This window comes from Gobius niger, assembly GCF_951799975.1.
Source record: "Gobius niger genome assembly, chromosome: 13".
Classification (NCBI taxonomy): domain Eukaryota; kingdom Metazoa; phylum Chordata; class Actinopteri; order Gobiiformes; family Gobiidae; genus Gobius; species Gobius niger.
This window is the reverse complement of record NC_136864.1, coordinates 4,335,647-4,479,825: the sequence shown is the minus strand read 5'-3', so window position 1 is coordinate 4,479,825 and position 144,179 is coordinate 4,335,647. Positions and strand designations below refer to the sequence as shown.

At 40.3% G+C, this 144,179-nt stretch overlaps 7 protein-coding genes and 1 long non-coding RNA gene across 12 annotated transcripts in view; 6 read left to right on the top strand and 2 right to left on the bottom strand.

Annotated features, from left to right (window-relative positions):
• The first annotated feature begins 14,510 nt into the window (after positions 1–14,510).
• sri (sorcin) lies at positions 14,511–22,411 on the top strand. Its single transcript, XM_079569280.1, has 8 exons — positions 14,511–14,792; positions 16,806–16,850; positions 16,950–17,019; positions 18,618–18,661; positions 19,028–19,175; positions 21,720–21,833; positions 21,961–22,019; positions 22,096–22,411. The coding sequence occupies exons 1-8, from the start codon at positions 14,745–14,747 to the stop codon at positions 22,120–22,122; spliced, it is 555 nt and encodes a 184-aa protein (XP_079425406.1). The 5' UTR covers positions 14,511–14,744; the 3' UTR covers positions 22,123–22,411.
• A 2,313-nt stretch (positions 22,412–24,724) lies between these two features.
• Positions 24,725–32,210, top strand: snrnp48 (small nuclear ribonucleoprotein 48 (U11/U12)). Of its 2 annotated transcripts, XM_079569254.1 has the most exons (9): positions 24,725–24,961; positions 26,489–26,602; positions 26,676–26,736; positions 26,868–26,948; positions 28,377–28,562; positions 31,398–31,519; positions 31,722–31,810; positions 31,886–31,945; positions 32,011–32,210. In XM_079569254.1, the coding sequence occupies exons 1-9, from the start codon at positions 24,806–24,808 to the stop codon at positions 32,093–32,095; spliced, it is 954 nt and encodes a 317-aa protein (XP_079425380.1). In that variant the 5' UTR covers positions 24,725–24,805; the 3' UTR covers positions 32,096–32,210. The 2 variants fall into 2 exon arrangements, with proteins under 2 accessions (XP_079425380.1, XP_079425379.1); XM_079569253.1 differs by having other exon boundaries at positions 31,722–31,945.
• Positions 32,211–33,651: 1,441 nt separating this feature from the next.
• LOC306972851 (uncharacterized protein) lies at positions 33,652–78,913 on the top strand (the record flags this gene model as incomplete). Its single annotated transcript, XM_079569558.1, has 24 exons — positions 33,652–33,679; positions 39,000–39,109; positions 39,263–39,370; positions 41,749–41,802; positions 41,872–41,925; positions 43,180–43,233; positions 43,311–43,364; positions 45,543–45,596; positions 48,437–48,490; positions 50,607–50,660; positions 50,745–50,798; positions 50,877–50,921; positions 63,886–63,939; positions 64,613–64,666; positions 68,713–68,766; positions 70,755–70,826; positions 72,642–72,677; positions 74,156–74,200; positions 74,277–74,309; positions 74,591–74,737; positions 76,426–76,602; positions 77,127–77,217; positions 77,745–77,822; positions 78,496–78,913. The coding sequence occupies 24 exons, from the start codon at positions 33,652–33,654 to the stop codon at positions 78,699–78,701; spliced, it is 1,770 nt and encodes a 589-aa protein (XP_079425684.1). The 3' UTR covers positions 78,702–78,913.
• A 5,391-nt stretch (positions 78,914–84,304) lies between these two features.
• LOC306972584 (uncharacterized protein) lies at positions 84,305–89,490 on the bottom strand. Of its 2 annotated transcripts, XM_079569247.1 has the most exons (5): positions 89,274–89,490; positions 88,073–88,203; positions 87,104–87,193; positions 84,982–85,077; positions 84,305–84,336 (listed from the first exon to the last, which is right to left on the bottom strand). In XM_079569247.1, the coding sequence occupies exons 1-4, from the start codon at positions 89,308–89,310 to the stop codon at positions 85,015–85,017; spliced, it is 321 nt and encodes a 106-aa protein (XP_079425373.1). In that variant the 5' UTR covers positions 89,311–89,490; the 3' UTR covers positions 84,305–84,336; positions 84,982–85,014. The 2 variants fall into 2 exon arrangements, with proteins under 2 accessions (XP_079425373.1, XP_079425372.1); XM_079569246.1 differs by lacking the exon at positions 84,305–84,336 and having other exon boundaries at positions 84,801–85,077.
• Positions 89,491–90,340: 850 nt separating this feature from the next.
• On the top strand, positions 90,341–96,121 carry LOC306973084 (uncharacterized protein). The gene is made up of 6 exons (XM_079569899.1): positions 90,341–90,429; positions 91,639–91,775; positions 92,163–92,376; positions 94,525–94,709; positions 95,852–95,896; positions 95,983–96,121. The coding sequence occupies exons 1-6, from the start codon at positions 90,405–90,407 to the stop codon at positions 96,094–96,096; spliced, it is 720 nt and encodes a 239-aa protein (XP_079426025.1). The 5' UTR covers positions 90,341–90,404; the 3' UTR covers positions 96,097–96,121.
• Positions 96,122–108,277: 12,156 nt separating this feature from the next.
• LOC306973085 (uncharacterized protein) lies at positions 108,278–119,733 on the top strand. The gene is made up of 5 exons (XM_079569900.1): positions 108,278–108,334; positions 108,521–108,660; positions 114,533–114,755; positions 118,315–118,475; positions 119,260–119,733. The coding sequence occupies exons 1-5, from the start codon at positions 108,310–108,312 to the stop codon at positions 119,413–119,415; spliced, it is 705 nt and encodes a 234-aa protein (XP_079426026.1). The 5' UTR covers positions 108,278–108,309; the 3' UTR covers positions 119,416–119,733.
• A 10,853-nt stretch (positions 119,734–130,586) lies between these two features.
• Positions 130,587–139,312, bottom strand: LOC306973126. 3 transcript variants are annotated; one of them, XR_013793544.1, is made up of 5 exons: positions 139,240–139,312; positions 137,461–137,573; positions 137,342–137,360; positions 132,385–132,486; positions 130,587–130,703 (listed from the first exon to the last, which is right to left on the bottom strand). It is a non-coding gene; the product is annotated as an uncharacterized lncRNA (long non-coding RNA). The 3 variants fall into 3 exon arrangements; XR_013793545.1 differs by lacking the exon at positions 137,342–137,360; XR_013793546.1 differs by lacking the exons at positions 132,385–132,486; positions 137,342–137,360.
• Positions 139,313–140,954: 1,642 nt separating this feature from the next.
• LOC306972590 (uncharacterized protein) overlaps positions 140,955–144,179 on the top strand; it is an 8,855-nt gene continuing 5,630 nt past the window's right edge. Inside the window, exons 1-3 of the mRNA XM_079569252.1 lie at positions 140,955–141,032; positions 141,255–141,385; positions 143,939–144,161. Of these exons, the coding sequence (XP_079425378.1) occupies positions 141,005–141,032; positions 141,255–141,385; positions 143,939–144,161 (382 nt within the window). The 5' untranslated portion in view covers positions 140,955–141,004. The remainder of the gene's footprint in view (positions 141,033–141,254; positions 141,386–143,938; positions 144,162–144,179) is intronic.

Genomic DNA, 144,179 nt, shown 5'->3' with positions numbered 1-144,179 from the left:
GCTGTTTTTTCAAACAACATTGGGCTGGATCATCCTGATCCAAACACACAGGTTCAAGATTGGTTTTAATCAATTACAGGATGTTTTTTATGATCTAAAATTAGTTTTAAATTCAAACAAGACAAAATATATGTTGTTCTCAAACAGAACATCACTTTCCCAGGACTTGCCTTTCATCATTTCAAATGAGGAGCATCAAATCCAACTAACTGAAGATAAATATCCTGGATCTTTAAGTGATGGTTGCCTTTCTTTTAATCCCCGTATTAAAAAACTGATTCATAGATTAAAACTAAAGCTGGTTTTATTTTCAATTTAAGTCGTGTTTATCACTTGAAGCCTGAAAGAAAAGTGTAACTGCTACTTTTATGCCTGATTTGGACAATTGTGACGTTAAATACGTATATATGTTATATATGTTATATATGATATATATGTTATATACGTATATATGTTATATATGTTATATATGTTATATATGTTATATACGTATATATGATATATACGTATATATGTTATATATGTTATATATGTTATATACGTATATATGATATATACGTATATATGTTATATATGTTATATACGTATATATGTTATATATGTTATATACGTATATATGATATATACGTATATATGTTATATATGTTATATATGTTATATACGTATATATGTTATATATGTTATATACGTATATATGATATATACGTATATATGTTATATATGTTATATACGTATATGTGTTATATACGTATATATGTTATATATGTTATATACGTATATATGTTATATATGTTATATACGTATATATGTTATATATGTTATATACGTATATATGATATATACGTATATATGTTATATATGTTATATAATATATATGTTATATATGTTATATACGTATATGAATGCTTTGGACACTGTGTGTCAGGAGCATCACGTTTTACATGAGGTCGTCACTGCGTCCTGTAGCCCGTGTGGGCTGCTCCTCTTTGTCCTTTTGAAACATTGATATCTTTTCTCGGGACCTTCTCCTGCTCTCAGGACCTTCTCCTGCTCTCAGGACCTTCTCCTGCTCTCAGGACCTTCTCCTGCTCTCAGGACCGTCTCCTGCTCTCAGGACCTTCTCCTGCTCTCAGGACCGTCTCCTGCTCTCAGGACCTTCTCCTGCTCTCAGGACCCTCTCCTGCTCTCAGGACCGTCTCCTGCTCTCAGGACCTTCTCCCGCTCTCAGGACCCTCTCCTGCTCTCAAGACCCTCTCCTGCTCTCAGGACCCTCTCCTGCTCTCAAGACCCTCTCCTGCTCTCAGGACCGTCTCCTGCTCTCAGGACCGTCTCCTGCTCTCAGGACCTTCTCCTGCTCTCAGGACCTTCTCCTGCTCTCAGGACCTTCTCCTGCTCTCAGGACCGTCTCCTGCTCTCAGGACCTTCTCCTGCTCTTAGGACCCTCTCCCGCTCTCAGGACCCTCTCCTGCTCTCAGGACCTTCTCCTGCTCTCTGGACCCTCTCCTGCTCTCAGGACCTTCTCCTGCTCTCAGGACCGTCTCCTGCTCTCAGGACCTTCTCCTGCTCTCAGGACCTTCTCCTGTTCTCAGGACCTTCTCCTGCTCTCAGGACCGTCTCCTGCTCTCAGGACCGTCTCCTGCTCTCAGGACCCTCTCCTGCTCTCAGGACCTTCTCCTGCTCTCAGGACCTTCTCCTGCTCTCAGGACCTTCTCCTGTTCTCAGGACCTTCTCCTGCTCTCAGGACCGTCTCCTGCTCTCAGGACCGTCTCCTGCTCTCAGGACCGTCTCCTGCTCTCAGGACCGTCTCCCGCTCTCAGGACCGTCTCCCGCTCTCAGGACCGTCTCCTGCTCTCAGGACCTTCTCCTGCTCTCTGTGCCTGGAGTATGAACAGACCTGGGTAAAAAGGACTTTAGATTTGCTGCTCCGCACTCTTGGAATGAGCCAAAGAAGGAGTTTCACTTAAAAGAACTTGTGTCACTTCATACTGTGAAATCACTGTTGACACATCTGGAAACAAAGTCACATGTAGCTGTTTTATCTGAGTGTTTTATCTTCATTTAATTATGCAATGTTTATTTTTGTACAAATGTAACTTGTGTGTGAAGTTGTTCATCTGCATCTTGAAATATTGAATCATTTCTGTTTGTTATTCAAATCTGTTCGGGGTTTATTTCATGGGGACAAGATTAATTTATTTAATAATAATCATAATAATAATCATAATAATAATAATAATCATAATAATAATAATAATAATAATAATAATAATAAACTAGAAATGCAATGACTGCACCATTGCGATTGACTGCGGAAATGCGGGAAGCGAATGCAGAAATTGCATAAACTCTTCAAATTGCATAATCAAATTTGAATAAACTGGTAAAATGCATAAAATGTCATGTTGCATAAACTGTATAAACGGCATAAAGTGGTAAAATGCATGAATGGGATAATTCGCATAAATAATGTAAATTGCATAAACGCTTTAAAATTCATAAACTGGTTAAATTCCATTAAGTGGTTAATTTGCATAAATTATTAATATTGCATACACTTTTATATTCCATGAACTGGTCAAACTGTTGAAAGTGCTTGATTGGCAGAAGCTGCACAAATGGCTGAAAGTCCTGGAGTCTCCCCATTGGCTGGATTCCCCCATACACACTAATGCAAAAATTGATTGAGTTTATTGATTGAGTGCGGAAGAATTCCGCACTCAATCAATAAATAAAGTGTCTGTGTGAGTCAGACTCTCACACATTTACACATGGTGCTCACAGCTCAGGTGGATTTTGGAATCTGCTTCTGTGAACTTACTGTGAAACCACATGTTCTCTGGCGGCAGCATGGAGCACCCTCAGACGCAAAGGACGTTTCCTTTTCCTGAACAAAGAAATACATTGTACAAGTTGTGTCAGATGGTAAAGTGCTGTTTCCAAAATTTAAATACTATGAAAGTTCTGGACCCGCTTTCAATATATCACAAGAAGCCGTGACCCAAATAAAAAAAAACATTTTAAACCTATACTAAAAATAAACTGTCTAACCAAAAAAAAGTTCCCTTACAGGGCTTTGTTTACAACAGCATTTGCTCTGGTTTTGTTTCAAGAAGCTTCTGCAATGTTGTGTCAATTTTCACTAAGATCTTGTAATGATGATGGGGGAGTGTGACCACCGTGCAAAGCCTTCTCCAGCACATCCTAAAATCCCACAGATTCTCAATGGGGTTCAGATCTGGACTCTGTGGAGGAAAATCCATCTAATGCTCCCTGATCCACTCTTTCACCATGTGAGCCAATGAATCCTGGCATCTTCATCTTGGAATATGCCCGTGTCATCAGGGAGAAGAAATCCATCCACAGTTAAGTCCAGGTGGACACATTTTTTTATGGTTCGGCAGCGTATTAAGCAGTGGGTCCTGTTTTAGGATATTTGGATTGAACATAGGGAAAATTATCAAAACAATAGATGGTCAGTTTAGGTGGAAGAGAAAATGGTGAAGAAAATGGTTTCACGAACCACCACTCTCTTTCACTGTCCTCGTTCAATCCAAAATCCGCAAGGTATTCCTTGGACCGTTGCCTCTGTGATGGTGTAAGTGGACGATCGCTGGAGAATCAGACAAAGCTCCAATTACAAATGATGAAATAACAAGAATGGTTGAACAAAGTAAGACATCTGTTCTGTGTGTATTCTTCAAATCTTTAAAACCACATCATGTTCTTTTCTTTTCTGAACCACACTCTCTTTATCAGACAATCCAAGCCAAAATCCAGCCACTTTTGTGAATGACATGAGGAATGTTTTTTTGTTTAAGTTTTGTTAAATTGTGAAAACATCAAAAGAACATGATGGGTCTGTGGGGAGTCGGCTCATCTTCAGGACAAAGTTTTCCTCTGCCAGTAGGTGGCAGTGCTGAGGGCTATTATTAAATCTTAGATGTTGTGTTTAAACCAGTGGTTTTTAATTGGTGGATCCAGAACTGTTTTCAGAGGCTCACAGGCCTGCAGGAAACGTTTAACTCAATTTAGACTAGAAACTCAATATTCAGTCAAAATGGCTGTTATTGGGTTGATTGTTTAGATAATGTCAGCTTTAGCGGCTCAGTTAATGCAATAATTTATGGGACAATTGAGTATTTTGCATTATAACAAATTCTTATCTGTGAAACGACTTATCTTTGGTTGGTCTTGACACCAAATTGGTTGAGAAACACTGGTTACACAATTAAAATACTTTTACTTTTACTCCAATTCAAAAATGGAAACAAGTGAAAAGCACAGATACCTGCTCTAAAAGTACTTATTATTTGCACTTGTACTTTTTTCTTCAAATAGAATGAAACTTACACAGATAGTAAAGATCTGGAGCCGTAACCCAAACCTGTTTTTGACCTGGAGGCCTCGTCTCTGTCCGGATCAGACATTTGAACCTGTGAAAACACATTGAGTTCAGATGTTCTTCAAATATCATGTTTAGATCGCAGAACGTGTCCCTCTTCTCTTCTGCATGGTATTTTCATAAAGAATATCCAAAAGGACAATCCACAAATCACTTTTTCCTGATTGTTTCAAACCAGAAATGAGCCCCAATGTCTGTATAAAATAGAAACAGCAGACTTTACCTGCACATTTTAAGCAAAAATCCAGATTATTCTTTTTTTTTAATCCTACTTCAAGCACTAAGACAGAGATAATGTTCAGAAAAAGGTCAAATACTCACAGAATCGAGCTGTTTCCTGTTCAATCAAAGTCTTTGGCGTAAAAAGGAAACTAAAAAGTGAACCAACCGGTACTGGGAGCGTGGGAGGAGTATCTGACTCAGGGAGCAAATTAACATCAAATACTGTATCATAAACTATACAGATAAACTTGAATAGCTCAGGCTACTTCATAAGTTATTGGTTAATTCACTCAACCAAGATCAGACTCACATTTTCTTTTGATTGTGTATTTTTTTAATTTAAATTAACACTGTGGAACATCCCATTACATATTACTGCTTCTGAACAAACCTTATCGCCGCGCAGAGGATGAGGCTGGATCCTCAATTTTGTGAAGCGTAAGTTACTTTTTGGTGCATTTATTGCGAACAAAAAGAAGCCAGAAGAATAAACGGACAAAAAATGATGGATGGAATGGGTGAGGTTAACAAAAAATCTCTCCTCCAAGTGTGAGTGTGCGTCACACTCACACTTTCCAGTCCCCGCCTCAGCTGCACACACACACACACACACACACACACACACACACACACACACACACACACACACACACACACACACACACACACACACACACACACACACACACACACACACACACACACACACACAAACACACACAAAAAACACCTAAGTGAAAGCAAACATGTTCCCAAAGCTCATAGACAACACATGTTCTGGATCAACATTTGGAAAAGGACTTCATGTATTATAAAGTACATAAAGTTACTTCCTGTACTTAAAGTGATTCAATAACATCTCCATGGCGACGAGCTGGGGACGTCCCGCTCCAGCCTGTTCCTGAGTCTCTTCTTTATTCATTCTTTTCTTGTGTAACAGGGTACGACTCATGCCAAAATCATGTCCAAATCACCGAGGGCCGAATGGGATGTCCTGCCACGATTTCTTTTTTGAAAATTCTTGCCCCCAGAATGCATTTTCCAGTTCGGCTTTACCCAAATCTAAAAACTTCTTGACTGCAAAGCAATGGTGCAACGCCTCATTTGAAAGCTAAGGCCTTTTCTCATCACTTTATTCTCGCTCTTTAGTCTGTTTTGTGTTGTATTATTGTTGCTTTTCTGGCATGTTTTTTGTCGCTCTTTTGTTGCGTTTTTGTCGTTTTTTCGTCACGGTGTTGTTGTGTTTTCATCCACATTTTCGACGCCATTTTGACGCTTTTTTTCAAGAAGCCAAACTGGAGAAAATGTGCTCGGTTCAGGCTAAAAAACAGACTCCAGGCGATTTTTGAATCCAAAATGTATATGAATAGTAACATTTTGTATTTATATTATACTGTTTTTACACACAAAAGCAACTTGAGCCCCCGACTTCAGCAAGTATTTGATCTCTTATAATATGTATCAAATTCATCTTCGCTGGAGGGCCGGATTTGGCCCCCGGGCCTGACGTTGCCTACCCCTGTTGTATCACAAACAAGGAAACACATTTGTAGCTTCCCAAGTTCTTCACAGGAACAGGTTTAGCTGTTTATAAAGGAATATTTTACAACCTGCAATACAAACTCACCTGTAAGTTCAAGAAATTGATATAAATGTATTATATTTATATGCTCAGGGTTCTTCCCACAAATGTCTGATTTTACAATATAGCCTACTGGGATAGTAGAGTCAGGTATGGGAAGAGGCGAGTCCTCAGCAAAGATACATGTAAAAAAAAAAAAACCTGTTTTTAGACTTGAATTTAAATTTCTTCTCAAATCTTGTAAGCTACAGCCAAAAGGAAATATTAATTTTAATGCTTTTTTAGTTAAAGGCCCTTTAACTTAACCTCTGACCACCCGCCTAAACCAAATGCATTCTGTCCTCTTTGGCTATTATATAGGCCTGTGTAACACCTCATTTGAAAGCTAAGACCCACAAAACAGATCTTTTTCCTTGCGTTGTTGCTGTGTTGTGTAACCTTTTTTATGTTTTTTTCTTCTTTAAAAAAAAAAAAAAAATTCTCACATTTTTGTTGAATTTTTGTCACATTTTTGTTGAATTTTTGTCACGTTTTTGTTAATTTTTGTCACATTTTTGTTGAATTTTTGTCACATTTTTGTTGAATTTTTGTCACATTTTTTTCTTGAGTTTTTGTTGAATTTTTGTCAAATTTTTGTTGATTTTTTGTCACATTTTTGTTGATTTTTTGTCACATTTTTGATGAATTTTTGTCACATTTTTGTCATATTTTTGTTGAGTTTTTGTCACATTTTTGTCACATCTTTGTTGAATTTTGTTACTTTTTGGTTGCGTTTACATCCTTGTTTTCTTCTCATTTTTTGTGGCTATTTTGGTGCTTTTTTCCCAAGCAGCTTTTTGACTAGGGTAAAGCCAAACTGGAGAAAATGGGATCCCTTCACGTGGGAGTTAAGAGGTTTAAGGCCCTAAAATATATATGTTTATTAAAAAATTAAAATGTTTCTTGTAGTCCAAACTCATTACCAACATATTTGCAGTGTCCTAATTCTTCACAGGGAAAACTTTATAGGCACATTTCAGACCTTGCCACTTTTCAGGGTCGCTTTCACAAAAAGGCCAAAAAAACTAACCTGCAAGTTCATGAAAGTTATACAATTTCCTCATTATTAGATGCAAATGTCTACGATGTACTAAAAACGGACAAAACATTTATTTCATTCCACTCCTAAATAATCAGGTATAGTGCTTGTAAATAAACTGAATTATATGAAAGAGAACATGTTCATAACAGAGATACGATCCAAAATAAGGTTATGCTGCCATCTGGTGGTTCAATGAGAGATGGCGATGAGAAAATCATTTTATTTGCAAAAATAACTCGGGGTTTGTTCAGCAGTGGCTCGTGTTCTTTGGTCCTCCTCCAATCTGGTCATTGATGAAAAGTACATTTTATTTATTCATTCATTTATTTGATGGAGACATGAGTGAACAATAAACATCGAGAAGGGCTTTATGACAATGAATTACCCTCATGAGTGATTTGTTACTGTGGTTTGCATTGAGTAAATTGAGCTTAGAAAAAATAAATAACCACAGTTTGTGTATTAGGGCTATTATAAATAGCTCTACTGGAAACCTCCTGTAGTGTAAAAGTGAGACAGTTTTATGTCAAATGTTTCATCTGCAGATTTTGTGGTGTTGCAGGATAATGGACGAGGACATTAATATACATGAGAAAACATGTCCTCGATCTGAGAGAGAGACACCACCACGCTCTGTCTGTAACATGAAATATCACTTTATCTATAAAATACTTTGGAGTTCATGTCGCTCTAGTCACAGAATCATTTGCACATCTAAAGAAAATAGTCCAACGTCTTTTCAGCAGCTCATAAATACATGTTTATTAATATAACAAACACAAATGTACATATAATAATAATAATAATATGTGAGAGAAGTGGACAACAAAGCAAAACCAGAAGCTTTACCTTCACCAATAATATTACTATTCCAATACATATTTGACCTATTCTTCAAAAGTGCGTTATACATTCAGTATCAATCTGTGTCTTATAGGATTCTTCAGATCTGCCAAAGTCCAGATGTAACTTTAAAATGTCACAATTAATGATTTTAAAATCTGCTTTGCTTTGGGAGCTCCTGCAGACCCTCCACAGGACCCCGGGGCCCACTTAGGGGACCACTGCTCCAGGTGGTCCTCGACGGGGCCATTTCGACTATGCATTTTCATTACAGGTAATATCAATGCTTTAGTAATGCTTTCAAGTTTGGTGTTTTTATGATCTATACCCAGTTTGTATAGATCAGTTAAGTCTATTGTAGTTTAATTTCGATCCTGAATCGATTATGATCTAGTTGTGTGTATGTGTTGATATGTGGAAAATCGCATATTTTATGAACTACACTTAAATCTGTTTGTGGACGTCATGTTATTGTGAAAGCTCAGAACCTCCAGGATTCAGCCTCTGGGCTTTCGGCTGCTCTGTCATTTGGACTTTATTGGGATGTTTTTTTTTTTGTTAGATAATCAGCCCAGCAACAAATGTAAACATGACGATTTTAATGTGAAAAATATTTTTGATCTTGTGAATAATTCACATTAACCCTTTGCTTAACCGTTCAGTAGTTTATTTACTTGTGTTGTTTCTAATTCTGCCTATCGCTACCATTCGGTTCAAGTTTGTAATACTCAAAATATCCAGTTTGGACTAGTACAGGTTGGGGTTGGAAAAGGTTGGACTGGTTTATGCTGGTTTAGAGCAGGTTTGGGCCAGTTCCGAACTAGTTTGTACCGGTTTAGAGCAATTTTGGACTGGTTTGGACCGGTTTAGAGCAATTTTAGACTGGTTTAGCCCTGGTTTGGACCGGTTTAGACCAGGTTTGGACTGGTTTAACCCTGGTTTGGACCAGTTTAGACCAGGTTTGGACTGGTTTAACCCTGGTTTGGACCAGTTTAGACCAGGTTTGGACTGGTTAAGACCAGGTTTGGACTGGTTTAGACCTGGTTTGGACCAGTTTAGACCAGGTTTGGACTGGTTTAGACCTCGTTTGGACTGGTTTATGCTGGTCTAGACCAGGTTTGGGCCGGTTCTGACCTAGTTTGTACCGGTTTAGAGCAGTTTTGGACTGGTTTGTACCGGTTTAGAGCAATTTTAGACTGGTTTAGCCCTGGTTTGGACCAGTTTAGACCAGGTTTGGACTGGTTTAGACCAGGTTTGGACTGGTTTATGCTCGTTTAGAGCAGATTTGGGCCGGTTCCGACCTAGTTTGTACCGGTTCAGAGCAGTTTTGGACCAGTTTAAAGCAGTTTAAGAGTGGTTTAGACATGGTGTGGACCAGTTTAGACCAGGTTTGGACTGGTTTATTCTGGCTTTTTTTTCTGATTTAGAGCAGGTTTCGATTGGTTTTGACCAGGATCAGGTCTGGCTGGACTGGTTTGTGCTGGTTTAGATCAGGTTTGGACTGCTTTAAGGCAGGTATCGCAGAGGTCTATAAAAAAATGCTTAGAAAATACAAAAAAGGGTGTAGGGAGTAACATTAAAGGGTTAAAGCGTTTATACGTTTAAAGCGATTATGAGTTTGATTAGAACATTTTTACTTCACGCCTGGGGATCAGAGGCCATGTTTTACACCTGACCTTTAAACAGCACTTCATGGAACAAACTGTGCTTAGACCAATTGTAACAATGGTTCCTCCTCTTCTAATGTTCCACTGGTAGGAGAGTCTGTCTTTGTTACTATCAAACACTTGTGAACGACTGAGCCTTTACACAAACTACAACATAACACAATTAGATCGGAGAGAAGAGCTCTGTGCCTCTGTCCTAAAAAAAAAGAAAACCAGTTCATGTCTGTGTGGGTTTGCTTAATGAAACATTCAAAACATGAAACTAAATTTGTACAGTAATGACTTGAAAGTTTGGTGTGTAGTTTCTAATACAAAACTGCGTTGTTTCCAGGCCGACTCACTGTGGGTTGGTATCACTATTAAACATCATAGGAACATCTTTGGAGTGTTGCCGCTGTGGCACAGGCTTGCTGAAAACAGAATAAATTGTGAACAGAACTGGGAGAAAACAGGGGGAGCAGAGAGAGTGAAGAAAAACTTACTCTGGAACCTTCTCTTGCCTCTTCGGTGGCGGCAGTGAAGTTACATGGCGTTCTTCAGATTTCTTTACTGTGACCCTGGAAGACATTATGCAGCGAATGAAGGCTTTGCAACTGTAACTTGTATGATTGTTATTTGTGTATTTGAAGACTTTGAACCCCATCTTGTGTTTCTAAACGCTGACTGTAGACTAGACTTTTGTGCAGACAGATCAAAGCTGTCGGTTGTCAGTGAAAAAAAAAGAGGGACATCTGAATTACGCTCTTATTCACTTTATTCTGGAAGTTCACGTGGGTGTCGCCATGAATTGTGCCCGCCCCTTTTCTCCAATCACTTTACATGGGACTGGAAAACAACGTTACACGAGAACAAAGACCATTTTGAATTGAGAAACGATGCAGTGTTGACTTGTCGGTGCAAATTAACATTTTACAGCATTTGCAGGATTTTGGAGGCAGTTGTGGTGAATAAGTCTAGGCTCATTCTACTTATTAGGACATTGCTGGAACACGTAGGGAGAGGAAAATACCTAATTTTAACATTTTTAAACTCTGTATAGTAGGGTGTCCCAGGCTATACAGTGAAATTTTAAAAATTGTAATATTGCAATGCATAATGCAGTCCCCCCATAATGTTTCACTATGACTCCATGAAACTACACACCAAATTTTAGCTAATTTGGGCAACATTTAGAGGTCCCCCAAGGTCATTGAAGTTTCACCATTATGACATATAGGTGAAACTGCGGCAGGTCACAATTGTCGGCCAAAATGGCCAAAATTGCAGATTTTTGGGCAACAAAATCTAAATAATGGATTGAGCCAGATTAAAATGTATGGTTTTATTTTATTGACATATTAGAAACTAAACTTTTTTCAGAGGATATTTTGGATATACTGTTGCTGTTATACTGTTGCAATGAACTAATCACAAGTGAAAAGATCTATAAAAACTGAAATTCTGCCTGTTTTTTGGGGGGTTCAAAGCTGAATAAATCAGGCTTGGAATTAGATATTTAAAATCCCTCTGGAAAATCCTTCAAAATATTGTTAAGTCCAAGACTGGAAAGTTTGAAGTCTGTTGTGCTCACCCCTGACCGAGTGGGGCCTTTCTTCATAGCTTTTTAATTTTTTTATTTCTTTGTGCTTTTTTATTGTGTTCTAGTTGCTTTTCCTTCATGTTTTTGTCGCTCTTTTGTTGCTTTGCTTCGCTGTTTTGACGATTGTCTTTCAAGAAGCTTTAAGATGTGGGTAAAGCCAAACTAGAGTAAATGTGCTTGGTTCAGGTGGGGGTTAAGAAGTTAGTTATTTAACGCTTTAAAGCTTTTTGCTAGGGTTTACTGTTTAGGCCTTCAACTAGCTTGAAAACCAGACAAATTGATCCTAAACAGTAAACAAGTTTGCTCACTGTGCACAGTATAATGTGTCTAACATTAATGTTTGTTTGCAGCAACATGGCCAAAACAATTAAGCATCACCTGGAACTCGAAGTACAGATAAGGTCTGGTTGATCGGTCATCCATGGGAAACAATAAACGGAGCTCCCCTTCCATACGGTCCAGATGTTATGAAAGACTTTATAAAGTGTAACCGTCACGATCTTGCGGACATGTAGTTCTGCTGAAGTGAATTATTGGGTTTATTGTGAGGCTTGTGAGCAGAGTAAAAGTACTGACAGCTTTGCAAAACATTGCTGTGAACATAAACATGTTGTTACATTAGAAATAACAATAATACAAGACTGTTTTGAAAACCGCTTGCAGTGTCACCTATATGTCATAATGGTAAAATTTCAATGACTTTGGGGGACCTCTAAATGTTGCCCAAATTAGCTAAAATTTGGTGTGTAGTTTCATGGTGTCATAGTGAAACCTTTTAGGGGGACTGCACTGGCATTTTCCCCCCCAAAAAATTTGGGACACCCTACTGTATAGTCCCTTTAAGCGAGTATTTTATTCACCACAGCCCCTTGTTTCAAACGACCCCCTTTTCTCAAGGGTGCTCTTCCTGCACTGGCAGATGATCGAGCTCTTTACGTTCAAAATCAGGAAATTTGACCAACCCCTCAATAGCGCCACTGGGGCAGTTCGTAAGGAGCACTGGGCGGCGGCACTGCAGGGCCTGATCTTGGGCTACAGGCTCATCACGGTCAAGTTGGAGGATTAATGACTCTATTGTGCATGTTTTAGGTTAACAGAGGAAGCTAATACAGCCCAGACACAGTGAAAACAATCAAACTTGAACATGGGACCTTCACTCCTATACAAACAAAAATCCATACGATTCTTGCGTTATTTGAGCTTCTTTTTTTTTCCCCTCATAAAATGCGCAACACTTTCACCACAAAACCACAGTCACAGCAACGCATTCAGGCAGGATGAGTGAGTGTGTTGCTCAAGGACACAACAGCATATCCCAATATGACTCACTGAGGCTCGAACGCAAGGGTTCTCGGACTCAGATTTGACGCTTTCTTGTCGTCAGGATGAGACATTTTCCCCCTGCAACACATTCAAAGCTGGGTTAAGTCTCGAGTTGAAATAAGTGATTCTCAAACGTTCACCTCGTGATTTTTTTTTTTTTTTCCTTTCAAGAATCACGCCTGGCTTTGATCAAGATCAAATCAAGACACATCAGAGTACAGAAGTAAAGTTGGACTAAATTAACTTTAACGTCTAAACCTCCACCTGAACCAAGAACATTTTCTTTACCCTGATCTGAAAGCTTCCTAAAAAAAAAAGTGTGGAAATAACAACAATGAGACGACAACGTGGATGAAAAATGCAACAAAAAAGAAATGAGAACGTAAAAAAAATGTGACTAAAAACGATGAAATAGTGACTAAATAGTAACTAAAAAAGTCACTAAAGAGTAATAGAAAATCAACAAAAATGTGTGTCGTAAATTGCTTTCCAAAAAAGGAAAAAGATTTGTTTAGATGAGTTTTGTCGGTCTTAGCTTTCAAATGAGGCGTGCGTTACTCTGGTCTATAGGCGGAAACCTTTTAGATTTGGGTAAAGCTGAACTGGAGAAAATGTGTGAAAATTTGGCCTCTCCCAATGTATTCCTATAGCTCCAAATGGGGGTGAAGTTAGAAGCGACCAAGCTCTTCCACGGGCACAAAGACCAGACAGGTACGTATCAACTCGTCTAAGCTCAGGAAAGAACATATGGAAAAATGGTGGCCTGTTCCTTTAAGGCGGGGGTGAAGAGGTTAACTGGGTATAAACCATGTCTAAACGGGAATAACACCATGCACCACTAAAGTCTAAAAGTTTAAAATACAGATGATCCGGAGTACACTGGAAAAAGCTGAAGTAGCCGCTCCCACCTGTGATAGCCTATCTCTTTTCTGAATTTATCTAAATTATGTAAAACAATCACATATAAAGGTATCTGCAACATAACATGCAGGAAGCTCTGGTAAAACGTAGAGATGAAGTGATTAGCCCTGATTCATGTTCATCCGTCACTAGTGCGGCTCCTCACTTGGTTTTGTGTTTACATAGTAACTATCTGGACTTACATACGTATCAGTTTAGCCTGGAGGCCACTGAAGTTTTGAATCTGGTTAGTTTGTCATTCTTAGTTTGGAGATGGTTCACAGATAAAAGGCATGTGTCAATATTTATTCACTTTCACACGAGAGACATTAAACGACTACCATGCAAAAGAAGGAGAAACGTGACAGTCAAGTAACCCGTATATCAACAAACGGTCGCATTTACATCGATTGTCATTACCTTTTTTTTTTACGAACTTTCTTGATCGTGGTAAAGTGAAACTAAAAAGTGAACGAACCGGATACGGGCGCGTGCGCCAGAGGTGACGGATTAAACGAGAAGGTTGTTTTTTTTTTTTAGCATTTAGATTATTTAAATATTAAACCATACAAAAATAACGTCTGGGTCAATATGAAAAATAGTTGTCAACCTCGGTTAGTTTGAATGATTATTGGTGTTTACTGGTAGAATCACTTTTTTATATGCTTCTTTTTGTTTTGTTTTTGCGGAATTTCTTATGTAATAATCAATTCTCGCTTTTCCGCAAATTATTTTGTCGATTTGCTGTTCAGTTTTACAGTTTCAGCATGTTCTTGATGCTGAAAATGTATCGCTTTTGGCCTAAATAAAAAAGTTTGTTGATCATTTCCGGTAAACAAATTCCTCACCCTTGTGATTGGTTGCCTGAAGTCACGTGCCTCAGTGTCAGCCAGTCAGATTGCGGAGGGCGTGGCGCGGCTGTAAACAGGCTTTTTATCCAACTGCACCACGGCTTTAGCTTGACTTTTCTCCTCACCTTTCCTGCAGCTTTTCACCTGTCCCTGCTGAAACAATACACTCAGACTCCTTCTTTTTCATCTCGACGCATTACTGCATTTACAAACAGCTTAAGTCTTGAGTTTTATCCACTAAATTCATCTCGTCCCGCAGTAGAAAGGGCGTCTTTTTTTTATTGACCAGTGAAAATGGCTTATCCAGGATACGGAGCTCCTGCAATGGGACATCCAGGCGCGGTAAGAAGAAGAAATCCGTAAACTCTAAAATACATACAAATTCTAATCAAATACACTGACAAAGCGCATGTTTTTGTTTTCATTGGTGAAAAAATATCCCGGAAGTTGACAGGATTTAAAAGGTTCACGCCCAAAATGAGCCTGTCCCGGGACTGTCAGTGTATACAAAAGTTACTATTGTGAAATTATGCTCACTATTCATTCAAATATACCATTGCTTACTGTATATGATCCTGTAGCTTGAGGTGTAGTAACCTGCTATTAACACTTTTTTATTTATTTTCATTTTTTTCTTTGCTAATTAAAGCCAGACTGCGGCTCATCCCGGTTACTTGTTGGTTTGTCACAAAAGCAGAGTCTAAATATAAACAGAAATTGTAGCACAACCTGTAGACTAGACTTGTACCTGTAGACCTGGTCTATTCAAGTGGCGGCCCGTGGGCCAGATTCGGCCCGCCAAAGAGTCTGACCCAAAGCCAATTTCCCGAAGCAAGTAAATAATATTAGGCTTCTTCCGACACTCCCATAAATGCTACGGCACCTATAATTATTATAGAGAAAGCCAGTTACCTTTGCAGAGCTTTAGTTTAGCCTTTAGAGGAGAGTCAGAACTGGTGGAATCAGTCCAACAAAGTCCTTATGTTTATGGATATGTCGCCATGTGTTCCAAAATAATACAATGGAACTGGAGATCGGCCGATAGGGTGTTTTCTAAGCCGATATGCACGGCCGATATTTCATAATGTCTCGTCTGTAATCCTGTGTATGAAGCTTCTACACTGCAAAATGTGTCAGTGTTGCAGAAGGTGCTTTATTAGAGGCATAGGGCTGATTTATTCAGGACATTCATATTCACCCCTCCTGGAACCGCCACCTCAATGTGGTGGAGGGGTTTGAGCACCCGAATTATCCTGGAGCTCTGTTGTCGGGGGTTTTGTGCCCCTGGTAGGGTCTCCCAGGGCAAACAGGTCCTAGGTGTCGGGTCAGACAAAGAGCGGTTCAGAAGCCCCTTATGAGAGACCAACAGGCCCGGTTAGAACCGAGTCCTCCCGTGGACTCACCACCAGCAGGAGGAGCCATGATGGTGCCATGTGATTTGGGCAGCTCCAGCAGCTGCTCCCACGATCCGGCAACAGAAAAGTGGAAGAAAATGGATGGATGGACATTCATGTTTAGTCTGTACTTCAAAGGGGGCTCATTTGAATAACAAAATTCAGAAGATTCCTAAACAAATGACTGGCCCAGGGCCTAAGACCTATTAAAGAGTTAAATCTAATAGCCCTGCTATAGGCAAAGCAAAGGACAACATCTCCATGGAATCAAGTGGATGATGTCCTGCTCCCAACATAGTCATGAGCCAAGTCTGAGGCGCTGACAGCAAAGACACATGTTGTTGTTTTTTTAAATGTATTTTTCACCAATCCGTATTGGCACAAGTTTCTACTAAATGTACTGCAGTGTCGCTTTTTTGTGTCACTATGTTTTAAATGGGCTGTACAATTGGTCACATTTCAATTGGATCCATTTAATTTATTTGACAGAACAGTATATGGCCAGACCGCCTTTGCTCTGCCTGATCCCGTCAGACCTCAGAAGCTAAGCAGGGACGGCCCTGGTCGGTGCTCTGATGGGAGACCGTTTGAAACGGCAGGAAGTCTGTGGTGAAAGTAGTGAGTGGTTGGTGGTCGGAGGGACTGATGGCACAGACCGGCCTCGCTTCCATCAGTCGACTCAAAGCTCTGGCAGCAAAATGGAAACTGTTGTGTTATTGTTCAGGGTTAGAAGGCATTTATTCACTGTGTACGCTGAGGTTTAGTATAAGTAGTATCTAATGATTGATCTTTTTCGCCATATCACCAAAGTTTACAATTGAAGTTTGTGGTTTAAAGTCTGTTCCATTGTTACTTGTCCTCAGTAAAGTTTATAACACTCATAAGGGATTTCATGGTTTGAATTGTACAGTCTCAAATAATGTGTATTACAAAATGAAGATTGTATTTTTATTTCTTTCAGCACCAGGACCCAATGTACGGATACTTTGCGGCTGTGGCCGGGCAGGTAAAACATGAATATTACATCGAGAGTCGACGAAAAGCATAATCCTTGCATTATCTGATGGTTATTTTAATGCCTTTTTGTGTTTTCCGTGAACTGTAGGACGGACAGATTTCAGCAGATGAGCTCCAGCGCTGCCTCACCAGTTCGGGCATGTCCGGATCCTACAGCCGTAAGACATTTCCTCACATTATATACCAAGTAGCAACTAAAATTAACATATAGTTGCGGAACCAGGTGAAAAATGGAACTAAAACAGAAAACTTCAGATCGTTCTATTCTAGATCTAAATCAGGCTAAAGCAAGAGAGATGTGGGGAGAAAAAACAGGACAAAACCAAGTCTGTCAGAATTTAACTAGGTCTAAATCAGGACTAAGTCAGAACTAAACTGGGACTAAACCAGATTCTTAGAAGATGAAAAAGAAGAAGACCCAGTCAGGACTCGGTTTAGCAGGATTAAACACAGACTGAATCACAACTGAACTAGATCTAAATGTCTTAAGTGAACAAGGACAGGACTAAATAAAGTAGGTCGAGAGTAAACCTTAAAGGGACTATACACTACTTTTACTTTACTTTACTAAGCCTTTATTGAGAGAGAAATTTACTTTGTGGGGACAGTGTTAGCAGTGCAGGTTTACATCATAGTGCAAGTGGTTGAAAAAATTAAGTGTGCCAGTCCCATTAGACCCTATTAGATCTGGTTTAGATCTGAACTAGTTTAATTCAGGTTTAGACCTAGTTTACTTCCTGTTTTGACCTGGCTTAGTGGTTTACTCATTTAGACCTGGTTTGATTCAAATGATTTTGAAAAATCCTGCTCATTAAACTTTTACATATGAAGTACATTTTACAATGCATACTTTTTTATCAGACACTTTTACTTAAAGGAACAGGCCACCATTTTTCCATACTGAGATATGTTCTTACCTGAGCTTAGACGAGTTCATACGTACCTGTCTGTTCTTTGTGCCCGTGGAAGAGCGTGGTCGCTTCTAACTTCACCCCGTTTGGGGCTATAGGAATACATTGGGAGAGGCCAAATGTTAACAACATCTTTGGTCTTTTTGCGTGACTGAGGGCACACACAAAGACCAGACAGGTACACATCAACTCGTCTAAGCTCAGGTAAGAACATATCTCAGTATGGAAAAACAGTGGCCTGTTCCTTTAAACTTGACTTAAACCAAACTCATTTGAAACCAGGCTTAACCTCTTACCCCCCGCTTTGACTGAGGGCATTTTCCAGTTCGGCATTACCCAAATCTAAAAGCTTCTGGACTGTAGTGCATTAGTGTAATGCCTCATTTTAAAGCTCATTCAGCTAAAACCCAAATCCCAGGTCTAAGGCAGGACTCTTGACTAAACCACATATCAAACCCAGTGTCGTCCACACTTTTGAAACACCCAGACAACACAAAGGTTCTTTTCACTTGTGACAGAGATTAGACCTAAGGTGGAGCTGCTGAAAGTCTCACCTTTGGACGGCAGATTTCGAAATGATTGTAAAAGTTCTTTTATTATGATATCACACAGATAAACTCCCCGCACGGCTGTGAAATCTTTTATAACAGTGTGAGTGTTGTGCTTCTACTAACAGCTCGTTGCATATCAGCAGCAGTACTAGTAACTGTAGTAGTAACAGTAGTAGTAACAGTAATATGCAGTAAAAGGTTTCCTGTCTGAACTATTTCAATTTACTTTACTGACCCAAAATAACTTTACACAAAAGCTTGTATCCCAGGAATAATTTGTTTTTCTTTCTGCAGCTTTCAACCTGGAGACCTGCAGACTCATGATCAACATGTTGGACGTATCCTTTACCTTTGCTTTTTAGTTGAATGTATAAACACCTTGTTGCTTTGTCTTCACCTAAATCTTTATAGAGCGACGGAAAATAAAAGTAGAATCTAAATGCCATTTATTTTGGGCATGGTCCCCGCTGCTTATGTTTATGCTTAGATGCATAATGCATGCTCACAGTGCACTCAGGGCGGGGCCGGGCAGAGGTAGACCCGCTCACAGAGCGCTCAGGGCGGGACAGGCAGCCTCTGCTCTGAGCCCCGGGCCTCAGCCTAAATTCTAAAAACAAACCTTTATCTTCATTTGCACAGTTTTGAGAAACACTCTTCCAGCCATAGCAGTGCATTGTCTTCCTTCCTTGACCGGTGTTTGTCAGAGGGACATGTCCGGCTCGATGGGGTTCAATGAGTTTAAGGAGCTGTCCGGCGTCCTGAACGGGTGGAAGAGCACGTTCATGGGCTACGACCGGGACCGGAGCGGGACCATGGAGCCCCAAGAACTGCAGCAGGCCCTGGTCGCCATGGGTACGACACTCACTAACACACATTCAACCTGAATAAATCATTTTTATGGTTGTATTGGAAAACTCTCACCTTTCCCTCATGGGTTTGGTGCATTTGTGGTAAAGTTGCTTCAGTGAGTTCTGTTTGATGAAATGCAGTATTTCACAGTTCAAACCAGGACATTTTGCAAGTACCTTCAATGTATTGCTTCAGACCAACTCCATTTGTTGTAGAAAGTGCTTCATTTTGTGTCAAATGCCCTCAGCCCATAATGACGTAAAGCTAAACTTTTCTTGGATCTATTCTTATTGTTATGATTATGAACTGAATGTTAATGATTGTACTTCAGTGCATTCCTTTGCTTTTAGGAAAGTAACTGTACTCTAAATTCCCTAAAATGAAACTTAATCCAAGTACCGTTCCTCAAAATGAGTTTGTAAAGAGTAAGCATTCAGTTTCTACTATGGAAGTTAAACTGATGCCAGACACACGGGGATGAGCATCGACAGTTCACAAATTCAGAGAGGAGACACTCTGCTTTCACAACTCTTCCCCATATCTCGGTCCAGCTCAAATCGAGCGTTATAAAGTTGGCACAGCCCTTGCTATGAGGACACAATGCAGTGGGAGGAAAATGTGTGTGAACGCTTTGGAATTTCTCACATTTCTGCCTAAATTGGTCACTAAATGTGGTCTGAGCCTCAGCTGTTTTCTCAGCATGAGGAGTTGTTTGTTTACATGTGTGGTCGAGGCGCAGCAGGTTCAATGCAGAGGGGAAGAAACACATGAACTCAGCAGCACAACCATGAGCCCCGTTGTCAAATCTGTTTCCTCCACTTCTCTTTGCATTTTACTGCAGTTTAAACAAAAGGGGATATGAGTAACACAATAGAGCAGTGCGTCCCCCTGTCCTCCGCTCAGCTGTGGGCGGAGCAGATTGGCACCGGTCTCTGAGCCTTTCCTCCATGGATTCATTGATAAAACACAGCTTTAACGAGAACAGAACAAGTGATGCTCAGTTCATGTCATCCATTGCTAGTTCAGCCACCGGTTCAACAGTATTTTAACTCCTGCAAATCTACGTTGTAAGAAACACGAACACACAGGAACATTTATATGTCAGTGCGGCGGCCGCCGCTGCTCTCCTCGTTCATCAGGAGGTCAGAGCAGCGGCTCTGACACACGTTGTAAATACGGCCTTTTCTCACTGTGACAAATGCAGCCGTTCTGCTGCTTGTATCTGTGCGTGTGCACATACACGAGTAACCGCACCGAGCTGTGGCCCATCTCCTCCAAGCACCAAAGTCCAGAACCGAGCTGGACCTCGGTTCTGGACTTTTTGGTTGCGCTCACACTACACAAGCGAATCGCGCCGAGCTTTCAGCACATGGGCACGGTGGTGAACAAGTATGAGTGCATTCTGAAACACAACAAGGTTAAAAACAAATATCTCCACAATAATTCCACACTGCCCAACACTGGCACTAACGCACACCCATATCACATGTCACCCATTGTTTCGATATTACTGCTGTACTGTATCAGCATCAAAACTACTTCCACAAAGCAGTAGTGCGTAAGAATTACAGTTACAAAAATCGCTGGGATCACGTGTATGCCCTCTATTGGAGACAGTACTGAACAATGGGATTTTTCTCCTCATTATCTTTGGTAAATGGTCTCAGTTTTGTATTGCACTTTTCCACGCCAGACTAAAATCACAAATGATATTTAATCTGGGGACCACCATTCCGTTTTCTCGTAGGAAAGGGGGGGTTTGTCCATAGCCGTTTATTAGGCAATAGGAATGTCTATGAATGTCCATGGTCCCCAGGCGGCTGTGCAGTTCGAAATGATTCGAGCACACACAGCAGTCTGGCGTTAGCCAGAAAAACCTGCAACAGGCACTCAATGCAATTAACATAAAGGAACCAGTCACCCATTAACATTGTCCTTCATTCATTCAGAGCACACACGGGTTTGTGCAGATAACGGCACAGTGAGGACACCAGTGCACACGGCCACTGGAGGCAGCACAACGGGGTTTGAACCACCTTGTTGTGGTTGGAAAATGCCTGTGAACTGCAGCTGTCACAGGACCTGAACTTCTGTCAGTATCTGTTCTCCTCGGCATTAACCACTATAGCGTTAACCACTATAGCGTTAACCACTGTAGCGCTTTGCTGCTCGACAGTTCCCTGAGGTTTGGTCACATTTCCACTTCGACACACCGTCTGTGGGCTGAAGGCAGGTTCTCTCTCCGTCCTTGACAAAAATTGAAGAGTCTCCACTGCTCACAGACACAGAGTGAAGTGAGTACTTTCCACCACAGAGACTTCTGTATATGACCCGCTGACATCCTCCCACTGGGGTCTGGTTCTGTCTCTGTGAGTGCAGACTTGTGTCCCCCCCCTCTCAACCACACAAACTCGTGAGAAAGTATCTTGGAAACAATATTGTTGAAAAACCTCAGCATTTAAACGAGGTGTAAAATCTGCCCCTGGATGTGTCTGAATGTATCACAATCACAGTCTTCTATAATCATGAACCTTGTGTCTGGCACAGGCTACAATCTGAGCCCGCAGGCGTTTCACTGCATCATGAGGCGCTACAGCACCAACGGACGCATCGGGTTTGACGACTTCATCGGCTGCTGCGTCAAACTCAGAGCCATGACCGGTGAGAAGAGACTCTGCATCAAACAGAGCAGAGCCAGGAGAGCACAGGGCCACAAACACTGAAATACAGAACGTTTACTAACAAATGGAGGCACTTACTAAGTTATAAATCTTTATTTCTGTTGCAGATAATTTCAGGAGGAGAGACACCACCCAAAACGGGCAGGCAAATTTTGGCTATGACGACGTAAGTTTTCTTTACTATTGAAAATAATGAAAAACTTCTGTATATTCTGCTAATCTTTCCTTTTGTGTCTTTGCAGTTCATCCAAGTCACCATGAATTTCTAAAGAAGGAGAAAAAAACATCACTTTATAAACAATAGACTTTGTATGTCCTGCCTTCATAACGACTCCACAGCCTTTTACTCGTCATTATCTTTTATTTAGCCCAAACTTCATGTCACATTCCATTTAAGGGCATTTACTGTATCATACTGTTGTTTTCTGTAAATGTGAACTAACCAGAAAAGACCACTCCAGTGCCGGACTAAACTGCAGCTTTAACATTTGTCAAACTCAGAATATGAACTTGTGATAATATTATTAAGCACATGAATAAATACTCAAACAAACGTCTGCCTGGTTGTTTTAGTGGGATCACAAAAGAGACAATGAGAAGACAATTGCCACAGGAATATTTTAAGATTTGACTTTTTTAAACTCGTCCTCAACTCGTCAACATAGTCCAGTCGTCGATTTTTACATCCCTGGATTTTGCTAAAACTTCTCTGCTTTATCTGTTTTGTTTAGTGCATTTACTTTCAAAGCAGGGTTTGTTAAAAAAAAAGGAGTAATACCTGGTGTCCTTTACTTGTATTTCTATACTTTAATTGTATTAAACTTACCACTAAAGATAATGCTTGCATTTTCTTTTGAGCCACAAGAGGGCGCAGCAAAGCTTTTTAGTTTAGTTTAGTTTATTTGAGCAATTTCAAGTTCCAAGTTTTTACAAAAGAAAAGAAACACAATAATGCCCAAAAGGGAGTAGGCTGAAGCAAACAATGCTTATTTATGCCTACCCCTTTAAACGTATTTACAAACTTTACAACTGCCGTTCTTTTACATTCCGGTTTGTTCTCTGAGACCAGCTCATTATGGTACAATTAAGGTACAAACATAGGAAATAAGTTTATATTGTCTTTGGTACAGTAACAGGTTTGGAATACTGTCTTATAGTACATTCTTAAGTATGGAATGGAATGGTGACAGGTTGTTGCTGCCGTCTGATGCTGCCCCATATAGAACCATCATTGCTATATTTATATACACCTGTACATGGACAGTACGTGCATATATAAACATATGGTTTCCTTCTTGTGTGTTTTAAATATTTGTCATCTGTGAGTACATTTCAGTGTGTCCTGGTCTATGCGTTAAAAAAAGCAAGATTTGGGAAGCTGTTGCCAAAAGGGGGCGCCTTCGGGCACAGCCCACCTCCTGCTCAACCTGTTCTTCATTGTACATTTGGAGGAGCCTTTGGGTGTCCTGGTCTGTGCATTAAAAAAGCAAGATTTTGGCGACCCGGTACCAGGGTGGTCCCACTCGAGTACCGGTTACCTCTTGCTTGCCCTAATATTTTGCTGTATGTATTTGATATATTTAAGCGAGATATGTAAAGCCTTTATTTGTTATAATTTTGATTATTATGACTCACAGTTTGTAAAAACCCTAAATTAAAAATCTCATCAAACTAGAATGTTTTGAAAATGGACTGTAAGACAAACAAAGGCTTTACATATGTCACTTTGTGTGCAATGAGTCTATATCATATATTAGTTTCACATTTTAAGTTCAATAACAGAAGTAAATGCACTTTTTCATGATATTCTAATTGTGTGACGAGCATCTGTATTTTGGATTTCGTTCATTAAAGGAGCATTAATTAAGATTTTAAGTAAAACTTTTTCTTGCATATTTTATTGATCAATATAATATAAAGTCTGCGACATTAACCTTTTACCCCCCGCCTTAACAGTGTGCATATTCTCCCGTTCGGCTTCACCTGGAGAGCAACAGTGTAACACCTCATTTGAAAGCTAAGGCCTAAATAAAAGTCATGTGTCATGTGTTCATATTATCATTATTTTGTCAAGTTTATAGTTTTTTTGTTGTGTTTTCTTAATTTTCCGACACTTTTTCGTGGAGCTTTTAGATTTGGGTAAAGCCAAACTGGAGAAAATGTGCTCAGTTCAGGTGCGGGTTAAGAGCATAGACACATAAGAGATTTAAGCTCTTTTTGATAGCCGACCCAGTACATACTGGTTTTCTTTATCTTTGAGGGGGACAAAAAACGCAAAGGTCTCAATGTATTTTTTATCTAGCGGGTAAAAAAAAGGGCAATATTGCAGATTAAACCAAAAAATACAAAAAAATAAATAAAGAAAAAACATTGCAAGCAGTTTTTTAAGGCCTTGTAGTTGCCAGAGGAGGCAATTGATGGAATGTATAGTTCATATTCATTGTAACAGACTTAAAACTTTTGTTGTTGTTGTTGTTGGCGCACACACAAAAACAAGCCAGTCCAGATGTTAGTTAGTTAAATGCTTTTTATTCATTATATTATATTTTAAGTTTGAAGAAATCACCTAAAAGATTTTCATATTTGCACAACGTTTTTCTGGTGAAATATTTTATGTTAAAATTGACAGCACGACATTGTTAGAAATATCAAAAATAAATATCATTTATTTTGGCATCGGAACCATATAGTGCGTCATACTTTAGTGCCTCTTTCACATCTAAAACGCTTGGATATGTATAAAGAAAATTGTACTTATTGTTTTAATTGATAACTGTAAAATCTTCTTCTACAAAGCCTATAGTATTCTCTGCTATTCCAGAAGAAGAAGAAGATGCTCTCTTAGTCCCGCCCCTTCCGCTTCCGGACAAAGCATCAACATGGCCGCCGTCTGATGAGCAGAAACACAACAGCGCGGGTTTATTCTCCTAAATAAAGTCTGTTTGCGGGGGAATGTTTGCAGACGTGGACTCGGACACGGTGGAGGCGCGGCTGGAGCGGCTGCAGGAGCTGGAGGAGTTCACAGAGTCGTGTAAAAAACAGCTCGATGACATTTTCTCTGCGCTGGGATGGAGCCGCTACGAGCCCGCGTTTGGATTCGAGAAAGAGGTGAGGTTTATATGAGTGAACGAGGGTCAGAAAGTAGATCAATAATTGTGCATTTTCTCGCCATGAATGTCCACATTACAGCTGACACAATTATTTTTCACGATATTGTCAAAGGAGAGGAAGAAACCTTTTATTTGCTGGTTTTATTTTATTTTTTATATATATATCTCAGTGTTTTCATTGTATACAACAACAACACACATTTAATTATTTTGGTGATTTTTGTTTAGGGCACAGGAAATGACGTAGTTAGAGGAGGATTTTCCATAAAGGTGCATCATGCAACTTTTTATGCCAAAAAGAGTAGATATTGGACCTTGTAGTGACCCAGCGGCTGTATGAGTGGTCAGCATGGCGCCTTTACTTTGGATCACAGTTGTCTCTAAGACGCTCCAGGATCAATTGTTTGGAAGGTTTTCACTGCTGACGGAGCCTCTCCCAGAAAACCTACAGAACGATTGATCCTGGAGCGTTGTAGAGACCACTGTGACGGAAAGTAAAGGCTCCATGCTGACCACTAAAACAGCCGCTGGGTCACTACAATGTCAAATACGCGCATATATCTACTTAATTCCGCTTTAAAAGTTGCATAAAGCACCTTTAAATTGATCATCTGTAAGTGTAAATATTTCACAGATTTGGTAAATTGTGTATAAATGCAATTTAATGGAACTTATGTAGAAATTAGGGCCGGGACAAAATATTGTATCGTATCGCAATACTTTTTGTTGAAAATAATACCAAGTATCGATACTTAATCAGGCATCGCAATACTTTCAATGCATTTGTTTGGAGGGATTTTTATCATGCACTTAGAAACAATTACAAAGCACGTATAACATTTTGTGTTGTTCTTTACTTTACAATTTTAACACTTTAAAGTTAGCTAGTTGGTCATTTTATACTCACTACTGCCACCTCAGGTCTTACGCGTAACTGCAGCTTCTATATTAAGCTTGTGCATGACGGCACTTCAGACCCGAAGCAACTCCATTTTAAGTGACAGTGCAGGATTTTAGAGGCAGCTGTGGTGAACAGGTCGGACATTCTACACATTATGACATGGCTGGGACATGTAAGGGGAGGAAAATACTTTGTTTCAACATTTTTAAACTCCGCATAGTCCCTTTAATAAATGTCAAATGGCATTTGTTTTTAAAATGACTTGCTGTATCGCAGCACGTATGGCATTGGCCCTGTGAGTATCGTGATACGTATCGGATCGTGATAAAGTATATCGTCCAAGACCTGGTAGAATTATTAAAGGTTTTTTGGTAAAGTTCCTGCCAGTTGCTGATTTCATCAACAAATCAGAATTCCGGTGCAATAACTTCGACCAATGAGACAAGGTTTAATAATGTCTCTCTCCTCATTTTGCCATTAAGGAGTGTCTGCTTTCTGCTCCAGTCAAATTTGAAATTTCTCACTTTATCTGTTGACATCAGAGTTAGCAGGTGTTCGACTGTTTTAAACTGCATTTTCAGTTCGATTGTGACTTTAACATGCAGATTCTCCTTTCATTTTAAGGAGGAAACGGTGACGTGTCCGTTCGATCCTGATCACAGACTCCCAAAGACGAGTCTGAAGAAGCACAAAGCGTCCTGCCGCCTTAAGAAGATGGGATACTCCACCGACGAACTGGTAAAAGTCACCCCTGTCTGTGATGATGACGTGTGGGGCCACGATAATAGGATTAAAATGCATTTATTCACAGGAGGCGATGCCCGACCCTTCTTTCTGCTACGAGGACACAAACATCAGCACCTTCATTATGGGTGAGTGCATGAATTAATGTGTGCGATATCAGCCAATGTGCTCATAATGTGCCTGCCTATATTACAATAATTAAACATATTGACAGTTACATCTCATTGTGCAGCCCTAATACAAACCTTTATTTGCGCAGACAAGTCGACGCAGCACGAGGTGATTCTTGAGGCGCGATCGGCTGCTCCCCTCATGAAGATGGAGGGGGTGTTTTGGCAAGGTCTGTTCGTCTCACTGTGGAAAGTCCTGCTCTTCTCCACCAGGTGTCGCTGTAGAGTTTAACCCTGTGTTGTGTTCCCTTTTGCAGAGTCAGTGGTGAGTGTTAGAGGCTCTGGTTCAGACAGTATCCTTTGACAAATATCCTTTGTAACTTTTGTGGAGTCGCTTTTCATTCAAGGCTAGAGACCTTTAGAATAGACATAACAAGAACAGATCTATTGTTCAGTGAAGGAGTCGTCAAGTCCGGCCCTTGAGCTTATATTTATATATTTACTTACTTTACTATCGTCAGGGCTGCAGTGTTTTGTGGCAGAAACAGATCCTGAATTGGAGTTTGTGGTTTTAATAGAGTTGCTGAATACTGTATATCACACACACAGTGATATATTAATAGTTGTTTTGGTGCTTTGCAAATGTAGGATATCACATCATCACCACAAAACTCGAAAACAAAATACGGCAAAATGAACTAATTCGAGCTCAAACTCGGGATTAAAAGAGGCCTTTATGTCTTTGCATGTGATGTTATGTGACATGCGGGAAGAGTTAGTGAAATAGGAGGAGCGTCCAGTGCCAGTTTTTGACATTCAGGGGCAAAAGCAGAAAATGTTTACTGTGAAAGTCATAGTTCAGCACCTTTTACATCGGATCCAAAGCGCAAAATATTACAAAGTCTAAAAGTATCCTGAAATCCGACCCGTGAGCAAAGCTCCTCTGGTCTCACAAAGGATTTTGAAAAATATGATAAAAACCAGTGTTAATTGACTCTGTGCATAACAAATCACAACAACGCCGCCCAGGAAGTGACTTCCTGTTTTGATCCAGCACGACAAAATAAAAGCACACAGCTCGTCTCATTGATTAGTTCAGCAGGTACAGGCTACATTACAAGAATATAAGTAAATCCACACATTTCTGTATTTTGTCTGTTAATAGTTGGGCAGAAAGAAAGTTGAACTAATGAATAAGATGGTGCTTTAATTTTGGCGTGCTGGATTATAGTTTTAGTCAAAGTGATATTTTTGCAGACTAAAACTAGATTTTAAAGTTTGTTATGACCTTTTTTGGTCTATTTTGAGGAACTCTTTGGTGCATTAAAACATAATTGAATTGATTGTGCCAAAATTAAGGCCTCAAAAGTAATACCAGTGTGTTTATAAAACACACTGTTATTACTTTATTTTTTTGCTCAAAAGTTGCTTGTTTTTCATCCAACTTGAAAATCTTAAGAAAAAAAAAAAAACGTGTAACGGCTCATATTTCAGTTTTTTCTCAAAGGTTAAAGCACCTGGTTGATGATGCTGTTTAAAATTGAATTTAATCTTAATTTCACACCCTAGTTTAGTCACTTTTGCCACCTGTGATTCGATCTCAGTCGTGTTTATCCGTTTCCTGCTGTGCGATGGCGCTAACGTCCCTCCTCTCTCAGGGCAGTACAGCGGAGAACCTGTGGACGTGCCGCAGAACCACCAGAGGGCGCTGTGTGACCTCACCGTCGCCGACCGCTTGGCTCTGTACAATCACGTCAGCGGCTTTTTGTCCAATCAGAAGGAAGAGGCTCCAACCGCCGGCAACGAGGATCTGTACGTGGACCTGGTCAAGAAAATGCAAAAAGGTAAAACTGTCACAATCATGAGCTTTCATTTAAAGGGGGGGTATTATGCAAAATCGACTTTTTCAAGCTTTACATCATGTTATTAAGTCATTCCCTCATTAAAAACATGCCTGAAGTGTTGCCTTGGCACATTCACGTATTTTCGAGTAGTCTGTAGAAACTCTGATGGCGGCCATTTTAGGGATAAAACGCCTGATTCCTTCAGGAAACGCCCTCGACCTCCAGGATACGCCTCCGACCTTTCGTCACCAGCCGAGTAACCAACCACTGCTCCTCAGCAGAACCCCCTCCCCGCAGTGTCTAGCCCTAAGATGTAAACAGAGTCATCATGGAGGATTAGCTTCATGTGTTGTGAACCGGAGCCACAGCAGACTTTTACAAAGACACACATCAGTGTTTCTGTTACCTAAACACCCAGGATTAAAACCGGTGACAAGAACACTTATTTCAGTGTCTGGTTCTGCGCTGGGCCTTGATGATGCACAGAGCCTCCGGAGAAAGCTAATGCTAAGCTAAACCTCGAGTCATCGTGAAAACGAGAAATATGCACTCATAAAGTCAATAAAACCACCACACACATAAAGAACCGTTTAACAATGATCACACACGGAGCCAGGCTTGTTGATTTTGAAATTTATTGCTCACATTTCATCTACAATGGGTCATAGCCGAGTGGTTTTCTCCCGGAGCTAACAAGCTAGCCGCGATAAGCTAACGGGAAAATTCACTGAATACAAGCAGCATATTATGCATTGAAAACGTCACTAAAACAGGCAACTGCTTGAAGCAGCCTTTATGATGATGACACACGGAGCCTGGCTTGTTGATTTCGTAGTTTATTGCTCACATTTCATCTACAGTGAGTCGTAGCCGAGTGGTTTCTCCCGGAGCTAAGGCACTATTAGCCACGGCAAGCTAACAACCTTCACCTTCACAACATTCATTGAAAACAGGCAGCATATTATGCACAAATAACGTCAATAAAGCAGCAACTACTCGAAGCAGCCTTTACGATGATCACCCAATGAGCCTGGCTTTACACATTTGTGGTTTATTACAGACTTTTCATCAACAATGAGCTGTAGTCGATTATAACAAGCTAACGGGTAACCTCAAAAAACCACTGTCCACCTGCACAGATAATGTCCGTCTTTGAATCGTATGGGCTCCTGCAGATCCTGGTGTCGTCCATGGGGGTATAGTTAGAGATCCATAGGGCATGGCAGCTACAAAGAGATAGCCTCCAAACAGCAGTTATTTTCCAGGCAAGAGCCCCTTCCAAGCGTCCGGTGTGGAAGGTTCGTCTCCAAATAATATCCTGTGTGGCCATTGTTCACAAAGTGATAAACAGTAGCTCCTTTCCAACAATAAAAATTAAAATGCACCGATCGTAGTTTCAATACTGTTGAGACAACGAGCGCAGTGTTGTTGTGATGCCACAGACAGCGTGTGGAGGGGGCGTGTCGGAAAGGGTCAGAGGTTCTTAAAGAGACAGAGGCCTATTTCAAGTCATTTGCTACCGCCATTTTGAAAGAGCAATTTTATACAAGGCAGTTATTCTAATTTACTGCATTGACAGACCAACAGAAGGTTTCGTCATCATTGTAGTGTGCTATAGACTGGTGCTATGTGGCTGAAAAAAGCATAATACCCCCTCTTTAAGGTAACGGCTGGCTGACTAATCAGTGGCTTTGTGGATATGAAGCAGAATGCAGGTAATACTAGTCAGAGTGGGAGAATTTCCAAACAGGGAAGAGTGGTAGACTTTTTTCTTTTAATGATCTAAATGCTGATGATGGACCTGGTTAAGGTCATTGTCACTATTTATACTGAGGTTTCTTGGCTGAACAACATAAACTCTGACATAGGTTGAGAGGGAGGTGTTGAACTCTAACTGAATCAAGATCAAAGGTTCGTGAAGGCGTCCTGGAATTATCGATCCAGTTTTTACAAATCTCAGTTGGCAGAATTGAGGGCGTTTTGTTTACCTTTTCAGAAGCTTCTTTTTGCTCTCGTGGTCAAAAAGCGAGATGCTAAACACACAAACCAGAGGCCTATTTAAAGTGGTAAACTGCTTCTGCATACATAGACTTAAAAACGTAATTTTGTAATGTCTCTGTGTTGATATTTTCCGTTTTATATTTTAAGATAATGTCCCTGTAAGAATTAACAGTAACAATAAAATACTGGGGCTCGTCCTGCTGGCAGCTGTTGGAATAACTTGTTTAAAAAGTAACTTTTCCGCCGAACGGATCCAAACCGATATAATGTTAGATGAAGGGCTTTTAAAATGTTTTTTTTTGGATTTTAATTATGGCGTGATGGTATTCTGGAAGTTCAGAACAAAGCACTGACACTGCAGACATTTTTCGTCTGCCACTCCCTTGATCTGAGTATCTCATTATATTCCAATATATGAGAAACTATGTCAGAGGCCCCTCCCACAATTCAGGATTAGTCTCTGCTTTTAGACAGATCCAAAGATTGCCTTGGTAAAGTAAACTACTTACAATGATGTGAAAAAGGGACACAGTTTGGGCAGAGAGGCCGACCGATATCAACCGGCCTATATATTGTGACGATATTTGGGTATTTTACAATATCGGTAAAAATAAGGCCAATATCTCCGGAACTGAAGGTGATCGAGACTTCCTTTTTTTGCATTGGAAAAATACAAATGATTAATAAAATGATTTTTTTTCTGTTTTTGGGCTTATATTCAAACATTATACAAAGACCCCTCTATTACTTCAACCCCCTTATGTTACTCAGTCGTCAAAAAAGAGGTTTTCCTGATGTCGATAATGATTGATCTCTTTCTTTTCTTTGTTGTAGACGAGCAGCAGAAAGAGCCCAAGACTCACCTGGAGCTGATGGCAGAGATGAGAGACTACAAGAGGCGGAGGCAGTCGTACAGAGCCAAGAACGTCCACATCACCAAGAAGTCCTACACAGAGGTACAAACCTACTCACAAGTTACCAGTGTAACTACGGCTCTATGAATCCTGGATCACTGGCACAGGGAAGTGAATAGGCACAGACTCAGAGCCAAGATAAAAGCTGCAAATACAGGGCTGCGATTGGCCAGTCCTATAGTCGATGGATTTTCTGTGAGGAGGAGGATGTTCTTTTGTCATTGTTCTCTTTGTTTAATCACAGGTGATCCGTGAAGTGATAAACGTCCACTCAGAGGAACTGTCCCGGCAGTGGAAAGAGGAAGAAAAGGAGGTGCTCGCTTCAGTGCACAGGTATGACCACGGAGCAGAAACTGGGGCTGGGTCTTTGCTGTACAGTTTAAATAAAGTTTTTTTTTTGCGCTTTAGGCCTCGCAAAGAACGGAGCCACGAGCGAGAACCCAAGAAGAAGAAAAAGAAGCGCGAGCGGTGAGCAGAGAAACGCTAAACCCACACACTTTTACTGATAAATAACTCTGGTTTGATTCCCACAGAGACTCGCGTTCTCCAGACGAGCATCGGGAACGGAAGAAGAAGAAAAAGAAGAGGAAGAGAGAGGAGAGAGAGAAGGACGAGTGAGGTCACACTGTGGGCGGAGTCTACGGGGGCGCTCACCATTCAAATCAGAAACTATCACTTTAATTATACTCTCAAATATCTACAAGACATATTTCTTAATCATTGATTTAATTTAATCCATCCAACAGGCCCATCATGATAATGAGCTGAATCTGTCTGTACATTTAATTGAATTTTTGTTTTTTTTGTAACGCTCAAGCTTTATATTAAAGTCAATTTAAATAATCTCTGCCTCATGTTTATAAACTTCATATTAAATATCAGACATGTTCAGTCATTTCATAAAGGACTTAAAGGGTGTTTGTTAATATTGTTTGTGTAACAGTGTAAATAATTAAATCTTTTAAATGAAACAGCTGGACTTACTTTTGAGCAAAAAGCAGATGTTTCACCCTGTAGTCACAAACCAGCCATGAGCCAAAATACAGTGGGGGAAAAAAGTATTTGGTCAGTTTCCCATAGACTTTCTATTGGATTTTGACCGCTTTTTCAAATGCTTTGTATTTATTAAAGAGTAAGGTTGCTTTAAAATTATTTTACTGGAGTAGAAGTAAAAAGTGGTGGCCTGAACATTTACTCAAGTAAAAGAGTATTTGGAGAAAATGAGCCTTTAGTTCTGTGAGCAGAGCGAACAGAACTAAAGAGCGAAAAACTAAAGAGTGAAAAAGTCAGATACATTTTTCAGTGGCCACATAAAATGTATCAAACGAAACATAAAATAATGTGCAAATTTCAATATTTACAAAGAACAAAGAAAGACAACGGCATAAAAATATATTAACTCATTTACTGCCAATGACGTCTATAGATGTCAATTAGGTTTTTCAATGGGAACAGCTGCAGCAAAGCCTGGAGCATGTCTGGTGTTTAAAGTATTGGTTGTGCTGCCTAATGCTGCCACCTAGTCACTCAATAAAAGAATTAGAAGTTCTTCTGTTAAGTCACTAGGTGGCAGCATTGCTCTTTCGTTTTCTCAGCTTTTTGGTCAGAGAACACCATTTGGGGTGATTTCACCTATTTTCTATGGACAATTACTAAAGAATGGAAAGAGGTACAAACAACCTTTTTTTTTTCAGATGAAAGAAGAGAGTCTAATCTCTCTTTTGGTGGATTTCGTTTTGAAATAGACCTAGACCTACATTATCTGTGGATCTTGAAAAAACAGTCAAAATCCTGAAAAACCTCTGGCAGTGGGGAGCTCTGATTTGAAAATGGCTGGCAGTCAATTAGTTAAAAGCTAAATCATTCTGAAGCACAAGGTGAACGAGACAAACTCTATTCCATTTTAAACTTTTCTGGACACTCAAACACTTTACATTTTTCATTCACTTCACACTTGGTGGCGGCCGGCGAGCCGACAAAAATGCCGATATCTCCGGAGCCGAAAGTGATAAAAACCTCCCATTTGCATTGCACAGAGCTCAGCCAGAGCTTTAATATGAGCCTCCCACAACGTCTGATCTATTTAGTGACTTTCACACCCAACTTAAAAGACCAGGGTTGGACTGACCTTGTTTGTTCATCAGGAGCCAACAACAGGGAAATGTGTTACAGCCATGGCGGAGTTTGGTCAAAAGGTCAAAGGTCACTGGCTGAGATGAGACATTATTCTTTCTATTCTATGAAGCATTGGCCTAATATGATCTACTTTGATCATCTTTTTAGTGATAAGATAAAAAAAAGTAATGTTTTTTGTGGATTGATGCAGATGAGAAGTTTGTCTTTGGGAGTTTTAAGTTTCTGTTTCTTGAAAAGCGCTTCATTAGACAATCTGATGAGTGGACAACAGGTCCGTGCGCTCATCTGCTCCTCCACTCTTCGCTTTCTGTAATTGATAAAAATAAAGAGGATTTTTGTGTAGATTATAATAAAGCCCTATTGTTTTCGAGCTCTGACCCTGGATACTCGCTCAGAAAATGGCTGAAGCTGGTATTTGTCACAGAGATGAGAAAATGTGGTGAAAAATGTACAGAAGAAGCTGCTCCTGGTCCTTCACAGCCTGAGAACCTCTGGGATCCGCTCACAGCTGAGGCTTTAACCCTGTGTTTCGTCCTCGCTTCATGGTTTAGTCCTGGTTTATAATCATGCAACATCTGGATTAAACCTCGAGGAGGATCTATAACTACAGGAAACTCACTCCTGCTTCACTCTTTTGCTGATCTGTGCTTTCATCGTGAGCAAAAAGGTAGGACTCAATAATACTAGTTGTGCTACAGTTTGCAGTGAAAAGTGGGGGCATGTAAATATATATATTTTTTTAAAGTCTCCACAAAATAAAGCCTCACATGTCTAATATGATTACATTTAAACATTCTCTGTGCCATTGTTTCAGTAAGTTTCTGCAATGCCAAAAGATCCAGTGTTGTGTTGATATTTTTCAACAACATCTTGTGTTGATGATGGGAGAGTGCGACCACTTAAGCCTTCTTAGTGCGGCACAGCTAGAAGGTCCGGGTTTGATTTCCACCAGAGACCTTTCTGTGTGGCTTCCCGGGTACTCTGGTATCCCCTACCACTAAAAACATGTACAATAGGCCAGGATGAATGAGAGTGTGTATACAAATAGTCAAACCTTTGCAGGAATAGTAGAATCACACATACAGTTGTAAGGAGCAAAAAGGATGTTCTCAAAACGCTAGTAAGTAAGCAAGCTTTGTTTGTTTAGTGCTTTTCACAGATACAAATCACGATCTTCTGTTTTAGTCCGGGAGCCAGACCCCCTCCTCAGGCACATGTTTGCTTCCTTTTCCAAACTAGTGTCTTTCAATAGAGTATATCTTGGGTCATTCCCAGTGGGGACCCCCCATTGCAACTCGGCCCCGTTCGGCTGTGGGACCCCAAAAACCACTTTAACGGGACAGGCTTCAGACGGAACTTTGTGATTCTATCCAAAGTAGTGCTGTGGTCTCATACAGAGTCACAGATTAATGAAATTTAGAACAAAGAAAGCTGACATGATGAGGAACAAAGGAATATGACAGTTTTGGGCTTTAGCTTTTTCTTTTTCCATATATTCAACTACATATCTGCAAAAATGCTACATACATGTAATATAGATAAGAAAATCGCTTCACAATTGAGTGCATTATTGTCTTTTTTGTTTAGTTTTACCTTTTCAAATGTAAATAGAAAACTGCCCCAACTCATTAGCTTCACATTAAGCCCAAGATGAGCACAGGACGGATCAAACGGATCACCAGCTATAACAGAAATGTGTTCCATGTTCCCTCTCAGAGCTGTGGAATTCTCATGCAAATGTCCATATAGGCCTGTGAGAACATTCCATGGTGAAGTTACAGCTTTTAGGACAGCAGTTTTTGGTTTATATGAATATCTAATACAAACCAGCCCGACCCTTATGCTTCTTATACCATTATTCATTTAGTTTTCACTTTAGAAGGTAAATGTCTTCTCTAAATTATTAATTACAGTTTCTGCTTTGTTGCTTTCAAACCATTTAATGAAATCCAGTCGTTACTATGGATCATGTAAACTTGAATGTGTGTTAATGTGACAGTGATCTTTACCACAGAGTCCTTTGGCTCCCGTCGGTCAGAGCAGTTTCTTTCCCGCAGACCTGAGTTCACACTCAGACTCCACTGAGGCTGTGTTTAAACAGCGGATCAGACACACTCGCTCGACAAACCTGCTCTGTTCTGCTGGGCTCAAAGTGACGAGGAAACTTCTGAGTCGGACTGAAAACTCTGAATCAGTTTTTAAAGCTTGTGTTTGAAAACCAGCCCAGACCTGGACAACACCAAACTCCTCACAGAAAGACAAGAGTGACCGATATCCAGATGTTTGTCTTGATGACCTTTGACCCTGAGATGCTAAATGATGTTTGACGGGAGGAAAGAAAATACATTTAAAGCTTTAGATGCTTCGTCAGCAGCTAATGCTCTTTTAGCCCGATGTACCCATAATGCAGTGGTTCAAGGAGAGTCTGTAGGTTGATGACGTCATAATCTCAGATGGATTAATACAACTCTATAGGCGAGAAACACAAGAGTTTTGATAGAAATCTCCAAAAGGAAAATGGAAAAATGCTGAAATTGATCTTTATTTGTGAGTGATTGGTTTCACTGTATGAGAAAATAATTTGAGCTTAAATGTGTGGACAGAGAAGACACTGAACATTGTGACCGTTTTTTATTTCAGGTGGATTGTCCCAATAAGGACTGAGATATTAACCAAAAACCAAGGCAAAAAACAAATGTGTTTTGACCGTTTCTATAGTTACCATCTTACCGACCCACCGCCTCAATTGTAAACTATCGGCTCTTTACCATGTTGTGATGTCACTATTAAACATGTTTTAATAGATTTGCCTGTAGTAGTTCTCCCACAAAGCCTTCAGAATCAAGGTGCACTGCCTTCAGGGAGGAGACTGCAGAGTCCACGGGCCAGGTCCAGCTGGCTGAAGACACTGAACTTTTACATCACAAAGCAAATTTGTGATGTAAAAGTGACAAAAACAGTAACACACAGTGACTAGCTACTGTAATTTCAATCTGATTACTGGTCTGGACGCACGCGTTAGAATACTCATTAAAAAAAAAAGGTAATTTCAGAGAAATGCATTACTTTGACTGGAAATTAACTAAGTGTTCTTGGGTCTTCAAATGTTTTTGTTGTCATGAATAAATCAGCATTACTTTAGTCAACAGTAAAACATGTTTTACTTTAAACAGGTTCACCTCAGATCTGAAGATGATTTACAAATATCCTGTATACCTGACTTTTTCATTAAATACAAAGAATTTACAAAATGCAGCGACGAGGCTTCATCCTTAGCTCGATAAAATTAACGATTAAAACTGATTATGATGGATTAATGTTATGCAAAAGTTATTCATGTTAAACATTTGTCAAAGCACAGCAGGATTAAATTAAATCAGTACAAAATATAGATATACAGTATGTTTTTAGATGACCACGTGATCTTAGATGATCTTAGATTATGCTCATCTCTCTCTCTCTCTGTGCTTCAGATGAGTCTCCACTGTGGGCTGGTCCTGCTCCTCTGCGTCTCCTCCTCCCTCTGTCAACACTTCTCCGGACACTCAGGTCTTTACTTTGTTGATATTTTGTTCATGTTAACTTGACTTTTCAGTTAAACTAGATTATTATTTTTGTGGTCTTGTCCAGGAGAAGACCACAGTTATGAAGGCTCAGCAGTGGACGGTTTGGTCGCTCCTCATCCAAGTAAGAGAAACAAGTGGTGCTTAGGCCTCGGCAGGTAAAGGTGTCGTGATGTGGTGCTCGGCACGGTGGCACAGTGGTTAGTGCTCGTGCTTCACAGCTAGATGGTCCCGAGTTCGATCCCCTTTCTGTGTGGAGTTTACATGTTCTCCCTGTGTCTGTGCAGGTTTCCTCCGGGTGCTCTGGTTCCCCTACAACTAAAACATGTACAATAGGCCAGGATGAATGTAGTGAGTGAGTGGTTGGTGGTCAGAGGGTCCGATAGCACAGACTGGTAGCTTTGCTTTTTTTTTTTTCATAACCATAACAATACAGAAAAGGACAGACACATATAGATAGTTTTGTTTCTGTCAGTCTACGGCCCGCGGGCTTGATCCGGCCCGCAAGATGATTTAATCCAGCCCCTGCCCTGTAGAACATAAATTCCAGTGTATGTAACAAAAAAAGTACGTCTCCAGCCCATCCCTGTGCGGAGTTATGATTTTTAACGAATAACCATTTAACGAATGCTCATTCTAGCCTCTAGGGGGCATTACATTTGAAAAAAAAAGGAAAAAGGAAAAACTTCCACACGTGTCCAGCAGAGGGCACTGACATAATAAGAGCTCAGGATATGAACAACACATTATATAGCCACGTGGTAAATGTACAGTCTGCCCCAGGGCGGCTCTGGCCTCAATAACAGCTTACCACCACCGAGTGTGGAGTAAATAAATAATGACTATGTAGCACTTTGAGGAACTTGTGACACAGGCTTGTAAAGTGCAATACAAGTAGAGCTGAACGATATTTCCAAAATTACATATCTCGATATTCATGCCAGATCTCTCGATATCGATACGATATAACTATGGGTTTGGTGAAAACCAAGCATTTTTCAGAAAAATAAAACCATAATACAATAGAGTGCAGTTTTATTGAAGAAAATCTATATTGCTTTTTCGATGTTAATATCTTGAATGTTCATATATTATAAATACAAGTGTAAGTCGTTGTTATTAATGAAGCTTCAGTCAAGTTTGGGCTTTGACCAAATCACAGCTTATTATTATTCATTTATTATAAAAATGTTCTCTAAGGCCTGCGACCCAAAATGAGTTTGACACTCCTGGTCTAAGCCAGGGGTCAGTCTTTAGCATTAGCCTCAAACTTTGTAAATTATGAACCATCCAGATGTTCCCAGCTGTTTTCAACCCCTCGACCACATTTAGGTCAAAGCCTCGCTAGAAATCATTAATGAATGTACAGACCTTTTGAGATTTTAGATAAGAATTAGCATCTAAAGTGTCCTCTGAGCTAAATGCTAACTCAAATTCAGTCAAGTTTGTGCTTTTTGCTGCGTCAGATACACATCGAATGTCCACTAAACGTCATCTTATAAAATGTTAATGATACAGAAACCACAGAAATAATATAAATGCCATGAAACAAACGTACCTCGTCGTACTTTAGTATTAGGCCTGGCTCCATCATTTGAGTGTTCAATTTCTCCGTGCACAAATTTTAGGGACAATTTCAGATATTGTAGCTTTAAGACATTTCTGTGATTTCTATGGTCTGGACCTTGTTTTAAGATCACATAAGTGAATTGTAAACCAGGGGGCGCTCTCACCTAATCACACCGATCTCCAGAGGCCTGGGACCAGACAGAAAAACTCACGTTGTGACTATGAATAAAACATTCTTTAATTTGAATTTGCAGTGTACCCCCCCGAGCCCGCCCCACCTGTGACCATGATCACGGAGGAGTCCTTCCCCGTCGCCACGACAACAGAGCCGCACTACGCCAAGGAGGACCAGGAGACTATGCAGGTGCTCAGTAATGAAACACTCACCTTCACTGCACACATGGGAGATGTTACAATGGTCTCCCTCTCAGTCGTCGAGATTCCATTTTGTTGTAAACTGTTTTTTGTTGTGTTTTTTTTGTAACACACATTTGTAATTCCTGTGTCTGTCCTGCAGGTGGAGCTGAACTCGTCGGAGGAACAGTCTGGAGACGTGGAGGAGGCCCCCACTGAATGTAACTGTGAAGCAGGAGAGCCAGGGTTCGCTGGGTTCAGTGGACCAAAGGTGAGATCTAGACCTAAGAGCAGAAACTGAACTGTCCCAGGAGCGAAAACTGAAATATGAACTCTTCAACTACAACAAGAATCTCATGCTTCTTTAAACATGTTTGTAGAGGTCTAGGCTACAGGGTTAGCTGAAGGGAGAGGCGCACCAATACCAGAATATTGACATTTTCATACAGGAGCTAGTACCTATTTGCTACATTAAAGCCACACCGCCTAGTATTTCACCCAATATAATAATTATATACACACATTTTATTACAGATATTTGAAAGAAATTACCAAACAAACCTGCTGGGACGTCTCCGGCTCGTCTCCATGGAGATGTCGACTAAAAGCCACCACATAAGAGATTTAAACAGGTTAGGTCAGAGATACTTGGAATTAATTCAGATTTTTTATTAAAAGAGAGTGAAGCTGTGTAGAATTTCAATATTCATTTCAAAGGAGAGTTCGTTTCGATTATGTTTTCTCAGTAAAAGGTTTGATTTTGAGAGTATTTTAGCTCCATTTTGAACACAGTACCTTAGTTTAGTCGGTCACTTTGTTGTAGTATTGGCCTGTAGTATAAGATCCTCGAGGTGGGGGTACTTGGGAGTATAAATGAGGTTAGGTCCTCATGGCAATGGTAAAATGGTAACTGGAGGAGGAGGAACATGTTGGTCGTTGTCAACTGTACAATCCACAAAGTTCCAAAGTGTGCCTTTAATTTCCTGAATGTGATTTTGCTTCGAAACAAATGTATGTATTGATTGATTGTTGTCGTTTTCTGCTCATTTTTAAATGTTAGATCAGAGTTTTATACAATAAGGTGGGCAGCATAAAAGATTAAAGGGACTAGATGCAAGTTGGTCATTTTATACTCACTACTGCCACCTCAGGTCTTATGCGTAACTGCAGGTTCTATGACAGCGCTTCAGAACCGAATTAACACCTTTTTGAGTGTAAGTGCAGTATTTTAGAGGCAGTTATGGTGAACAGGTCTGAGCTCATTCTACACATTGGGACTGGCTGGAACATGTAGGGGGAGGAAAATACATTATTTTAACTGAAAAATATCTTTAGCTGTGAATCCTCTTAAACTCTGATTCCAGGTGAAGCACCAACGCAACAGAGCAGCCAGCAGAAAGGTTTAAAGTGGTTTATTGCCAAAGATATGATAGAGTTATGGATAGATGGGGGTTATGGGTTGATTAGGGTGGAGGAATGGTCGCCATGAGAGGAAGAAATGCAGTGGAGACTGAGCATCGTAGTGTGGGGAAGCAGGGCAGTGGTGTTTACTATGGGAAAACAAAGGAGAACACATTGCCAAAGTAAATAACAGTAAAATATATCTAATACAAGGAGGGTTAACCAAAAGATAAATAAGGACCAATAATAAGGACAAGGGGTGATAAATGGGAAAATACATACTTTCAATGCACGCACTGCTCTACTTGGGAAGGATTAGGAGGCTCCACCAGGCATGCCAGCTCCAGGAGAACAATGGGTGTGTTGCTCCCCTAATTATAGACTTGGGGTGGGGCAAGGAGGAGACCAAAGGAGGGGCCAAAACAGGGAAATGGGAGGAGTCAAAGGAGGATGAGTAGAGGAGGGGGGATTTTTCACATGAACCTTTTACAATCTTCGTATAGTCCCTTTAAAGCTTTGGTCATTTCATCAACACATCTTAATGCGTCGGTATCAGCATTGAATCGATCAATCCAGTAGAATTTCTTAAAGTTGATATTTGTGCGTGTTTGACCTTGTAGTGACCCAGAGGCTGCATGAGTGGTCACAGATGCCTCTAAAATGCTCCAGGATCAATTGTTTTGTAGGTTTTGCGGTGATCGTGAAAACCTTCCAAACAATTGATCCTGAAGCATCACAGTGGTGTCTGTGCAAAAGAGCAATGCTGACCACTCACAGGCCACTGGGTCACTACAAGGTCAAACGCACAAATATATTCACTTTTTTTTTCCCGTACTGCATGAAAAATTGCATATTGCACCTTTAAGATTGAATCCAAAATCACTGATATCGCCCCTTCCCCAGTCATCAGCCCCCCTGCAGACGACAATACATTACCAGGATAATTTTTATTATGACCTTTTGATTTGTGACTTTGCCCCAGATGCCTTTCCTGTCAGGACCAGCCATCTTGCTGTGTGTGAACGGAGCACGGACATGTGTTGCTCAGAGGCACAACTTAGATTTAAAACTGACCTGTAGAGGGAGCTCCAACACTGATACAATAATGATCTTGCCTTAAAATGTCCCGTTATTATCACCGTGCTGTTATAGCTTTCATTGATTCTGTTTTATTCTGTTTCATTCATGTATTTATTTATTCATTTTTAATATAAAGTCATATTTTTTCCTCTTTTTCCTCCTCTTTAGGGATTCAGGGGTTTCCAGGGGAAAAGCGGAGACCCAGGTCTGCAGGGGCGTGAGGTGAGACGCTTGATTCTTATACTTTTTTTATTTAATTTTTTTACAACAGACAACATTTTTGTTTCGAAGGGATATAAGGGAACCAAAGGAGTGCAGGGGCGCCGAGGAGACCCAGGTCCAGTGGTGAGTCTTGCACGTAATCAAACTTGCACCATCATCAAACTAAAACGTCATGAAAAACAGTTCACGCTTTGACCCGACTTCACTGAAAGGGCCCATCGTCAAACTAACAGACTTTTTGATATGGTATAACTGTATATAGCTACATTTGTCAAAGCAGGGGTATTTTTTATTCACATAATTTGAAGGTATGGTACAAATAAAGCAAGGTTTAGGATCAAAAGTAGTTGTAAAATCCCAAAGCATTATCTACTGTAGGTCAGGAGTGTCTTCAGAACTCAAATAGGCAACAATGGCAAAACACTTCTACAGTAATCGCTTAAAGGAACAGGCCACCGTTCTTACATACTGAGATATGTTCTTACCTGAGCTTACACGAGTTCATTTGTACCTGTCTGGTCTTCACGAGTGTCCTCAGTCACGTAAACACAGCGCAGACGGGGTTAGCATTTTGCCTCTCCCCCTCTCCACTATAGCTCCAAACCAGGTGAAGATAGAAGATACCAAGCTCTTCCACGTTTTCCCTATTTAAATATAGTTACATGAAGTGTTACACTACAAAGTATAATTACACAAAATTAAACAATGTGGATTTTCTAAGTGGATAAAAGGGGGAACTATATTGTGAGGCGTAATAATACCAGGAGTAGTTCGACATCCGCTCAGTAAAGTGAAGATATTGCTGCTCGTCGAAGCTAAGGAATATATCTCAGTATGTAAAAACGGTGGCCTATTCCTTTAAATATTAACAACATTGACATTGATAGTAGTGCTGAGTGAAATTTGAAAATAAAATATAGTCACTTTTTGCCTCATTAAAGTGATGGTCTGGAAGTTTAAACGTTTTACAAATCTTCTTTGTCTTTCATTTTTATGTAAAGTAAGAACTATTATATATATCTTGTTTTTTGTGAAGCCCCTCCTTCCTGGAACTAATCAGAGTCTAGTATCCTCCCACTTTGACCAATGAGACGAGCCTTTCCTGTGAACCGGCCTGTGAACCGTCAGGGCCAATCAGGAGCGAGGGGGAGGAGCTTGAGCATTTACTTTTGAAAATTCTGTTCCTGCCCTCTTCATTTTTGCACACTGTCCCACACTGCGCCAGTAATGGCGCCCCCCAGTGGAGGAGCAGCTAATGTTAAAACTTTCAACTCACTTTGCAAACTTACAGACTATCACTTTAAAGGCCCTATATCTAATTTTAGCAACATATTAATGGAATTTATTGATACAAAGTCCTCTCTGTTCTGATTTTAGGGTGACCCAGGTTTGGGGGGAGACGACGGTGGTTCTGGCTTCGATGGAGGAATGGTGAGTTTCTCATACTAAACTATATTATACTATAAGACTTGTTTACAAAGCAATATTTATTTATTACTTTTTTTCAGGGTGAACCAGGACTCCAGGGAGATCCGGGAGAACTGGGAGAGCCGGGAGTGAAGGTGACTGAATATTGAAACTTTAACTTTGAACTACAAAGCTAAAGTTGTCCTCTTGTGTTGACGCCTTCATGAATAGAATTGAAAACCTTTTTTATTTTGCCTTTGACTTGCTCAAACACATACCTTTCAAGATTTAGATTTAGGATAAGGAAATGTCCCGGCGCCTGCTACAACCTGTCCCACTCGCCCACCACGAGGCTAGACTTCAGCTCGGAGACAGAGTTCATTTTGGAGAGGAAGAGGAAGGCTTTTTTTTATTATTATAAAATGAATATAGTACATGAGATTTACGGGAAAACACGGTAGTGACTTCACAGCTATGCACACATTCATTTGTCCTTAAAATGTAATAAAACACATAGTAATACATTCATTTTAAAATCAGTTCATTGCACATATGACAGGAGCAGATTCACGTGATCAAAAAAAACAAAGGAATTCCTGTACACATTTTTCTTATCACAAAGTCTGTATCTCTGCCCTGATGGAGGCTCATCATGGTGGCACAGTGGATTGTCATCTATGTTTGTAGTTGTCCAGTGATTTTACTGCCCTGTTTAACATCTCTGCCACGCCTTGTTTTTGACAGTTAAATGGTCAAACCAAGTTACTATTTTAAACATCAGTCCACTCTCATTTACAGACTGATAAACCCTTGTTAACACATTGAGGCCGCGCTGTTTAAGGGATTTACAAGTGCCTACAATCCAGACCATTTTATTTGATATTTGTAGCACCGAAGCGTATTCTATATTATAGCTATCGGCACATGCTATGGTTCGTATGAAAGGTGAGACTCTAAGCTCTCCGTAGGTGAAAACAGTTTAATTCTACGTGCCTCAGTTCCTGAGAAATCTAAGCTAAACAGAGGCTAGTTTTGATCATCTTCTAGAAACTGAGATATCGTGTGTTTTATGAAACACAACAGTCTCCCTCATTTCTCTCTCTTCACTGGGCTGTGAATGAAAACAAGGGCTTAAGAAAAGAACATCCACTGTTGAGAATGTCTGGGCGTGAGTTTCACATTGTTTCACACATTGTTTCAAGAGAACAAAGAGCTGAAATGTTGTGACAAAAATAGGATGCGATGGTGAACAGCGCTCGCGTCAGACACAAGGTTTTATTTTTAGATCAGACAAAGCTGTCAGCGTGTTGACCTCATTGGTCGTCTGATAAAAAATAAAGATCTGAAGCACAAGGTGTGGAGATCACTGTTCTGTGCAGGAGATGCCTCTGCTCTCACTTCCTCCTCTCTCTCTGAGCACCGTGCTGCTGCAGGACCGATGGGCGGGGCATTGAAAACACACGATGAACTACCGAGGGGCGTGGTCATTTCTGCAGCGCTGTGATTAAATGTCCAGATCGTGACTTTTCACATGTTTTTCATCGTCATTTATTTCACTTCTGTTCATCACAGAGCTCCTAAAACCACACATAAGGTGTATTAGTGTCTAGTTCCATCCATCCATCTTCTTCCTCTTCCGCCGGGTCATGGGGGCAGCTGTTGGAGCTGCCAAAATCACATTGCACCAGCCCCTTATGGCGCCCCCTGCAGGTGGTGGGTCCACAGAAGGACTCGGTTCTAACCGGGCCTGTTGGTCTCTCATAAGGAGCTTCTGAACCGCTCTTTGTCTGACCCGTCACCTTGGACCTGCCATGAGAGACCCTACCAGGGGCACGAAGCCTCCGACAACAGAGCTCCAGGATCATTTGGGTGTTCAAACCCCTCCACCACGTTAAGGTGGCGGTGCCAGGAGGGGAGAGTGTCTAGTTTCATAATACATTTTTTTTTTTTAAAAGCCTTTGCTGTGCTTTCTTGTAAACACAGTCAACATCAGTAAATCTTCTATTGTAAAACCCTTTGTCCAAATGACGGCGCTTCACAACCTCCCTCTATTTCCCAGGCTAAATCCATGTTAAATTATTTTCAGTTCTGTGCACTCACTGACCACTATTTTCTCCAGTTAAAGAGCACGCAGACAGATGGTTTCACAGTCTATTGTTTCCCAAACAATGCCTGTGTCTTTCATCATTGTCTGGTTGCTCAGACAGCGCTGAGGATTGTTTAAAGCAGCTCCTGCGTCACAGAACACCTGATTGTCATGAGTCAAGGGACTGCACAGAGAAAGAAAAAAACTATTGTTGAAAATGCATAATTTCTTGTTTTTGTGCTTCCAGGGAGACGCTGGAATTGAAGGGCCTCGAGGAGGAGTGGGGCCTCCAGGAGAAACAGTAGGTTCACTCAACTAAACATGTGGAGCTGTACGATATGACACATTTGTATAGTTACTCTTGAATATTGCAATAATGATGCGATAATTTACTAAACGCAGCACCTTTTTTTGTTGAGTCAAAACTCGAGATGCTTCCAGGGCCGGCCTAAGCCAATTTGGTGCCCCTCCCAAAAATACAATGATAAAGAAATGATTAATAATATTAATAAAGAAACAGAAAAACTCAATAAATTAAAATCATTCAGTCGTATTATTTATTTCAATTGAGATGTTTTGGTGTTTTTCTAGCACACATGCAAAACCTTTATCGCTAACCGCACACAACAGTTATGTTGGAGGAGGAACCTCTACTTCTGAAGTAAACTTACTAATTTTTACTGGGGAGAGTCGTTTGAAAGCCTGAAATCTCTAGTTAAAAAGTTATGTCCGAATGTCAGTGAAGTTGTAGATGGCGGGAGTTTGGACCTTATTGGATTAAAAAAATTAAAGCGCAATTCGGTTCCCCCTGCAGCAGATGGCACATTTTGTCTTAGGCTGACACCAGTACAGGGTCAAATGCAACTCTTCTTCCATTTATTCTCCTGAAGTGCCTTTCCTGACTCAGAAGTGAAACAAAGACAGTTTTCAAACAGCCGGACAAAGACTCACAATGTGGTTGGAAACCCCCCCCACACTCCCCCCCAGCAACATCCCTCACCTGCCTCTGACTCCGCTCTGAAGTGGAAGATTATATGTCTGAGGTCGCTGGAGTCATCCTGCCTGCATCTGAACCATGGCAATCAGGCATCTGGTCTGTGGTTAGATGAATCATGGTCTGCAGCTGCCAGAGAAAAATGCCACATGATGATAGAAGAACCTTAGAGCCAGTGTTTGTGGCACGCACAGATCTATAAGAAGACTCTAGATTCTGTTGCACATTCCAACTGTTGCTGTGGCAAATGTGGCGGCCATCTTGTTCGGGCTGGACGATATGGCAACAACAAAAAAAAGTTATATTAATCGATCTCTATTACAATTCGCTTTTATTATTTCAGTCTAAAAGGAAAACATGTAGCTGATTCAAACCTCAGTTCAAACAAAAACAAATAGATACAGACGGCATCGCGTCATAGAAGGGGGCGTGGCTTTGCCGAGGGGGAAAATAGAATCTTTTGGGAAACACAATGTTTCACTCTGGTGGAATATGAACTTATTTATCACATACAAATAAAGTCAAGTGTAAATCGGGTCCATATGGATATTTTCTCACAGCAGATTGTTCTGTACAAGTGAAAAAACGGCAGTTCTAGCTAGCGTTAGCAAACCGTTAGCATTAGCCTGATGCTAACATGTAGCATTATGTTAGCATTCTACGTCATTTATGTATTTATGGGCTGTTGAACCACTTTGCTCCTCTCCATGTCTTTATTTAGTAGAAAACTATATTCATAATTCAGCGTTTGTTAAAGTAGTTTTTGAGTAACTAGAGAAAGTTTAGATTTTTTCAAAATTGTTTTCCCCCTTCACCGTTTTCAAACATGACCATATATGGGCGATTCCAGAGATGAATGGAGAAGAATCTTCCATTGTCTCGTCCAAACTCCAAGACTAGCTGCTAATTCTGCCTTCGACATGGCTGTAAACCTGACGATTATAAAATGATGATTATTAAAGCAGAGATTGGAATTTCGATTAAATTTCAATTAATTGCCCTGCCCTGCATCTATTGCCTGTTAACTAAATTCAACTGTATTTAACACCCATCAGCATTAAAGTGATGAAAGAGGATTTTTCTATTTTTAATTCATGGCTCTGTTAAATATTAAAGACAACTAGAAATGCTGCGCCATTGCGATTGACTGCGGAAATGCGGGAAGCGAATGCAGAAATTGCATAAACTCTTCAAATTGCATAATCAAATTTGCATAAACTGGTAAAATGCATAAAATGTCATGTTGTATAAACTGCATAAAGTGGTAAAATGCATGAATGGGTTAATTTGCATAAATTATGTAAATGGCATAAACGCTTTAAAATGCATAAACTGGTTAAATCCCATAAAGTGGTTACTTTGCATAAATTGTTAATATTGCATAAACTTTTATATTCCATAAACTGGTCAAACTGTTGAAATGGCCTCAGTGCTTCAATGGCAGAAGCTGCACAAATGGCTGAAAGGCCTGGAGTCTCCTGATTGGCTGGATTCGCACATACTAATGCAAAAATTTCAAACTCTCGTATAAAAAAACTGGAAAACTGCAGAAGGCCAATTTTTTCTCAAAACCCACAAGTTGCATAAGCTGAACATGCACAAAGTGCAGAAATTGCAGAAAATGCAGAAAAAAGTGCAGAAAAGCATGGATTTGCGGCAGCCCCATTATAAGTCAATGGGAAAAATCTCCGACATTTTGGTCGATTGCGGAAAAAACGTAAGTTGCAGAAGTCCCAAAAGTAATAGCACCCTTCTCCTAAACATGCGGAATGTTTTGATGCATAACTTGCATAAATTGCACAAAGCATGAAGGTGCTGAAAGCTGGAGAAAATCGGGAAAAAGATGGAAGAGGAATAATAATAAAGAACATGAAAACCAATAATTGACTGCGGAAGAATTCCGCAGTCAATCAATAAAGTGCAAAGAATCAGCTCAGCACATGGGCAGTTATGGATTTTGCTGATGATCAAGCCACCGCCTCGGATCAAGCAGCGACAAGAGCTGCTGTAACATAAACCATGCTTCAATAACAGCATTTTGAGCATTACCATAGTTACCACCATAGAATTCTTAGCTGCCTGCATTTTAATTATGGGCTCTTTAGTCTTTATAATGTTGTGATGTTTTGCTTGATGTTTTGTTCCAGGGCCCTGCAGGAGACGCTGGAGACCGGGGACCAAAGGGAACAAAAGGCATCAAGGTACTCAATCACCTCTTTAAAACTCCAAACATACAGACCATTAACACTTTTTATTTGTTGGTGGTTGGTTTTGTTTATTTGTGATATTTATGTTCCTTTAGGGGACAACGATGTAATGATGAGAATTTCCAGTAGTTTTCAACCTGCATTCATTTGTTAAGAGTTCACTGAAACTGAGTGGTTTGAGTTTTCGTCGATCAAAACTATCATATCTAGAAATGATTAAAATGCGACTAAGACTAAACGTATTTCCCTCTAAAAGACTAAGACCACAACTATGGCAGCTGAAAACCTCACTGATCCATGGTAATGTTGGCAGTATCCACATTTAACAAATCAGCCTTTGGTTTTCTTCTCTAAAGACTTGAACTCATTTCAGTGACAGTTTTTCCCGATTAAACCATTTTTTCTATCTGTTTGTTATAAGCACAATTAACTGATTTTGAGTGATTTTGTCGACTAAGTTCAATATTGATTAAAGGTGCACTATGCAACTTTTTATGCCAAAAGAATAAGTTGATATTTGTGTGTATTTGACCTTGTAGTGACCCAGGGGCTGTATGGGTGGTCAGCATGGCGCCTTTACTTTCAGTCACAGTGGTCTCTACAAAGGTCTCTGGCTCCGGGATCAGTCGTTTTGTAGGTTTTCTGGTGAGAGGCTCCGTCCGCAGTGAAAACCTTCCATACATGTGATCCTGGAGCGTCTTAGAGACCACTGTGATCGAAAGTAAAGGTGCCATGCTGACCACTCATACAGCCGCTGGGTCACTACAAGATCAAATACACACAAATATCAACTTTTTCAACATAAAACATTGCATATTGAACCTTTAACTTTACATTTATATGTAATATAATAATAATAATAATCATCGTCATCATCATCATCATCATTCTCCGCTTGCTCCTTTGTCAGTGAATTTAACCTCTTTAGTCCCCGTCTGAACCGAGCACGTTTTCCTCAGTTTTCGCTTCACCCAAACCTAAAAGCTTCTTGAAAAAGGAGTCAAAATAGCAACAAAATAAGACGATAACGAGGATGAAAATGAAGTTTTAGTCTGCAAAAATATTACTATGACTAAAATTGGTCTGAGAATTAAAGTTATTAAAGTGTCATTTCATTTTAGTTTCATTTTGACTTTTGTGAGAAGAATCTTTTTTTACCAGTGGGGGGCAGTGTTTTGCTGTGGTCGAATCAGGATGAAAGTGAAAGTGTCTTCATGATCGTACACTTTTAGAAGAGTCATAATAATGGTTCACATAATCAATCAATCAATCAATCAATCAAAGTTTATTTGTATATCACCTTACAACAACACAAGGAAGACCAAAGTGCTTCACAGACAGATAAAACAATATTAAAAAATCAATCAATCAAACAAATGCGATCTAAGTCTTAAAAGCTAGTTTGAAAAGATGTGTCTTCAATCTAGACTTAAAGAGGGACGGCTCAGTGAGAACACGCAGACTGAGGGGCAGCTGTTCCACAGTTTTGGAGCTACAACCCTGAAAGAACGATCGCCCCACTGTTTGTACCGGGACCTGGGCACGTCCAGAACCATTTGATCGGCAGACCGGAGAGCTCTGCTGGGGCGATGTACGGTCACCAACTCAGTTAGATATAACGGAGCGAGACCATGAAGGGCTTTAAAAACAAACATTAAAATTTTGAAATCAATCCGAAAACGGACCGGGAGCCAGTGCAGGGAGGAGAGGACGGGAGTGATGTGGCTGTGTCTGGATGAACCGGTGAGAAGACGGGCTGCTGCATTCTGCACTAACTGTAACCGGTGGAGTGACGAGTGTGGGAGGCCAGAGTAGAGAGTGTTGCAATAGTCCAACCGAGAACTGATAAACGCGTGCATTGCCTTCTCCAGGTCTTGGCGCGAGAGAAAGGGTTTAACTTTGCTCAAAAGGCGCAGCTGGAAAAAACTGGCTTTGACAACAGCATTTATTTGTTGTTTAAAATTCAGCTCGCGGTCAAAGATGACTCCCAGGTTCCGAACTGCATCGCGAACTGGACCCATGACCCTGGAATGAAATTGAAGGACATCCCCGGAACCAAAAAGAACAAATTCAGATTTTGCTTCACCATGTCTGACTGTGTTTTGTTCAGGGTTCGGACGGAGACGAGGGGGAAGCGGGTCCGCAAGGAAAAGACGGCCCAAAGGTGAGATTTACGGACAAAATGTTCATAAATCGCAATTAATTAAACGAAAGTAACGTGTTCATGTTTACGATTGATCCGGTTTAGGGTAAAGCCGGAGCTCCGGGATTCAAGGGAGACTTCGGGGACAGAGGCTACAACGTGAGAAAGAATCTAATGAATAAACAAATTACATCATGCACCACTACTAATAACAATAATGGTGCTCTTCTGGTTTAGGGCTACATAGGTGAACCCGGAGGTCGTGGGGCCAGTGGAGAAAAGGTATGTGCAAATATAAAGGTTCAGGATGTGTCAGATGCCTTTCTATGCTCCTGTACTCCTGTCCTGTTTAACTGAGATAATCATTTTGTTAATCTGCGGATCTTGGTGTGGCTGCATCCAGGAAACGCTGCTCCGGTCAAGCTTCAGTACCTCAGTTTTGATTTGACACAAATTCCTCAACATTAAGCGGCTTTGTCTTATTTCGTCAGTGTCTAGACAATAAATCCCATGAATGAGTCCACCAGACTCAATAAACCGACTCACACAGCTTTAAAATACTCTAGATTGTTTCCTTTGAGAGTTTGAGGAGACATCCTGGAATATAGTGCCAAAAATACCCACCACTTCTTGCTTCTACTTCAGAGCAATGCAGACGCCTAAATATAATGAAAGACCCTCCAATCATCCCATTAACACTTGTATCACCCCCAGAGGGACTATGAAGAGTATTCGTTAAGGCAGGGGTGCCCGAAGTGGGGACCACCGGAACAATTATGTTGGCCCGCCAGAGAGTGACTTACTTTTGCTCAATACCAACTCTCTTCCCATTCATTCTCAATGGTAAATATGGATGCAGTACACTCTTTGGCCACTAGCGTCAAATTGGGGGCGCTGTTTCACTCCTTTTGCAAAGTTAAAGGAATAGGCCACCGTTTTTACATACTAAGATATGTTCTTACCTCACTTTAGACGTCTTAATATATCCCTGTCTGGTCTTTGTCCGTGCGCTCTGTCACGCAAACGGAGCACATACGCAGCCTCTCCCACATGTCACATAGCTCCAAAAAAGCTCACGATAGAAGCTACCAAGCTCTTCCACGTGTTCCCTATTTAAATAAAGTTACGTGAAGTGTTTTCATGCGAAGTATATTTACCCAGAAATGTAGCATGTCGATTTTATAAGCAAATAAAAAGGGGGACTATATTGTGAGGCGTAATGATACGAGGAGTAAAACGTCCGCGCAGTAACTCCTAAAGGTTATTGACGGAAGTGAGCGAGGGAAGTCTTTAGGAGTTACTACGCGGACGCTGTGCTCCTCGTATCATTACGCCTCACAATATAGTCCCCCTTTTTATTTGCTTATAAAATCGACATGCTACATTTCTGGGTAAATATACTTCGCATGAAAACACTTCACGTAACTTTATTTAAATAGGGAACACGTGGAAGAGCTTGGTAGCTTCTATCGTGAGCTTTTTTGGAGCTATGTGACATGTGGGAGAGGCTCCGTATGTGCTCCGTTTGCGTGACAGAGCGCGCGGACAAAGACCAGACGGGGATATATTAACTCGACTAAAGTGAGCTAAGCACATATCTTAGTATGTAAAAACGGTGGCCTATTCCTTTAAGGAAACACTTGTGGTGTCTTGGTGTTTATCTCAGAGCGTTTTAGCATCAACTTTCCCAGTTTTTCAACCTTTATTGCAAAGGTTGTTGACATGTACATGTTAAAAATGTACCAAAATAAAATAATTTATGCTGAACTGACATTTTCAAAATGATCTAATATCACATTCTCTTTGAGTTAACAAACAAATGATTTAAAGTCACAGTAGGTGCTGTAGATACAGGTGTTGTTGTTAACATTTTGCACTATATTGCTATACTGCAATAGTTGATTTTGTTCAACTAAAACTAGGCTTTTGCCATAGTTAACATTTATATTACTGGAGCATGGTATTTGCATAGATATAATCAAATGCAAATGTATAGGCTACCGAAAAAGAAAATAAAGTAACTTATTATTTGCAGTTATAAGTGTTTCACACTTGACATCGCCGTGTTTGGCCCATGACGTACTTTTTCATTTTGGCCTCAGAGACAAAAGGTTTGGGCACCCCTGCTTTAGAATAAAATGTTCCTTCTGTAACATACAATGACAGTAAAGGAAATGACTTTCTTAGTTGTGATGGTAATTGTAGTAATAGATAGATATGTTTTTTATGATTTATTTACTGTATTTTTCTACATATAGCCATGTAAGTCTCAAAATGAGTAAAAGTTGCTGAGTCATAGAACTGATGAAATCTAGAGCAAGTGGGAGAACAGGGTGTCACTCTTTGGATGAGGCACGAGTTCAGAATGCTCTAATTGATGTTATGTCAAAGCCATACCAATAAATAAGACTCACATCCAAACAATGCCAAACACTGTCGGGTGAGTGTTTGTGTTTGTTGATGTCTTGGAAGTTTTACGACTTTGTTTTGTAGCTGGAAACAATCTCAAATATTAAAAAAAAAAAAGAAAATCATTGTTTGTCGGCGTTTGGGTCTATAAATGCATAATAAAGTGTGTGTGAGAATAACTTTTATTGATTATACAGAGAGGACTGTGAACCTTATGTGTTAAGGTAAACAAGTTTCTTAGTATTGATTTAATATGAATTGTCCCATTCAAATAGATTAGTGAACAAAATTAAATAAAAAAATGTAAAATGTTGAGAAATTGTGACATCTTTGCAAGCTTCCCTTCCCCCAGTCTAGGCAGTTTTTAAGTGTGATGGAGCACTAAAGAAATATGTGCAACACCTCAGTGACTCATTTAACTAGTTTCAACCTGACCACATCAAAGAAATTCTTTTACTTTTACTTTTACTTTCACTGTTGACTCACTTCCACTGTGACTGTTAACTCGATGCACTTTCACTGAGCTGAGAGAGTTGATTGTTGAAGTTCTAGTCGCAGTTGGAGAAACATGTTGTTGATCGAGTGATTCTCAAACTATGGTCTACAGGTCTATTCTCTGTCGACTTAGATTCAGTTTTGGTCTTGTTTTTGTCATTTACAGCTACTTTTTTTATTTGCCTTCACTTTATGCTTGAATAAAATCAGATATGCAGCTCGCACATAAAGTTGCACCAACCCAGCTCTTCCGATACCAATACTTTGTTTTGAGTATCTACCAATACTACGATATTTATATATTTAGTTCACGCTCACGTTGTGAAAGAGTGGATCAGGTAGCACGAGATGGATCAGCCGCCACAGAGTCCAGATCTGAACCCCATTGAGGATCTTTAGGATGTGCTGGAGAAGGCTTTGCACCGTGGTCACGCTCTCACATCATCAATGAATCAAATAATAATAATAATAATAATAATAAATTTTATTTATATTGCACTTTACATTTCAGCGAAACCTCAAAGTGCTAATCACACCCACCCACCACTCCCACATGAGCAAACACATTGTAATGCAGATACTCACTCCACAGAAAACACCCACACCCACACACATTATCCACCCACACACACACGCACACAAATACTGTAATAGACTTAAGGCTGATACCAGTAAACCAGAAAATGAAACACCATTTTCCAATAACTTACAACATGTTGGTGAAAAATGAAAGCAACACAGAATCTTATGGAAACAACACCACAGAGAATGTGCTGTGATCAAAGCTAAAGGCGCTACCACCAAATATATACAGACAATGTATATACTAGATCAGGCCCGGGCAAATTACGGCCAAGATGATTGAATCTGGCCCACGACTTGGAGGGCATAAATTCCTGATGATGTCCAAAAAAAAGGAAGCCTCTAGCCCAGTGCTTAATTTGTAAATTAGACCCTTTTGTCTGATGTGATGGATTCGGGGAACAGGCCAAAACATTTGCCGGAACACTTTCCTTCAACCCCATTATATGAGATACATTTTTTGCCAGATCCTCTTCCTCCTCCCTGAAAAACTGAAAATTTACTACAGAGGCTACAGTCCCGTCGGGCTCATTATTTTTCATTTATTTAAAAAGGTTTCCTCAATAGTATTTTCACAACATATTTTTTATTTAGGAGCTTTTGTTCATGGACCCCGGCGATACACTACCCATGTATGTTCAGGCCCCCACGAAAATTTACTCGGAGACACCACATCCTTGGCTTGATATGGCTAAATATTTTCAGAAAATAATAGTCCTGCTAAATACCAGTATCAGATATTCAAAATACACAATGTAGTGTAATGTACAAGAGGATAAAGTTGCAGAATAAGTTATCGTTGGTGCGGCTCCGACTCAGTTCAGGCTTCTTATGAAAAGTACTTGCCCAGCCCTGGTCTAGATCAAATACATGACTATAAATTTAACTTCGCTGTGACTCATTTGACCAAACAATTACTCAAGTTAAACAGTACTTGTGAAATATTACTTGAGTACTGTGAGTAACTGAGAAAGTCTGAATTATTGTCAATAATGCCATAAATTGTGTGAAACGAAACAAAATCATGTGGAATTTGAAAAGAGAGACAACAAGGTGCATCTCTTTATTTTTTTTCATTTCATTTTATTTATTCTTTTTTCAAGGTAATGCAACCTAAAATAAAGCAACAATCCAACAAAAAACAAACAAACAATACATTCCATGAAAAGAAGAACAGGAGTTGGATGAAGAAAAAAAAATCTTATAAACTCCAACCCCATTCTTGAAGAAAAACTTACAAACTAGATGGCCTAACCGATGTAAAAAACAACAACAACAAAAAACAACAATTACATACACACATACATACACATATACACACATATACACACAATACACACATATACATACATTTACACACGTATACACACATATACACACGCAAAAACCAGATGTAATCAACTTTCGATTTTAACTTTTTATTTTTTTTATATTTTTATTATTATTATTACTATTATTATTAATGATTGTTTGCTAGTAAGAGTACAGATACATAATAATTATATACAAGTAGAAGTTTAAAAAAATACCGTATGATAAAACTACTCTAAGAAACTACTCTTAGAAGTACAATTTCTTCAAAAACTACCCGCCTCTGGAAATGACAGTTTGTCATTTTCATAGATAATAATTTGCATTAAAGTTTGATCTATGCAAATACAAAATTAAATGTGATCTTTGAAATGAGGTCAGAGCCCCAGAGGGTTTGGCTCATGCTCAGAATGTTCCAGCAAAATAAATAACGCTGTCATGAATAATATGATCTGTCCAAACAGAGCTGAGTCTGATGAAACCTGCTGCAAGAGCTCAAAGGTAGCTTCTACAACGCTCCAGGATCAATTGTTTTGTAGTTTTTTCTGGTGAGAGGGTCTGTCAGCCGTGAAAACCTACCAGAAACTCTACAAACAGTTGATCCTGGAGCGTCACAGAGGCCGCTGTGATGTAAAGGCGTCATGCTGATCACTGGGCCAAAAATAGACGAATGCAACGTTTTATTTTTCACATAAAAAGTTCCATAATGCACCTTTAACTTTGGGATTCGGCACTCTGGCACAGAGGTTAGCGCTCGTGCTTCACAGCTAGAAGGTCCCAGGTTCGATTCCCACCTGGACGGGGCCTTTCTGTGTAGAGTTTGCATGTTCTCCACGTGTCTGCGTAGGTTTCCTCTGGGTGCTCTGGTTTCCCCGACCACTAAAACATGTACAATAGGACAGGATGACTGATGTGCGTGTGAATGAATGCTGGTGTTAAGTCCACCAGGGGAAACTGAACACCACAGAGTATGGAATGAATGTACAATGTCTCATGTAAAGCGCTTTATGACTGTGTCTGTGAAAGGCGCTATATAAATAAAGTTCTTCTTCTAAAAAAATGAATTAAAGACCTTAGATAAAATGTGGATAAAAGCTCTAGAATACAATGTTCCTTCTGTTTTTATTATTTAGTTATTATATTTTTCTACATATAGCCACATCTGAGGAATATACTATTTTTTGGGTGTTTTTCTTTATTGTAGAGTCAGAAAGTGTTAGTTTCAAAATGAGTTAAAGTGGCTGAGTCATAGAACTGATGAAATCAAGAGCAAGGGGGAGAGTAGGGGATGTTTGATGATCTTATACAGGGTGTGAGAGGTCACTCTTTGGGAGGAGGGACTAAAGTCCAGAATGCTGTAATTGATTGACTTTTATTGATTATCCAGAGAGGACGTGAACCTTATGCCAGATTTGGTTTTATTTCCATAGATCCCCAGTAATGGCAGCAATTTAAACGCAGGGAGTTCAGTTTATACAGAGCTAAAGGCTGTAAAAGCCAGAAAAATAAAGGGCGGGACTACAAAACAGACCTGGAGCTGTGTTTTGAGCCACTTGCGCATCTTTAAGTAATCTTTGGTTCTTCACCGGGGGCTGTTTGTTGCATCGAAGTGCGCTCCCTGCAGGTGCTTCGGTTAACTGCGTTTCAAAACCTCTTAAAGGATCTGTATCCTGCTATTTCAGCCATCCCAAAGTAAAGTATAGGCATTTATATGATATATTGTGCCTCTACCGCCATGGAGTACTTTTTGTGAGAAATATAAGTATTTTCTGGGGGGATTTTGCAAACCCAGAAGACACGACACTTCGATTCAGTTAACTCCGCCCCCTCTCTCCGAGCTAATCCACACATGCATTATTAGTAGTAAAAGAATTATTATATTTAATGTGTTTCTCCGTGACATTGTCGTTAGGTGAGAAAAAAGAACAGGCGTGTCCAAAGTAGGTTAGAAAGAGCTCCTTCTTCACCACTTTCAGTGTAAACATGACATCTGTTCAGACAGATGTCTTTTCTTTCTTTCTTTCTTTCTTACATCTTCTTTATAAATTAAAATCAGGCAGCAACATCACAGACGCCGGGCTCTTCCTGTTTGACACTATGACGTAAAAAACGAGTGTCACAATTAAGTGTTTCAGCAGGAGAGGGCGGAGAACTGCGTGAATGAAGCCAAAAAAGGTGTTTTTGATTAGGAAATAGTATTACAACATAGTTAAAAGCTCCAAAAAGTCGATTCTGCATGATATGGGACCCTAGGGCTATTTTGTAGACACAACATTATTTTTTAGATATATTACAAAAAATACCCAGGCTAACGTGTCTAAAGCAGGTATAAAGCCTGAATGAAACTTTAAAAAGTCCAGGTCTGTTTTTTCAGGATGAACATTTGAACAGGGTTAAAGTAATATAAGGGCAGTTCAGAGACCTTTGTGCTGCTGACTGGACTGTAAGGTTCTGCAGTGTCAGTTTCTGCACTGAAGCAAAAAAAAGTGCTGGATAAGTTTCAGCCTAATGTCCAAGTCAGCTCCATTCTCAGAACAAGCTGTACAAAACGGTGCAACAAATAGAGTGACATTACTCAGAAAGGCATTTCTCACATGAAGTCAAACCTGTGCCCTTGTTTAAAGACACTAAGAGCACATCATACATATAGACATTACATCACCTCATTTATTGTAACACAATCATCTCATGTGACGTGTGGACACAGATTAAATCATCATAATCATATCACAAATCAGATGACACTGTGTTTACTCCACATATCAGCATTACTGTCTCTCACGCACTGTGTAATGTAGCTCACGACACCATACAATTATATTTGCCGTTCCTGCAAGAAAAGGCATTCAGTTTAATAGGTTGCGTTCACGATATTCTGGATTATCATGTCATTATTTCAGTGGCATCAGTTTCCCGTACAACTAAATGGTAGAGACACAGTTTTGGAAAGAAATCTCCAAACAGAAATCTTGAAATGTTTTCCCTGATCATTATTTGGATGTGATTCACAAATCTGCCACTGTCTGAAAGTCCTTTCATCTGACCAACATTGAGCTCATCATTCTGATTATTGTCTCCACTTTTGGACGCCTATGAGACAGACATTTCACCTTAGATCACATGTGCAGAGGGAGAAGATGCTGAACTTTGTCATAGTTTTTGTTTCCAGCCATTAGAGAGATGTTAACCATAAAGTCTAGAATTGTACATGACTATTATTCAACTCCTAACCATCAGATGTCACCAATAACCGGTTCTTCAGCATTAACTCCATATTTCCTTGGCTGCCTCATACATTTTGCGGGAATTTGTTTTTTTTTAAGCTTTAGTTGGAACATTCTCACGAGTGTGCATGACTGTCTTGTGATGTGGTTATTTCTGTTTCCTTCAAGGAACCTTCAGGGAGTTTAGCTGCAGCTTTGGTCACATGAGTTTTATTTTTCCAGACTGTATTTCCACCCTGCATCAGAGCTGGTTTTTCCTATACGCAAACTATGCAAGGTGCGTAGGGCCCCACAGCCGCAAGGGCCCCACGTCTCAGTCAGACTACGGTGTTGTTTCGGTGTTGATTCAGTGTGCTGTTACGGGAACAGGCTCTGACAGCGCTCGCTCACTCTCCGCCTATAACACCACAACGGCACAGTCTGCTGAAGTGAATGTTCAGGAGAGACCGACCGCCTTCCCCGCTCGGCCGACTGTCTCCCGGTGCTTCGCCTCCTGTGCACCTGCATGTCCCCCGTGTCCCGAGCGCTGCTCTCATGTTTTCTCTTCTTATTGTCTCTAAAAGAGTAGTTTGGCGAATAGACGAGAGTAAAGCCGTTGTCTGTGGCCTTTTTGTCTCAAAGAGGAGTTAAATCCACACTTTTCTCATGAGCACAGTTACTTACAGTAACCCTGGTTCTCTGAATGTGCACAGTGTAATTGTGCTACTCACAGGTTAATTCTCAGTGGTCAGACAGAAATAACCGTCAGGTGCAGGTTTCAGTTAGTTTTAAATCAGCGGTTTCCAAACTGTGGGCCAAATATGGACGAATGCAACGTTTTATTTTTCACATAAAAAGTTCCATAATGCACCTTTAACTTTGGGCTTCGGCACACTGGCACAGAGGTTAGCGCTCGTGCTTCACAGCTAGAAGGTCCCAGGTTCGATTCCCACCTGGACGGGGCCTTTCTGTGTAGAGTTTGCAGGTTCTCCACGTGTCTGCGTAGGTTTCCTCTGGGTGCTCTGGTTTCCCCGACCACCAAAACATGTACAATAGGACAGGATGACTGATGTGCGTGTGAATGAATGCTGGTGTTAAGTCCACCAGGGGAAACTGAACACCACAGAGTATGACTGTGTCTGTGAAAGGCGCTATATAAATAAAGTTCTTCTTCTAAAAAAATGAATTAAAGACCTTAGATAAAATGTGGATAAAAGCTCTAGAATATAATGTTCCTTCTGTTTTTATTATTTAGTTATTATATGTTTCTACATATAGCCACATCTGAGGAATATACTCTTTTTTGGGTGTTTTTCTTTATTGTAGAGTCAGAAAGTGTTAGTTTCAAAATGAGTTAAAGTGGCTGAGTCATAGAACTGATGAAATCAAGAGCAAGGGGGAGAGTAGGGGATGTTTGATGATCTTATACAGGGTGTGAGAGGTCACTCTTTGGGAGGAGGCGCTAAAGTCCAGAATGCTGTAATTGATTGACTTTTATTGATTATACAGAGAGGACGTGAACCTTATGCCAGATTTGGTTTTATTTCCATATGTCCCCAGTAATGACAGCAATTTAAACGCAGGGAGTTCAGTTTATACAGAGCTAAAGGCTGTAAAAGCCAGAAAAATAAAGGGAGGAACTACAATGTTGTTCTCTCATCAAAAACAGACCTGGAGCTGTGTTTTGAGCCACTTGCGCATCTTTAAGTAATCTTTGGTTCTTCACCGGTGGCTGTTTGTTGCATCGAAGTGCGCTGCCTGCAGGTGCTTCGATTAACTGCGTTTCAAAACCTCTTAAAGGATCTGTATAATGCTATTTCAGCCATCCCAAAGTAAAGTATAGGCATTTATATGATATATTGTGCCTCTACCGCCATTGAGTACTTTTTGTGAGAAATATAAGTATTTTCTGGGGGGATTTTGCAAACCCAGAAGACACGACGCTTCGATTCAGTTAACTCCGCCCCCTCTCTCCGAGCTAATCCGCACATGCATTATTAGTAGTAAAAGAAATATTATATTTAATGTGTTTCTCCGTGACATTGTCGTTAGGTGAGAAAAAAGAACCGGCGTGTCCAAAGTAGGTTAGAAAGAGCTCCTTCACCACTTTCAGTGTAAACGTGACATCTGTTCCGACAGATGTTTTTTCTTTCTTTCTTACATCTTCTTTATAAATTAAAATCAGGCCGTAAGGCTCTTCCTGTTTGACACTATGACGTAAAAAAACGAGTGTCACAACTAAGTGTTTCACCAGGAGAGGGCGGAGAACTGCGTGAATGAAGCCAAAAAACACTCTGGAGGTGTTTTTGATTAGGAAATATCATTACAACATAGTTAAAAGCTCCAAAAAGTCGATTCTGCATGATATGGGACCCTAGGGCTATTTTGTAGACACATCATTATTTTTTAGATATAATACAAAAAATACCCAGGCTAACGTGTCTAAAGCAGGTATAAAGCCTGAATAAAACTTGGAGCTTTAAAAAGTCCAGGTCTGTTTTTTCAGGATGAACATTTGAACAGGGTTAAAGTAATATAAGGGCAGTTCAGAGACCTTTGTGCTGCTGACTGGACTGTAAGGTTCTGCAGCGTCAGTTTCTGCACTGAAGCAAAAAAAAGTGCTGGATAAGTTTCAACCTAATGTCCAAGTCAGCTCCATTCTCAGAACAAGCTGTACAAAACGGTGCAACAAATAGAGTGACATTACTGAGAAAGGCATTTCTCACATGAAGTCAAACCTGTGCCCTTTTTTAAAGACACTAAGAACACATCATACATATAGACATTACATCACCTCATTTATTGTAACATAATCATAATCTGATGTGACGTTTCGGCAACACAATCATCTCATGTGATGTGTGGACACAGATCAAATCATCTTAATCATATCACAAATCAGATGACACTGTGTTTACTCTACATATCAGCATTACTGTCTCTCACGCACTGTGTAATGTAGCTCACGACACCATACAATTATATTTGCCGTTCCTGCAAGAAAAGGCATTCAGTTTAATAGGTTGCGTTCACGATATTCTGGATTATCATGTCGTTATTTCAGTGGCAGCAGTTTCCCGTACAACTAAATGGTAGAGACACAGTTTTGGAAAGAAATCTCCAAACAGAAATCTTGAAATGTTTTCCCTGATCATTATTTGGATGTGATTCACAAATCTGCCACTGTCTGAAAGTCCTTTCATCTGACCAACATTGAGCTCATCATTCTGATTATTTTCTCCACTTTTGGACGCCTATGAGACAGACATTTCACCTTAGATCACATGTGCAGAGGGATAATATTAGTTTTTGTTTCATGTGGATAGGCCCAGCCATTAAAGAGATGTTAACCATAAACCAAATCTAAAATTGTACATGACTATTATTCAACTCCTAACCATCAGATGTCACCAATAACCGGTTCTTCAGCATTAACTCCATATTTCCTTGGCTGCCTCATACATTTTGCGGGAATTTGTTTTTTTTTAAGCTTTAGTTGGAACATTCTCACGGGTGTGCATGACTGTCTTGTGATGTGGTTATTTCTGTTTCCTTCAGGGAACCTTAAGGGAGTTTAGCTGCAGCTTTGGTCACATGAGTTTTATTTTTCCATACTGTATTTCCACCCTGCATCAGAGCTGGTTTTTCCTATACGCAAACTATGCAAGGTGCGTAGGGCCCCGCAGCCGCAAGGGCCCCGCGTCTCACTCAGACTACGGTGTTGTTTCGGTGTTGATTCAGTGTGTTGTTACGGGAACAGGCTCTGACAGCGCTCGCTCACTCTCCGCCTATAACACCACATATAACACCACAACGGCACAGTCTGCTGTAGTGAATGAGCAGGAGAGACCGACCGCCTTCCCCGTTCGGCCGACTGTCTCCCGGTGCTTCGCCTCCTGTGCACCTGCATGTCCCCCGTGTCCCGGCGCTGCTCCCATGTTTTCTCTTCTTATTGTCTCTAAAAGAGCATCAGGACTGTGGTTTGGCGAACAGACGAGTGTAAAGCCGTTGTCTGTGGCCTTTTTGTCTCAAAGAGGAGTTAAATCCACACTTTTCTCATGAGCACAGTTACTTACAGTAACTCTGGTTCTCTGAATGTGCACAGTCTAGAATGAATTGGGCGACTCACAGGCAAATTCTCAGTGGTCAGACAGAAATATCCGTCAGGAGCAGGTTTCAGTTAGTTTTAAATCAGTGGTTCCCAAACTGTGAATCAGGGACCAGAGGTGAGAGAATGGGACCATTTGCCATTTTAAAAAGTTGGGAAATAGACTAGTGTCGTCCTAAATCCCAGTCTGACAGTGGCTTAGTGGTTAGTGGTTCTTACACTGAGGGGCAGGGCCTGAATTAAGGTCATTATGTTCCCCTTCTGCCCTGCCCTGCTGCACAGTGGAACCGTTTTTGACCGTAAATGGATTTGCTCTTCGTCGAATAACCATGGGATGCGACTGTAGGGCCCCGTGTGGATTTTTGCTCAGGGCCCCAGAAGGGCCAGCACCGGCCCTGCCTTGCATACAGTATTAATACATAGATGTGCAGAGGCGCATTTCAACAATCGCTCCAGTGTCTAATGGTACTTTGATGATCATGTTAAAGTGTAAGTGATGATTAGAAAACCCTCGTGCTGCTGAAAACTGTTAGAGAAGCTGTAGAACTGGCCTGGGCGACCCCAAACTTGAAGTAATATGCTATATTTTTTAACTCAGAAGCTCCCACTGCCAGAGGTTTTTCAGGATTTTGACTGTTTTTTCATGACCCACAGAACATTTTGGTCTAGGTCAATATCAACACGAAACCCGCTAAAAGAAAGATTAGACTCTCCTTTTTTCATCTAAAAAAAGCTTGTTTGTATCTCTTTCCATTCTTTAGTAATCATCCTTAGAAAAAGTTATTTTATTGAGTCACTAGGTGGCAGCATTAGGCAACACAACTAAGATTTTAACACCAGACATGCTCAAGGCTTTGCTGCAGCTGTTCCCATTGAAAAAACAAATTGACATCTATAGACGTCATTGGCAGTCAATGAGTTAAGAAGAGCAGTTACTTGTGCAGCCAAAAGGTCTCGATCAGGGTCCACCTTCGGGCTCTTCTCAGTCCGTCCTGCCTGAAGCTAAAGAGCCAAAACATCTTGTGGGCTTCATTAAGACAGAGCCGGGGGTCTTGGTCTTTGTAGTTCTCTCTCCCTTTAATCGTTTCCTGCTTTTTATTCTGCTTTATAATCTCATGTTGTTTTATTCTCTCTCCAGGGAGCTCCGGGGAACGACGGTTTACCCGGCAGCGACGGAGACCCGGGAGAGGATGTAATCATTTCATTTTATTGTTTATATTTTTTTTTTTACTTTTCGTTCTATCTATGTTGCAATCATTCAAATGTTGTAATCATCTGATGGTTTATTAACATTTTGATTCTAGTTTTTATTTTTGACATTTACTTATTACTTGTTTATAATTTAATGACATTTTCTTTATATATTGTTTATTATCTTATATTTCTAACACTTTACATTTTATTTAGCCATAATAAATGATAAATTAACACTTCATCGTGAACAAGTTTAACTAACACTTAATAACTACTGAATTATTAAGGCTAAATAAGTTGTAGTTATTGTAAAGTGTTACTTTTCTTATTATGATTTTGTTATTTATTTTACACATTTTATTCTATTTCTCTTTTTTTTACATTTATTCATTTAAATGTTTATTTTCATTATATTAGAAAGATCTGCAGACAAAACAGGTGCAAGAAAATGTCCATGACTTTTTTTTTTTTTTACTTTACTTCAGATAAAATTGTTTCAAAATATAAAAATGGATAAATATGTGACTGTTCCAAAGTGTCTAAAAACTGTAAAACAAATGTGAGCAAGTTCATGTCAGTATAATGTATAATGTGGTTGCATCAGCTGTTTTGTGTTTGTTTTTCTGAATGTCTTTTTATATCATGATGTATTTATTTATATCTGATGTCAGGGCCCCAACGGAGTCACGGGGCTCATGGGAGATCCAGGAACCTTCGGCCCAAAGGTAATCACTCTCCGTCTCTCCTCTCCCCTTCTTTTACTATTCCTTTCTTTAATGTATGATTTATTTAAACATTTTTGAATATACTGAGCAGAAAAGCAAAGTAGTAAGAAATATAAATGAATCAACATAAGATAACAAAAATAAATGAGACAAAACAAACTTAACCAAACAAATGTGCTACTATAACAATTACATATGTGGGTACATCATCAGGAAAATAGAAAAGGTAACCAGACTCTAGAGCTCGCACACAATGACATTTTCCCACGAGTGATAATCTCACACATGAAGCCACAGACAAGCTGACGAATATCATCCACCACAGGAGGGCGGCAGGTGCTGCAGTGTGAGCCCGGGGTGTGAGTGGAGGCGGAGGCTTCCCTGACTCAAATCGCAAGTGAAAGTCGTAATATCAAACATACTGCACTTACGATTTGAGCTTTCCGGGTTTCCACCCTCACAATGAGTCTTAAAGGGATGTTTCAGGATTTTTGACATAGAGCCTCATTTCCTAGTTATCCAGAGTGTTGCTGATTTCTGGAGGTTTTTTTGTAATTCATGCAGTTCTTATGTTTGAAGAGTTTCGTGGCACTAGGCTAATGCAAGGCTAGTGCATTTCTATGGTATCAGCTAGCCTGCATTAAAACCAGTCTGACCCGCTCCACAGAGCACCTGAGGCAAATCACTTATAACACCAGACTAACCATATAAATGTCTGTGTCCATATAACAGGGGCGAACTGGGAGTGACAAACAGCCCTGGACTCTGACCAGCCTGGCCCAAATTAGCGTAATTGTGCACTTCCACAAATACATATTTTAACCTTTTACCACCCGCCTTAACATTAACTAGTGCATTTTCCCCAGTTCGACTTTTTATTATTATTTTTGTTTGATTGGTATCATCAGCAAAAAGAACGGGAAAGGTGGTCGTAGAAACAGAAGCAAAATCATTAATATAAATAATAGACAATAATGGTCCCAAAATTGAACCTTGTGGTACACCATACTCCACGGAATATTTCAGATTCATGTTTTTTTATACTGGGCTTTACCCAAATCTAAAAGCTTCTCGACTGGAGAGCAACAATGTAACGCCTCATTTGAAAGCTACGATCTACAAAAGTGATGGAAACTTTTCGTCACGTCGCCACATTTTTGTCATATTTTTGTCAGACTGTTTTTGATGCAGGCTAGCTGATACCATAGAAATGCACTAGCCTAGCACTAGCCTAGCGCCACATAAGAATACATATATACATAGTAACATTTTGTATTTATATGGTACAGTTTTTGCACAATAGTCACCAAAGCAAACCCCGACTTTAGCAGGTATTTGATCTCTTATTTGTGTAATATTCTTTTATCATATCATATATTACTTTCACAGATTAGGTTGAATAACAGAAGTAAATGCCCTTTTTCATGATATTCTAATCTAAAAGTTCTAAAAGTCTCAGAGGAGGACGACTTATTCAGAACATCATCTGCTCATCAACGTCAAGGCTCATATTAAACTAATACTAATGTAAATCGGAGCTTAGTATTTGTATTTTCTCAGTTTTAACGTAATGCTGACAAAACGGTGAGTAAATGGGACAATATTTCGCAGTTGGCTCCAGCAGCACCACACACCACGCCTCTTTTCTCTCTCCTCTCTCGGTCCTAAACTTCTCACCAGCGTCCTGTTCCTATAATGTTTCACTTGCTGAAGCTGAAGTTACCTTAGACTGGTTCACAGCCTCTCCCATGTCAACTCAAGCATGGAGTAATGTTTTCCAGAAATCACTCATCTATTCACCCACACACACGGCTTCTGTTTCGCTTTCAATCAGACAAATGGGGGAGTGTCTTGCCCAAGGACACAATGGCAGACTATCCTTGTTATGTCCTGTTTGTGTGACCTGTCTTTAGTCAGCTTCATTCATCTTGAACCAGGGGATTTACCAGACTTGTGTGCCAGACATCCTTCCTGCAATAGCATTACTGTGACATAGTGAAAATAGGGGGACCTGTCCTGCCCAGGGACAATCGATTTCCGGTCACAGCAAAGTTATTTCAGCATCTTTCCCCTGTGATGTCAGAGTGAAGCTGCTCGGAAACAGGATGTGGAACAGTTCTCATCTACTGTAAATCTATACGAGGCTTTAAACATTAACTCTGCTGAACTTCCTGCAAGGACATCACAGTTCTCTACTGCCAAAACATTAGGGGAAAATAATCCGTCAAAGCAAATACTCCTGTCATTTAGAAAGTACAGTATCGATTACAAAGGACACAGCGTCCAGTCTCTATGGCGCCTCATCATGCTGTGCGCTAATGCTGCTAACCTTGTAGTTTATAGCTCTACAAACACGTGCTGGAATGTGCACGTCATTCAAATGTTGATGACGTGTTTAAATTGTGAACAGTGAACTGAATCTGGATTTCAATTATAAACAGCTAATCTAATCAATGCAGTTTTATTCTAAAATTCCGCAGCCCTAGAACACATAAAGCATGAACATGGAAATAAATGATTAGGTATAACCTGTCTCTCTCCCTCTCTCTCTTTCTCCTCTCTCTCCTCCTTCTCCCTCCCCCTCTCTCCTCCATCTCTCTCCTCCTTCTCCCGCTCTCTCTCTCTATCTTCCTCTCTCTCTCCCTCTCTCTCTTTCTCCTCTCTCTCCTCTTTCTCCCTCTCCCTCTCTCTCCATCTCTCTCCTCCTTCTCCCTGTCTCTCTCTATCTTCCTCTCTCTCCCCCTCTCTCCCTCTCTCCTCTATATTCATCTCTCTCCCCCTCCTCTCTCTCTCCCCCTTTCTCTTTTTCCTCTCTCTCCTCCTTCTCCCGCTCTCTCTTCTCTCTCCCCTCCTCTCGCTCTCTCTCCCTCGCTCTCCCCCTCTCTCCCCCCTCTCTCCCCCCCTCTCTCTCTCTCTCCCTCTCCCCCTCTCTCCCCCCTCTCTCCCCCCCTCTCTCCTCTCTCTCCCTCTCCCCCACTCTCCTCCCTCTCTCTCTCGCTCCCTCTCTCTCCCCTCTCTCTCCCCCCTCCTCCCCCTCTCTCTCCCCTCTCTCTCCCCCCTCCTCCCCCTCTCTCTCCCCTCTCTCTCCCCCCTCCTCCCCCTCTCTCTCCCCTCTCTCCCTCTCTCTCTCCCTCTCTCCCCCTCTCTCTCCCCTCTCTTCTCTCGCTCTCCTTCTCTCTCAACCCTCTCTCTCTCCTCCCTCCCCTCTCTCTCCCCTCTCTCTCTCTCTCCCTCTCTCTCTCTCCTCTCTCTCTCTCCTCTCTCTCTCTCTCTCCCCCTCCTCTCCCTATCTCTCTCTCTCCTCTCTCTCCCTCTCTCCCCCTCCTCTCTCTCCCTCTCTCTCCTCTCTCTCTCTCTCTCCCCCTCCTCTCCCTCTCTCTCTCTCTCCTCTCTCTCCCTCTCTCCCCCTCCTCTCTCTCCCTCTCTCTCCTCTCTCTCCTCTCTCTCCCTCTCTCCCCCTCCTCTCTCTCCCTCTCTCTCCTCTCTCTCTCTCTCTCCCCCTCCTCTCCCTCTCTCTCTCTCTCCTCTCTCTCCCTCTCTCCCCCTCCTCTCTCTCCCTCTCTCTCCTCTCTCTCTCCTTCTCCCATGTTCAATGCTGTCAAAAACATGAAACCTGTTGCATTTAAGAGCCGTTTAAACCGCACCTTTATTAAAGCTCGGAGCCAACATGCCCGCTCTGTCTCACTATAAAAGCTTTTCATCACACTAAATTATTACAGCAATAAGTTCCCTCTTGGTGATGATGCATTTGGCCCCTGGGCCCCACTTTGGGAACCACTGTTTTACAGGTATCGATCCCATTACATTAAAGCGTCTCTGGTTCCCATCACCAGAGGAGGTGACGTCAGTCTTATCGCTGCAGCTGGACGTTAGATCTGGTTTAGTCAGGGGCGTCTGGAGCTGAGTGAGGGCCATGTGCAAAACTGAACCTCACGTAGACCTGCATCAAGACCTGCATTAGTCCAGGAGGAGAAATAAAACAAATTGTATTGTGGATTGTGTTTATTAGATTTCAATGACTGACCTGTAAATGCTGTGTTTTCCAGGGAGCAAAAGGCGACCGCGGAGTGAGGGGACGCAGAGGGCGAGTGGGGATGGAGGTGAGTTCATATGAAATGGGTTATTGTTTCCTTTTGCAATTGTGAATAAATTAACAGAACATTTTGGTTTTGATTTTGATCTTCTTTACTTCTGAGTTACAGATACGTAATGTTTATGGGGGGAAAAACTTGAAGTATCTATTTGTCAGCATATTATTGGTAAAAATGAAGTGAAACCAACGTGGTGAGACCAGAATGATTCCCCTTTATATTATTTATACAGAGGGGGGTCACCTGGTACACTGGTGAGTCTGGTTCCCAGGCTAAGTGAAACCATCCTGCTTTCTGGTTCTCTTATTGTGAAATTCCCTGCTGATGTTCTGAAAGGACAGGGGCACTTTCTGTGGAGGGCACCGTGACTTCACTAAAATCACAGCAAATGTCAGGTTCACCTCCAACAGAGAAGATAAAAGCTGATGTAATCAATCTGTTTTTTTGATGTAGGGAAAATTCCATTTGCAAATGCAGCATTTGTGAAGAAAAAACAGACCACATGTGCTTTTAGTATCTAAATAAAGTGCATTTGTAGCATCGCTAACACTTGCTAGAGTTGCTGAGGGGCGGAAAAGGCCACAATTTTTTCACATTTTCAAAACTTAAAAAAGCTGAAGAAAAAAAACAGGTAAAAAAAACATTACATTTCTGAACTTTCCACACATTGTGGATGTTTGGTCACAGTCGATTCCCACCTGGACGGGGCCTTTCTGTGGAGTTTGAATGTTCTCCCTGTGTCTGCGTAGGTTTCCTCTGGGTACTCCGGTTTCCCCCACCACTAAAAACATGTATAATAGGTGAATCCACCAGCCAGATGATTCTGATCATCAGCCTGGCTCCACATCTGGAGAGGGGTCCCCGATGCTCCTTACGGGTCGCCCCGGTGGCATCGAAGGATGGGTCAAATGCAGACAAGGGACAATAAAGTATAAAAACAAACAAACAAAAGACCTTCTTCTAAGACTGACCAATACTGTACGAAAAGTGGGCGGGGCCTGTGTCTGACAAACATTAGCTTCTTAACCCCCACCTGAACCAAGAACATTTTCTGCAGTTTGGCTTTACCCAAATCAAAAACCTTCTTGAAACAAGTGTCAAAATAGCAACAAAAATGGAACGAAAATGAGGATGAAAATGCAACAAAATTTGATTAAATAAGCAATGAAAATTTAAAATATTTAAAAAATGTCAAAAAAGTGACAACGCTCCAACAAAGCCTTCTTCTTTCTTCCTTCTTCCTTCTTCCTCTTCTTCTTCTTCTTCTTCTTCTTTCTTCTTCTTCTTTCTTCTTCTTTCTTCTTCTTCTTCTTCTTTCTTCTTCTTTCTTCTTCTTCTGTCTTTCTCCTTCTTTCTCTTCCTTCCTTGTTCTCCTTCTTCTTTCTTCTTCTTCCGTCTTTCTCCTTCTTTCTCTTCCTTCCTGGTTCTCCTTCTTCTTTCTTTTTCTTCCGTCTTTCTCCTTCTTTCTCTTCCTTCCTTGTTCTCCTTCTTCTCCTTCTTCTAAAAAACTGTCCTCTTCAAACACTGATGCTCAGACGTAAATGATTTCGTTGAGACATTCTTTATTTCTCCTGTGACAGATATTTAAGTGTACAACTATCAAATCAGATTAGCTTCAGTTTATATCCGTCCGTAAAGAAACAACCTTATTTTGTGTTTATTCCCATAAATCCCCCAAACCGTAATCTGCATTTTGCAACGCTCGCTACGGTTAGAGCTAGAAACGAGTTTGGGCAGCAGCTTTCACGGTTTGCAAAACAGTAATTCAGGCTGTGTTTAACCACACAGCGTAACACAAACATCAACGGTTTCTAATAACGCAGAGGAGTCTATGGTGACAGACGCAAACAGACAGCAACAGCCTGGTGATGACTTTCACTTTTGATGCAAGAAAAAGGTCACAAAAGGACACTAGGACATAAAAAACTAAAAATATGAACAGAAGAGAGATGTATTGATGGATGGATTGAGTCATTGATCGATGATTTGTTTTCCAGGGCGGAGGGGGAGAAGCAGGAGACGCAGGAATCCCCGGAAAGCACGGCGTGAAGGGCCTGCAGGGGTCAGTGGTGAGTACAGTTCAATATGGATGAACGATATAGACAGACATAACAAAGACACTGAGGGAAATGAGTCGCTAGGAAACGGGACGCTAAGCTAATTTGCACTGGGCGCCTCCTGTTTAAACTAATTATAGGTTCAGTAGATGATGGTCATTACTGGGAAAAGAAGTGGACCTTGTGTGAGCAGCAGTGGACTGGATTTCCCATGATTTTCCCCACAGACCTAATCTATAAAATATACACCGAAATATTGCACATGTGCCTTAAAGTGCATATGAACCATTAGACACAACCTTTGCTAAAACACACTTAGCACAATTATATTTAAAGCAGAACTAAGTAACTTGTTTACCTTAATAAATCCTTTCCGTCGTCCCTCTGGGGGTAATACAAGCGTTAATGGGATGATTGTTTTTGTTTTTTCATCTCCCCTGGTGTCTCTGGCCAGAAACTACAATTGCAACTTCGCTGCCACCGGGTCGGAGGCACCAATACACACTAATGGAATCACGAAGAAGAAGCTAACAGGCTAACGGACAAAGCTAACTGCGGGCTAGCACCACTTAAACAGTATTTACAGCCAAGTTTGAGTGAAAAGAAATGATCTCCATTGTGTAATTGAATGAACAATATCCCTCTGTCCCTTTGTCTTTTCTGTCAGTGTAGTATTTACTCTCATGGACAATTAATGAGTAAAAAAAAACACAATATGCTACAACACCTGCAGTGGCGCTTATGGCCTCTATGGGCATGAGTTACATAGTTCTGCTTTAAGATTTTAATTTGACTCAGCTTTCTTTAGCTCAGCCATTTTTGTCATGTTCATAATTTCACTTCCTTATTGGACACTGACAGGAAATGACCATTTTAAACTGTTGCCGTGCCAACCATGTTGTGTCAAACTGCATAGATACAGACGGCATCTCGTCATAGAAGGGGGCGTGGATTCGCCGAAGGGGAAAATAGAATCTTTTGGGAAACACAATTTTCCCTCTTTTTAGCCATTTTCTGGTGGAATATGAACTTATTTATCACATACAAATCAAGTCAAGTGTAAATCGGGTCCATATGGATATTTTCTCACAGCAGATTGTTCAGTAGAAGTGAAAAAACGGCAGTTGTAGCAAGCGCTAGCTAACCGTTAGCATTCTCCGTTTTTTTATGTATGTATTTATGGGCTGTTGAACCACTTTGCTCCTCTCCATGACTTTGTATCTTTATTTAGTAGAAAACTATATCCATAATTCAGCATTTGTTAAAGTAGTTTTTCAATAATTAGAGAAAGTTTAGATTTTTTCAAAATTGTTTTCCCCCTTAACTGTTTTCAAAAATGACCATATATGGACGATTCCAGAGATGCCGTCTGTATCTATCGGAGCACGTCTAGCTATGTCACTTCCTGTCAGTAGATAAAAAACTAATTTTCTGTACAACATTCATTCAAAGTGCTGCTTCACTCACTCATATTTTCAAAAGCATTAAAGTCTGTCATATGCACTTAAGGCTGTCTACAATAAAAGGACAGTCTGAAATGTTAATTTTTCTTAATTGGGGGGATGGAAACCAGTCGGTATCTGGTATGTCACCATTTATATGTATATCTTTATGTATAGAAAAAAATGTATGTCCTTTTTTGTTGCTTTTATGCTTTAGTAATAAATGTATGTATTTTTTTCTGGGTTAGACATGGTGTAGTCCAACTCCAAAGAGCCTTTTTAGGTGTTACTTGAACGGTCCAGCATTGCATCATGAATATTATTGTTTTTATCATCACTGGAAGCAGGTGTGTAAAAATATAACACATGTCTTTTATTTTTCTAGGGGTCGAAAGGTGAAGTTGGACCCGATGGAGAGAAGGTAAGACTGTGTCCTGGAATCCTAGCAATTATTCTAATAGTCACCAAAATACTAGCACAGACAGAAGAAAACCACCATAAACATAACGAATACTTCAATGCAGCTGCTGTTTTACTGCCGTCACAGGGGGTCAGTATTTGTCGGTTATTGCTGCACCTAGAGATAATTACTCATTTACCAAACAATGGGTTGTATAATCCAAGGTCGTTGCCTGTGGTTTCCATTCTGTTGAAATCTCTACAACTGTCACTTTCACTACCAACTGAGCATGGCTAGGGCTCAGTTCCTCATGAATCAGAATCAAAAAACCCGCTTCTTGTTTCTATGGAATGGGATTTTTGTATTAGCTCAGCAGTTTATATTTAACTTATCTTTGAAGTGTAAATGCTTCTGTGTAAATCGCAAATCGAGCTGCAACTTCAAGACTTATATTGAAAAATCCGCATTAGTTTTGTTTTATTTCGTGCTCCAAATCCTGAACAACCTGATGTTTTTAATTTACAGTGACCAACATGATGCACATAGATTAATCTCCTGCTCTTGTTGGTTTAACCCCTTAACTCCCACCTGAACCGAGCACATTTTCTCCAGTTTGGCTTTACCCCAATCCAAAAGCTTCTGCAAAAAAAGCTGTGAAAATAGCAACAAAACTGAGACAAAAACAATGATGGAAATGTGACAAAAAAGTGACTAAAAATTGATGAAAAAGTGGCAAAAATGTCATAAGAATGTCACAAGAAATTGACAAAAAAATTACAAAAATTTTACAAAAAATGGACAAAAAATTACAGAAATGTGACAAAAATGTGATAAAAATTTGACAAAAAAATGTCAAAAATTTGATATAAAATGGACGAAAAAATGACAAAAATTTGATAAGAAATTGACAAAAAAACGACAAAAATTTGACAAAAAATGTGACAAAAAATTACAAAAATGTGACAAAAATTTGATAAAAAATGTGACAAAAAATGTCAAAAAAATGTCACAAATTTGATGAAAAATGTATGAAAAAGTGGCAAAAAATGTCACAAGACATTGACAAAAAAATTACAAAAATTTGACAAAAAATTAACAAAAAATTATAGAAATGTGACAAAAATTGGATAAAAAAAATGTGACAAAAAAATGTGATAAAAAATTGATGAAAAAATGACAAAAATGTGACAAAAATGAGTTGAACACCCAGCAAAAAAATGATGGGAAAAAAATCAGATGACGTGAGGAAAAAGATCCTCTCGGTTCAGGCGGGAGCTAAGAGGTTAAACCCAGAGAAAGAGAAGTTAAACTCAGAAAGCAAAAATTATAAACAGAACCATAAAACTTCAAAGATTTATTATAGGTCTGCAATGAATGTGTGACTTTTATTGCTACGAATAAAATACAACACAAAGGAAGCCAGTGTGTTCCAGTTAATGTCTGTGATTTCCCTGTATTGTTTTACAATATAGCATGTATAGTAAATTATTGTTTTATAGGGAGCTACGGGAAAGAAGGGGATCAAAGGTGGCAAAGGACAAAAGGTAATATACATATAATAAAACTATTGTTAATATTTCAAATGTTAACTTCCTGTTTTGATGCTTCTGATTGTTTCAGGCAGGAAGAGGCGACCGCGGAGACAAAGGGCAGGTGTGTTTTCAGTTTATTTGTTACAAGAATCAGGAACAGAGTATTATCGTTGCTGGTGTCTAAAAGTTCATTATAGAACACATGGCGAAAGTTAGATTCATGATAAACTATATTACGCATATAACTGTGTGTGTCCATAGAAATTGAATCCGGTTTAAAATGTCTATGATAAATAATAATAATAGCAAAAATACTCACAATTCTAATAATAATATTGCAGCTTGTCTTACAGATTTGTTCAGCCTTATTGTCTAATCTTTGCATTTGTCGCTCTGTCTCAGCGCGGTCCTAAAGGTTCACCCGGAGCAGTGGGAACCTCCGGACCAGTAGGACCTCCAGGAGTCCCAGGAACCAGAGGAGCACTTGGGCCCAGCGGAGACTCGGGGCCGTCGGGCAAACCAGGAGTCAAAGGGGGCGTGGGAGCTCCGGTCAGTGACACAAACTCAACATGTCACAGGCCATGTAATAATCCCACAGATTTGTAAAGAGTGTTTGAGCTGGGGCGGGCGAGAAATACCCAGACTTCCCCCTCACTTCCTCAAGCATCTCTACTGGGATCGAGAGGCGTTCCCCAGCTACAATCCATATTCCAGGTCCTCCCCTCCAATAGGACATGTCCGAAACTCTTTGCACCTCTGCTGGTTCCTCTGGACACGGTGGAGCAGCGACTACTTCAGGCTCCCCCAGAGTTTCCACACCCGACCTCTAAGGGTGTGCCCAGCCACCTTGCAGGGAAACTCATTACCAAAACAAAGCCTTTTTTGGGGGGGGAGATGAGCCGATCACAGTGTTTCAGGCCGGACCATAATAAGCCAGCTTCCGGTTGCTGCGGACAAATAAATTAGTCTTACAAAACTGCATAAGACTACGAACTTGTAATTTGAAAATGTATGTCATCGAATTTTTACTATTCGTATTGAAAATTTGGTAACACTTTACATCACGGGCTGGTAAGTCCGTGGTACTACAGTGGTAATTACTAGTAATGACAGTGGTACTCATTGGGGCACTAAAAGTGGTAATTACTAGTAATCGGGGTTAGGGTTAGCGAGTCACAGAGTTACCCCTGTATCTCTCATTACTAAGAGATACAGGGGTAACTCTTAGTAATGAAGGTTGTACTTCTATTAACTATGGTAATTACTGTAAATTCAAGGATACTACAGCAGCAATTCATAGGTAGTAAATGAGGTACTTCTACAAACCGAAGTAATTTCTAGGATTGTGTGACTATAAAACAACAAAAAACAGCATTAGGGAAAACAAGAAGTACAACCTTCATTACTAAGAGTTATCACTGAATCTAGAAGTACATACCTTGTAATTCTCACTATAGTATCCTTTAAGTACCACAATAAGTACCTAGAAGAACCACTGTAAGTACCACAATAAGTGCCGATAAGTACCACTATAATTACTAGTATTTACCACTGTAAGTACCACCATAAGTACCTAGAAGTACCACTGTTATAACTAGTATTTACCACTGTAAGTACCACCATAAGTATCTAGAATTACCACTGCAAGTACCAAGGACTTACCGGCCTGTAATGCAAAGCGTTACCGAAAAGGCTAAACCAAAAAGATGCTTTGTTTTGGTAATTCTGTTTGGATAAGAATCTGTAGATTTGTTGAACAAAGGGTTCACTGATCAGGATATTCTCCTTCCATTCAAAACCCAATAACACATACAATAGAATGACCAGTAATTCAAGATCTATTCTATTCGACTGAGCTCCTCCTTTGCCACAGCAGTTCAACACAACGACCGTCTGATCCGTCTGTCGATCTCACACTCAATTCGTCCCTCAGTCGTGAACAAGACCTCGACATACTTGAACTCCTCCACTTGAGGCAAGGACTCTCCACTGACCTGTAGAGGAAAAGCCACCTTCTCCTGGTTGAGAACCATGGTCTAGTGCTTGGAGGTGCTTATCTTCATCACAGTGAAGTTAGAACACATCTGGCCATAAAAGTAATGAACACTACAGGTGACAAAAGGCATCCCTGGGGGACATCAACAACATGCATGGTTTTTCTTTTTTGTGATCCTCATTTAGTCCTGGTTGAGTCCTGGTTGAGTCCTGGTTGAGTCCTGGTTGTCTCTCGTCCTCAGGGTCCCGCTCTGACAGACGAGCAGGTCCTCCAGCTGTGCAGGGGCGTGGTCCAGGCGCAGATATCCCAGTATGCCTCATCCATCCGGGCTAAGTGTTCTCAGGGCTGCCCCATCAACAACCGCACGCTGATCGGCCCCCCAGGAGGCACTGGACCCCCAGGCGCCATCGGCAAACAGGTAGCACGCCATTTTCTCTGCCCATATTATTGTATTGTTCATATATTTGTCATTATTTTATTTTATTTAGTGCTAAGAGACAGCTGTTACTGCCTGATATTGAAAAAAGATACAATTCCAGTTCAGCTTTACTCAAATCTAAAAGTTTCTCAACTGGAGCCTACAGACTATAGGCCAGTGTAACACCTCATTTGAAAGCGAAGACCTACAAAACTCATCTCGTCGTCACTTTATAAACTTTTTAAAAAATTTGCCACATTTTAATCACTTTTTTCTTGCTTTTTTCTCACTTTTTTGTATTTTATTTATTTGTTTTTTATTTTTATTTTTTTGCTCTTTTTCGTTACCTTTTTTTGTCACTCTTGTTGCATTTTCATCCTTGTTTTTGTCTCTTTTTTCCGAGCAGCTTTTACATTTGGTTAAAGCCAAACTGGAGAAAATGTGCTCGGTTCAGGTGGGGGTTAAGGGGGGGTCTGTAAATGCAAAAACTATGACACGGTTTTGCTTTTGCTGTTGTGTTTCAGGGTAAACCTGGTAAAGCCGGAGCTAAAGGAGCCAGAGGAGGTCAGGGCGACCGAGGTCTGGAGGGTCAAAAGGGAGCGGCTGGGGAGCCAGGTACGTTTACACATAAACCTAGGGCTGGGGAAAAAAATCGATTTGATTTAAAACTTAAAGTTAAATTGATTTTTTTCAAAAAATCTATTTCTTTTTTTTTCATTATTATTATTATACTTTTTCCCCCCTTCTTCTCAGAGGAAGATCCTACAGGACAAATCAAATCGAATCGTGAATCGGGTTTTTTATTTAAAGATCGCAGATTTTTTTTGGGGGGGGAGGGGGGGAATCGCCCAGCTCTACATAAACAATGATATGAGAAACTAAGGCTTGTTTAAGCTTCTAAAACAATATTATCTCAATGACGTGGCCATGTAAGCACAGCTAAATAAAACACTGACAGAGTGGCGCTGCAGACGTCAGTGGAAAGTACCGAGTGTCCATGGCATGTTTAGAGCGTTGTCAAGAGCTCAGTGGAGTGGATGAAGTGCTCGGTGACCAGAGCAAACCTGGGACAGGAATGTGGAGTGGACATACAGTATCCCATGTGACTCAGCTGTATAATACTGTTAATATTCTTTGTCCAGGTAAAAAAGGAAGCAAAGGGGCAACTGGAGAGCCCGGGACAGGCCTCCCCGGACCAGACGGGCCACAAGGATTCAGAGGTAACAAATGATGCCGTCGACTTTCCCCCGTCCCCTCTGCTCCTGTTGGTCTGTCCCCTTGTGAGGGACCAGCAGGTTCAGCAGACCAATCATATATGTGAGCTCGAACAAAGGAGATACTTTAACTACATCTGAAAGGCAATTGAGGAATTGCAATAAAGACACATTTGTGAAGAAAAAGTAAAAGCACTTGTATAGCACACAATATAGCACATTTTACAGATGTGTAAGTGGATCAAGAACAAGATATTATACAGTTATAGTTAAAAAAAAAAAAAAAGCCATCAGCTCCCAGTCAACTAAAAGCTCGTCTAAAGAAAAGCTTTTAGCTTTTTAAAAGTATCAGAGCTGGCCACACATAGCCTGAACTCTCAAATCTCAAAATCCAGTCACAGACTACACTGACATTTTCTTAAAGGATCTGTATCCTGCTATTTTAGCCACCCCAAAGTAAACTATAGGCATTTAGTATATGATATATTGTGGCTCTACCACTATGGAGTACTATTTTTGTGAGAAATATAAGTATTTTCTGGGGGTATTTTGCAAACCCGGAAGATACAACACTTCGATTCAGTTAACTCCGCCCCCTCTCTCCGAGCTAATCTGCCCATGCACTATTAGCTTATTTAGATTTTAAGATTTTTACTTGAACTGTCCCGTCCTCCTCTAGGTGATCCTGGTTACGCCGCGGAGGCTAAGGAGGGCATGGAGGGTCCCCGTGGTCCCAGAGGTCACCCAGGCCCCGTGGGGATGCCCGGGGCTCTGGGCGTCGCCGGAGTCCCAGGGTTCTGTGAGGCGCGAGACTGCACCATCCACGCCCCGGTGATGCGCAAAGAGCAGGGGCTCGTCAAGTCACACACAGCCGCCCAGATCTGACCCCGACAGGCCTGGGTTAGACCTGGATTAGTCTTAGTTTCATAATGACCTCAAATCAAACAAGGTCGCAAGTGTTCAAATGCTGGTTCATAACAAACTGAAACTGTCCGAATAGAAGACATTATTTTTGTGAACAATTAACGCAATGCAAGGTTTGAGCCTTGTTTTATGTAAATAAAGATACGCTCAAGGTATAACCCTGTTTAGTCCTGATTTAGACTTAGTTTTTCAATCCTTTTTAGTCCTGGTTAGTTCTGTTTCACTCATGAAATCAACAAAAAGGGATTGAGTGACTGTTTGTAAAAGATAAAATAATGATACCAAGATAACCTTTTAGGTTTTGACGTTTTTTCTTGAAAAATCAATAAACATTTGTAAATATTTTGTAAAGAGTCGTCTAATTAATCTACTATTATGAGACAGATTACAAATTTCATACACCTAAATTAAAACTATTTATCTTATTACATTTAGTCAGTGGGCTCTACAGATTTTTGTGAATTAACAGCTTGGATATACAGTCATGGACAACAGTGTTGATATTAAGTTTTCTCCCATGTTTTGGTGTAAATTTGTTCATTTCCTTTGAGCGTATTGGAATATCACAAAAAACATAAAATTTTACACCCAAAAGTCATGACAAAAGCCTTAGCCTTAAAGGTGATCTATGCAACCTTTTACTTAAAGGGGCTGGAAGCAAGTTCGCCATTTTATACTCACTACTGCCACCTCAGGCCATATGTGTAACTGCACCTTCTATATTAAAATGCAACTAAACGGGCGTGGCAGAGCCTTTCCCCACCCACAAACAGAAGTCAAAAAGTGCTGAGAAAGGGGTGGTCTCGGAGGCTTTGGGGGAGACGAGGGAGGTGAGTGTGTAGGCGGGGTCTGCTCTGTTGACAGTCTCAGACCAAGCCCCTAGATCTGACAGGACTGACAGACGGCTGTTACCGGTGTCAACACTGTGCAAGGTTGATTTTTTCGTAGGAGAGTTGGTACATTCTCATGACTTGAGCAACAAGTGATGCGCGGGTCAGGGTTTTTTTCAACCCGCGGGTCCCGCATTTGGAGCAGGTTCTAACCCGCCCCAGCCCGCACCGCAACGTTGTTCTATTTTTACAACCCGCCCCGCCACCATTAAATATTCCGCGTTACAAATATGATCCGTATGAACAGTACCGGCGTGTCATCGCGCGCTCTCTCTCTCTCCCTCCGAAGAGCGCTGGGCAAGAGGGAGAGAGGAAGAGAGCAGAGGTCGGCCTAACCGAAGTCTCACACAGCCGCACATACGGTGGAAAACAGGAGACATGAGCGCCACAAAAGCGTTCTCTGGATCACAAGCTGCAAAACGCTGCTTGTTTTATGAAAATCCGACGTATATTTACGCCAAAAACCTGCTGTAAAGACGACGGCGGAACCTGCAACCTGCGCATCACTAGTAGCAACTATACTACGAAAAAAAAAAAAAAAAGATCGCCGCTGGTAGACTCCTCGCTGTCAGTGACTGCGAACAGAGAGAGAGCATCGCACAGTAGCTTTTCTAAGGGATTTATTCCTCTACACCACCTCAGCCGAAGTGTGAGCATCGCAAGGGCGCCATCTACTGGTTTGACTGCGCTACGCGTGTCCTGGTTGCTACGTGACGGAGGAGTGTGTGGGCGGGGCCACAGAGGAACAGAGGCAGAACCACGGGCAGAACTGATGACGTTTTGTGGACGCCGTGGACACACTCTCCTCCAACCACAAAATATCAAATGTAGTTGCTGCGTGAAACCAGTAGGGGCGCTAACCCTGCGGTTTTAGACACAAAAGTGAGATTTTGAACAAGTTTGCACCAAATGTCAACATATTGACTGGGACATGTAGCTAACTCTATTCAACAACCATTTAGACCGTTTATCAGCAAAAAAAAGTGGATTTGGTGTTTAGTTACTCTTTAAGCTCGTGCATGACGGCAATTCGGGCCGAAGTGACACACTTTTGAGTGACAGTGCAGGATTTTAGAGGCAGTTGTGGTGAACAGGTCTGAGCTCATTCTACACATTAGGACATGGCTGGAACATGTAGGGGGAGGAAAATACTTAATTTTAACATTTTTAAACTCCTTATAGTCCCTTTAAAGAAACAGCTCATATTAGTGTGTATTTGACCAGTGCCGGTATGAATCCCTTTTTGTTCAATCCCAAACTGGGTTTAGCCTATGAACCTGGCAACAGTAAAGCTTATTCTGCTTTCTCATTGGATTAAAGTGATAGTCTGGAAGTCTAAATGTGTTTTTTTTTTTTTAAATGTGCAAAATCGACCACCTGGTTTTGCATTTTGATGTAAAGTACGTACAAATATACCTAAATTACTTTTTGTTAAGTCCCTTCTTCCCAGATTTCTTCAGCTAATCAGAGTCTAGTATCCTCTCGCATTGACCAATGAGACGAGCTTTTCCTGTGAACCAGCCAGTCAGGTCCAATCAGGAGGGGAGGGGGAGGAGCTTTATCTTTCAAAACTTTCAAAATTCTGTTCCCGCTCTCCTCATTTTGCAAACCAAGAGCAGCTTTCTGGTCCAAGGGGGAGGAGTTCACATTTCACCCTGTGTCTCCTCCCTTTGCAAGCTTACAGACTATCACTTTAACAGCAAGTTTTACGCCGTTTAAAATGCTTTCTGTAATAAAATGGTCCATAAATCAACATTACAAGAGTTAAACCAATATTTGATTTGTTTACCTCAGATCTGGGGACACAAAAAGGTGGAAAAAAGGAAAAAAAAACTAAAACAAGGATTTGTCTTTGCATATTTTTATATAAGAAGTTCATAAAGCAGCATGATAGAAAAGCAATACTGGCATTTCACACACAAAATGCCCATTAAGTACCAATCCAGATTGAGTTGCCTTGTATACAAAAATTCATACAGATTAAATACATCTACATAAAAATGCTACATATAGAAACACATACATTGTGCAGATCTTCCAATCCATCAATAGCTTAGTCATAAAGTTAATAACACTGGAAAAACTAGCTTCACATGTTAGTTCAGGCAGTAGTTTGCCAAGCATCTGATTTAGTTTAAAAAAAAGCTTTATTCTCTTATTGTCACTGAACAAGATTCACATTTGTGCAAAAGAAGCAGATATGTCTAAAAGGTAAGAAATAAATAAGAGTCTATTAAAAAGCGCTACTGTATACTGTTTCTTTTGACTTTTTATTTGACCTTTATTTAACCAGGAAAGTGCCAGTGAGAGTGAGTGAGAATAGGGATCTTATTTCTAGAAGGGTCCTGGAGCTCAGAAGTTAAACAGGGTCTGGTTAGTACCTGGATGGGAGGCTGAGGGAAAACCAGGAAGCCGGGTTAAGTGAATGAAAATCCCCTTCCCTCGACTGAAGCGCTTTGGTTGAAGCTTTAATTGTTGTTAAATGTTAAAGGGACTATACAGAGTTTAAAAATGTTACAATTAAGTATTTTCCTCCCCCTACTTGTTCCAACAATGTCCTAATGTGTAGAATGAGCTCTAAAATCCTGCACTGTCACTCAGAAAGGTGTTAATTCGGGTCCGAAGTGCCGTCATGCTCGAGCTTAATATAGAAGCTGCAGTAACACATATGACCTGAGGTGGCAGTAGTGAGTTTAAAATGGCAAACTTATATGTAGCCCCTTTAAATGTTAAATGCTTCACAAATAAGATTCCATTCTCGCTTGCTGCTATTGGTGGATTAGATCTCAAAGTGCATACAGCTTTCAGTTTGTATTTGGTTGAAGCAGAAAAGAGCATCTTTCACAGCAAAATCAAACAGTGCAATGGTATGAAAACTTGCCCCTGAGATTAAATAAACAAAACAGCATTTAAGAATTCAGTTTGAAATGTACAAGCTTGGGATTATGGACGCAAACATTGCTCAACACAGGCAGTTATAGTGGGTTTGTTGTGATTGTGAGAATTTATGCCTGAACTAAAGGACCATCCAGATTTAGTGGATGGAGGCTGAGCTTCTTCTCTGTGGAATAAACCCATTCATTTCCTGCGGTCACGTCTACCCCTCAGATACAGAGAGGAGTATCTCACAGGGCTGTGATTTGTAGCTAAAATTACAAGGAGCAATAACATTATTTTTCAGCAGCAGTTACACATGAACAGCCTAAAAATGTTCAGGACAGTTCGGAACAACTTGGACTATTCCCCCCAAACTGACCCCACCCATAGGCGCCAATTTATGCTTTTTCCCAGTCCGTGCCCACTAGTGTTAATTTCGTCGACTAAAATATTTAGTCTTAATTGTAGTCAAAGTGATATTTTTGCAGACTACAATTGATCTAAAACCAAATTAAAAGTTTTTCATGAGACTAAAACTATGATTAAAATGAGACTAAATACAAAATGAAAAGGAGAGACTAAAACTAAACTTATATTGACAGTGTGAAAGAGCCTCAGATCATGTAAATTCTCTGAGCTTCGTTCATGTGGAGCAGCTCCATGAAGCAGAGGAACAAGATTAAATATGATTATAATGAATATTATAAATGCAAAGTTGACTAAATTTACTTGCGATTTTAGTTGACTAAAATGTATATTTTTTGACTAAATCTCGACAAATGTCGTCAAAAAAAAACTAGATTTAAAAACGTCAAAATTAACACTGGTGCCCAGAAAAGAAAAGAAAAAGGGGCAGAATTAAGGCTGGCCGATATGGACCAAAAGCTATATCCCGATATATTTAGGTTGATAAACAATATATATCCCGTTATTTTTCTGCAAAGTGAGAACTGTAAAATGAAACGTTAAGTCAAAGCCAAATGCGAGTAGTTCTGTATGACAAAGCTCTGTAAGGTGAACATTTAAATAAAAATTAAAAATCCTATGAAATTATTTCAACTGTATCGATATATGCGATATGATCTAATTCCATTTCTCACTTAAAAATATATCGACATATCTTAAATATATATATATCGCCCAGTTCTAGTCAGAATCAAGCTCACAATCTCATGTGTGTAAGTCGGCGCTCTCCCTGTAGAGCTAAATGAGCGGCCGCTGTTGTGATTTACAGGTTATATCTACTGAATCATGTTGTAATTAGGGAAAAGCATCTTGTTGTTGATCATTCAAATTCTCCTGGGTGCCCAAAGATGTGGGTGGGTGCTTGAGCCTCGCAGCACCCACAGGATCGGCGCCTATGACCCACCCAGGCCGTCTGTGCTTCTTAACCTTGTATTCTGTTCGCATTTGCATCTGCAGTCAGTTTGAGCGGTTAGTGGTGCAATTATAAAGCATCACAATTCCCTTATCTACCCTGACGCTCGCTTCTGCTGTAACCAGACACAACCTGCTTGGAAACATTCTTCATCAAAAACCAAAATAACAGTGCATTTTTGAATAATACACATCTAATTTAGGTGTCTCATTTGAGTCAACCCAATTGGACCAAATCAAACGTGTGCAACTTTGTCCTGCATTGTAGCACTGTGTTAAAGAAAAACAAAAAGGAAAGCTTAAGATTTGGAGAACCAAGTGCATTTTGTTTTGTCTGAGTTTGAAAATGAGTGCATGATCTTTCACAGACTCAGCCAAAGCTTTGTTTTGCGAAGATACTAGATCATGAAGCTCCTGAGGTCCAAGCAGAGCGTCCTCCTCAGAGCATTATCCTGAAAGAAACAAAAGATTTTCCTGAGGGGCACGAGACAGGACAACCACTTTCCATAGTAACAGATTGCTTTTTTTTCCTCTCCCGTATATTATAAAAACAGCAGAAAATTGGGCTCCTGAACCGTTCTCATGTCTCGCAAAGAGCTTTATTTAGACGGCTGATTTTGTTTTTCAGAAGCTTCTCTTACGCTTGTAAGGACTGGTACAAGAGAGAAGAGAAGCTTCTGAAGACAGAAGAGCAACGTCCTCCACTCTATCAATCCAAACCGGTCGACAATATTGAACCATTGCGAGATGGACAACTGAAAGCCAAAAACAAACATTCATACGGTCTCATTTTGAATGTATAGTGTCTTCTGTGAGGCCACAGTAGTCTACATCTCATTACTGAACCGAAGTTTTCATGAATTATACAGAGACTTAATGTGGATCTGGCCCACAGTAACACAGGCTGGAGACAGTGAGAAAAACAGGATCAGCCTCCTCAATAATAGCATTTGGTCCCTTTCGCAGCTTTTTATTTGACAACAAATGCCATTAAATCGGCTTAGTGGTCAGAAACTGTGTCCCACCTTGCGGATTTATTTGTCCCATGTTATTTCTAAAATCCAGGCTATTGCCCTGCCCTGGCTACTGTAACTTACCCTGAATGTCAGCAGCGTCGCTGGGATGTTGCCTCACATGGAGCACGGAGTCACGTGGTAGTGAATCCTTTCCTCTGTCAGTCGAGAAGTCCCAGCCTGTGGGCAAACCACATCCGTCACCCACATTCGTAAGACCAATTTGAAAATTAAAGTCAAGTTTTTATCTGATCAACTTGTAACCAGAAGGTCAGCACTTCAATCCCTGGTGGCTACAGTTCATAGAGGTGCAGATTTCCAGTCTCTTTTCCATCAGCCTAAAGGTGCGTACAGACCAAAAGCGTCCACGCCTCCAGCTTCCATGTTAACCCTATGTAGAGGTGCTTCAACGCGCTTCGAAATGCAAGCAAAGCTGTCCGCGCGTATTAAGCGTAGCAAACGCGAGCGGATGAGGAAGGACGCGCGGTGAGCGAACAGGGAGGCCGCGCCCACTGCTTCATGCACTCAAGTAATCCAATCTACACGTGCGTTCATTTATGCCTTGTTAACCAATCAGGGATGCTGACTGGGCTCAGGCGTCACCTGTTACCTGCAACAAACCATGCCCGAGTCGGACTCGGTTCCGGACTTTGGCCCGCTTGGAGGAGGGGGGCGGAGCGCGGCTCGGTTGCTCGTGTTTGCGCACACACACGGAAACAAGCGGCTGTTGTATGGGCGGGTGCATTTGTAACGTAAAACAGTGAGAAAAGGCTGTATTTATCAATCAGAGCAGCGGCTGCCTCGCTCTCGTCTCCCCGGCCCCCTACCGCTTCGCTCCCGGGCGGCTCCCCGGACCCCCGGCCACATAGGCCTACCGCTCGTCTCCCTGACCGCTCACCCCGACGCCCTGGCCGCTTCACGCGCGTCTTGGGCTGACTTTACGGGGAGCGGCTGCGCTTCTCCCGCCCTCTCTGCTACTGTACCCGGTTTAGCCGCAGCCTTTTTAGTCGGACAGATAAAACCTGCGGGTGCATTTATCGCTTGTGATTTTGGTGCGCGTTCATGTGAAGTGCTTTGTTGTAACGTAAAGCGTAGACTTCCAGGAGTTCGCCAACATAAAGCTGTTTAACCAGTGGCCGAAGCAGCAATGAATAGCATAAACTGAGCTCATATCTTCTGTTCTCGTAGCCTTTTTTGAAGGCTGTATATGACTCCGAAGAAAGGCTCAGAGCGGCAGGTGCTGCTCCCCCCCCCCGCCTCAGATGAGCGGGACAGAGGGACGCGCACTTCTCTATTTCTCTGCTTTATTAAAATCGACTATTATATTCACCATAGCCCTTTTTGTTAAACTGTAGTAAAATGCAAAGAAAAGTGGAGTGAAGAGATTTGACAGAGCTCATAGTAGACATTATTTCATGCAGCTGTATATATTTTTTTTCTTTCGCATTATGTTGCGCTGCTGCTGCTCACGTGCACTTGTAAACAACTCCTCGTGCTCGGCCACGGCTCGGTTCGTTTGTGTAAGTGTGAGCGCGGGCCGTTCGGGGCATCCAGGCCTTTCATCAAACGAGCTAGAGTGGCAGGTTCAGATGTCAAGTGTGAGTGCGCCTTGCGTGGCCAGACACGCCTCCTATGTATGACGCTTGCAAAACTTCACGCGCCAGCAAACAGGCGTTTGTCGCGAGTGTGAAGTATGTGAAGCGGCGTTGTTTGGCGTCCAACGAGAGGCAGATGGGGTGTGGACGCATGTTTGGTCTGTACGCACCTTAAGGCAGTTGTGGCTAGCTTATGACCTGCTGAGCAGAGTGGGAACGTCTCTCTTGTTTTGTTTGTTGCTTTATTTGTTCTCTGCATTAAACATCTCTCGACGCCGAGAGCCGTAGGGAGCAGTGGGCAGCAGCAGTGCTGCGCCTGATCTCCATGAGCCAGGCTGATGGTCAGAATTACCTGGCTATTGCACATGTTTTAGTGGTAGGGGATACCAGAGTACCCGGAGGAAACCTACGCAAAACACAGAAAGGGCCCGTCCAGGTGGGAATCGAACCCGGGACCTTCGAGCTGTGAAGCACGAGCGCTGACCACTGCGTTACCGTGCCGCCCCTCTCTGCTCTGCAGATCCTGCAGAAGCTACTTTAAAACTCTTTGTCTGATGCCTCTTTATTACTTCATATGAACATTTTAGTCGTGTTTTTGTGACATTACTCACGTCGCAGACGCTCACGTGAGTGAAGTCCACACAGTCAAAGGCCTGAGTCGAGCCTTCAGCAGCTTCAGCCTCCGTCACCAGAGCGACAGTCTAGAGAAAAATTAGACAGATAATATTAACGGTTCCTGGGATTGGATGTTATTCTCTAAAGCAATTCATCTGAGACCATGCTGTATTTTCATAAATAAGGACCATGTGAGCCACAGTCATTAACTGCATCGTTGTCGACCTCACAGCAGCTTAAGCACTGGCTGTGGAGACAACAGATGAGAGATAATATCAGCCACCAATAATTATTGGATTATATTGACGTCATGCCAATAATCTGACAGAGACGAAGATAATCCACTGTAGAGTTGGTTTTCCTAAAAACTTAGTTTTAATGTAGCCATGGACAGAAGAACATGATGCTCCATCAACATGCAGCTAAAGCAAGCATCTTGTTATTGATCATCTAAATGATCAACAACAAAGTGCAACAGACATATTCAGTATTTCTTTTAAAGGCTACAAATGATGCATTACTGAATAAGACCTTTTTAAAAATAGTTTATTGGTTCACCACTACTGATAGATTATTACAGGAAATAATTCTAATAAATAACATACAATGACAATAACATACATACAATTACTTACAGATACTATTTAAACAATGCTTAAAAAACAAAACAAATATCAGTAAATTGGTCAAAAATATAATGGTAGGAAAGAGGAAGAAGACTCAGATGTTTGCTAATCAAAAGCATGCTAATAAATGATAACTAAAGGGTCGATGGAATACACCACACAGTGCTCACATAACGACTGTTGTGCCCATGCAGACAGGGACAAACTAAAGTGACAATCCATCTATGTGAAATCTATTACTCACATGAGCCTCTGCACAGCGACAAAACACAAGAGCAGAACACATTTCAGAGTCACTTCTCCAGGTTAGAGACGGTGCTAGTTTGAGATCATTCTTACCGTTTGCCCGATCACAAACGTGTTCTCACAGCCTTGAGCGATGGGCACCTCCAGTTTCCCGCAGCAGCTCAAAGTGCGGGTGACCTCAGTGAACCCCGGGGCCGGGCCACCTTTCGCCACCAGGAAAAAAGCTGCAGACGCAGAAAAGATCAGAACAATAGCGAAATACAAGGTCGCTGTTGAGCAAAGTAACAGCATGTGTCTGTCCTGGTTCAGACCTGGAGGTGTGAGACTTTCTGGTCGCTGTAAAGCATCTCAAGTCATATTTAGAGTAATGGTTGGTAAACACTTATCTCAATCCAACAATATTCAAACAGTTTTGCAGAAAAATAACATATTAGCCTTAAAAGCTACAGCCAGTGCTGCACAATAACATGCAGACCGTAGGCCTACTTACATGCAACAAAACTAAATAATCTATAAAGAATACATTTGTTTCTTTGACATTTGGGCACTATCTTGGGTTACTTTCATGACATGTTTGAAAATCATCTATTTTTAGAGGCAATATTATTAGTTTGTGATTAATGTCAATCTATGCTCATGGTATTCATTTCAACACCAGATATCAGAACTGGGCACATATTGTACCGAATATATTGCAGCACATTTTGCATCAAAAATATTTATAGATTATTAAGTAAAACAATATATTCACAGATGAGGCTTGTAAATAGTAAAGCGGTCTATTATCATATGAGAAATGAGAATAGGCCTTTTTGTAATTAATTTTAATGGATTTTGTAATTATATGAATGATTGTTTATAAAGGATAAGAAAGGAGCACAAAAACTTCCACTTTGGCTCCATATTTGGCTCAGGCAGCTACTTCCGTGTCACGTGATTTACGCTGAATGAATGGATTCACAGTTTTTAGCATTAGCCGCCCGTCCACTTATTGACTGTCTCCCTGAATGTGCGGCGTTTTCTGACATCTGAGCGAAATTGCACAACAGCCACTTTAAAAGTATTGTGCACTAAATGTGTATCAACAAATGCATAGGTTCATCATCTCTTCACTTTCGGCCTTTAAAAATGGAGCGGACACCAGTGCTAGCATTAAGCGCTAAACTATAGCTAACAACTGACTACATGACAGCTAATGAAGCGGCGCCAAATAAACATCCCTCAAAGTCACGATCCCCCCCCTAAATGGACATCACTTTGCATTCGAGATGTTTGGGTTATTGGTTAAACTTACCAGTCATAACTAGGATGAAGAGCGCCGGGATATGCATGTTAGCAGGTGCTAGCTAACCGATCAAGGAAAACAAAGGGGTAAAAACGTGATCAAAGCGGCCCAAACGAAACGTAGGCGGTCGTCGCAATTTCGCAATTTCGTTTACAGCTCGGGTCAGCAGAATCACGTAAAAAAATATCATGCACAGCAGGCCGACGAAATGAACGGTGCCTCTGAGCTGCACGGTTTGTTTGTGGAAGGAGATTCGACACGCGCATGCGCAGAAGGGCTTGATCCGTAGATTGAATTAATTGTCCAGATGTGGTGGGCGTGGTCCTGATGACATGGTGATGGTGACTTGAGGAAAAGTGTAAACGTTAGGTGTGTTTGAGATGAGCCAGACGGACGCAGTTTTTACAGCCGACTGCAGACGCACGGTGCATGCCGGTTAGATTTCTGTCCGACTTGCTCCAGACGGGCTCTGATGTCACGGGCACGTGGGGCACGGAAAGATCGTGAGACCCCAACGAGAGCAGCCGACTTGATCAGCCGCTGCATCTCTCCAGAGGCAACTGCAGCGGCTCCACGGCCGCGTGCATGACAGGAAAACGCCCACCTGTCTGCGGCTCACGCGCAGGTGATTGGATACGAGTCTGCTGTGATCAGAAACGTGCTCCTCGCCCCCTCCCCTCTCCTGTTTAGATCTGAACAAATAAACTATGACTGAAACTATTAAAGTTATGCATCGCCCCTAAAATCGAGCTCATGTTTGATGCTTTTCAGAACAAACTAATGATTTAAAAGGACGTGTTTTATCTCACAAACTTGAACAAACAAACAAATGGGAAAGTTTTCTCTGATGAAGAATGATGTCTCTGGAGTAAAGGAAACCGAGCAGGAGGTGAATGACTTTTATTTAGGATAAACTTTAAATGAACGCGATATCTGAACGAGACGCTGCGTGATCTGAGGCCGCTCTCGTTGTTCTCTGCATGTGGAGGGTCGGATTGGCTTCAGACTTTTTTTCTCCGCCCCCCGCTGCGCCGGCTACTCTCGCCGATCATCCAGGCGAGCCGCAACAGCATCTTAAACACACCTATTGCTCGGCTTGGATCGTCTCTGCTCTCCTCGTGCACCCGCGTGAACACAGTGATGCTGCTGCCGGTTTTCTTTCCACGTAAGTAAACCACCTGCACTATGACTGTAAACTTTGCACTGCCAATGCTGACGTTTTATTGTCTGTTTTAATTTACATTTTTATTTTTTATACATTTTGCTCCTTTTTTATTCATTGTATATAAGATAACTCTAATTGTTTGCACATTTCCTGTCTATCTTGCACACCCTGAGCTGATGTAACAAGAGAATCTCTCATTTTAACTGGGCAAAGTGTGTTTTCCTCCTTGTTATGGGGGAAAAAGTTGTTTGGTCCAGTGTTGATTTCGTTAAATAAAATACTATTTTTGTCTGACTAAAATTGGACTAAAACTAAATTCAGTCAATTTTATGAGACTAGAACAATGACTAAAATGCCCAGATTTGAGCTTCAGAGCCAGGACACAGTATTTATCTACAGACTGAATGAGATCTTACGATCAGACTGGACCAACAGGTCAGAGGAGTCCTAAGTCGTCAAGATGCAAGATACAGCAGATACACAAGACGCCATGGACGAGGACATCTCCATAGATTCATTAGATGACTGGTTATCCAGGAGGAGCAAATGAGGTCATCTGGAAGGAACAAAATAAGTAATGCTCGCATAGGTCACTGTGTGTAATGGTCAAACATCCATAAAGCATATGTGTCATAAGATAAGATAAGATAAGATAAGATAAGATAAGATAAGATAAGATAAGATAAGATAAGATAAGATAAGATAAGATAAGATAAGATAAGATAAGATAAGATAAGATAAGATAAGATAAGATAAGATAAGATAAGATAAGATAAGATAATCCTTATCTTATGATGAGAGGAACAGACAGTAAATGGTCCAGATTTCTATAACATCCTCCTTCCTATGATGGATTGCTTAAAAACTATATTGCAAATATTTAGATGATTTCTTAGATTGATTTCTTTGGATGGTCTTCCAATGCCACTTCATGGGAGGGATACAGTTTTGAAACAAATCTCCGACTGTAATTTTCTCATGGCTGAGAGTTACTTCTACTGACCAAAATCAGCTGAACTGGTGCTTTCGAATATTATCACCACAGTTTTTGTTTCATGTGAATTGTCCGAGTAAAGACAGAGATATAAGATTTTGACAGTTGCCATTGTGGATTCTAACCTGCCCTTCATGAACACAAGCGGTTATATATTTATTTATATTAGGAGCCTTTGTGTAAAGCACTTTTCGTGTGTGTTGTGCTTTTTCCAGTCGTCGGCCATTTTTGGATCACTGCAGCCACTGAGGAGATGTTGGCTGTAACAGCTTTGGAGAATGTTAATGTTTCATTGAAGTGCACAGCACAAATGAAACCTGGAGTCGACTATAGGGCCGTCCACTGGTATAAGGTACGTAAACAACACTTTCCAAACAATGGAGATAAGAAAAGGTTGCTGAGCTGAGCGACCGGAACCTATAGTTAATAAAGTCAGGCTTCAACAGATATAAATATTTGAATCTGGTGGGAGCCGTCCATGTTATGACACACATGAGACACGTTAAGACACAGGATTGTAGCATCTTTTCTCCTGCATTTCATTTCATTCATTTACCTGTACACATTCACAGAAGGCAACACGATGGGTGAAGTGTCTTGCCCATGGACACAACAAAAGTATACAGGCTCCCACTGATACAAGTGGCTGCTCGTTTAGTCCTCATTGTCCTGCTGGACCCTCGAAAACGAGATGGCACATCATTAACAAACTGTACCTAGTAAAATGTGTGTGTTTCAGGAGGGAGTGGCCCCTCGTCTCACCGGCCTGGTGTGCACAGCTCTCCCTAATGGAAAGCTGAAGTGGTACGTGGGGGCAGATCCCCGTGTCTCTCTGGAGTACTCCACCCTCAGCCTGCTGCTGCCCCCAGTGACCTGCGGGGTCTACCAGTGCTTCATGGTCGCGCCTGTGGGAGAGCAGAACCTGGAGGGCAGAGTCAGACTCCTTGTCAGGGGTAAGAACCTAACATCATGAACTTATTTTATACATCTATATGATCTACTGTAGAATTCTTGTCAGAAAAATAGTAATGAGATATTTGTACAAAATCGTATTGTATATTGTACATACAGTACGGTATAATTACAGTTATGAAGCTTAAGTGGTCTGATGAATTGAAAAAAACATGAAAAAAATGTTTGGAATATAACTGACCTTATATCACATGCATAATCGCATTTGAGGGACTATTTTCTAGCAGATCACTCCGCTGCTGCGTAGCTTATACAACCACAAAGCTGATGCTGCTCAAATATATGTTTTTTTCAATGCAAAATGGTAAAAATTACTCTATCGACACAGACATTTATATGGTTAGTCTGGTGTTATAAGTGATTTGCCTCAGGTGCTCTGTGGAGCGGGTCAGACTGGTTTTAATGCAGGCTAGCTGATACCATAGACATGTGCTAGCCTTGCAATAGCCTAGCGCCACGAAACTCTTCAAATATAAGAACTGCATGAATTACAAAAAAAATATCTCCAGAAATCAGCAACACTCCGCATTCGCGCCGGAATCGCGCTACTTTTCGTAGCAGTGTGCCTGCAGCCTAGCAAGCGTCTCTCCTACAGCGCGGCTCAAACGAAAACATGGCTCTTTAAAACGGTGTAAACTGAGTGAACAGGAGCTGATCATGGGATGGACTGACAGGTTTTCTACACCGAAGCACAGGGACAGTGTGCAGCGTGTTTTTGGACTTTTGTTCGGATTATCCCACGCAGAAGCAGCGCTCTTCGCGCACCGCGGCAGATGACCACATGTTTCCCTGTCGTCTTCATCGTTACAAAGGGCTTGACCAGCGACTGTCAGGTAAGAAACACCAGTTCAGTTGTGGATGTTTGAAAAGCGGATGATGAAGCTGATGGTGGTGAGTTTTGGATAAGTGTCCTGCACCTGCAGCGCGCGTGTTTAACCGGTCAGCGCTAAACCTCGCTCTCTGGGCTCTAACTTAACTAAATAACAACTGAATCATGAATCTGACAGGTGCATTTTCTTCCTTTCTCCCCCGACTTCATTCGTCTTTGTGTGAAAAGTACAAGCGCAGAGATGCTCTTTGTGAAGTTAACAGGCAAAAGAGAGGCTGAACATGTGGATGAGCGCGCCATCTCCGATGAGCTTCTTTCACTTTTATCATAAAGCTGGAGGTCTGGACAGAACAGCGGCTCAGGGGTTTGGTCAGCGCTTGTCCCTCAGCTGAGGAGCAGTGGCTGAGCAGGAGTTACTCATGTTGTTTGAGATGAGCTGGTCTCACATGTAACTCTCTTACTCTGAATCAGGCCTTTGGTCTGGTTTATGGGATTTAGTCCTGCCTTAGCCCTGATATATCATGCTTTGCCCTGGTTTAATCCTGGTTTAGTTCTGAGTAGTCCTAGTTTATTATTAGGCTCTTTATTATTCTGTATGAATATGTTATTGCAATTTTTCTAAAGCCTAAAATGCTGGAATATAAAACAACTATTGTGTTTAGGTCCAATTCTATTCTATTCAAGCATTGATGATGATGAAATTATCATTTACTTATCCCAAAAATATGAATACGTTTGGTGGCAGTGGTCAGCTCACCGACTGACCGGCCCAGTGGCCAATGACCGCCGACAAATCTGGCCCAGTGACAAAAGTAATTGAAGAGCCCTGATCTAGCCCCTTTAAGGCAAGGCAACTTCATTGATACCGCGCATTTCGTACACAAGGCAACTCAATGCGCCTTAAATGAGTCTTCAAATAAAACACATGCAAGTTAAAGGGATATTTCAGGATTTTTGACATAGGGCCTCATTTCCTAGTTATCCAGAGTGTTGCTGATTTCTGGAGATATTTTTTTTCTTAATTCATGCAGTTCTTATATTTGATGAGTTTAGTGGTGCTAGGCTAGTGCTAGGCTAGTGCTAGGCTAGTGCTAGGCTAGTGCATGTCTATGGTAACTAGTAGCCTGCACCAAAAACCTCTTCTAAATCATGGGGTCGTCCTCCAAACATTGCCATATCTGATTTGTGGAGAGCTCCTTTTACTGTAATGCCTTCGTGGCCACTGCTCGGGAGATTTGACGAAATCCAAGGACTTTCTTTTTCAGGGTCCACACTCTCTAACTCTGCTGTCCTTCCCCAGGCTGTCCCACAGTCACAGACCCCCCTGTGATCCCAGAGAGGAAAGAGTACAGGATCGCAAAGCTGACCTCCCTGCTTGATTCAGAAAGCTTTGTAGCAGTAATTATTGGAGCTATGCCTCTGATCATCGTGGCTCTTGTCTGGCTCATTTGCGTAGTTTGTAGATCAGATCAGAGGAAACCTATGGTAAGAAACAAATATATATATAACTTTCCCCGCATTCCCCTGTTTGATGCAGATCTTAACCTCTCAACCCCCTACCTGAACCAAGCACATTTTCTCCATTTTTGTTGCCTTTTCATCCTTGTTACTTTGACGCTTTTTTCCAGAAGCTTTTAGATTTGGGTAAAGCCAAACTGGAGAAAATGTGCTTGGTTCATGTGGGTGTTAAGACGTTAAAGGGATATTTCAGGATTTTTGACATAGGTTCTCATTTCCTAGTTCCTCAGTTCCTAGTGTTGCTGATACCTGGAGATATTTTTTTTGTAATTCATGCAGTTCTTATTTTTGAAGAGTTTCGTGGCGCTAGGCTAGTGCAAGACTAGCGCATTCCTATGGTATCAGCTAGCCTGTATTAAAAACAGTCTGACCCGCTCCACAGTGCACCTGAGGCAAATCACTTATAACACCAGACTAACCATATAAATGTCTGTGTCGATAGAGTCATTTTTGGAATATAACTGACCTTGCATCACATGAATGATCTCATTTTGAGGGACTATTTTCCAGCAGATCACTCCGTCGCTGCGGAGCTTATACAACCACAAAGCTGATGCTGCTCAAATATAAGTTATTTTAAATGCAAAATGGTTAAAATTACTCTATGGACACAGACATTTATATGGTTAGTCTGGTGTTATAAGTGATTTGCCTCAGGTGCTCTGTGGAAACTCTTCAAATATAAGAACTGCATGAAAAAAAATATCTCCAGAAAGTGGAGTGATCTGCTCGGTTCCCGGATCTAGTTTGTTTACCTGCAGCAGCATTACTACACGTGGAATTCACAAAGGAGCTTTCTACAAATCAGATATGGCAACGTTTGGAGGACTGCCTTATGATTTTGAAGAGGTTTTTAATGCAGGCTACTAGTTACCATGGACATGCGCTAGCCTAGCACTAGCCTAGCATCATTAAACTCTTCAAAAACAAGGACTGCAAGAATTAAAACTATATGTATCTCCAGAAATCAGCAACACTCTGGATAACTAGGAAATGAGGCCATATGTCAAAAATCCTGAAATATCCCTTTAAAGTTGGATTAAATTTAGTTATGGTATACAGGTATTATGTCTTTTTTTGTTTTTTGTTTTCCTTCCTGTCTGGTGCAGCCATCCATTGAGATTTACTACCCTCCAACTGCCCCCATCAACCAGGTGGTGCATTCACTAACGTGGCGGTGTGGGGATTTACAGTAGAGATGTGTGTTGTATTATTGTGTAACTGTCTCACTCCTCCACAGAAAAGCATGACGACGTGTGAAGAAATCAAAACCGGAGACAGAGCTGCAATTCCTGAAATCTCTGAAAGAATTACTCTGGAAAGGATTTTCATGGTCCCTCGGAAATCAGTGTAGCCCAATTTCACAATTTAATGATTTCTCTTTTTTTATCAGGTTACGGTGCCTTTATTGTCATTATACATCAGTATAGCAAAAACTGACCTATCCATCGATGCCGCTGAGGCAGTGGGAAGTTGCCAGGTTAATGATCAGAATCACCTGCCTGGAGGATTCACCTATTGTGCATGTTTTTGGTTGATGGGGGAAACCAGAGCCCCCGGAGGAAACCCATCCAGATTAACAAGCCTCCGTGGGACGGGGCGGAAGTTATGAATCGAGCACATTTACTCCAGTTTGGCTTTACCCAAATATGAAAGCAAAAAAGTAGCAAAAGAGCGACAGAAATGCGCCGGAAAAGCAACAATAACGCAATAAAAAAGCGACAAAAACAGACGAGTAAAGAGTGTGAAAAAGCAACAAAAAGCATGACAAAAAGCGATTAAAAAAGACGAGAACACAACAAAAACACTTCCAAAATGTGACAAAAACGCGGCAAAAGAGGAACAAAAATGTGCCGGAAAAGCAACAAATAAGTCAACAAAAGAGCGACGAAAAAGTGACATCAGTTTTGTAGGTCTTAGCTTTCAAATGAGACGTTACTCTGGCCTGTAGATACAGACGGCATCTCATCATGTTAGCATTCTACCTTATTTACTGTATGTATTTATGGGCTGTTGAACCACTTTGCTTCTCTCCATGTCTTTGTATCTTTATTTAGTAGAAAACTATATTCACAATTCAGCATTTGTTAAAGTAGTTTTTGAAAAATGAGAGAAAGTTTACAGTCTACAATTGTTTTCCCCCAATTTATTTCTAAATAAAGATAAACTTGATACTTCATGTTAACATCGGGCTAATGCTAACGGTTAGCTAGCGCTACCTACAACTGCCGTTTTTTCACGTCTACAGAACAATCTGCTGTGAGAAAATATCCATATGGGTCCGATTTACACTTGACTTTATTTTTGTGTGATAAATAAGTTCACATTCCACCAGAAAATGGCTAAAAAGATATTCTATTTCACCCCTTGGCGAAGCCACGCCCCCTTCTATGACGAGAAACTCCAGTCGAGACGCGTTTAGATTTGGGTAAAGCTGAACTGGAGAAAATGTGCTCTTAGCTGAACCATTTTGTGGCCAGATGGCTCAAAGGAGTGGTTTGCTTGTTGGACCTGTGTTGCATGGCTACGCGGTGATTACATCAGGGAGAATCCACTCTAACAAAGATAACAATCCCAGAAGCAGAAACAATTATAACTTGATTATACTTAACCAAGCGCTGACCGGCTGTGTTTGTTTGTTTGTTTGTTTTCGATAATGAGGTAAACCGGAGCAGACACAGGGAGAACATGCAAAGTTAAAGGGACTGTACGGAGTTTAAAAATGTTACAATTCAGTATTTTCCTCCCCCTACATGTTCCAGCCATGTCCTAATGTGTAGAATGAGCTCAGACCTGTTCACCACAACTGCCTCTAAAATCCTGTACTGTCACTCAAAAAGGTGTTACTTCGGGTCCGAAGTGCCGTCATGTACTAGTTTAAAGGGATATTTCATGATTTTTTACATTGTTTTAATGCAGGCTACTTGTTACCATAGACATACACTAGCCTAGCACTAGCCTAGCACCACTAAACTCTTCAAACATAAGGACTGCATGAATTAAAACTATATATACAGTATATATCTCCAGAAATCAGCAACACTCTGGATAACTAGGAAATGAGGCCCTATGTCAAAAATCCTGAAATATCCCTTTAATATTGAGCCTGCAGTTACGCGTAAGACCTGAGGTGGCAGTAGTGAGCATAAAATGACCAACTTGCATCTAGTCCCTTCAACACTCATTTTCACTCTCAGGTTTTGAACACCACACACATTTATCAAAGCCACCTGGTGTTTAGGAAATGTTTGTTGTTTTATTTATTATTTTATGGATTTTATATGCTTTTATTTAATTTTACTATTTCTGTTGATTGCACATTTCCCTGACAATCTGCACCTGAACGTTTCTTGAAAAGCTGCTGTATCAAGTGAATTGTGAGATCAATAAAGTCTTGTCGTATCTTTGTGCCATACGAATCATCTCGGGCTCTGAGGGGGCTCCTGGTGGTTCCAGAGTCGGGACTAAACACGGTGAGGCTGTGTTTCAGTTTTACGCACCTAAAATCTGGAACAGTCGTCATGAGGATGTGAGACAGGCCTCGACTCTGACAATTACCCGTGCCTTTGACACTGAATGTATTTTATCTGCATTCATTTATTTATATATTGATGTATGGAGTGATTTGATCTGTTTTCGTGTAACTTTATGCAACTGTGAAGCACTTTGAATTACCTTGTGTATGAACTGTGCTCTTCAAATAAAATGGCCTCACCTAGCTACTGTATAGTGCATTGTCATCGCTTGTTTGTTGACTTAAAGAAGTACTAAGTAACTCATGCCCCTAGAGGCCATAAGCGCAATTGCAGGTGTCGTATTAATTGTCCGTGAGATTAAATACTACGCTGACAGAAAAGGCAAAGAGAGAGAGGGATATTGTACATCCAATTACACAACGGAAATAATTTTCACTCAAACTTAGCTGTAAATACTGTTTAAAGTGGCGCTAGCTTTGCTTGTTAGCATGTTAGCGTCTTCGTGATTCTATTAGTGTGTATTGGTGACTCCGGTCCGGTGGCAGTCAAGATGCAAACATGGTTTTCTGGCCAGAGACACCAGGGGGAGATGAAAGACCCTCCAATCACCCCATAAACACTTGTATTACCCCCACAGGGACTACGGAAAGGATTTATTAAGGTAAACACGTTACTTAGTATTACTTTAAAGGGACTATACAGAGTTTAAAAGTATTTTCCTCCACCTACATGTTCCAGCCATGTCCTAATGTGTAGAATGAGCTCAGAGCAATTCACAACTGCCTCTAAAATCCTGCACTGTCACTCAAAAAGGTTACTTTGGGTCGTAATTGCCATCATGCACAAGCTTAATATAGAAGCTGCAGTTACGCATAAGACCTGAGGTGGCAGTAGTGAGTATAAAATGGCCAACTTACATCTAGCTCCTTTAATGGTATATTTTTTAAGTGGTGACAGACCTATGGCTAAATGTAACACAGCAGGACAGGCTTTTGTATAAAAATGAAAGTAAAACAAAGAATTTGTCTTAATTGTTTATTAGAAATGTGGAAAAAGCTAATCAAAAATGTACAACATGATTTAAGGCAGCATTAACATCCATCTTTACATGCATATGGGATCCATTTAGGCGTTGCTCATTAGGACTTTGTAAACCCCCGACCCAATCCACCAATAGCTTATTGCTGTGAACAAAACTTTCTATCCATATATTTTTTATTATTATTTGTTTTAAAGCTGATTAAACTTTATTTGTAAATAAAGTGCTCTACTGTAAGGAACATTTGTCCCGGTTAAAGCTGTAATACCTAGTTGGAGGATTATGTTTTCGATTGAGAAAACTACTGTATATCGTTTGATTTTCACCAATGGAAGGTTTTGAAGTTGGACATCTTTGACTTACTGCTATCGGTGGATTACCTCTCAAAGCGCTCGAGTTTCAATTCATAATTGGTTGAAGCAGAAAAGAGCATCGTTCACAGCCAACTAAAGTCCAAAGGCCCTTTATTTGCTCTTCACCATACACTGTGCATGGTTTGGAGCACAAACTTAAAAATGTAACACAATAATATACTTCACAGATACAGTGGTAGGAATTCCCTTGAAGAAGCACCGACATTACAGATTCTTTTTGTGCTTATAGATTGAAACAGGAGCACCAATCCCTACCAGCTGCATGAAAGTCTGAGCTGCCTACGAGACCCAGCCCCGGATAAAGCAGAAGCAAACGGATGGATGGATAACTACAATAATGCTTTGGCAGATATTGTTTTTCTAAATACCAATATCACCTTGTTTGTATGCTCTAATATGACAGGTAATTTATCACCAAAACAATTACTGACACACATTTTCTTTTAAAGGGGGGGTATTATGCAAAATCGACTTTTTCAAGCTTTACATCATGTTATTATGTCATTCCCTCATTAAAAACATGGCTGAAGTGTTGCCTTGACACATTCACGTATTTTTGAGTAATCTGTAAAAACTCTGATGGCGGCCATTTTAGGGATAGGTTTGCCTGAGTCCTCCTAGGAACGCCCCCACCTCCTGGAGACGCCTCCGAGCTTTCGTCACCAGCCGAGTAACCAACCACTGCTCCTCAGCAGAACCCCCTCCCCACTGATGCCACAGACAGCGTGTGGAGGGGGCGTGTCGGAAAGGCTCAGAGGTTCTTAAAGAGACAGAGGCCTATTTCAAGACATTCACTACAGCCATTTTGAGAGAGCAATTTTATACAAGGCAGTTATTCTAATTTACTGCATTTACAGACCAACAGAAGGTTTGGTCATCATTGTAGTGTGCTATGTGATTGAAAAAAGCATAATACCCCCTCTTTAAAACATATTTCTTTCCAGTCCTTTCCTACCAATGACCTTAGGTACCCTTGTGTTTGTTGTTCTGAAGTTGCAAATAACTTGCCTATATTTAGCAAATATTTCTCAAATTTATATAGTCCTGCTTAATTTCAGCATAAAAATCACAGGATGCCATAACTTTGATCGAACTTTTGAAACAAACATTAACTTTGTTCTAGTCTCCTCCACCTTCAGGTACAGTGATTGTCTACTTCACAGTGCTACGCTAAACTTACAGCGTTTTAAGATGCAACAAAATGTATTGTAAAACTTGAAATTAGATTCAGCGTCATGGTCCCAGGGCAGACCATGCTCAAGAACCAATCACTAAATTGCACAGTGTTGCTTTTTTTTTTAAAGTGGAACCTATGCCTGGTGTTTTATGTTTGCATTAATTTCACCAGAAATATCCTGCTTATTGTTGAAATGGACAGCTTTAACAAAAAACAAACTAAAAAACGGCTTGCCTTTCCCCTTAGTTACAGCAGCAAGTTGATTTGTGCAATATGAAACTCAAAAATAATTTAAATCATTTGAAGTTACAATAAATACATGAATATATAAGTTATACATATATTTTCCCTGATGCCCGTTCCTGCTTCAACTTTTGATTTACAAACCACTTCATTGATTCCTATTCATTTCTATTATGACTGGATATCCTATAAACAGCCATTTTGTGTCCAAGTAGAAAAAAACGAGGATTAAAGACGCAACGTGAAGATGCTGCACCGAGACGCACTGTTGGTGGAAGACTGAAGTGAGTCCAAAGCATTCGTAATGGGAATTCATATAATTAGTTTTAAGAGAACTTTAAGCTTCAATTAAAATTTTAAAGACACTTTTCAAATATGTTCCCATAAAATAAAAGACCAAATGAACACACAGAGATCATATAAAGTGACGGTGCACACACTGCATCGTATGGCTTGTTCCTAACCCGGCATAGGACAGCCTTTTAAAGACTTTCCAGTAATGTGAGATTAAAGGGATGACGTTTTTAAACATTGTCCTATACACTAGTGATGGGTTTTATGGCTCTTTACTGGGAGCCATTCAAAAGACTGTCTCTTTTTAATATAAAATGCTAATAACGGCAGTCAGATAACTGACACAATATCTATAAAAGGCACTTTTTACAATGGGACTTTTTCTAAGGCAGTGTTCCCCAACTAGGGGTACGACACCCCTGGGGGTACTCTAGCACTTGGCAGGGGGTGCTTGTAAAGAAGTAGGTGAAACTGAGTAGAATGAACATAAATAAAAGGGGGCTCTCGGGAGTATAAATGAATGTCTCAAGGGGTACATGGGAAAAAACAGGTTGGGAACCACTGACCTAAGTAATAGTCTTTTATGGAATAAATAGATATTTTTTGTTCTGTTTCGCGGTACTAAATGACAAACATTTTAGTATAGATATCACAAAACTATCATTCAGGTATCGGTATTGATGCCCAGATGAGTCTTTGAATCAATAAGGGCCGAAACGTGCTGGACTTTGGGAAGCGCTGTTCCCTAAATTCATGTCTTTAGGCTTCCTTGCAGTTCAAAAGTTTGAACATTTCCACATATTATTTTTTTTGGTCTTTTTTTGGTTGGCCCCAGATTAGACCTGGTAAAGTCTGTTATACACTGGTGATACTCAGGGAATGCATTTTGATTAAATAGCGTTCTAAACACAGCGCACATTCACATCATTGCAGAATCAGAGGTGGGAGTCAGTCACTAAATGCAAGTCTCGAGTCAAGTCCAAGTCGTGAAGGTCCAAGTCCCAAGCAAGTCCAAGTCAATCGGTCATGGACTCAAGTCAAGTCAAGTCATAGCTTTTGTCAAGTCAAGTCAAGTCTTGCTTAAGCCGGCGAGTCACCTCAAGTCACAAACGCCAGTGTGTTTACTTTTCAAAATGTGTTTAATCTTGAAAATTACAAGTGCTTTCTCAAGATAGAGCGATTTTAAAAATTTAGGCTAAAATCAAACTTTTTAAAATCTCATGGATTTGGATTTAAAGTCTAATTAATATTTAATTGCAAAAGAATTCAAACTATATGTATTTTAAATAAATAGTCTATGTACAAAATCGCCGGGACAGCATTTTAAGAAAGGGGGCCCGGGGTGGGGGCGACTTAAAGTAGCATGAAATATAAATATAAAATAATCTTTTTATTTTTGTTAGTCTCTGACGGTTTTTCTGTCAGTGGTTCCCCTGTAATGCCCCAGCCCCTGTATACTCGGATTCGCCCCTGCTCAAAATAGATTCTGCGTAGCCTTCAGTCCCGCTGTCACTGGGCTGTGTGCGAATGCGTAAAATAGTCACTAAATGCTGTAAACTTTGTGTGAACGAATTAAAACATCGAAAAGCCCCCGAGATTTCTGTTGATTAATCAGCTCTTACGCGTCGTTCTGGAGGCCGCCCGTCTGCGCTGGAGGTACAGTCCATTGTTTCAAACGTTTTCCTAGTGTCCGTAAATCTCCTCCTCTTCACTGTCTTTCGAAAACTTTTAATGCATCCAAAGAAATATTTCCTCCTGCCTTTTCGCGCTGTATTGATTAGACGCTCAGTCTGGAAACCGAGCACGCATGTGGCTAATTACCATAATGTAAACATAGATGCGCCGCTTTTACGAAATTAATCCTGAATTTTGGACAGTTTCACTCAAATAAGTAAAAACTATAAAGTCACAGTGAGTCATTAAGAGTCATTGGCCTCAAGTCCAAGTTAAGTCTCGAGTCACAAACAGCAAGTCCCAAGTCAAGTCTTTTTGGAGCTTTGGTCAAGTAAGTCTCAAGTCCCAAAAATTGCGACTCGAGTCTGACTCGAGTCAAGTCATTTGACTCCCACCTCTGCAGACTACTGCCACAGAACAACAGAATAGTAACTTCATCTCTCGAAGCTCTTGAGACGATTAAGAGGAGTTTTAAAACATTTGAAGCATCTGGTGCAAGCGAAACTTCACCATCAGTAAAGCCACGGTGAGGAGGAGGCACATGTCAGATCCTGAAAGAAAAATAGTTTACTGTAAGGCACGAGACCGGATAACCACTCTGTCACAGTCACACTTACCCTGATTGGCAACAGCAGCGTTGGGAGCACCATCTTCTTTGTGGCATGGAGTTGCGAGGTAGTGAATTTTTTCCTCCCTCTCTTTGTTTCCCTGTTGACAAACAACTGTCAATCACTCATCAGTAATGGGGAAAATAAAGCATGTCATAAACCAAAATGGGCGAGCTGGATGAAGCTTTGTTCTGAAGTGTGTACAAGTAAGTCACGTGACTGAGGCCGGACTCTGCATAATTGACTATGCATACTGGCAAAGCTAAATATATTCATTTGACTTTTAAGTGTAATTTTACGTTTCTTCTTCTACGGTGTCAGTGCTTCTTTCTGTACTTCCTGGATACAATTACGTCATTGTTAAAACCCAAAACTGTTCTCCACATTTTTAAAGCCTGTAATCCAACATTATATTGGTTCTGAATCATTCTGAAGCTGTAAATGACACCGTAAATCAAATGAGAAAGTTATTAATAAGTTATTCATAAAGAGCTACATTCAAAATCAGCTCTAGCGCCTATTTTTCATTGTTACAATTTAATTCTTGCAGAGACATTATTTAAAACTGTACAACATACAACATCAATGCTGAGGCTGAAATATAATGCTGTTTTTTTTTAAATATTTGAAGATCCCATATGAATGATACGTCCACTTTAATGTCAACATCTTTTGTTTCAAATTTTAGACAAACGATATGAAATCTTCAAGTGTAGATAGAATGATTGCACCCTGGAGGTTTTTGGTTTCAATATCTTCATACTTTTATGTCTGCGTGTATTTTGGAATGACGGTGGAGACGGCATTCCCCACAGTCAGCCAGTAGCTACAGTACTAGCGTGAGGCGAGAGGATAAAACAAAGCCACTTATAGCATCCAAAAAGCTTAAATCTGATGCGTTTTTACTCACGACTACATCACAGTTGATCTGATGAGTAAAGTTCACACAGTCCAGAACCTGTATCACACTTTCATTTGGGAGGAAGTGAAATGGCTTCAAGGTTTCGGCTTTGTTCCCCTTCACCCGGGCCAGAACCTGGAGACAAACGGGACAAGGACAGACAAACAGCATTGTGAGAGAGTTCCAGTCACACGAGTGAGGAGTGCAATGATACTTGAAATGAGTAGCATCGCCACCCTGCTAGGGACAAAATAAAGTGACATGCCCAGAAAGTCTAATCTAACAGGGTCTTTTTTTTGTTTTGTTTCAGGTTGTAAACCCACACTTCTCTGTCGCTCTCTGGAGCGCGTTTGACAAAGCAGAGCGGCTTCACATGAAAGGATCGAAACAGTTGAGATTTTAACATGGGTTAAAATGGTTAGCTCATGAGTTTTTAAATGGTTAAAGGGACTATAAGGAGTTTACAATGTTCAAATTAAGTATTTTCCTCCCCCTACATGTTCCAGCCATGTCCTAATGTGTAGAATGAGCTCAGACCTGTTCACCACAACTGCCTCTAAAATCCTGTACAGTCACTCAAAAATGTGTCACTTCGGCCCGAATTGCCGTCATGCACGAGCTTAATATAGAAGGTGCAGTTACACATGTGGCCTGAGGTGGCAGTAGTGAGTATAAAATGGCGAACTTGCTTCCAGCCCCTTTAAAATCGGTCCAAGGACGACTGAGAAACATCCTGTTAAACCCCCGTTATCTCCGAATCTAGAAAAAACTAGCCTCTGTTTAGGTTGGGATTTCTCAGGAACCGAGGCACTTCGAATTAAACTGTTTTCACCTACGGAGAGCTTAGAGTATCAGCTTTCAAATGAGCCACAGCATGTGTCCATATATATATATATCTATAACATAGAACATGCTGTGCTGCTACAAATATCAAGAAAAATTGTCTGGATTGTTGGCACTCAACAGCTAAATCCCAAAAATAGCGCGGCACTCAATGTGTTAAGAATGTTGTATACCATAATGCACATGCTCCAAATCACAGGAATTTCACAAACAAAATTGTCAGGTTATTTAACTGTTGCTGGGCGGGTTCCCACACATGACGTAAGATGGGCTCACTATTGAAGTTATTTTACAGGATTTCACTCAATTATGAGGCCTTTTTCCTTTTATTTGATGATTCATGTAAGTTGGGTAAGTTGAAAATACCCAAGGTAAGTAAACATTGTAAATAAACATACAATATATACACAAGTATACAGGCAAGTACATAATATAGGTGAAAATACCAGGCAAGTATTCTTTAACTACAGGTAAGTTAAAGGGGCACTGTGCAGTAAAGTGAGATATTACTGCGCGGACGTTGAAGTGCTCCTATGTTATTACGCCTTACAATATACTGTATAGTGCCTATTTTATCCGCTTAGAAAATCGACATGTTTAATTTTGTTTAACTATACTTGGATTGTGTAAAGGCTCATATAACTGTATTTAAATAGGGGAAACGTGGAACAGCTTGGTCGCTTCTAACTTCACCCCAGTTTGGAGCTATACCTATGCTGGGAGAGGCTAAATGCTAACAACAATTTGTGTGACTGAGCGCACGAACAAAGACCAGACAGGTACGTATCAACTCGTCTAAGCTCAGGTAAAGAACATATCTCAGTATGGAAAAACGGTGGCCTGTTCCTTTAAGTGTGTGTGAAGTCTTACCGTGTCCTCGATGAGTAACCTGTTTAGGCAGTCTTTGTCGATGGGCAGCTTCAATTGTTCACAGCAGCTTACTTTCCGGTTTTCCACATAGACCCCCGGGGCTGGTGCACCAAGCACTGCCAGTAAACAGACTGCAAAAAGTACATCAGAGCAAAATCAGAGAGTGCAGAGAATAGTCCCTGTATGAGGTCTTGCGCACAGGGGCTGAGTGGTTTGCGCGTTTGCCTCACACCAAGCATGCGACAGTGCTGGGCCTTTCACTGTAGAGTTTGCATGTTCTCTCGGCGTCTGCGCAGGTTTCCTCCGGGTACTCCGGTTTCCCCTACCAATAAAAACATGTGCAATCCTCCTGCCAGGTGATTCTGACCATCAGCCTGGCTCCATATCCGGAGATGGGTCCCCGGGCGCGGCACTGCCGTCGACCACTGATCCTTACGGGTCAAATTTCCCAATTCCCAATTTTCCAATAAAGTAAACAAACAAGCAAAGAAACAAATGAAGTAAGAATGTATATATTTGGTTTTGCATTTATGTTGTTTCTCCAAACCATGTTTTGTTTTGTAGCTTTAAAGGCCCTTTGCCTGATTTATCTTTAATTACAAACCATTTCTATGGACCATGGCTTTTGTGTCCTTAATAATGTCTTGAATGAGGAATAAATGATAAAGGAAGCCAATAAATTAAAATGTTGGTTGTTGTCCAAACTCATTCCTAACTTTCCTAACATATTTGTGGCATCTCAATTCTTCACAGGGAGGGGCTTGCAGACATATTTCGCAATTTGCAGGCAGTGTTAATTTCGTTGACTAAAATATTTAGTCTTAATTTTAGTCAAAGTGATATTTTTGACGACTAAAATTGGACTAAAACTAAATTAAAAGTTTTTCATGAGACTAAAACTATGACTAAAATGTCCAGATATTTTAGTCGACTAAAATAAGACTAAATAAAAATGAAAAGGAGAGACTAAAATCATCTAAACTTCTATTGACCGTCTGAAAGAGCCTCAGATCACTGCCAAATTCACTGCCAAAGGAGCAGCTCTGAGCTTTGTTCATGTTGGAGCAGCTCCATAAAGCAGAAGAGCTTTACTAAATATAATTGTAATACATATTATAAAAGCAAAGTCGACTAAATTAGTCTTAATTTTAGTCTAAAAGACTAAAAATAGACTAAAATTGAATTATTATTTTTTTAACTAAATCTCGACTAAAATTAAACTATATTTTAGTCAAAAGACTAAGACTAAAACTAAATTAAAATATGTTGTCAAAATTAACACTGTTTGCAGGGTCACTTTTCAGGGTCATTGTCACAGAAATGCAAGAAAACAAACCTGCAACTTCATAAAATTTATTCAAATGCTTTATAATTAGAAGCACTGTGTTTTCCCCTCAAATGTCAGAGTTCACAATATACTAAAGGAGGACGAAACTAATTTGTTTGATTACTTAAAATGAAAAAAGAATCAGGTATATAGAGCCTTTAATTTGTCAACTACAAAGTGCGCAACACTTTCACTTTAGTTTCACTTTCGTTTTTATGACGTAGCGCAGGCAGTGACGCACCAAGCCGGTCAGACGATGACTCGTGGTTTTGCAGTACCCTAACTAACATTCCCGTGTCACAAATGCGTTAAAACTAGCTCGGTAATGCGCCCCTTTACGCAAAGCCATGCACTTACCTGACACTAGCAGCAGCATTAAGAGTTGCGGATGATTGGGCCACATTGCTGGGTGCTGGAGGTGAGAATTAGCTGCCTATGAAGAGCGAAGATGGTTGAACAAAGAATGCGATCTCAGCAGAAGGTAGCCAGTGATCATAGGGTAAAGAAAAACATAACGATCGAAACTTGAGCGAGCAGGATTTTGGTGTCTGCTCTCCTTGTTTCGGGGTCCAAAAACATCAGCGAAGTCAACTTCTGCAGCAACAAACAAACGCGCTCCTCCTCCTGTGTGGGAGTGATCCCGTCTGATGCGCAGCAGCATATAAGACAGTCACAGTTACTGGTTTCCTCTCCTGTTTGGGTTACTCACTTGTGGTGGGACATCTATTCCAACTTTGCAGGATGTTGCTTGTAGCAGCCTTCTCGGGTAAGTTTTTCTCCAATTCCACTTTTTAATGACGTCATGTCACGACAACTCCCCTCTCTGCACGATGTTTCTTTGCATAGCTGTGAAAAACATCGTGCATTTTGGTGCTTTTTCACTTTGTAGCGCAGTGTAGTGTAGTGTTGTGTGCTTGATTTCCCCTCAGCTTTATGTGTTGGGCTTTTGCAGTTGCTGTGCAGACGTGGATCGCTGCTGCAGCCTCTGAGGAGTTGTTTTTTGTCACAGCTGTTGAAAACGACACTGTTTCACTAAACTGCACGGCTCAAAGAAAAGCTGGAGTCGAATACAGGGCTGTGCGCTGGTATAAGGTAATGCATAACATATTTATTTTAATTTTTAACCACTATTTTTGCCTCAATCCGGAGGGAAGGGAGTGGTATGCAGGAAGCAGCAACTCCCTATTTAAAAATGTAAACCTACATGTTTCTCAAGGAGGCGCCCTTATTGACTCTGAAGAATTTGTGTAATCATGGTGTTGGCTTTAGTGTCCCGTGATTCTAATCTAGGGCCAAGGTGCTGACGATCATGTGCCAAGAACGATACGGACGCTATAAAGCTCTTAACATCATTTCCACTTAACAGGACTGAGAAAATAAATAACACTAAGTTTAACACTCAAAGGGAATAACATAGATAACGCAAAATATTACAGTAGACTACATGATGTAATTAATCAACGTAAAGATTAAGTCTCACATATTATTGTCTTTTTCCTTTGACTGTATTTCTACTAGGCTATAAGGCAAAGGTAATTGTCTACAACCTAAAACCTTTGAAACCAGCTGGACTATAGATAGTGATATGATCAGTTCCATGATCCTGTTTTACAGCTTTATTCTGTGTTATTCTATGTTTTATATCTACATTTCAGTTATTTCTCTAAATATTTATCAGTTATTGTATCTCTATTTGAATGTATTCAATATTTTGACTTGTCCCAATGAGTGACATTGAAAAATAAATATATAGTACAAGTTGATCCTTCAGCGCCCTCTGCTGAACATTAGATGTACAACACAATTAGAACATACATTTTCCATTCTTGTTTTTGGGTTTTGTTTTATCTGGAGGACTTGCGGAGGTTTTTTTCATATGTATTGGATATGTCACAAAAGATACCTGTAAATTCAAACCGGTCTCTATCCGTGAATTTATTTTTTTAATATGACACATTTAAATGAGAGAAAACTTACAATACATTTTTCCCCCTATATTTATCTAAAGCAGTGGTTCCTAAAGCAGGGTCCAGAGCTTGTCTGCACAAGAAGTACATGGAAAAATAGAGTTTGAATGGTCTATGTGTTTGTTGAAATTTCCTTTTTTTTTTTTTTTTATCAATATCCCTATAGACTGTTTTAGGTGTACATTTGAACTGTTAAACGTTACAAAATCTTTTGAATGGAGAAAATGATTATGATTGATCTTCGGATCAATAATCCTCGGCTCGATAGACTTCTAGAAACTTGCCCCGACATGTTTGTTTGTTTGCGTTTTGGCTGATGATTCATTTTGAACTCATCACAATAAGTGACTCAAACTTGCCACATAAACATGTACTGCTGCAGCTGTGTTTTTTAAAGGGAGTAATATAAGTTTACATTCATACAAGGGGCTTCCAATCAGTGTTAATTTTGTCGACTAAAATATTTAGTCTTAATTTTAGTCAAAGTGATATATGCCGACTAAAATTGTACTAAAACTAAATGAAAAGTTTCTCATGAGACTAAAACTATGACTAAAATGTCCAGATATTTTAGTCGACTAAAATAAGACTAATTAAAAATGAAAAGGAGAGACTAAAATCATCCAAACTTCTATTGACCAAATAGAAGCCTCATATCATTTAAATTTACTGCCAAATGAACAGCTCTGAGCTTTGTTCATGTGGAGCAGCTCCATGAAGTCGAGGACCACGATTAAATATGATTATAATGAATATTATAAATATAAGTCGACTAAATTAGTCTTAATTTTAGTCGACTAAATTGACATGCAATTTTAGTCGACTAAAACTAGACTAAAATTGAAAAGGTTTTTTTGTCTAAATCTCGACTAAAATTAAATTACATTTTAGTCAAAAGACTAAAACTAAAATAAAATATGTTGTCAAAATTAACACTGCTTCCAATGAGATAAAGTGGTGTTTGAGATTATCACTAAATAAAGTAAAATGCCCCCTCTTTAAGACCAAAGCAGAGCTAATCCCGCCCATGTTCTGACCACTTTGAATCCAGCATTAGCTGCACATTTACAAAACAAGGCTAATTAAAGAGTGGTTCCCATAAAGATTGTTTGTAACATGAACCAAAGCTTGTAATGAGAGCCGGCGGAAAGTTTGTTCCTGTGGAAAGTCTGTGGGATTTTGCAGATGTTTGTGTTTTAAAAATGACTCTGCAGGTGTGGGCTGCAGAAATCACCTAAAGAGACCTCAAATGGGTCGTCAAAACCAGGCCACTGTTTTAGGCAATGACATAACTTTAAGTCTATAAACTCCACAGTAAAAGACATGACAGTGATGCAGAGAGTTTATAATAATGAGAGATCGAGGCTTTTCAAATTAGACTTTAAGGTGGAAGATGGACAATATGTACAATCATGTACATTGGAGCAAAAGTAACTTTAACTCTATATATTTCAATTGGCTGTTAAAGAGGAACATAACAGGATTCTAAGTAAATGTGTGAGTAGTTTCTGTGACTAACCAGTTCTATGAATTTAAGTAAATTATAGATTATTTCCTTTCGTCAGACCAGGGTTTCTTAATCATAGGTTTGTGTCTTCCTCTTTCCCCGAAGGGTCACATGACGAGGATGCAGGAAGCATTTGAGCATCAGATTAAAGGAATAGGCCATCGTTTTTACATACTGAGATATGCTCTTACCTCACTTTAGCCGAGTTAATATATCCCCGTCTGGTCTTTGTCCGTGCGCTCTGCCAGGCAAACGGAGCACATACGCAGCCTCTCCCACATGTCACATAGCTCCAAAAAAGCTCACGATAGAAGCTACCAAGCTCTTCCACGTGTTCCCTATTTAAATAAAGTTACGTGAAGTGTTTTCATGCGAAGTATATTTACACAGAAATGTAACGTGTCGATTTTATAAGCAAATAAAAAGGGGGACTATATTGTGAGGCGTAATGATACGAGGAGTAAAACGTCTGCGCAGTAACTCCTAAAGACTTCCCCGCTCACTTTCGTCAATAACCTTTAGGAGTTACTGCGCGGACGTTTTACTCCTCGTATCATTACGCCTCACAATATAGTCCCCCTTTTTATCTGCTTATAAAATCGACACGTTACATTTCTGTGTAAATATACTTCGCATGAAAACACTTCACGTAACTTTATTTAAATAGGGAACACGTGGAAGAGCTTGGTAGCTTCTATCATGAGCTTTTTTGGAGCTATATGACATGTGGGAGAGGCTGCGTATGTGCTCCGTTTGCCTGACAGAGCGCACGGACAAAGACCAGACGGGGATATATTAACCTGGCTAAAGTGAGGTAAGAGCATATCTCAGTATGTAAAAACGGTGGCCTATTCCTTTAAGTCTGAATTATAATTTGTTTGAGCAAATGAACCCTTTTTAAAGCTAAGTTGATTTACTAAATGCAATAATGCTGGCATACATTTTTATTGCTCTCTACAAAATAAGATTTCCTTCTCTTCTACATTCACACATGGGCAACGTGTTTAACCGTCAGTTCCTCATAAGTGAAGTGTCTCTAACTGTCAGAATCTAATCAAGATTAACAGGAAAAATAACTTCATTTCATTTGAAGGAAGTCTACACTTTCTAATAAATCCATTCTGGGTTTTTTTCCCCCCTTCTTTTCCTTTTCACTTTGTCAAGACATTGCACCGTTTCAGAATTTTCAAATTTACTTGAGTCACGACTTAAAGGATTTATTTCCCTGAAGGACTTTCTAAGTTTGCTACATGTTTGAGTAATCCTGTATATTCAGTCAGTTTCCTTATCGAGGTGGTGCTCCCCTGTGTTTTTAGAAATCTAGACTCCTTTGGATCATTTCGACACTCAAATCACTTCCATTGCAAAGGATATCTCTTTTTAAAGGATTTTCTTTTTTTTTTACCAATCCAGCTGAAAAGGGGAGGCACCAGTATGGTATCGACAAAAGAAGCGTTAAAGCTGCATTATGCAACTTTTTATCTGAAAAAAAAAAAACCTTCTATACGAGTGCTGCTGTGTGGTTTGTTAGCCTGGCACCTTTACGCTCCATCACAGGCTCCAGGGTCATTTGTTTTTAGAGTTTCTGGTGGGTTTTCACTGATGACGGACCCTCTCACCAGATGGTAGAGGAAAGCTCTTCTTTTACTCTTCATGGCAGGGAGCTGACATTGCTGCAATACCACCCCCTAGAGGCCAGAGGTGACTCCAAATGACACTTAGTAAACAGGATTCAATGGAGTCTTTATACCTTCCTTTATACCTCCTTCAAAGCCTGGCTCCAAAGAGTTTCCTTTTTTCTAAAAACTGCTCTGACCAGTGTGACAACGCGGGGCTGGTATCATATTTGTAGCCGCGCTGGTTTTTGTGCAGCAGAATTAAAGTTTAAGCCAAGTCTTTGATGAAAGACTTCAGATCCTGGAAATACTTGCATTAGTTTAGCTGTTGTGGAAGTTTAAAAGTAGAGAGTAGCGGATCGTGTCCAGAGCCAGATTTATTAACAAGAGCAGCAATCAGGAGAGCACAGATTCAGAGAGGCGACATGCTGCATTCAGAGCACTTCCCATGTCTCTCTCAAGTCCCAGTTCCCCACCGAAAGCATTGAGATTCACATATCATTATATACAGCCCTTGTATACGTAGTCATTCAAATAGTTAACATTCTGTCCTTGGGTCTCAAAACATATTGTCCATAGTTTAGTGTCTGGGATCAAATTAACCGTAGCATTCTTAGACAAGGTTATAAACAGAATAACTGATATTTTATCTCCTCACTGTTCATATTTTTATTTTAAAAGCTGCACAGTGGGTCTGATTTCACTTTTTGGTGGTATAACTTTTTATACTTCAGGGCAGTTTTGGTGCGAGTTGCTGGTTCATTTGGTCTTCTCGTGTTAACATGTAAGCATTTCCTTTTAAGCAGACCTGTGTGGTCTTTTCATACCTGACAGTTTGAGGTATGACGACCACCACATTGGTCTGAGTTAGAAGAAAACCTTTACAAGACCATAGAAGTTCATTGAAATGCTCACTGACCACGTCATGTCCAAACTAGGAGATGGTCTGTGGAGGCGTGTCATGAATTATACATAAAATGGGTCTCACACTTTAAAAGGGAGGATTGTTCTGATGGGAACCATGACCACAGTGAGGGGCTTTTAGAGGCACTTAAGTGAAGCACTTTACATTGTGCGATAACGTCATCATGCTAAACCGAACCAGGACTGTGCATCTGGAAACCAATAAACCAGGATCTCACAGAAGGTCTTGGATGTCGGGATGAATAAAGTTCTAGCTGAATTCAAAATGTACAAACAACAACTAAATCAGACCGACCGAAAGCAGCAAAACAGCAAAAAAAACACATTTAAGATGACATCATGTGGAAACAATGGCGACGCTGAGCCAGTAAGAGACCAACGCTTTCTGGAACAGTTTTAAAGGCAAATCAGGTCGAGGGAAGTTCTTTCAAAAGTGGAGAGAGTCAGTCCGACCATCCGCCTCTGAGCCGAGTCCATGTAAGGCTATTAAAGTTGGCACCAAGACACAACAGGGATGAGGCATCGTCTGCACTCCATCCCTGCACAAAGTCTGGCTTCAACAAGGTACTTTATGTTCATGGACGGCCCATGTCAATGAACATGCGGTACGTGACCCTCGTGCAATGAATGGGTTGGGATGGGAATTTGCAGTTTCATTTTGACTCAAACTCTCAGGAAAAGTGATAAAGTATCTCGCTCAAGGATACATTCTGAAGTGGGAGGCCAAAAATATTCACTCAAGTACTAAAGTCTGCTCTATGTTTTAGTGGTGACATAAATTATGAAGAAAAACAAGGAAAGATAATCCAATATTACTCTGTTATAAGTAAAAAGTACTGAATGATATACCTACACTAAGTCCAGAGTAACTTTTTTTGGAGTACTACCCTCTGATGTTATTGGCTGCTCATTGTCCTGCTGTGCCTCATAATAAAGTGTGTGTGTTTCAGGAGGGGGTGGACCCGCGTCTCACCGGCCTGGTCTCCAGGTCTCCCCCTAATGGAACCTTGAAGTGGTACGTGGGGGCGGACACCCGTGTGTCTCTGGAGTACCCCAGCCTCAGCCTGCAGTTACCCCCAGTATCGTGCTCTGACAGCGGGGTGTACCAGTGCTACCTGGCGGCGCCTGTGGGGCAGCAGAACCAGGAGGGCAGAATCAGACTCATTATCGAGGGTAAGAACATGACACATAATCATCTGTAGAAACAGCAATATGACTCACTGAAGGCTAGGAGTCTGACAATATGTTGATTTTCTGATGTATCGCAATATTTTGCAGGACGATACCTTTTTTTCCCCGATATCTTTATTTTTGATGACTTCATGCATATTAATGAGGCAGCAACACTGTCACACAAATAAATTACTTTTAATGATAGTTTTTATAATTATAAATAACATTACTTTGGGGTTGATCTATCTTCTTAAATAGGATTGTGTTTTTTGTTTTAAATGTAAATGAAGTCACTGACAGATCTATAGACCCATTTTCAGTGTGTAAGTCAGGGATCATTAATAAAAGGGGTTCGAAGTACATAAAGAAATGTGAATGATGAATAATATGTAGTCTGTTAAAATAAAGGTTCAAAGTAGCATTATTTTTTAAAGCGTGATGTATCGTATGTTGTTTTCGTGCAATATATCGAGTATCGCAGTATCGGTGCATTGTGAGATAATCGTTATCATCAGGCACGTATCGTATCGAATCGTCAGGTACCCAGAGGTTCCCACCCCTACTGTAGGTGTTCCAATGTGTTTGTAAAAGTTTGTATAGCTGCTGATGTGGAAGCAGAAGGGGGAGGGGAGAGTGCAGTTCATCGGTAATGGGAAAGCACTCTATGTAAGACCGGAAAATACTTTATATAAGTATGTGTAAGTGCTCAGTCTCCAGTTGTAGCCAAAGTGGTCATCTGGACTGGATGGTTCAGAATTTTAAATGTTTCATTTCTTAAAAGTTGACCTGGTGTAAGGAATACAGGGGCAAGTCCAACCCCCACAAGATGATAGAGTTAGGGATGTTGAGGAGGTTGTAACTTAGTTATTTTAGTAATCTGCCATGTTAGAGGGTACTAGGAAACATGATCCATTGACTAAAAATAATATAGAAAGTAGAGCGTGCTCAACTAGCAGCTTAATGTAGTGTCCAAATTAGGGCCCGATATCGCTCAATCAGTATAGGCCGATATAAGTAGGCTGGAAACCGAAAGTGATACAGACTTAAAAAAAGAGATCAGACAAACATTGCGGTGAAAAAGTCAGTCAGTTTGTTCACTTATTTTGTATATTTTATGTTGCTGACTTTTGCGTCTAATTTCGGAATCATACGAGGCAGAGACTTTTGGAATCTACTGGTTTTGTCTTTGAAACAAGCCCGTCTGAAGCACTGACTAAACATGAATGTCCTGAATAAATCAGCCTTATGCCCCTCACACGGCGCCCCCTGCTGTCACAGTTCAACACTTGAACATGGAAGCATTATAAACAGGATTATATAGGACATTTCAAAAATATCAGCTTTGCATTGACAACGGCCTTAGAAAACACACATTGGTCGAGGGGAAAATTCTCAACAACCCTGTCCACACGACTACCTTTGGAAAGTTTTGCGATAGGCTTATGTGGCTATATCTGTTTACCCATCTCTGTACATCGGCTTCCTTCTAATCGAGCCACAGAGCAGGAAGTTCGTGTTTGCCTCTCTGTCTTCACCACTCTGCTTTGGTAATGGGATTTTTTTCAAAACCTTTCAAAACCTTGTGCTGAGTAAATTTACTTCTTTCTCAACACTAACTCTTTTGCCTAAAGACTTGGCTCGAGTCCCTTTTCTAACCAGTGACTGTAAAAGATACAGACTGTTCTCGGTTTACATTTGCATTGGGACTTTTTGTCAGGACAGGGATGTTCTGTTCTGAATTCCACAGTGTTCTTTTATATCTCTTTCCTCGGGGTTTTCACGTGAGCTCATTTTGCATTTAGTCATTTAATAAGCCGCAGACAGCAGCTCTCACACAATCAGGACTTCTGTTTTTTACTGAAACAGAAATTAAATTAGTGAAGGGGAAAAGTGTGGTGAAAAGGAACATGTCTAGACTTGGTTTATCTTCTGACCGCACAGAATATTGCAATTATATCTAAAAAAAACTGCAAACACTGTAATGTAGATACACTCTGGCTACTCCACCAATGGAATATCCTGTAGTTTTACTTTATCCAAGGCTGTGCTGAGAATGTGAAGGTTTTAAGCGACACCAAGGCCTCACTTTATCTGAGTTTGTCCTTGTTTTTATCTGCATTTTTGCATACTTTTGTAAATGTTTTATTGTTTTCTCAACCTTGATCTCCATGCTGGCAGTACACTCTGCTCCTCGCCATCACAAGGTCAAGAAGATTAGATATAACATAATATTTAGATGAGATTACTTGTAAGTTTTAGTTTCAAAATGCTGGTAGAAGGCTGCATTAAACTTGAACAAAAACCCAAATTGCTTAAGATTGTTGTTCATCAAATTGTGTCAAAACAAGACCTGACAGAAGAAAATGCTAAATCAGGACCAAAACAAGGCAAAAACAAAAGTACTTGTATCATCATGGCTTCTTACAATGTGGGAATTGTGTGACCTTATATTGTAACAATAATAATTTGCCGTTATAATGGGCAGCCCTAGCCTACTATTATGAACTGTACTGACATTTCAGTGACATTTCTGACCATGTTTTTGTTTACCTAAACCTTTATGGGGATTTTCGTGCTGTCATCTATGGCACAAGACTCGAGTCACAAGGACTGTAACCTTTAATCTTGTGACTTTAAGGTGATTATTTTACATTACACGAGGGTTCAATGTGATGTGATATGAAACCATTGTAACAGCATTGTTTTTATTTAAACTTCCCTAAATCATGTTCCTCTATTCAAGTTGGCCATTTTATACTCACTACTGCCACCTCAGGTCATACGTGCAACTGCAGGTTGAGTGACAGTTTTTGAGTGACAGTGCAGGATTTTAGAGGAAGTTGTTGGTGAACAGGTCTGAGCTCATTCACAGTAGGACATGGATGGAACATGTAGAGGGAGGAAAATACTTAATTTTAACATGTTTAAACTCTGTATAGTCCCTTGAAGTGAAGTTGTTCTTAATGGAGTTGATGTTAGACTGGTTGTGGTCATGGAGATAAACCAGGGAACTGTCTCCCCATTGTTACCTTCATTCAAAGCTCAAAGCAGCAACAAACCAGTGGGCAGAGTACTCTCCTCTGTTTATTCTAAACTGAACAGAAAGAAGTGGGTTTGGTTTTATGAATTATTGAAATAGTCGTTTTCTGGTTTACACAGATTCAAAAAGGTGAAAATTAAGTATTGATGAAACTCCTATGTCTTTAAAGTCTGGGTGTGTGCAGTGTTTTGTACGTTGTAAAATTAATAAATATGATCTGTCTGTGTCTCAGGACAATTATCCAATCAGAAAGCAGAATTAGCTCCACTCTTATTGTTGCCAGATCCTAAAGTTTAAACCAGTTTGGAAATAAACTTCCTCAGTCACAGCTCCTGTCCCCGATAAAGGGCAGCCTCCCGAACTCTGGTGGTTTTTAGATTATTATTGTCATCCATACACATTATAACAGTATGAAGGTGACTGTGCAGGTCTAGTCTAAACCGGGACTAAACCAGCCCTGACCTAATGTAAAAATGAGAATCGTATGTTTGTTTTTCTAACTCTCCTGTCCTTTCCCAGGCTGCCCCACAGATCCACCCGTGATCCCAGAGAGTCGGGTGGACATAATCATTGAACAGACTCCTGTGCACCCGGGGCCAGTTTCGAAGGACGGATACCTGGTCATCTGTGCCGCTGTGGGCGTGTTGCTCTCAGCCTTTGTCATTTTCCTCCTGAGCTACGTAAGTGCAGCTCTCCCACTGTCATTATAGATCCTCCCTGTCTCGCATGGTTAAGACGCACATGCAGCTTTGTGTAAGAGTCAGTTTCTATTCTTCAGAAACAGAAGAAGCCGTGTGGGATAGATGCATAATCTATTCCAGCCATGCATTTGGAAACACAGGCAGGGCGTTGTGTTGGGTTTTGTTTTTGATGAAATAGAAACTGTGCTGTACCAAGGCCGAGGTTGTACAAGATTAGCCCCACAGCTATGTGTGAGGAGGAGGAGGAGGAGGAGGAAGGAAGAGGGAGGAGGAGGAGGAAGGAAGAGGGAGGAGGAGGCACCAGACTGTGACGACTTCAGTGTCAGGGGGAGACGGAGTGCTAGGTTTGATCAAAAATGTCAGGTTACTATTCAAAAACTGGCGAAAATTGGCAGCGTTGCTTCTGTCAGTCCACCCCAGGGGCGGCTGTGGCTATGAAAGTGCCTTATCACCACCGAGTGTGGAGTGAATGAATAATGACTACAGTGTGGCACTTTACAAACCTGTGTTTCCAAGTTTCTCAAAGTGCAAAACAGTGTAGGCCTTTATTATCATTACGTTTGAATCAAAGACGAACTTTATTGTAGCAAAGGCCTTTGTGTAAAAACAAAACCAAATCACATTCAAATCTCCAATTGACGTGGACTGAAGGAGTCCATGGTTTCAAGTGTTTTGTCCTTGAATGGATCCCTGTCCCATGATGAACGCGTCCTTCCTTTGTATAAATTTGCCTTCTCTGATTGTCTCTTTTGTCTCTCCACAGAGAAGCCTGAAAAACACTTTATGGCACAAAACAAAAACCCCGGGAAAAGAGCTGTACCCGTACCCGGACCCGAACTCTCCGCCGGAGAAACAGGACTTACTTTGGATCACCACTTTAGGTCCCCCTCCAAAAAAGTCAGACATTACTGCAGCGTAATGTTGGCAGACACAGATAAGGTGTGGGCTAATGGGCTCGACACACAGGGGGCGCTGTCGCTCCTCTTCAGTTCCAGTGGAGCGACTGCGACACGGCGGAAATCGTCCCGCTACGCGACAGGCGACGCTTGTGCATGTGCAGCTTCAGGCTCGTGCACGAAGACGTGCACGCGCGGGCTTACGACGCAATCCATGGGTGAGAAACGCGCTTGTCTTTGGTCCTCATGTCGGGGCGCTGACATCGCTGTAATACCACCCTCTGGTGGTGCCCAGGGGCCACTCCAAAAAATACCTGGCTCCAAAGTAGCCTGGCACGAGCCAGACTGATCCTGCATGTTACTGTGTGATTTGTGGAGGCTTGCATGTGAACATACATGGGACTCATGCATGTAAACACACCACGCTGGATTGTAGCCTTGGGATAATTTGCATCCGTTGTCCCACACTGGCCTATTGTGCATGTTTTTAGTGGTAGAGGAAACCGGAGTTCCCGGAGCAAACCTACGCAGACACGGGGAGAACATGAAAACTCCACAGAAAGGCCACCTTCAGGTGGAACCTGGGACCTTCTGATCAGGAAATGATGTCCAGAATGTTCTTCTGAACAGAAAGGAGGAGCGTCTGGCTGGGCCGGTGGGCGGGCGTTGGTTTTCGCCAGTCGGTGTCGTTTGTCGCCTCCCGTGTGTCGAGCCCATAACTCTGTATCGTAAGAAGTCTGTTGGCGCCAAAGTCAATGTTTACAATCGCGAAATAGGCCTTAAATGTATCACCACAGAAAATATTGAAACATGTTGATATTAATGACTCATGGCACAAAATGTATATATTCAGATTATTTTTGTATTTTGGTTTAGCTAAGTTAACTGGTTAAAGTCTGATTCAGTGAGCATTTGTCTGTAGCTTTCTTCACACGGCACATTTGAAAACTTTTTACTTATTATTGTTGCTTTTATTATTGTTGAACATGTTTGTACAGGTATATATATATATATGACTTTACACTCCAATATGTTTAGGCTGTGGAAACAAGTGGGAAAGGGAGCGTTAGCATGTTGGAACGGCTGCTTAGCATTGCTGCTATTAGCAAACTGAAGCTATCGAGTAGATGTATCATAGATAGTTTTAGTATTGAAATGGTGTATGGACTGGTGGACCTTTTCTGTTTGGGTGGCATCTAATGTACATTCAGGAGATGGTTGACGGATCATGATCAAACCAGAGCGAGACTCGAGCAGGTCTAAACTACAACCAAACAGGACTGAACCAGGTGTAAAACTAATCAATCTAGATCTAAAATCAAGGCCTAAACTAGGTCTGAACTAGGCCTAAACATGGTCTAAACCGTGGATGTGCTGCATGTTCTGCTCTGGCTGACTCCGAGTGGAGAATTGGCGCTTGATGAGTTTGTCCAGGCACAATTTTTGCTGGACTGAAGATGTTTAGGCTAAAAAAAAAAACTGGTTTAGGGTTGCCATTACCTACAAGAGTCAGGCAATGGTTTGAAAGTACATTATGAAGGCACGGTATGTTCATAAAAAAGAAAAGAAGAAGGAAAAAGTGAGAAAAAAAATCAAGAAAGAAAAAAAAATAAGGGGGTAATAAGGTGCAGGTGTAAATAAGACGCTGCTTGTAGCATTTAGCATTTGTAGAAAGCATGTTTTGTTGTGAGTTCAGCCATCTACAACTTTTTTTTATTTTTTACTGTTTATGTTAGTGCAGTGTAACGGAAGGAGATTTCCTTTTATTTGCACCAAAGTCAAATGGATTCAGTCATTTCTTATGGTTTTGCTGTGGGAGAATAGACTTTTTGCAAATGCTCACTGACACAGACTATAACTTATATTTGCATAATAGCCATATTTTATTAATGAAATTAAAACTTAATGTACACAGTTTGATCCGTGTGTGGTACAACAGTGACTGAACTGATATAATATGATGGTGGTTTAATGTTAAGTTTGAGCCCAGTTTGGAGAAGCCGACAGAAGCCGACAGGTTTATTAAAGCACTGTGTGAACATGTCCACACTCTCGCCTCCAAAACAGATTAATCTTTTCTTCTTTTTAGTACATTTTCAAACACCAGACTCGAGCGCCCAAAATAAAAATCTGCAGGCTGATCTCCTGGCTACGCTGCAACTCCAACAATGTAAGAACTTAATTAAAATACTAAAACTGAACAAACCCAGGACTAAACGATTACTGAGCAAAGACTAAAAACAAAAGTAGTTGTAGTTGAAGCTGCAGAAGCAACATTTAAGTAGTTTTAAATGTGGAGTATTTCATTTTGTTTGTTTTTTGTTTATAATAAAGTGAATATTATTGAATTCACATTTTTATCTACTTGAACATTTGTTACATAGCGATTCTACCACCACGACTACTGAGAAAACTACTACCACCATTACCAACCATTACCTTTGCTCCTACTACTACTACTATAATCATTACTTCTCCGACTACTACAACCATAACTCCTACTACTACAACCATTACCTTTGCTACTACTACTACTACTATAATCATTACTTCTCCGACTACTACAACCATAACTCCTACTACTACAACCATTACCTTTGCTACTACTACTATAACCTAGAGCTGGTGATTTTTTCCCCCAAAAAATCGGTGTTAAAAAAAACGCGATTTACGATTCGATTCGATTTCCTCTGAGCCGAGAGCTAAAAATAAATTAAAAAATAAAATAATAATGAATAAAAAATATATTAAAAAATTTAAAAATATATTTAAAAAATAATAAAAAAATAAAATTAAAAATATTTAAAAAATTAAAAAATAAATGAATGAAAAAATAGTAAAAAATAAAATAAAAAAATGGAAAAATAAATGAATAAAAAAATATCAAAAAATACCAAAACATAAAAAAATAATAAAATAAAAAATAAATAAAAATTAAAAAAAATCTAAAAATTAGTCTAAAAAATAAAATAAAATTTCCGATTTTTAAATCAAATAGATTTTTTTCCAGCCCTACTATAACCATTACCTTTCATCTTCTTACTACCATTACTCCTCATACTTCTACTAGGCCTACATCTCCTCCGACTACTACTACAACCATTACAGTACTAGTGCTACTACTACTTGTGCTCCTGGCTTTGCTCCTCTGAACTGGGATCACTGAAAGAAGGAAAATGCAAAACACTGGATTAGCCTGATGTCCTCGTCTTGTGTATTTCGTGATTAGACAAACTGACTTTGGCGCCAACAGTCGTGACTTCATTTATGGGAAATCTCTTGATGTTTTATTAGAATAATTGGTGCACAATGAAAGAAAGCCACAAAACCACTGTTCAGTAAATGAGTCAAACATGTGATTGTTTATGAGTAATAGTGAATGTTTATAAGATATGGGATTGTCTAAAGATCAGTTTGTTTCATGTGATGATACCAGGGAGTGTTTAGTCTGAAACAAAGTGATGGAAATGAAGACGACCCACTAATATTGAAATAGAGTCTGGACTGTGGTGTAAGAGCTTTTAATATGGTTTTATTTTATTTTGTGAGGGTTCCTCGGTGAACGAGAGCCCTCTTACTTCAGCGTATGTATTTTAAAGCACTGTAGGCGACCAACAGAGGGAAACGGAATGCATTTATATTTAATTATGTTATATTAGTTAGAAATTGAATGAATGAGAGTAGACTGGAGAAAGCAGATTTACTCAAACATCAAATCAATTAAAAGTCAGGTTTGTTGAGAGAAACACTTCCTAAATTTGCACAAATGTAAATGAACCAAATAGGTAAGAGAATGTGAATTGTGTCTGGAAAAGTTCTCTAGTTAATGCCTTATGTTTTTATGTTGTTAAAAACATCAAAACAATCAGTGAAATTATGTCTTTACAAAAGGCTTGTTGTTTTTTATGCACCAGAGGTGAAAAGTCAAAGGCAGTTTGTCAAAGTCCTGCATTTTTGCACAATTTAATGACTTCTAATGTTTTTTAGATGCAGAACACTGTAAAATTGATGATATTACCTTTACTTTGCTACTCATTTTAGCTTGTGACGATAATTTCCACTGCTGAAAAGACATTTTAGTCCGAAAACACAAGAGCATAATTACACATATTTCTCTGAAGTTTTCACCTATTGATTATTCAAAATTAGAGACTTTTATACTTAATTACAATGAACTTTTATACTTTTCTGTATCAGATCAGATGGGGGGAAGTTTATTAAAAATATATATTTATGTTATGTTTGGAGTTTTTATGTACTGCATCATAGTGTACCTTTGTTTAATAAGCTAAAATCCAAATATTTGGATCTGCAACATGACCCACATACTTGTACTTGGCAGCCATACGAAAACTTTCTTTATGATCTGTGTATTACAGTGCTCTGTGACTTTTTGTGACATCTTTTAAAATACGCTTTAACATCTCGCGCATGTAAACTGTTTTGTAGTGCCCGATTTTCAATAAAACAAAATGTGTTTTATCCTTGTCTTTTATCTGGGGAAATGACAAGTTTTATCTCTGAAAGTACATAAAAAATAACCAATAACAATGACCGTAAGATGTATGCTGAAATTCAATTATTTTCAATGTAGTTTTTTATTAGAGGCCGACCGATATAGGTTTTTCTAAGGCCGATACCGATATTTTGGGATGTTAATTGGCTGATGCTGATATGCTAGGCCGATGTTTTTCACCGATATTCTTCCAAATGTCTGGTCTATTATCCTGTAAATACAAATACTTGGCCGATTTTTTTTATGACTTTAGGTGATCCAATCCTAGTTTCTGTCCCAGCTTTGATTAGTTAGCGTTAGCATTAGCATGTACAGTTTGGGAATGTGACGTCATATCGCTAAGCATAATGGGATTAGCAGCAATTGTAAACTAATGGAGTTTTTAAAAGTTAAGATACTGGAGATATTGTTCACATTAAAACACTTGAACACCGCAGTGAGTTAGATGTATTTACCGGCAGTAACTCAGCAGCTAAAGGAGTTGTTCCACAACTATTTTCTTGACTTTTTATACTGTTTTTAGCTAATGTTAGTCAATGGAAATGTATGCTAAAAGCTGCAAAGATGGCGGATCTCCATGGTAACTCTATTGTTACTAGCTGTGGCATTTTGCGCAGCTATCAAAAATACCTTAGTGGAGGTTAAAACTAACTCAGTGATTGAATTCTCCAGATTCTTCAAAATAACATGCAGCACATTGTCCATATCGACGGAGGTTTAGGGAAACTTGTGTTGAACAAACTTGAAACTAACCAGTTTTCACTGTGATGTTTCTCACCTCCTCTTAGGCCTGGGGAGTTGTGGGAGGTCTCGTTTTAAAGCCCTGACTTTGCTCTTTCCAATGCAAAAAACGGTCCGGGAATCGGCTTTTTTTGGCGCTCAAGCGACCGATAGCCGATATTGTAAATCGTATTATATATCGGCCAGCCTCTATTTTTGAGTAAAGGAGCTTTGAGGCCCCGCAAGTATGACAAGGGCAGCGGCTGTAGGATGTGCCATTAGTGGTAAAAAAAATAAATAAATAAACTTGAGTTGCTTAAAGGGACAATTCACCTTATTCCGCCCCGCCCACTTTTGCCTCTTTTTGAGTCGTCTCGACACTTCCGGTCGAGCGCGAATCCCGTTCATTTAAACGGAGAACGAGGGAAAATATTCGCCACTGAAATCTGATGTTTAGTCGATTAATTTGTGTAAAATGTCCAATGTTCATTTGCACCAACAAGTCGACACTGCAGCGTTTCTCTGCACGGCCGAAAAATGGCTTTGTTTTCGTGTAGTGACTGATTTTATCTGGACTTCTCCAGTCCCATGTTAGCAGATAGGAGAAAATTTGTTTGAATTTTAGTCAATATACTTTATGATATTTCCGTTAGCATATTTCAAGGTGTCGTTGCGTGTAGTATTGTAGAGGGTGACCATATTTTCCCAACCAAAAAACTGTGACACAATCCGTGAATATGCCGCAGGGGTTCAAATCTTTACTGTGTTCCACCAAAACACATGGAGGAGATGCTAGATTTCAAAAAGTAGTCACCTCAAATTACTTAAGTACATGTACTTGAGTAACTGAGTATTACCCACCTCTGACTCAATGACAGGGAACTTGCAGGAATCTACAGCAAAAGTTTAAAATTTTACCGTCATTTGTTGTTGCTGGGAAAACATAAGTGCATCAAAGCAAACGGAGCAATGGAGATTTGGAAACCATGGTTGCATATAATTAAAATGTGTGACCGGGTGGAAACTCCCAAAGCCAAACTAATGGGTTGTAAATACAGGCCTTACAGTTTAATGAGATGTGTTGAGTGTCATCGCAGCTGCTCTGACGCAGGTGAAATGTCCGGTGATTTTCCAGCAGAGCATTAACCTTCTGAGAGGAGAGAGGTCCAGAGAAGAGAAAATAAAAGTTTACACAGGAGTTATCGCACTTTTGAAGGACATGACATTTGTGCTCGAAGTCGGTGGTCGGTAATAATTAGGCTGATATTCCCACATCTGACAACAAAGCATGAGATCAGAATAAAAATCCAGATTTATTATACATTTATTTCTGAAAGGTTTTCCTCAGCTTAGACATACAGTGCCCAGACTTCAAACACTCACTTCAGAACAGAAATATTTGGATTGTACATACAACAAATCTCTGTTAATGTCAGCGTTCACCATAAAAGCAACATTAACAGCATTATGGAAAGTCTCACATGTGACCATGATATCTATAGAAACTGTATATGGGCCTGTCACGATAACACATTTGAAGTTCAATATATTGAGGCAGGATTGTATCGCGATAAACGATATCATTGACTCTGATGATACAAGATACTGTCAACTCTCAGGCACAAAAAAACCCCAAGTAAACCTTTGTTCTATGAGTGAACAAAGGTTTAAAAGTTCCCCTTTTTTTCCACCTATTGACATGTTTAATTTTGTGTGACTATACTTGGATTTATCATCATATCATAAAACACCTCCCAAGCTTCAATAAACATGAAATATAATGAACTAAATTTGCTTCAGTTAAGTTTTACAATGAAAAAATATGGGTGAAATGCTAAGAAATGTACAGACGATAAATATCGAGCCCAAAAACATATAGTTCATCTGTTTTTTAATGAACGATAAGTCGATCTAGTAATTATCGTGACAGCCCTAACTGTATAAACTTCAGACATGTGTATTGGAAGATGCCAGATGTTTCAGTGAGTAGATAAATATAGACTTTATTTAAATACTATATCCAGTGACTAAACAATATAAATATATATATATATATTAAAAAACAACAACATTAGGAATAAATTAAGTGGGAAAGTGTTTAACGTGCAACTGAAGTGGGAAGTAACAAAGCAAACAACAATTTTTGGTTCTTTTCAAGTATTTTAGAATTGGATTTTGTTAAAACGCATTTATTTCTGCAATGACCTCATTGTAAATGGAGCTAATGAACAATCAGCTAAAAACCTGCAAATGAATGTGTTTTGGGCCGTATGTTTTGGTATTTTGGTCAAAGTTATGAAGTAAAGAAAAGTCGAGCAATATCTCGATTAATGTCTCATGGAAGGTATTGCTTTTTAATGTCATTAGAGGTCAACACAATTCATTCAATGACTTATTGATTTAACTCTATAAAATGAGAAAGCTCCAGGGACTCTCTCCAAACGTTTAACCAAAGCACAGCTTTTCATAAAAATTGCACCTCTTTAGCTCAGTTTTCAAAATCTGTGTCCAATACTTTTACTATTTCACTTCAAGTACACTTCAAAGTGGGTATACTCTATACTATTATGAAGTAGAATTTTCATGTGACACTTTTGTCAATACTTCGTTTCTTATGGAAAAAATTTTGTGTCATCAAAATGTGAATTTTGAATGTCTGAGAAATGTATGCTTTGAATTTTTTTAACATTGAAAAAACATGTTAGTTTTTTTCAGTCACTGAATTTTCACTGCTCAATTTTCAAGGGTTTTAAATTGACAATGAAAACCTTTTAAATATTCACTGTATTATTTTTCAACACATCCAATTCAACAATCTACATTTTGAGTGTAAAATTTGCAATAAAAAAATCAAATACATAAATTCACCCTTAGAATATTCAATGTAAAAAAAATAATTCAACAGTGCAAAATTTGCAGTAGAAAAAAAATCAAATGGAAAAATTCACCCGTAGAATTTTAAATAATTAAATAATTCAAGCCCTTAAATCAAACTGTAGAAATTCAGAGAGTGAAATTTGCATCAACACACAGAAAATCCTGGACAACAAGGCATGAGCAATCGATCCTGGATGACTGAGAGCTGAGACACAGGTGTCTGTAGGGGGCGGGACTTACAGATAAGGAAACAGGAGATGACGAGTCAAATCTAAGAATTGTGATTGGTCCTTTGCACCGTTTGCTGATGAACCCGAATCTGGCTCGACTCTGGGTCGATTGCTCAGGCTCAGTTTTCACAGCAAATTTCATTTTTCCATTTGAATTTGTCTCTACAGCAAATTTTTCACTCTGAATTTAAGGGCTTGATTTTTTTTAAACATTTAATATTTTAAGGGTGAATTTTTCCATTTGAATTTGTCTCTACAGCAATTTTTCACTCTGAATTTAAACTGTTGAATTTGAAATATTTAAACACAATACAGTGGATATGTTCAATGTGAATTTGAAACACTTTGAATTATGTGTTGAATATTCATGGTCTGAAATTCGAGGACAAAAAATATTCAAACATGTTATTTCACATTCTGATGACACAAAACATCTTCCATAGTTTCTGTATCATTATTTTTTCTGCATATACGAATTGACAAGACGGAGCTGGTGGCTATTGTGAGTTCACTTCAGCTGGGCTTAAAATGACAAAGCTAAGAGAGAGAGGTCACATGTCGATAATATGCTAATAAATTAAGCTGGGGCTAAAACCATAATACCATACTGTGAGACTTGTTGATTTTGTTTTTTGGTGAATGAAGCAGGTCAGCAAAAGCCAATCCCACTGTACAGATGTGTTCATCTGGCTTTCAACATCCATGATTAACAATGAAAAATGACCAATGCAAAAACGGTGTGTGAATATGGACCCGGATTAAATCAGACCAAATCAAATCAGACCTTCTCTGCTTGACACCTCAATGAAGATCTTCAACTTTGAAAAGAATAAAACATTTTATTTCTAAGGCGCCTTTCTAGACATTCAAGGTCCCCTCACATCGACAAGTAAATTAACATCAACAATTAATAACAGTTAAAATACCATGTGTTCCTGGGGAGCAGAGCGGCTGAAGGTTCTACTCCAACAAAATTCATCACTATTCTCTACTTGATCCATAATGCTTTGCGCCTTTGGGAGTAGCTAGAGGCCTTTGGCTGCAAGTGAAGCTACAAACAATGATGAAAAAACAACTTCCGCTGTGCCTGTAATTTCTCCAGCAATAGAAAACGGAATCCAGAACTACAAAGCACTGAGCACAAGAGTTTTTTTCCTGATCGACTTCTCAAAATCAATGGATAAAAAAAAGGTACAGATTTTTTTAAGCTTTGTTTTGTGGAAATGTTTTTTTTTGTTGTTGTTAACGAAAGAGTAACAGTTTGGTTTCGAGCACACAGAGAGAGGGCGTCCATGAGGAGAATTTTGAGAATAAGACCTGTCCTCCTGAGCTGCTGAGACCGGAGAGCATTTTGGATTATCAAACCCATCATGAGCATGGTTTCAGTTTTCACCGTACAGTAGTTTGTTGAGGAAAACAAAAGATGGATGAAAGCCATCGTATAACAATTCAACTCTCTTGCCTCACAGAAATGGACCATGAATTTAAAATCCAGGACCATGTGGAGTCTATCTGTGGAGTTTGCAAGTTCAGGGCGAGTTTCCTCTGGATTCAACACATGGCATAATAATCCCAGTTAGTCTCCAGACCAGAATCTAGAGAAGGGTCCGTTCCATTGCTCCTTTACAGAGTCTAATCTTGCTCTCTCCAATCTCCATTGAGGTCAGGGCCAAAGGTCTCAAAAGCCATGAAGTGAAAACTTAATGTGGCTTAAGCCAAAGGGGCAAGATGAGGGTGGTGTCGTCTGCACGTTAGATCAGTTTTACGGACTAAAGTGGAGGTGCAGCAGTTTGTGTACAGCGAGAAGAGCCAGGGGGAAAGTACACAGCCCTGAGGAGTTCCAGTGTTTGTAGTCCGAGTGTCTGAGACGATCTTCCCCAGCTGCACGTGTTGTCTCTGGTCCATCAGGAAGTCAGTGATCCACCTGCAGAGGGAGTCGGGCACGCTGGGCTGGTAGAGCTTGTCTCGCAGCAGTCCAGGGAGGATGGTGTCGAAGGCAGAGCTGAAGTCCACAAACTGGATTTTGGAATAGGTTCTCGGGGAGTCCAGATGCTCCAGGATGAAGTGGAGGACTACTACTACCACAGACCTGTTGGCTCTGTAGACAAACTGCAGCGGGTCCAGGGGGGGGGGGCAGTGATGTCCTTCAGATGGTGAGAAGATCTGAGAAGACTTCATGACTACAGACATCAGCACCACCAGCTTGTAGTCATTAAGTCCTGTGATCTGTGGCTTCTTAGGAACAGGGATGATGGTGGATGATTTGAAGCAGGACGGCATGTGGCATGATGCCAGCGGGGTGTTGAAAATGTCAGTGAAGATGGAAGCCAGCTGATCCGTGCAGTGTCTCAGGGTGGAGGAGGTAGAAATGAAGGATTTAATGTAGTTTAAACAACACTGTTTTGTTGGCTTTTTTTAAAAAAGCAAATGACTCCTCCAATCACTCCTCCAATCACTCCTCCCACAATCAACAGAATCACGACAATTACACCTGAAAAAGAAAACAAATGTCAGTATAAAACTATACGACAAGGCCAGCAACAGGAGCCAAGTCAGCCCTCTGGACTAGTGGTGAAAGGACAACAATCTCCATTGTCATATCCATGTTATCTATCTATCTTTCTAGCATTTAGAGACACTTCACCTGCGAGTGCGGGTCCCTGCAGTGAGTTGTCCGGGGCTGTATTGTTGCGTCCCTGCAGTGTGTTGTCCGGGGCTGTATTGTTGCAAGGCAGAGCGTGGTAGTGGCCCCTGTTTTCGTCTGGGGAACCCTTCTGTTCAAACAAATCAATATTTTGACATTTGTCACATCTGCAGGAGTCAAGTGGAAAGATCAAGACTTTACCTCATTCTCAAAAACTGTCTTTCGATGAAAGTCCATACACTCGTCCATAGTCAGTGTGGCGTTTCCACGGATGGCAAAGGGAGCCTCGGCTTGAAGGTTGGAGGGCGTCGCAATGGCCACTGACTGTGGGAAATTAAAAAAACACATACTGCTCTGTAAAAACACCAGGGCTCCACCAGGACTTTCTGCTGTTTACAGTAGCCTTTAAAAGTCACCCCAGTCAAAATAGTTGCAAATGCTTTCTGTAAGCAGCCAAGCTTTCAATTCTAGTTTGAGGGATTGTTGCCCATTTTTTCAGTGAATTCTGAATTTAGTTCTGTGAATTTCTGGTCGGCACAGCTCTTTTGAGGTCTATCCAGACTGAAGGCCACGGCCAAACCTTCTATTCTAAACCTAACCTACTATATCTGTATTTTATAATGATAATACATTGAAGACCTATTGCATATAATGGCAGTTGATTACAGGTCTATGCCTATAATCTAATCTTAAAGGTGCATTATGCAAATGTTTATGCGAGAGAATATAAAATTGATATTAGACATTTGACGGATCAATTGTTTTATAGGTTTACTGTTGAGAGCAATCAGCAGTGAAAACCTTCCAAACAATTGCTCCTGGAGCGTTGTAGAGACCACTGTGATCGAAAGTAAAGGCGCCATGCTGACCACTCATACAGCTGCTGAGGCACTACAAGGTCAAATACGCACAAATATCAACTTTTTCCACATAAAAACTTGCATAATGCACCTTTAAGGAAAAATAGGCATTTTACACCAGAACATAAAAGTTTAAGCATTAGGAGCACAGGTCTGATTATTCTACACAAACACACTATTACCTGAGAGCGCTCTCATCACCACTGGGTTCGATGTTGCCAGTGTTTCTGGCTACTCAGTAAAAAGTAAATCTTTTCTCTGCCATTCTGATGTATTTAGTGGCTGCTGAGTGTCCTCAGTGAGTGTTAAAGCAGATGCTGTAACGTTGGCACTAGTAGCTTAGCAGAACTTTCAAAATGCCTGGATCGGCTATCGATACTGAATATTTGATTGACACAGCCCTACTTATTAGATAATATCTCTTAATTGACTACATACAAGATGTTTTTTTGTATTTAAAAGGAACAGGCCACCGTTTTTCCAAACTGAAACATGTTCTTAGATGAGTTGATGCGTACCGGTCTGGGCTTTGTGCGTGCCCTCAGTCACACAAAACGACCAAAGATGTTGTTAGCATTTGGCCTCTCCCAGTGTATTCCTATGGCTCCAAACGACCGTGTTCTTCCACGGGCACAAAGACCAGACCGGTACGTATCAACTCGTCTAAGCTCAGGTAAGAACATATCTCAGTATGGAACAGCTGTGGCCTGTTCCTTTGAGTAGGGCTGAAACAATGAATCGATTAATCGACAATCGATTATTGAAATACTCATAGTCATAGTGTTTTGTAGATTGAAAATGTCATAAATATCCGTCTGTGTCTCGTCCAATTAGAAGCAGAATTAGCGCTAAGAGCCTCCGACAAACATTCACTTTAAGTTTACTCCATCAACATGTCCTCAAGCGGTGCCACTTCAGCTTTATGTGACACAAATCTTTCTAAAAATAACATTTTCACACATCACTCACAGCCAGGTGATTAATCGATTAACCATTAAAATAATTGTTAGATTAAATGATGACCAAATAATCGTTAGTTGCAGCCCTAATTTAAAGTTCAGAAATACTTCCTCAACTGCAAGATTTTATTCTTCAAAATCACTGAAAGGTCAATTATTCAATATTAATATACATTTTAAACTTACCAAGATTTGTTTTTGTGTGTAGAAGCCATTATCTTTTTAACTTCATCCACAGGTGATGCTACGTTTTCTTCCAGAATTTGTTGGAATTTAATGTGCCACTGGCTGCAATACAAGCCCAAAGCATGTTGGATCTAACCACAGGCTGGACAAATGTGCTTTAATCTCCAGAGGAGCCACGAAGACATGGATGTGAATGATGCAGGGAGGTGAATTAACCCAAAAATGATGATTATGGTTTTAGTGTGGGGGGAAAAGGATGAGCAGGTGAACAGGGTGGTGAACCAGGAGGTGGGTGCACATACAGGAGTGAGGAGGTTTAAGTAAGTGCACTTAAAACACACCATGAAGTGAAATACAGGACAAAAACGAGGATTCACAGCACATGATCAACCCAGATTATCACATGGACTTTTACACTGGTAGTTACTGTAAATAATGGAGTAATAACTGCATAAATGAAGACTTTATTTAGCTTGTTGCATTACATTAATTTCCTGTGGAGATTTGTAGGCTCATCATTGCCACATCAAGTCCATGTGTAAAACAACATTACAGAAAAAGGAGGAATTCACAGCGCAGTTCAAGCAATGACTGACTACCATAGATGAGAGCAACATCTACATCACTGAAGTTAGCGCCCCCTGCGGGTGAAACCAAAGCACTCGCCCCCCGACATGAATGGGGAGAGAACAGAGAACTTTTGAGCCTGTGCACATCCAAGTCTATATATTTACCTCTTAAAGCTGGGGTTCCAGATTTTTTGGTGTTCAATACATTTATTTTTTTCCCCCTTAGAGTATGTTATAATAATTGAGCAATAGAAGACTAATCTAAATTTGTGGGATTTATCTTGGGGGGCCCCTGCTTCACTCTGTCACCAGTCAATGCTGTATGTGGGTGTGAAATGTGCATATAATTACATTCTTTGAACAATTTGAATACACAGGAGGGACAGTAAGAGCTAGAACAAGTTTGGGCCAACATAACTGTTTGAACATGAAATATTAGGCACCCCAGCTTTAAATAAGTAACAGTGCAGTGGTTAGCGTTCGTGCTTCACAGCAAGAAGGTCCCGGATTCGATTCCCATCTGGACGGGGCCTTTCTGTGTGGAGTTTGCATACGTGTCTGCGTAGGTTTCCTCCGGGTACTCTGGTTTACACTACCACTAAAAACGTAAAATTGTCTCATGTAAAGCGCTTTATGACCATGTCTGTGAAAGGCGCTATGCATGCTTTTCAGTCATGTGACTTTTGTTGTTGTGGCAGCCATTTTGAATACCCAAGAAGAATTATGCAGTACTACAACATATAACAACATCTCTACTCAGGATGGAAATGAAAGACACCTGATTGACAGTGGCGTTTTCATGTACTCGTAATCAAGCAGAAGGTTGCTCAAGAAGATAATAGTAAAAACAGACGCACGTTTATGTGAAGAAACCAGTAAGTCAGTGTTTAAGCTGCTCAAGATATTAGCATGCTACCGGTTAGCATTTAGCTTCAACCACTCAGCTCTGACCTCTCTAAGAGAAAGCCCTGAACCACACTCCAAACATCTAGCCTTGGATACAACATGTGACAGAGGTCAGAGCTGGGCTTTACTGTACTTTCCTCAGTGTTCACAGATGTGAGCCACACATGTGTTTATTGTGTTGAAGCCATTGACAGTTGAATCAACTGTCAATGGTTGAAGCTAAATGCTAACTCTGAGACTCTGTTGACATGAAAAACTGTAAAAATGACAGAGAAAGGTTTTCTATTTCCTCTCTGAAGTGCTAATTGGCTTGTTGCACGGTATGGCTATGCTAGCTCCTCTGACCTGAAGTTGTGAGCGCCAGTACTTCCTGTCTGTATTCTTTTCCTGGAATAATAATCATATTTTCTAAAGATTACGTTGTGGGCAGTGAGTTCCCAGTAGATGATCATTTACTGTGTGTTCAAACCTTGATGTAACGAGTTCAGATCGGAGATCGGAGACACCTGTGAGGATTGATTGATTGCACTATTTCAAATTGTATAATGCATGAAATTAATTTTAGCCTTAAACTCCAAGACAAACTCACTGATCCTTATAAACATAGACGTCTCCTCTACGGAAATATTTACACTGTACAGCAACTCGTTAACCTGCAGGAAGTGATCATCTACCAGAAACTCACTGTCCACCACAGAATCTGTAGGAAATACGATGAATCGAACGCGTCTAAGCTAATCTTAATGGACATGAATACGAACAGGAAGTACTAGCACCCACAACCTCAGCTCAGAGGAACTAGCGTAGCCACATTGTGCAACAAGCCAATTTAGTCTGAAGAGTGAAGCATCCATCCATCCATTTTCTTCCACTTGTCCGTTGCCGGGTCGTGGGGGCAGCTGTTGGAGCTGCCCAAATCACATCACACCAGCCCCTTATGGTTCCTCCTGCAGGTGGTGGGTCCACAGAAGGACGGCCTCATGATTAAACGGGCCTGTTGGTCTCTCATAAGGGGCTTCTGAACCGCTCTTTGTCTGACCCGTCACCTCGGACCTGTTTGCCCTGGGAGACCCTACCAGGGGCACGAAGCCCCGACAACAGAGCTCAAGGATCATTCGGGCGCTCAAACCCCTCCACCACGTTAAGGTGGCGGTTCCAGGAGGGGCAGGAGTGAAGCAGATCTTTAGTAAATCCGGCTGTAGCTCAACAGATAGCGCTGCTACATCTGTGCCACATTTGCTGGTTATACCACATAAACATGAGTCTCCGGGTCCGTGTTTTAACTGTTATCTGTTTATTACATAAAAATGCCACTGTCAATCAGTTGTCTTTCATTTTCATCCTGAGTAGAGATATTGTTACATGTTGGAGCACTGCATAATTCTAGTTCGGTATTCAAAATGGCTATGGATTTTTCTATACAATACAAAATAGCTCTCGATCGTCTTCTTCTAACAGTGAATTTATGTGCCCGTAACCAAGAACGGCCATTTTCCTGCGGTTCTGACACTGGCTTGGAATGTTTTTATCCCCAGAGTGAGAAATCAGCTGCTTTTTGTTTTCGCCTCGAGGGGACAGGGACACGGCAAAAGCTTGTGGATGTTGCTCTCATCTATCACAAGACACGCGTCACTGGTGACTTCAAACAGAAAGTGGAGCTGCATCATGAGGTAGAAGTCTGTAGGAAAAGTGAAAGGACGACTAAAGTGAAAGGACGACTAGAGTGAAACTAAAAGCAGATTAAGTGTTTGGGGTTAAATGGAAATGAGGGATGGGATTAATGTGAGATTGACAGGACTAAAAAAAAAAAAGACTGCTTATAACTTCATTTATATATGATGCAGAAAATGTTTTAACCTCTTTCCTCCCGCCTGACCCGAACGCATCGTCTCCAGCTCGGCTATACCCAAATCTAAAAGCTTCTCGGCTGGAGAGCAACAGTGTGATGCCTTGCCAAGCTTTGAAAGATAAAAGTGATCATAACCTTTGTGTCACTGCGTTTTTGTCACATTTTTGAAGCACTCTTGATGTGTTTTTGTCTGTTTTATGTCATGTTTTCACCACGTTTCTTTGACACTTTTTCAAGAAGCTTCTAGATTTGGGTAAAGCTGAACTGGAGAAAATGCACTTTGTTCAGGCGGGGGATAAGAGGTTAAAACAACTGTCAGTGTACAAAGGTGTGTCATGACTGAAGTTCCACAGTGGATCCCCAAAGCTTCTGAAAAAGAGGTCCACACTAATGTAGAACAATAAAATAAGGATGGCAATAGAAATGTATCGAATAACTTTGCACTTATAGATGGTTCTAAAATTCAGTCAGAATCATAGGTGGCCATTAAAGGGGCCACTGTGAGAGAAAGATTGAGAATCACAGCCGTAAAACCCCATTTAATTTAAAAAATAAATTGTAAAACAAGGGTAGATTTGATCTTATTGGTATAATCATGACTAAACAGAATTTTTCCACATTCACCAGTTACCGTGTGATTTGGTTACAATTCTAGCTTGGTTAGATGAAGATCACAGGGATTTCGCGATATATTGCGGCTTGTTGCCATTTTGATATTGTGTCGCCTCATATCGGCATAACAGCAATAAACAAAAGATTAATTTGACAATAAAAAACTTTTTCTATGAACACAATAGACCCATTTCTTCCAAATATTGTTGACATAACTGTGTTAGTGAGGCCTTCTCCTTTGTCAGGAGAATCCATCCTCCCTCACAGGCGTGGTATAGCAAGATGCTGATTAGACGCAGGAATATTACACAGGTGTGCCTTAGGCTGTCTACAATAAAAGGACATGAAATGTTCAGTTTTCTTTATTGGGGGGGGGGGGGGGGGGGGGGATCTGGTGTGACACCATTCGTTATTCTGGCGCTATAAGTGATTTGCCTCAGGTGCACTGTGGAGTGGGTCAGACTGATACCGTAGAAATGCACTAGCCTAGCACTACGAAACTCTTCAAATATAAGAGCTGCTTGAATTACAAAAAAAATATATATATATCTACAGAAATCAGCAACACTCTGGATAACTAGGAAATGAGGCCCTATGTCAAAAATCCTGAAATATCCCTTTAAGATCAATTTTCCATTGGCCATTTCGCCTAGGAAGTTTGGGGGAGGGCTCATTTAAAGCTCTTAAAGTCTCAGATATCGCCCGATAGCCGATATAGTAAAATAACCAAATATCAGCCCGATATATCGGTTGATCTCAAATCTTGATGTGCCACAGAAGTGCTCACAAACACCGATTTAGAAAGATATGTTAATAATATTAAAAAAAATGGGTCTCTTGTGTAAATAGAAACAGCTTTATGTCTTCACCCCATGAAAAATTAAGAGCAAAACCAAAACTGTTTTTTTGTAGATGTGGCACCATTTTGATGAAGTACAGCAGTCATTTCTGAAATATATCTAGAGTCCTGAGAATCTCACTGCAATTAGGATGTACTAGGATTTTATGTTTATGTTTTTACCTTATGGTGGGTCAGTTGCCTATTGCGACAAAAATGTATCATTATCATAGGGAAACATGAAAACTCATAATAATCGGTGCAATAATTTTGTAGTCAATGCATAAAAACTGTGTTTTCACCTTGCTTTTGACGGAGAACTCGTCAATATTACTGCGGTTTAACTGAATTTTGATTGGCAGGTCACAACAGCTGAACTCCTGGTTTATCTCCTTTGCATCGACTGAGGTCCAAACTGAAAGGCAAGCGAGGAAGTTTTCAAGATAAAGGATTGGTTCATGGGTGCTTCAGCTTGTGTTGTTTAGCAGATATAAGAGATCAGACAGTTTGGACAGGTGGGAGTCGAGGGACAGTGAATATGAGAAGAATCATTAGTAGCCAAAAGATTGACAGTTTGAATCCCGGCTCCTGCAGGTTCAGACTGTTGTTGTCCTTGAGCAAGACACCATACCCGTCGTTATTTTATAATCTGAAGCGTCATGTTTGTGTGTTGACTCTGATATGAGGTTGTTTGCTCCTAAAAGCATTATGAATGTTATATATATATATTATATTTATTTTTTAAATACTGCATATACAAATGTTTGTATGAACATGTAAAAGCTGTTTGGAATGGGCCCATGGTACTAGCTGACTGCTTATTGCTCTCAGCTAATGGGATCCATATAAATTAACAAAAATAAACAAAAAAATCACTCATTTGCGCAGTGTTATTTTTGAGCTTTCTGCCCGGTTAGAGACCAGCCCAAACTCCACAACAAGGAGGTATTTCCTCCCCTGAAACCAAGAGAAGGGACCGGCATTTCATCCCTCTCTCTTTCTCTTTCTCTGTAGACACAGTTCCCTCTCAGCTGTGCTAAGGCCCGGCTCATTCTGCTGCTTTTGAAAAGGACATCACTCTCATAAGTTCAAGTCCGAGTGCAAGGATGTGTTGATGAGGAGGTTCAGCTCAGAGAAACGCCACTGACGTTTCCACCACGAGGACTGATGTTGCAGCTGTAGCTGGTGTGGTCATATTTGCTGTTGATCATGTTTAATGTAATGATTAGTGTGTGCCAGGGCTACGCACATAGCATATGAAAATATGTACTTTATACTCATAGTAATTGTGCCCCCTCGTGGAGTTCATATGCCCCCCTCACGACTGACGTCTGTGGACGGGACGGCACTCCACCCATCCTACCTGAGTGAGATTGATGATAATATGGGTGATGGGTCCATAAGTATGTTAAGATTACTTTTAAATAACTATATAACTCTTGCCATTTCTCATTCGATTGTATAATCCAAGCTGTACTGCTTTACCTTATACTTTTATTATTATTATTAATTGTTCTCTTTGTGAACCCTTTTACTGACAATAAAAAACATATTCTGATTTTGAACAGTTATAAAAACAAATAAATAATGACTAATAGTAAGTAAATGTACATGCACAAAGTAGATTAATGTTAATTCAATTTGTATTGTTTCTTATAACTTTCTTGTAAAGAACAACACGCTACCCTGTTCTTAAGATGAGTAAAGGTGACTATGACCCTATGCTTCATCATCTGATAGTAAACATAATGCGGGGAGTCCCTGGGTCACGCGGTCTTGTTTTGGTTTCGTGTTTAGACCCGAGGGAAAGTTCGGGTAATTCCAGGTTGTGGTTTCGGTATCGGTGTTATAATTCTAATAAATAAAAAACAAAGAATAAATGGCCAAAACAACACTTATAAGTCAAACATCACAAACAGCGGATTGCAGAGTGATTTGTTGGGGTATAAGGAAGAAGTCGCCTAAACGGCAAATGAATGGAGGAAAGTTAGTTAGTACGTGTTAGCGCGCGATGGCGTAAAGTATTAAGGAGAAGAAACGAAAACAGTATTTTACAGATCTAACAATGGCGATATACCTACCGGTACCGGACAGCATCAGAAGGGCTCTCAAAATTAAATGACTCTCCATGTTTACAGAAGAAAGTCTGTTGTTCTTTCCACCTTAGCCTGCGGTAGATCACTCACGAGCCGAGCTTGACAAGAAGACGTTCTTCTTCTTCGCTGGCTGCTTAACGGCGGATGCGGAAGTACTTAGCGCATTACCGCCACCCTCCAGATATGTGTATGAACGACATTATGGCTTACATCTATAGGAATAATGTAGCCTGCAAGTTACAGAGAAATAATTATAAGAGTAAAAACATATATACTCTACTCCGGTGTGTTTTAAAAAATAAATAAAAACATTTATTTTATTACTCTATGATCTGACGGCTTTCCTACACATGCTCCACCGTTTCCAAAACGAATTTCAAATGATAAATATTATTATTATTATTATTATTATTATTATTATTATTATTATTATTATTATTATTATTATTATTATTATTATTATTATTATATCTAAAAATACACACGGAAAAAACCTTTGTATCTCATTGTGGTAATATGTTCAATATTAGTTCATACACTAAGCCTGTCTCTCCCTTTTGCCATCATTTGGTAATTTTTTTCACATTTCAAAACTTGCCATTTATTTTTGTCATCTATTTAAATAAGTGTTATTAGTCTTAAATCCAAACGTTGAAAATGTACCATGTTAGCTAAACAGTAATAAAGAGTAAAAGTGAAGTGCAATCGTTGATGCATGAAAGTGGGGTATGATTAAGAGGATGAGGCTGTTATGAACTTAATCATTTAGGAATGCAGAAAAGCCCCTTGCAAATGCCCAGAGCCCCGAACAGAACTTGACTTTTCCCTTGCTATTTTGATCTTTTCTTTCTGAATATTTATGTTATGATTACGGAACTGAAAGTTAATGATGACGCACTGCAATGTATTCCTTTAATATCAAGAAGAAGGTATTGATTGATTTTATTCTTATTATTCTTATTCTTATTGAGGGAGAAATTCGATATTACTCCCCAACACTGGATGGAAAAACCCAGGCAGACACGGGGAAAACATGCAAACTTCACACAAAACCCACACTTTTCAGGCAAGACAAACATGATTTTTTTTCTTGTTCTATTTTTTGGAAACAATTAATTTTATTTCCTTCAGTGTATTGTGAAAGAAAAAAGGCACACTTCGAACACTTTTCCGCTTTGTAGTAAAATACAGACCAGCCCGCAGTCCCGCACCTGTCACTGCCTTTGACAAAAGCCTCTCACGCGCCGCCAGCAGGGGATGAACAGGGAAAGTGTCTATGACAGGACCATAGACTGTAAGAGCTGACTCCTCCAGCGCCAAGAGGATCGTTAATAAGCCTCTATCATTATCAGCTATATTTTATTTTGTGTCTAATAGGGCAGAACGCGCCAATATATCACTGCGCAAATGAGTGATATATGTATCTTTTCTCAATATGTAGTGATTTTAACTTCATTCTGCAGGCCTTTTGTGGTTATATGGCGTATACCACCACGTAGACTACACCACTGGTCACATCTGTGTCTGGGGGGCACAAGCATCTTGGGCATAGATCTTTGGGGGACGGGCACGGGCCCCCCTATCCCGCGCTCATATCAACGGGTTTGTCTCCGCCCCTTCCGTATTCTTTGAATTGAGAGGGAGGCGCGTGACATTGAGCCTGCGTAGTATAAAAACACAGATGACGAACAGTTTCACTGCTCTGAACCTTACTGCTCAGTGTGCAAGTATCCTCGTGGTTTGTGCGACTATGAGTCATGCACTGCTCATTATACTGGGTAGGCATAACATTTTTTCCTTCTTCTACGTGATGCGTTTGTTTACTTTTTTTCCACAGCTGCGTATTTGAGGAGTTAGCTCTTAGCAACAGCTCCTGCCATTTTGTGCACGTCTGTTGTTGTGAAATGTGTTTTGTTTACTATTGCATCTGTGATTTTTTTTGCTCGGCACTTCGAACTTAATATGCAATGCTAACTTGCATGTTTGTTCCTTATCTGCAGGTTTGGCCTGGGTGGTCAATGCAGAAGAGAAAATCCAAATAATCGAAGCTGCACAAGGACAAAATGTGTCTTTGCCTTGCACAGCTGGCAGCAAGAAAGGAGTTGAGTACTGGGCATGTCGCTGGTACAAGGTTTGTATTGTTTTTTAATTTATTTATTTATTTATTTTGTTTCCTGTTTCCTGGTTTACTGGAAAGGAGGAAATTGTTTTTTGTAAGTGTTCCTGCTTAGCACACAGACTTTGGTTCCACTTTAACCTTGAGTGAATAGAATCTAAAGTCTGTTTTTTAATAAGTTACTCCACTCCTGGCTTCGTGCCTGCGTCAAGCTATTTTAAATCTAGTTTCTGTTTCATTTATTTTAAATATAGTTTCTGTTTCATTTCTATAAAAACATGTGTGAAGTTCTGCTTAGTCCAGTTGAACTCGGTGTTGAACACTGGATATTACTTTCTGTAGCCAACATTAAACTATTCAATTCCCACCCCAGTATTATTCGAGTCCTTCTTTTGGTTCTGGTTTAACCTCTTAACTCCCACCTGAACGGATCCCATTTCATCCAGTTTGACTTTACCCTAATCAAAAAGCTTCAAAAAGTGACAAAAATTCAACCAAAAAGTGACAAAAATTCAACAAAAATGTGACCAAAATAAAATTAAAATAAAAACATAGAAAAAGTGACACAACACAGCAACAACGTGAGGAAAAAGGATCAGTTTTGTGGGTCTTAGCTTTCAAATGAGGTGTTACATATAGACCTATATAATAGCCAAAGAGGACATTGCATTTGGTTCAGGCGGGTGGTAAGAGGTTAATCCTTTCATTCTATCATTGCATGTTTGTTGGGGATAAATCCTGGGTTTAGTTCTTGCTTGATTCGGGTCTTGTTCAGTCCTGTTTCGGTGCCGTAAGCAGAGGAGGATACCAAGCTTGTATTTAAAGTTGCATGAAGTTTGGTGGTTTAATTTACAAGATATAAAATGTCTCCTCACCTCTGGGAACTCTAGTTTTGGGCGTCTTTTTCAGTCTCTATTTCATGGTTGATTGAATTTCAAAATTTCCCTCCTAAAAGCATACAGTAAAGGCGGGGAGAGCATCTGCTGCCACATCTGTTGCTCTATTGAAAAGAAGTGTTGAGGGTGCAGTGTAGGCCCCCTCTAGTGGCAACCTTTGAACTGCTTCAATATAGAAACCAAAAGTATTTCAGAACAGGTTTGTTAAGCTATAAGGAGTTCTTGTGTGCTTTTCCAACCGCCATATTCCTACCAAACAAACTTGTTGTAGCATATTCACATTTGTTTTCTTCCCCCTCCTTTCCATTCATTAACAATACTCCTATAGAAGTACTTCCCGGCAGTTGCCTCATTTCAAACAATTCAAACAATGGCTCTGGGTATAAATGGACTAGCATTGAATTACATGTTGAAACCACAACTAGGACAAAGAGTCCTAGTTGTCGATGATGTAACCCGCCCAAGGCCCAAAGCTGCTGCATCAGACTCTGTAAAATAGATATTTAACACAAACACGAGACTGACTGAGCAATGGCTGTACAGTATTTTTATCATCGTGATGGAAACAAATTTGAATTAATCAAATCAGAGCAATTTTCATAAACAAAGTTGGGGGGGGAAGTACACAGTGAATAAATATGTTATGATATTATTAGTTGGATAAAATTAACCTCCGGGGAGTTTCTGCAGCTGAATCATATTAAATATATAATTAACATTTTCCCTAGACAAATCATTAGTCACCGCACTGTAACTGGGCTGAACCAATGGCCGCTTGTAGCAGAGATTCACGACGACGATACCAGGGGCCGACATTGCTGTAGTACCTCCCATATAGCGGTGGCAGAACAAGCTAGTTTTACATTGCACAGCACTGGACTTTAGACACGTTCTAAACGACTGTAAAGCTTTGTGCCTGTTTTTTAAAAACTCTACAGCTAGATATTACTCCTGTGATAATGCTGGGTTAGGCACAGCTACAGAAACCAGGTTGGTTTTTGTAAGAAACATTTTAGAAATCTCGTACTAATGAGGGCCCGACTGTTTGCATTGGAGCTGCGCGGCTATGACCGAGCTACACGTCACGCAAAGGGCCGAGTCTACAGTGAAGATCCCGCCCTTATGCCCTTTTTAGGAATATGCTTCTTCAGAGCTGGGGAAGAGGAGTCTGTTAATCCGCCATGATTTCCCCCTCGAACGTAGTTATTTTGTCAAACGGAGAGGAGTGAGGAATGACGGTCTATTAATATTATGTCTATGGGCTAAACTTGAGGCTAAATCAGAAGAAAAACAAGGGGCCACCTTCTTCAATATACGCTGTATCTTTACAGCCGGATATTACAACAGCTGGTGCCTCACAGGGCTGTGTATACAGTGTGTGGTTATTTGAGCAAACAGACGTCAAACAGTGTTATAACAAATATAGGGCCCAGATCAACAGTCTGCAATTAATCAACAGGTGAGTAGTTGCTCATGTGTCCACTGGCACTCCTTCGCGGCAAACAAAAACACCTACATCGAAACAACATTGAAGGATAGAAGGCAGGCCCAGAGCTAACGTCCAGGCCTTGTTGAAGCTTCAGGACAGTCTCATTCTGGGACCTGCTGCTTATAATGAACCCCAGTGATCTGGTAAAGCCTGTGTGCCTAATAAAGTGTCTGTGTGATTCAGGAGGGAGTGGACCCTCGTCTCACCGGCCTCGTGTCCAGAACTCCCCCCAATGGAACCTTGAAGTGGTACGTGGGGGCAGACACCCGAGTCTCTCTGGAGAACCCCAGTCTGAACCTGACGCTGCCCCCAGTGACCTGCTCCGACAGCGGGGTCTACCAATGCTACATGGCGGCACCTGTGGGAGAGCAGAACCGGGAGGGGAGAGTCAGACTCTTCGTCAGAGGTTAGAATGTCCACATCT

Coding starts and splice junctions, on each gene's coding strand:
- sri (XM_079569280.1), top strand. CDS start 14,745: ATGGCTTATCCAGGATACGGAGCTCCTGCAATGGGACATCCAGGCGCG. Junction 16,851..16,949: donor TTGCGGCTGTGGCCGGGCAG/GTAAAACATGAA, acceptor CGTGAACTGTAG/GACGGACAGATTTCAGCAGA. Junction 18,662..19,027: donor TCATGATCAACATGTTGGAC/GTATCCTTTACC, acceptor GGTGTTTGTCAG/AGGGACATGTCCGGCTCGAT.
- snrnp48 (XM_079569253.1), top strand. CDS start 24,806: ATGTTTGCAGACGTGGACTCGGACACGGTGGAGGCGCGGCTGGAGCGG. Junction 26,949..28,376: donor GGAGGGGGTGTTTTGGCAAG/GTCTGTTCGTCT, acceptor CTCCTCTCTCAG/GGCAGTACAGCGGAGAACCT. Junction 28,563..31,397: donor GGTCAAGAAAATGCAAAAAG/GTAAAACTGTCA, acceptor TCTTTGTTGTAG/ACGAGCAGCAGAAAGAGCCC.
- LOC306972584 (XM_079569247.1), bottom strand. CDS start 89,310: ATGCATATCCCGGCGCTCTTCATCCTAGTTATGACTG. Junction 88,204..89,273: donor CTTCATCCTAGTTATGACTG/GTAAGTTTAACC, acceptor CTGCGTCTGCAG/CTTTTTTCCTGGTGGCGAAA. Junction 85,078..87,103: donor CTCACGTGAGCGTCTGCGAC/GTGAGTAATGTC, acceptor GTTTGCCCACAG/GCTGGGACTTCTCGACTGAC.
- LOC306973084 (XM_079569899.1), top strand. CDS start 90,405: ATGCTGCTGCCGGTTTTCTTTCCAC. Junction 90,430..91,638: donor GCTGCCGGTTTTCTTTCCAC/GTAAGTAAACCA, acceptor TGCTTTTTCCAG/TCGTCGGCCATTTTTGGATC. Junction 91,776..92,162: donor GGGCCGTCCACTGGTATAAG/GTACGTAAACAA, acceptor TGTGTGTTTCAG/GAGGGAGTGGCCCCTCGTCT.
- LOC306973085 (XM_079569900.1), top strand. CDS start 108,310: ATGTTGCTTGTAGCAGCCTTCTCGG. Junction 108,335..108,520: donor GCTTGTAGCAGCCTTCTCGG/GTAAGTTTTTCT, acceptor GGGCTTTTGCAG/TTGCTGTGCAGACGTGGATC. Junction 118,476..119,259: donor TCATTTTCCTCCTGAGCTAC/GTAAGTGCAGCT, acceptor GTCTCTCCACAG/AGAAGCCTGAAAAACACTTT.